This window comes from Manis pentadactyla, chromosome X, assembly GCF_030020395.1.
Source record: "Manis pentadactyla isolate mManPen7 chromosome X, mManPen7.hap1, whole genome shotgun sequence".
Lineage (NCBI taxonomy): Eukaryota > Metazoa > Chordata > Mammalia > Pholidota > Manidae > Manis > Manis pentadactyla.
This window is the reverse complement of record NC_080038.1, coordinates 99,637,334-99,781,512: the sequence shown is the minus strand read 5'-3', so window position 1 is coordinate 99,781,512 and position 144,179 is coordinate 99,637,334. Positions and strand designations below refer to the sequence as shown.

Sequence of the window (144,179 nt, the reverse complement as noted above, 5' to 3'; positions counted from 1 at the left end):
AGGTACTTTTCAAAGTAGTCCAGGTAAAGTAACTCATGCAATCCTCTCAGCAATTCTATTCTTATACTAATTTAATTGGTAGGGAAACAGGCTCTGCAGAGTTGTGAAGTAAAGTGCTGATCATAAAAGCTGCTAAACAACACAATGAGAATTTGAATCCAGGCAGTCTTCCTCTAGAGAGGCAGTCTTACCCATTAAACAAAACCACTTCTCTTTCTAGAGTATCCAGTCTCATTTGTCACTTTCTTGATTAATTTTGGAGATTAAATGCAGACTAATAGTGACAAGACTTACATTAAATTTTCTCAGAATCTGGATAATTATAATTAAGCTGGTATATGTCAAATTGTTTAGGCGTCCCAGAAGTTGGAAGATTGCCCAAGAGACACTTTGTGATTTAAATTTTCTTACATATAAATTGAAAGTGATAACTGCAGAAACCTAGGGGGAAGCAAATCTTCCAATGTCCCAGTGGGCTCTGCTCTGCCTCCCCACAGCCACATTTTAACTCATACTCTGTGAAGGAACTGGTTGTATCTGTACTATATTCGGAGGTAACTACTCCCTTAACTCTTGCATAATTTAATTTCTAAACACCTTTGAGATCTATTTTAAAAATTTCTTTATGGAAGGCTATTTAGTTTCTTGCTAACAATAATTTTCTAAAAAGAGTATAGGAATTCATTCATCAATTTATCAAATATTTATTGAATGCCTACTCAAAAAGGAAGGAATACACGGTGGGTCTTCCCCCATCCATGCTTTCATTAAATGAATTGTCCTGTGTAACTAAAATGAGAAAATAAAGCAAAATCCATAATTTTATTACTAATCAGCAATTTTAGTTTCACCACAATATAGTTTACATAGCAATATTTTAAAAAGAAAACACTTTATATTTAATATTATAAGTTTGTATTGTTATATTTTAATTAGGTATTATTCCCCAGCAATCTGATTGGTTATTATTTGCATCACTTTTTCTAATTTCCAATATAGCAAGAACAGAAGTGAGTATAAAATGACACTATATTAGCCAGTGCCACTCATTTTTCATTTGCAAATTATTACTCATATGCCCAAGACATGTAAGGGCTGAAGAATATGTCTGATCCACCCTCATGAAAAATGGAATATTCCTCTCCTGCAGTAAGTACCATCTAATGAGGAGCCCAAAGAGAGGAGATGAGGAAGGAAAATGAGTGATAGAATTTTACTGGCCCCCTAGAACAGAGACAGATCTAAAATGATTACAATGGGAGGTTAGTTCTCCTCTATTCCCACTGAAGAAAACTACTTGCAAGCCGGGAGAACCCTAAGGAATTTTTGGCAATTTTTTAGACATGAAGCCAACAACATCAGTGTTGGTGGGACAAGAGTTTTCATGTTGGTTATGAAATTCAAAATGAAATAAAAATCAAAATAATGGAAAAGCCTATGATTTTAGCCTTGTTATTTAGTGTAGTTAGAGATTCCAGATGCACCATTCCTTAGGAGCCATTTGTGGATGACACCAGCCCCAGTTGATTCTAGTGAGTCTCCAATGCAATAGCAATATGTTTTCTCTGGGAAGAGGAAGTGGGACTGGGGATCACACAGACCTGTTTATGAGAGCCCAAGCTGACAAAAAGGGAAGACCTTGTTCTTTTTTTCAGCTTTATTGAATATGGTTGACAAAAATTACACATTTAGGTTGTACAATGTCACTTTTAAAGTTTAAAATGTGATGATTTATTATATGTATGTATTATGAAATGATTACCACATCCATCACTTCACACAGTTTCTATGTTATGTTGTGAAAATACTTAGGATCTACTCGTTTATCAAATTGCAATTATATAATACAGTATTATTAACTGTATATCATGCTGTACATTAGCTTTCCATAACTTGCTCAACTTATAACTGAAGGTGTGTACCCTCGGACCAACATCTTCCCATTTACTACATCCTTCAGCCCCTCACATTCACTGTTCTGCCATTTGCTTCTATGAATTTGACATTTTTAGATTCCACATAAGTGAAGTCATCCATAATTTGTCTTTCTATGCCTGGCTTACTTCACTTAGCATAACAGTACCTTCCCCAGTTCCATCTATGTTGTAAAAATGAAAGGATTTATTTCTTCTTTATGACTGAATGACATTCCATTGTACACACACATACACATATTCCATTGTGCACAGACACAAACATGCACACACACACGGGAACTTCGGTTGCTTCCATGTGTTGAGTATTATGAATCATGCTGCAGTGAATATGGGAGCACAGAATTCTCTTTAAGGTAGAGCTTCATTTTCTGTGGGTATATATCCAGAAGCAGGATTGTTTAATCATGTAATAGTGCTTTCTTTAATATTTTGGGGAACATCTCCACTGCTTTTCATGGTGACTACCAATTTGCCTTCTCACAGTACACAGGTACCCTTTTGCGAATGGCCCTTACCAACACTTGTTATCTCCCATCATTTTGGTAATAGCCAGTCCTAACAGGTGTGAGGTGGTATCTCATTGTGCTTTTTCTTGAAATATAGTTGATATACAACAATGTGTAAGTTTATGGTGTAAAACATTAATTTGGTACATTCATATTGCAATATGACTGCCATTGTAGCATTAGATAGCATCTCTATCCTGTCGCATAATTGTCATTTCTTCCTGTGGTGGGAACAATTAAGGTCTAGTTTCTTAGCAAGTTTAATGCTTATAATACAGTTTGGTTGCCTATAATTATTGTACTACATATTAGATCTCCAGGATTTACTTATCTTCTACTTGCAAGTATGCAGTACCCTTGAACAACATCTCTTCTGTTCCCTAACCCACTAGATCCTGGTCACCACCATTCCACTCTCTGTTTTTGTGAGTTCAGTTTTTGTAGATACCATATATAAGAGACATCATATAGCATTTGTCTTTCTCTGTTTAACTTATCTCACTTAGCATAATATCCACAAGGTCCAGCCATGTTATTGCAAAAAGTGGGATTTCTTTTTTTTCCTAATGGCTGATCAGTATTTCATTGTTAAATATACTACATTTTCTTTATTCATTCATCCACGACAGATACCTAGACTGTTTCCATAGCTTGGCCATTGTGAATAATGCTTTAGTAAACAGGGGAGTGCATCTATCTCCTTGATAACCTGAATATCAATGAGAAAGCCAGACACAGCTTCCCTACCCTGGGGCGCAAGAAAAAAGCCTTTCAGTTTAAAGTGCATCCAGACCATAGTGAAAGCACCCAATTTCCAGAACAAAAGCATCTGCTACTTGGCAAGGGAAGTTTTGGAACACACTCTGGGTTCGGAGGTGCTGGCCAGCATGACTGTTTGCATTCGTTCTGCATTTCATAAAGCTATGAGGAGCAGGATCTGGGCACACACACCAATTTCAGATCCAGTCTAGGCAGCTTCTCAGCCCCCACCCATACACAAATACGTCTATTGTAGATCCAGTAGTCTACCTAGCTGCCCACTGCCATTCACCCACTCAACCACCACCAGTGTGACCAGGAACACCCCCAGCCCAACAGCTAGTGTGCAAGGGACTACAGCTGCTCCACCAAGAGGATCTGGCCAGTGTTGATGCTGGAATCCCTGGAGAAGGCCAGAGCAAGCACAGGCCAGTGGGTAATTTCACACAGGACCTGCTGCTGCCCTGCCAGTGGAGACCCAGCAATGAACCCAGAGTTCCACAGAAATCCCCATAGTACACATGGAGCCACTGGGGAGGTGGCACAGGGCTTGTCACCACCTGCTCCCCCAATGTGGCAATGAACACAGAGTTTCCGAGAGCAGCCCAGAATATGCACCAACCTATGGATGAGGGAGCACAGGACTTGTCACTACTCTGCCAGTGGGACATGGCCTGAAATGACCCTGGGATTCCCTGGAGCAGTCCAGAGGATGTACTGGCCCTTGGGTGGTACAGTGGACTCAGCGAGTGCCAATCTGGGAGTTTCCTGGAGTGAATCCCTGACACACCACTGACTCACCACATTTCCCTCTTCAGGACAGACTCTACCAGTGCCACACTACCCAGTAGTCCATCCAATTGGGCATCACAGATAATAACCCTGGGACCATGTCTTGGGAGCCCCAGCACCATGGCAAGCCTATCTTATGTTCAATTGGCCTCCAGCCAGCCAAAACCACCAGGCACATGCATTCTCCCAGGGGACCTTCCTACACAATACCAATCCTTCAAGACTGAGAGTGCAATCCCTTCCAACTAATTCAGAGAATCAAGCACAGAGAGTCAAACAAAATAAGGAGACAGAAGAATATGTTCCAAACGACAGAAAAGGAAAAAACTCCAGAAAAAAAAACTAAAGGAAACAGAGATAACCAACCTATCTGAAAAAGAGTTTAAAGCAATGGTTATAAACATGCTTACCAGAATTGAGAGAAAAATGGATGAACTCTAAGGAGTTCAAAAATAAGAGATATAAAATCTAAAAAAGAACGAGAGATGAGTAATACAATAAATGAAATGAAAAATGCACTAGAGGGAGTGAACAGCAGACTAGAAGATGCGGAAGAACAGATCAACACCTTGGAAGATAGATTAATGGAAAGAACTCATAAACTGAACAGAAGAAAGAAAAATGAATGAAACGAAAGGAAGACAGGTTAAGAGAGTTCTGGGATAACATCAAAAGTTCTAACATTCACATTGTAGGAGTCTGGAAGGAGAAGAGAGAGACAGAAAGGGGTAGAAAAATTATTTGAGGAAATAATAGCTGAAAACTTCTCTAACCTGGGAAAGGAAATAGTCTTTCAGGTCCAGGAAGCACAGAGAGCTCCAAACAAGATGAACAGAAAGAAGTCCATGCCAAGACACATAATAATTAAAGCATCCAAGATCAAGAAAAAAGAGAGAACCTTAAAAGTATCAAGAGAAAAACAACAAGTTATACCTACAAGGGAATGCCCATAAGGCTATCAGCTGATTTTTCATGAGGAGCTCTACAGCCTAGGAACTGGTGGCATGATATATTATTCAAAGTGCTAAAAGGAAAAAGAAAAACTGCACCCAAGAATACTCTAGCCAGCAAGATCATCACTCAAAATTGAAGGAGACATAAACAGCTTCACAGATGAATATAAGTTAAACAAGTTTCACCACTACTAATCTGGCCTTACAAGAAATGTTAAAAGGACTTCTATAAGAGGTAAAGAACTTAACTAGAAGCAAGAAGATTAGGAAACAGAAAATTTTCACTGGTTAAAGCAAACATATAGCCAAGGTACTTAGTAGAACAATTACTTAAAAGTTAGTATGAAGGTCAAAGAGAAAAATGTAGTAAAATCAATTACATCTAAAAATTAGTTAAGGGAATCACTAAATAAAAGGGTGTAAAAGAAGGTGTCACATGCATAAAATGTGGAGGAGGAGGACTAATAAATGTAGTGCTTTTAGAATGCATTCCAACTTAAGTAACCATCAACTTAATATAAATTGTTACATTCATAGGATATCAAACAAGAACCCAATGGTAACCACAAATCAAAAAGTTATAACACATACACAAGAAATAGAAAGAAGTCCAAGCATTACACTAAATAAAATCATGAAGCACAAGGAAAGAAAATGAGAGGAAGAAAATATAGGAGAAGAACAACAAAAACAACCAGGAAACATTTATCCAAATCACAGTAAGTACATACCTATCAATAATTACTTTAAATATAAATGGATTAAATGTCTCAACCAAAAGACACAGGGTGACTGAATGGATTAAGAAGCAAGATTGATGTATTTGCTGCCTATAAGAGAATCACTTCAGACCTAAAGACACACAGCCTGAAACGGAAGGGATGGAAGATAGTCCATGCAAATAGGAATGAAAAAAAAAAGTTGTAGTAGCAATACTTATATTAGAGAACACAGACTGTAAAACAAAAACTAAAAATAGACAAAGAAGGATATTATATAATAATTAAGGGTTTAATGCAGCAAGAAGATAAAACAACTGCAAATATTTATGCACCTAATAGAGGAGCACCTAAATATATAAAGCACATATTAACACATAAAAGGAGTGTAAATAGCAATACAAAAATAGTAGCAACCTTTAATGTCTCACTTACATCAATGGGTAGATCATCCAGACAGAAAATCAACAAGGAAACAGTGCTTTGAATGAAACATTAGTCCAAATGGTTTTAAGGGATACATAAAAAACATTGTATCAACAAAAGGTGGCATACACATTCTTTTCAAGTACGCATGGAACATTCTCCAGAATAAACCATGTTAGGCCACAAAGCTTTCTCAATAAATTTAAGACAATTGAAATAATAAAAGCCATCTTTTGTGACCACAGTGGTATGAAACTGGAAATCAATTATAAGAAAAAATTGGGGATAAAAACCCACAAACACATGGAGGCTTAACACATGCTGCTAAGCAACCAATGAGTCATCAAAGAAATCAGAGGAAATTAAATAGTTGGAAAAAATGAAAAGAGAAACATAATGGTCCAAAATTGTTGGGATGCAGAAAAAGCAGTCCTAAGAGGAAAGTTTACAGTGATAAATTCCTACTTTAAGAAGCAAAAAAACACCTCAAAAAGGCAATCTAACCCTATATGTAAATGAACTGGAAAAAGAAAAAAAAGCTAGTAGAAGGAAAGAAACAGTAAACATCAGAGCAGAAATGAATGAAATACCAAATACCAAATAGCTGATACCAAAATAAGACAAAGACACTACAAAAAAAAAAAATTACAGGCCAAACCCCTGATTAACACAGATGCAAAAACCCACAACAAAGTATTTGCAAAGCAAATGCAAATTAAAAATGACTCAAAAATATCAATGAAACTAAGAGCTGGTTCTTTGAAAAGCAATACAATATTTGTAAGACTTTGGCTAGACTCTTTAAGGAAAAGAAAGAGGACTCAGATAAATAAAATCAGAAATGAATGAGAAGTTACAACTGACACCACAGAAATACAATTATAAGAGATACTATGAAAAATTATATGGCAATAAATTGGACAACTTGGAATAAATGGATAAATTTCTAGAAATATACACTCTTCCAAGCCTGAACCAGGAAGAAATAGAAAGTCTGAACAGACTGATCACTATCATGGAAATTGAATCAATAATCAAAAAATTCCCAAGAAATAAAAGTCCAAAACCACATAGTTTCACAGGAGAAGTCTATCAAACATTTAAAGAAGAGTTAATACCTCTCCTACTCAAATTACTCCAAGAGATTGAAGAGGAAGGAAAGCTTTCACATTCATTCAACATGGCCAGCATCACCCTGATAGGAAAATAAGACAAAGACATGACAAAAAAAAAAAAGATAATTGCAGGCCAATCCCCATGATGAACACAGATGCAAAAATCCTCAACAAAGTATTTGCAAAGGAAATTCAAAAATATATTAAAAAGATCATTCACCATGAACAAGTAGTATTTATTCCAAGGATGCAAGCTTCTTCAAAAGTCATAAATCAATGTGACATTCCACATGAACAAGAGGATGGATAAAAATCATATGATCCTATGATTTTGTCAAACAGCATTTGACAAAATTCAATATCCACTCATGATAAAAATGCTCAACAAAGTGGGTATATAGGCAACATATATAAACATAATAAAAGCCATACATGTCAAATGTATAACTAACATACTCAGTGGTGAAAAACTGAAAGCTCAGGAACAAGGCAAAGATGTCCACTCTCACCACTTCTATTCAACATAGTACTAGAAGACCTAGCCACCAAAATCAGACAAGAAAAGAAATAAAAGTCATCAAATTTTTTAAAGAAGCACAACTGTCAGTATTTGCAGATGACATGATAGTATATATAGAGAACCCTAAAGACTCCACCAAAAAATTATTAGAATAAATGAATTTAGTAAAGTTGCAAGACACAAAAATCAATATGCAGATATTTGTTGTTTTCTAGATACAGATAATGAACAGAAAGATAAATTAAGTAATCAATCCCATTCACAATTGTATCAAAAAGAATAAAATACCTAGGAATAAATTTAACCATCGAATTGAAAGACTTGTTTGTACACCAAAAATAATAGGATATGGAATAAAGAAACTGAAGAACATGCAAATAAAGAGAGAGCTATTCCATGCTCCTGAATAGGAAGAATTAAAGAATTGTTCAAATGGTCATCCTTCTCAAAGCAATCTACAGTTTCAATACAATCCCTATCAAAACACCAGTGACATTTTTTACAGAGCTAGAGCAAATAATCCTAAAATTTGTATAAAACCACCAAAGCCCCTGAGTAGCCAAAGCTATCTTGAGAAAGAACAAAGCTGAAGGTTTCCTGGTTTAAAACTATAGTACAAATCTGCAGTAATCTAAACAATATGGTAGTGGCACAAAAATAGACATACAGATCAACAGAACAGAAAAGAGAGCCCAGAAATAAGCCCACATTTATATGGTCAACTAATCTATCACAGAGGAGGCAAGAGTATACAATGGGGAAAAGGCACTCTCTTCAATAAGTACTGTTGGGGAACAATGAAAGCTACATGGGAAAGAATGAACCTGGATCATCATCTTATTCCGTATATATAAGTAAACTTAAAATGGATTAAAGCCATAAATATTTGACCTGAAACCATAAAACTTCTAGAAGAAAACATAGGTAGTAAACTCTTAAAAATCAACATTAGTAAGGAATATGTCTCCCAAGCAAGGGAAACAAAGGCAAAAGTAAACCAGTGGGACTACTTTTTGTCCTTTTTGTCTGGCCTATTTCACTTAGCATGTCTTCAAGATTCACACATGTTGCAGCGTACGACATAATTTTAATTCTTTCTCAGGCTGAATAATATTCCATTGTACATATATAATAGCACATTTTGTTTACCCTTCAATAGTTGGTGGCTATTTGGTTGTTTCTACCTTTTCACTATAGTGAATAATGCTGTCATGAACACTGTTGGACAAATATCTGGACTATAAAAGTAGTCCCCAAACATAAATACTGTTCATTTGTCAAGCTAAAAAGCTGCACAGCAAAGGAAACCATCAACAAAATGAAAAAGCAACCTACTGTATGGGAGAAAATATTTGCAAATTATATATTTGGTAAAAGGCTAATATCCAAAATATAAGAAGAACTCATACAACTCAACACGGGAAAAACAAATCATTCCATTAAAAAGTGGGCAGAGGACCTAAACATTTTTGCTAAGAAGAAATACAGATGGCCGACAGGCACTTGAAAAGATGCTCTACATTGCTAGTCATCAACAAAATGCAAATCAAAATCACAATGAGACTACCTCACAGCAGTTAGAATGGCTACTATCCAAAAGATGGGAAATAACAAGTTTTGGTGAGGATGTTGAGGAAAGGGAACCCTCCTACAGTGTTGGTGGGAATGTAAATTGGTGCAGCCACTAAGGAAAGCAGTGTGGAGGTTCCTCAAGAAAGTAAAAATAGAAATACCATATGACCCAGCAATTTCACTTCTGGGAATTTACCCAAATAAAGCAAAATCACTAACTTGAAAAGACATATGCACACCTATGCTTACTGCAGCATTATTTCTAATAGCCAAGGTATGAAAGCAACCATAATGTCCACTAATAGATGAATGGATAAAGAAGATGTGATGTGATTTATATACATACATATATATATATACATATAAAACAAAGCTATAAAAAAGGAATGAAATCTTGCTATTCATGATAACATGGATAGACCTAGAGGGTATTATACTAAATGAAATAAGACAGAGAAAGACAAAAATGCCATATGATTTCATTTACATGTGGAATCTAAAAATCAAAACAAACAAACAAAAAGAAATAAAACCGGAAGTACTAACAACAGACTGGTCATTATCATAGGGGAGGGGGGTGGAGCAATTGATGAAATAGGTAAAGGGGATAAAGAGGTACAAACTTCAAATTACAAAATAAATTAGTCACAGGAATGGGAGTACGACACAGAGAATATAACCAATAATGTTGCAATATCTTGGTATAGTGACAGAGAGTAACTATACTTACCATGGTGAGCGTTTAGTAATGTATATAATTCTTAAATCACTGTTTTACTTATGAAGCCAATATAATGTTGTATGTCAAAGATATCCCAATAAAAAAAAAACAGGACAAGAAAACCTGAAATGAATTGAACAAACTCAATCAGAAAATAACAAGTACTGGTGAAGATGTGGAGAAATTGGAACTCTGTACATTGCTGGTGAGTATGCAAAATGATGCCACTGTGAAAGGCATTTCCTCAAAAAGTTTTTAAATACATGAGTATTGTATGTTGCAGTAATTCCAATTATGAGTATATACCCAAAAAAGTGAAAGCAAGGACTCAAGCAGGTATTTGTACAACAATGTTTATGGCAGCAGTATTCACCATAATCAAGAGGTGTAAACAACCCAAATATCTACCCGCTGATGTGGAAACAACCCAAATATTCAACAACTGATGAATAGATAAACAAAATGTGACATACAAATACAATGGAATATTGTTCGGCCTTGCAAAGGATTGAAAATTTGATACATGCTATAATGTGTATGGACCTTGAAGATATTATACTAAATGAAATAAGCCAGACAAAATGACAAATATTGTGATTCCACTTATGTACCTAGAATAGACATAGGAAATAAGACATAGGAATTCATAGACATTGGAAATAAATCAGTAGCTATCAGAGGCTGAGTGGTGGAGATACAGCATTGTTGTTTTGTTCAGTGGGTACAGAGGCTTCATTTTGAGATGATGAAAAGTTCTGGTGATGGATAGAAGTTTCAGTATAAGTGTACTAAATATTGCTGAATTATACAGATACAACTTGTTAAGTGGTAAATTTTATGTTATATGTATTTCATCACAATGATAAAAAGTAAGTTTTGTTGAAAGAAATTGAAACAGATATAAATAAATGGTAAGACATCTTGTTTTCATGGATTGAAAGATTTACTATGTTTAGGATGGCAACACTTCCCACAGCAATCTACAGATTCAGTACCATCCCTAACAAAATGACTACAGCTATATTTTTTGTAGAAATGGAAAACTTGATATTAAAATGTATATATAATAGTTACAGCACTGACTAGCCAAAACAATCTTGTAAAAGAAAAGTAAAGTTCACAGGCTCATAATCCTGTTTTCAAATCTTACTACAAAGCTACAGTAATCATGACAGTGTGGTAGGTGCATGAGGAGAGACACATAGACAAATGGAATAGAATTGAGAGTTCAAAAAATAAATCTATACATCTATAGTCAATTGACTTTTAACAAAGGTGCCAAAACCAGTGGGGAAAGAGTAGTTTCTTCAACAAATGGTGCTGGAAAAAATGAAGAATGAATTAGGACCCTTATCTTAAACTACGTACAAAAAGAAAAAGGAAACCTCAAAATGAATCAAAGATTTTAAATATAAGAGCTAAAACTATAAAACTCTTAGAAGAAAACATAGGATAAATCTTCAATACCTTGGATTTCATAATGGTTTCCTAGATATGATACCAAAAGTAGGAGTAACAAAAGAAAAAAATAATAAATTGGACATCCTCCAATTAATAAATTGGACTAAACATTTTGTCCTCCAGAGGACACTATGAGGAAAATAAAAGACAACATATAAAATAGAGTATTTCAAACTATGTACCTGATATGGGACTTGTATCTATAGCATACAAAGAACATTAACAATTAAACACCAAAGGACACAATACAGTTCATATAAAGCAAAGGATCTGAACAGATAGCTCTCCAGTGAGTACATACCAATGGAAAACAAGCACACAAAAAGATGGTCAACATCATTAGCCTTTAGGTAAATGCTAACCAAAAACACAGTGAGACACCATTTTGTACCTACTAAGATGGGTACAATTTTTTAAAAAGTAAAAGGAATGTAAGTGCTGTCAATGAGGTAGAGAAATTGGAACCCTCACACACTGCTAGTATGTATGTGAAAATGGTGCAGGCACTGAAAAACTGGGAGCTCCTTATGGCACGTATTTTATAACCTTTGACCTCATTTCTCTTGGAAATATATTCTACTTGCCATATATTATGTTTCTGTGAGCTTCAAGGGCTAAGCTGTAGTTATTGAATAAATCTGTAATCAGCTACTGTGAATTTTTATAGTTTCATAATATTTGGCTTGGAGGCAGGGGGCAGGTAGGTGCACTAGCTAAAGAACAAAAGTTGCTAGTACTCACAGCAAAAAAAGACTGTTAGCTAAGGAATAACTTAAATTTCTGTAATTCTGTTTCCAAGAATAATAGTTTTAAAGTGAAGATTTGTGGTTCTTGGTAAACAAAAATGTACTTGAGTTAACTGTTTTTGCATTGCATACCAGAGAGCCAGGTCCTGGAAAAGCTTTCACATAACACACAGTTGTAAATAAGGCATAAAATATGAATCAAAGAGCCATTGGAAAGTAAAGAACATACAGAAATAAAATCCACAAATTGTCTACCTGTGCTTCCCCTTCTCAGGTATAAATTGCAATTTGTTTGTTAGATACACGTAGTCACTCATTTAACAAAACAAATACATAACATATTCAAGTCTCTATGCAAAATGTTTGAAGGCTATCTCTTTTTCTTCCTACAATACAAGGTTGTTGCTTTTCAGTGAGTTAATAATCAGACACATGTGCACATACAAATAGACATAAGAAAATATACCTTCAATGTTTCTCTGTCAAAAGTTCTATAATTACCATTTTTATTCTAATTTTTTCCAGAAAGGATTGTGGTGGTGGGAAATATTAAAACATATACTAACCAGTGCAATCAGACTTAAAATTATAATAGATCTCAAAACAGGCAAAGAAACAACTGAACATAAGAGAGCAAATTAGCCAGTACCTGGTTTAAATGAGTTGGTATTGTTGAACACTAAAAGGTATTCTGAGCTTGCTGAAGCCAAATAAAAGGAAAACGTGTTCTGTCATATAATTTTCTAAGAAACGGAGGCATACAAGTTCATTGAGAGAAACAGGCTTTTTCTTGGCATAGAGGTAGAAGAACCTGTTAGCTGACTCATTAAATGATGAACATTTCGTTACTCAACGGACAATATTTGAGTAATTTTGTAAAAGACACAGGAAGATTTCACAAACCAATTTTTCTCTTAATGTCTTTTCATAAAAATTGAAGGCATAAACTGTTAATTCAATTAAGGCATTTGAGTTACCACATCATAAAATTCAGGACTGCTGCTTTTGGGTGAACTAACATATACAGAGACAAAGTTTACAGAACCCGGTGAATAAAAAATTAGCATGTACCCTGTACCAGTGTTCTTCAAACACCAATCAGATCTTTTAAAAAAATATCCATCCCTGGGACACATCCCCAGAGATTCTGATTCAGTATGCCTAGTGCAAAGCCCAGGAATTCTTTCTTTTAAAAAAATGGTTCTTAGGTGATTTTGACACACTACTCTATACTGCCTATCTCAAATATCACTGGGAAAACATCATATATATTTAACATTCCTTTTTTTCAGCTTTATTGAGGTAGAATTGGCCAAACAGTGGGATATATGAAGTGCACATCATGATGATAGATGTGCACATAAATTGTGAAAGGATTCCCCCATCTAGTTAATTAACACATCCATCACCTCACATATTAATCAATCAATTAATTAATTAATTTTGGTGAGAACATTTAAGTTCTACTCTTAACAAGTTCCAATTATACAATACATTGTCATCAACTATAGTCTCCATGTTAATTACATCCTTAGACCATATTTACCTTATAGCTGAAAGTTTATACCCTTTTACGAACCTCTCCCTATTTCCCCCACACCCTAGCCTTTGTCAACCACTTTTCTAACCTGTCTCTATTCCTTTATTTCAAACAGTATACTCAAACTCTAGCTATTTTCAGACAATAGCATCATGTCTTACTCCACTTTATAACTGCCTTCCTCATTTAGCTAAAATCTATACATTATCTCCTTTTTTACCCCTTCTTTCTCTAGCTATTTTGAGAAATAATTAACAAATGACATTGCGTAAGTTGAGGTGTGCATTGTGACTTCATACATACATATATTGCAAAATGAATCCACAATAGGGTTAGTTAACGCATCCATCACCTCACATAATTAGCATTTATTTTTGTGGTAAGATCACTTAAGATCTACTTTCATATCAATTTTTAAGTATATAATAGAATTATTAACCATACCACTATGCTGTACATTAGATTCCCAGAAGTTAGTCACCGTATATCTTGAAATCTGTATCCTCTGACCAACATCTACCCATTCCTCGCCCCCACACCCCTCAGCAGCCCCTGGTAACCACCAATTTACCAGTCTACTCTTTGTTTCTCTGAGTTTGGCTTTCTTAGATTCTACATTTGAGATCATACAGTATATGTCTTTCTCAGGCTGACTTATTCCACTTAGTTTAATGCCCTCAAGGTTCATTGATGATGTTACAAATGGCAGGTCTCCTTTTTTTTCTATGACTGAATAATATTCGATTGTGTGTGTGCACATGTGTATATATATATGTATACATATACACATTTAGACAGTGTAAAAACTATACATATAAACAACAAATTTGACTGGATCTATATTGTCAGAACTCAACCAAGAATTAGGAGAAGTGCAAGTTGCAGTGCTCCAAAATCGTGCGACTATAGACTGTCTACTGTTAAAAGAACATATGGGATATGAACAGTTCCCAGGAACGTGTTGTTTTAATTTGTCTGATTTTTCTCAAACTATTCAAATTCAGTTAGACAATATCCATCATATTATTGATAAGTTTTCACAAATGCCTAGGGTACCTAACTGGTTTTCTTGGTTTCACTGGAGATGGCTGGTAATTGTAGGTCTGCTTTTGTTATGTAGCTGTATTCCTATTCTGTTAATGTGTGTACGCAAATTAATTAGTAGTTTGTTAAAACCTATACATGCATATGTTACTCTACAAGAAGTTATGTCAAAGAAATAATCAATCTTCCCATGTTTTCTTCCATCTGCTACTTCTATAGCTTTTCTTCTTCCTTCCTAATTACAACCCTTTAGTAGAATTCGTGCCTCATATAGAAAATTACCGAGTATCATAATTCTTCCAAGTGGTAAAGATACCTTAAGACAGATGCTGGGCATAGAAGCCACAGGGCATAAATCTGCAAAGAAGTAAAAAGCTAACCTTTTCAAACAATATTGCTTCTCTCTCACTTACCAACTTTACATTTCCCTGTATGACCCCGGAAGATGACTTGGTTAGCCAGAGACGGGTAAGATTCCTCAAGTGAGGAACAACCTAAGACAGGCACAGTTGCAGGGGGGCCATCAGGTGAGAAATTGGGGATCAACAGAGGTGAGGCTTAGAACCTCACCCCCCTGTTTTGAGAGAAATCTTCTGCATCCATGGATGTTTTGTTGCCCTTGTCTAGCTTGGATTAATACTTAATCTATAGGCACAGACCTGATTTGCCCTCTTACAGCACTAAATTATGTTTTCTACCTTTATCTTGCATCTACCTACCACTTCAGCATTTTATTAAAAATAAAATAAGGGAGAAATGTGGGATTCACATATAAATCAAGTATAAAAATCAAATGAATAATCATATCTGACTTGATTGTTTATAGTTAATGATGCATGATCAAAACCGAAAGTTTCTGTGATGTGACTGCCCTTGCACTGTTCACCATGTAAGAATTTATTCACTACGTAAGAACTTGTTCGCCATGTAAGAACTTGTTCGTTATGCTTCAGAAGATTGGAGACTGTTGAGAATTAGGCTTGGGGTTGATTAATGATTGTGCATTGAGTCCCCTATACAGAATTTTATTGTTGTTAACAACAATTTGATCAATAAACATGAGAGATGCCCTCTCAAAAAAAAATTAAAAAAATAAAAAATAAATTAAAATTTTAAGTAAATAAATGAAAAAAACTATACATATATATAATTATACCATTATATATATATATATATATATATATATATATATACACATACATATATACACACATACATATCACATTATCTTCATTCATCAATGGACATTTTGGTTATGTCCATGCACTGACTAATGAGAATAATGCTGCAATGAGCACAGGAATGTGTATATCACTTTGAGATACTGATTTCATTTCCTCAGCATATATATGCTGAAGAGGGATTGCTAAATCATATAAGAGCTCTATTTTTACTTTCTTGAGGAAGCTCCAAACTGATTTCCATATGAGCTGCACCATTCTACATTCCCACATATAGTGGGAATGCACACGGATTCCCTTTTCTCAATATTCTCACTAACACCTGACAGCTCTTACATTTTTCATAATAGCCATTCTAGCAGGTGTGAGATGATAGCTCTCTGGGGTTTTGATTAGCTTTTCCCTGATGATTAGTGATACTGAACATCTTTTCTTGTACCTGTTGGCTATTAGTATGTCTTTGGAAAAATGTCTATACAAGTACCCTGCTCATTTAAAAAACTGATTATTATTATTATTTTGCCATTAAGAATTATGAGTTCTTTATACATTTTGGATATTAACCTCTTATCAGGTAAATGATCTGCAAATAGTTCCTCATATTCTGTAGGCTGTCTTTTCATTTTGTTGATTGTTTACATTTGCTGTTTACTGTAATTTTGTTAATGTAAATAAAGATATTTTTCAATTGATGTACAGTTGACACACAGTATTATATTAGTTTCAGGTGTATAACATAGTGGTTCAACTTGCATACACATTATGAAATGCTAACCACAATAAGTGAAGTTACCATATGCCACCACGCAGTTATTATAATAATGTTGACTATATTCCCTATGCTGTGTTTTTCTTATGCACTATGACATTTACTTTAAAACTAAGTTTCTATCTCTTAACCCCCTTCATCTATTTTGCCCATCCTTCCATCCCCCATCCCTCTTCCTTATGACAGCCACCATTTTGTTCTCTGCATTTATGAGTCTGTTTCCATGTTTTCCTTTTTTCTTTTGTTTTTTTGTTTTTTTAGAATCCACATACAAGTGCAATCATATGGCATTTGTCTTTCTCTGTCTGACTTCACTTTGCATAATATTTCACTGAGCATAATACATTTTAGGTCCCTCCAAGTTGTCACAAAAGGGAAGATTTCATTCTTTCTTATGGCTGAGTAATATTCCATTGTATCTATAAACCACGTCTTTATTCACGTATCAATGCACACTTAGGTTGCTTCTTGGCTATTACAAATAAGGCTGCAATAAACATCAGGAGTGCATACATCTTTTTGAATTAGTGCTTTTTTTTTCTTCAGATAAATACCCAGATGTGTTATTACTGGATCATACAGTCTATTTTTAATTTTTAGGGAATCTTCCATAGTGATTTCCGTGATGGCTGCATTAATTTACATTCCTGCCAATACAACATGAGATTCCCTTTTCTCCAAATCCTCATGGACACTTGCTTGTTGTCTTTTTGATACTAGCCATTGTGACTGAAGTGAAGTGGTATCTCATTATAGTTTTGATATGCATTTCCATGATGATTAGTTATATTGAGCATATTTTAATGTGTCTGTTGGCCATCTGGATATCTGAAAAATTTCTGTTCAGGTTTTCTGCCCATTTTTAATTCAATTATTTATTCTTTTGGTGTTGAGTTGTATGAGTTGTTTATATATTTTGGTTATTAACCCTTTATTTGATATAACATTCACACATATCTTCTCCCACTCAGTAGGTTGCCCTTTTGTTTTGTTGATGGTTCTTTCACTGTGCAAAAAAGCATTTTAGTTTGATGTAGTCCCGATTGTTTATTTGTGCTTCTGTTGCCTTTGCTTGAGGAGACAGATCCAAAAAAGTACTGCCAGGACTGATGTCCAAGAGTTTACTGCTCATTATTTCCTTTTAGGAATTTTATGATTTCATGCCTTACATATAGGTCTTTAATCCATTTTGAGTTTATTGTTTATGGTGTAAGAAAGTGGTCCCATTTCATTTTTTACATGAAGCTGTCCAGTTTTCCTAACACCACTTATTGTAGAGATTTTCCTTCCCCCATTGTATATTCTTGCTTACTTGTCATTAATTAGCCATATAAGTGTGGGTTTATTTCTGTGCTCCCTATTCTGTTCCATTGATCTATGTGTCTTTTTTTGTGCCGGTACCATACTATTTTGATTCCTATTGTTTTGCAATATAGTTTGAAATATGGGACTGTAACATCTCCAGCTTTGTTCTTTTTTCTCAAGATTGCTTTAGTTTTTCAGGGTCTTTTGTGGTTCTATACAAATTTAAAGATTATTTATTCTAGTTCTATGAAAAATACTATTGGTATTTGATAGGGATTGCATTGAATATGTAGATTGCTTTGGGCAGTATAGGCTTTCTAATATTAATTCTTCCAATCTATGAGCATGGAATAGCTTTCCATTTATTTCTGTCATCTTCAATTTCATCAATGTCTTACACGTTTCAAGTACAGGTCTTTGACTCCCCTTTGGTTAAATTTATTCCTAGGTATTTCATTTGTTTTGATGTCATTGTAAATGGGATTGTTTTCTTAATTTCTCTTTCTGGTAGTTTGTTATTAGTGCATAGAATTTTTCAGATTCCTTTGTATTTTTGTGGTGTCAGTTGTAATTTCACTTTCATTTCTAATTTCATTTATGAACTCTTTTTTTCTTATGAGTCTGGCTAATGATTTATCATTTCTTTATCTCAGAGAACTGGCTTTTAGTTTCATATGTCTTTTCAATTTTTTTAAATCTCTGTTGATTTACCTCTGCTTTGATCTTGAGTATTTCCTTCCCTTTATTATCTTTGAACTTGGTTTATTCTTTTTCTAGTTTCTTTACATGTAAGGTTAGATTGGATGATGTTTTTCTTATTTCTTGTTGTAGGACTGTATTGGTGTAAATATCCCTGTTAAAACTGCTTTTGTGGTTTTAATTTGCATTTCTTTGATGATTAGCAATGTCCAGTTAGGATGGACAACATCCAAAAGACAAACAACAACAAATGTTGGCAAGGATGTGGAGAAAGGGGAACCCTCCTACACTTCTGGTGGGAATGTAAACTAGTTCAACCATTGTGGAAAGCAGTATGGAGGTTCCTCAAAAAACTCAAAATAGAAATACCATTTGACCCAGGAATTCCACTTCTAGGAATTTACCCTAAGAATGCAGCAGCCTAGTTTGAGAAAGACATATGCACCCCTATGTTTACTGCAGCACTATTTACAATAGCCAATAAATGGAAACAACTTAAGTGTCCAACAGTAGATGAATGGATAAAGAAGAAGTGGTACATATACAAAATGGAATATTATTCAGCCATAAGAAGAAAACAAATCCTACCATTTACAACGACATGGATGGAGCTAAAGGGTATTATGTTCAGTGACATAAGCCAGGCAGAGAAAGACAAGTATCAAATGATTTCACTCATCTGTGGAGTGTAAGAACAAAGAAATAACTGAAGGTCAAAACAGAAGCAGAGTCACAGAACCCAAGAATGGACTAACAGTTACCAAAGGGAAACGGACTGGGGAGGGTGGGTGGGAAGGGAGGGATAAGGGGAATAAGGGACATTACGATTAGCACACATAATGTAGTGGGGGGGCATGGGAAAGACAGTATATATAGAGAAGTCAAGTAATGATTCTATAGCATCTTACTATGCAGATGGACAGTGACTGTAATGGGGTATGTGGGGGGGGACTTGGTCATAGGGGGAGTCTAGTAACCATAATGTTGTTCAAGTAATTGTACATTAATGATACCAAAAACAAAAAAAGTATCACCAAAAAAAACCTTCATTTGCTGCATCCTAAAAATTTTGAATCATGTGTTTTCATTTTCATTTGTCTCAAAGTGTTTTTTAATTTCCTCTCTGATTTATTCATTCACCCATTGTTTTTTCAGAACATGGTGTGTAGCTTCTCCATGCTGGTGGATTTTCCAGTTTTTTTCTTGTAATTAATTTCTTATTTCATACCTTCCTGATGAGGAAAGATGCTTGATAATATTTCAGTCTTTACTGATACTTATTTAGTGGCCTAGCATATAATCTGTCTTGGAGAATGCTCTGTGTACATTTCAAAAGAACGTGTAGTCTATTGTTTTAGGATGGAATGTTCTGTGCATACCTATTAAGTTCATTTGGTCTAATGTGTCATTCATTGCCCTGTTTCCTTATTGATTTTATGTTTCAAATATTTACTCATTGATGTAACTGGGGTATTAAAGTCCCCTACTATTATTATATTGATGTCAATTTCTCCCTTTTTGTCAGTTATACATTTAGGTGCTCCCATGTTGGAAGTAAAGATATTTACAATTGTTATATACTCATGTTGGATTGAATCTTTGTCTCTTGTTACAATCTTTGTTTTGAAGTCTATTTTGTCTGACAGAAATATTGCTATCCTAGCTTTTTCTCTTTTCATTGCCATCTGCATAGAGTATCTTTTTCCATCTGTTCACTTTCAGTCTGTATGAGTTTTTAGGTCTGAAGTAATTTCTTTCAGGCAGCATATAGATGGGGTCTTGTTTTTTTATCCATTCAGTCACCCTGTGTCTTTTGATTGAAGCATTTAGTAAATTTACATTTAAGGTAATTATTGAAAGGTATGTACTCATTGCCATTTTGTTCATTGTTTTCTGGTTGTTTTTGTACATCTTCTCTGTTCCTTTCTTCTTTGGCTCTCCCCCCTTGTGATTTGATTACTTTCCTTAGTATTATGCTTGGATTACTTTCTTTTTACATTCTGTATATCTATTATAAGTTTTGGCTTGTGGTTACCATAAGGTTGATATACAACATCTATGTATATAGCAGTCTATTTTAGTTTGATAATCTTAAGTTTGGACAAATCCTAAAAGCACTACATTTGTACACACCCATTCACATTTATGTATATGATGCCATATTATACATCTCTTTATTTTGTGTATCTCTTTACTAATTATTATAAGTATGTTTATAAAGTTATGTAACTATTACTAATGTATGATTAAACTATTTTTGTCTTTTGACCTTCATATTTGCTTTATAAGTGACTAATTTACTATCTTTACTACATGTTTGCTTCTATCAGTGGAATTTTTCCCTTTTATCATTGTCTCACTTATAGTTATGGCCTTTTCTTTTCTGCTCAAAAAGTCACTCTAACAGTTCTTGTAAGGCCAGTTGAGTGGTGATGGACTCCTTTACCTTTTGGTTGCTTGGGAAACTCAACTCTCCTTCAATTCGGAATGTTAACCTTGCTGGGTAGAGTATTTTGGTTGTAGGCTATCTTCTTTCAACACTGTGAATATAGATCATGCCATTCCCTTCTTGCCTGCAAAATTTATCCTGAAAAAAAAAACAGCTTATAGCCGAAGGGGCTTCCCTTACACATTAGTTTCTCTTGCTTCTGCTAGAATCTCTCTTTATCTTCAGTTTTTGATATTTTAATTATTATGTATCTTATAAACCTACTTGAATTCTTCTTGTTTGGAGCTCTCTGTGGTTCCTGGACCTGGATGTCTGTTTCCTCCCCCAGGTAAAGGAACTTCTCTGCTATTATTACTTCAAACAAATTTTCCACCACTTTCTTCTCTTCCCATTCTGGGACTCTTACAATGTGAATGTGTGAATGTTAGGACTTCTAATGTCCCAATCTATCCTTCTCTTTAAGAATTCATGTCTCTTCGTGCTTTTCAAGCTTGGATGATTTCCACTACCCTTTCTTCAGATTGCTAATACATTCTTCTCATCCTCTAATCTGCCATTGAATCCTTGTAGTATATTTTTTATTTCACTTATTGTACTTTTCATCCCTAATTCTTTCTTTTTAACATTTTCTATCTCCTTGTTAAAGTTCTTGCTGAGTTCATCCACTCTTCTCTCAAGTCTGGTGAGGATATTTATGACCATTACTTTGAACTCTTTATCAAGTGGATTTCTTGTCTCCATTTAGTTTAGTTCTTTTCCTGATGTTTTATCTTATTATTTTGTATGGAATATATTCTTCTGTCAATTCATTTTATCTGACCTTCTGTGTTTGTTTCTATGCGTTAGGTAAGACAGTGACATCTCATGGTCTTCAAAGTAGTGGCCTTGTATAGAAAGCATTCTGTGCAGCCCAGTAGTGTAATCCCCCCTCATCACTAGTACCAGGCCCTCCAGTGGTGTCCCCCGTGTGGGCTATATGTTCCCTCCCCCATTGTGACTAGGCTGTGGCTGCTGCAGGCAAGCTGATGGGCATGGGTGGCCCCTAACCTGGCTGCCTGAAATGAGCAGCCTGACTACCGTGGACACACAGATGGGTAGGGCTTGTACTCATTGTGGCTGGCCGAGGCCGAGTGGCAGTTGCTGTGGGTGTGCTAGTGGGTGGGGTTAGCCCCAGGCACAGCTGGCTGAGTGGCCTGGCCACAACTGCCATGGGTGTTTTGGTAGGCAAGGCTGGCTACCCCTTGTCCCCTGGGCAGGATTTGCTTGGAGGGATGCCAGTTCTGTCCAGAGCTGTGTGCCTGATGTGATGGGGCAGGAGTCGCTTTGAAGGTTTGCCTGACCCAACAGAGGCTGCCTGCAAGGCATGGTGGGTTGGGGGCTGCTTTGCAGGGGCACCTACCAGGGCCTGTAGGTTGGGTGGGGCAAGTCCACAGAGGAATTCCAAGGTGGAGTGCGTGTGACAATCAAGGTAGATAGAGTCCAGATCTGGCTTCTGCCACTGTTGGGCCAGCTAGGCTGAAGGAGGGCAAGAAACGTGGTGCTCAGCAGCACTTCCATTTCTACACAGATCTCTGTCACTCTGGCACATATCCTAAATTAGTTAATAAATCTCCTTAGTGTATAACCCCAGTGCTTTTCAAACTGCTGCGTCTGTACTGGGTCTTGGAGTGAGTGATACAGAGCACTGGCCCTTTAAGAGCAGAGTCGCAGTTTCCTGCAGCCCTCTGGCTCTTCCTGAGTGCTGATTTTCAAAGCTCCCTGAGGTAAGCCCTGAGGATTTTCAAACCCCAGACATTAAGGGGTACAGGTCCCCAGGTGGGAGGGGTGCCTGATGTAGCTTGATTCCTTTGCTTCTCAGCGAGGACCCCCGTGCCTGTGGTATCTCTCCCACTTGCAGGTTGTCATGCCAGGGATTTCATTCCCAACTGCATCTCTGTTCCTCCTCTTCCCTTCTTCAAATGTCTTTTTCGTTATATCTTTAGCATGGAAGAGCTGTTCTGGTAGTCTTCAGGTGGTTTTCCGAGTTGCACTAATGTAGTTGCAGCCTTGGTGTTTTTGTGGGAGGAGGTAAGCTCAGGATCCTACTCTGCCATCTTTCCAAGCTCCTCAGTAAAGGCTTTCTTTTAAACAAGTGAACGCTGCATTAACAGTCTTGCGTAAGAGTTACATGGGTCTTGATCAAGAATCCAGTTGATCTTACTTTCATAATGTGACTATAAAAAAATTATTTTAGAAAAATCCTACAAAAATATGTGTAGTCATGTCTCTGCAATTTGGTTGTCAGTTCATTACAACTAAGTAACTTTGGTGAAATATCTATTTGCATTACCTGTGTTTTAATACTAGCACAATGTTATGCGTCTCTTAATGCAGTTTTTTAATTTTCAAAATATGGTGGTAATTTCTAAAATTTTTTCTAGATAAAGTTTCTTTCCTGTCTTTTGGATTATATTTCCAAATATATCCCTATCTCAGGTTTAAATCAAATTAAAGTATTCTCTCATTTACTTAAGTAGATTTCTGGAACGGGACTGCTTACAAAGAAATATATGCTAGTAACTTAAACAGAAGATGGAATATGAGAAATTTTAAGAATCCATCTTGATACATCATTGATTTATTTGGATTGTGGCAGAATTAACCTAACATATGGAAAGAGAACGAGAGACCTGTAAATAAACATGATCCTTATTGAAACCAGCAAATAGGAGCAAGGGTTACTTATGGATTAACAGAGACAATGTGACTGCCTTGAAAAAGAGGAAGTAATCTCCAAAAATAAATGTGGAAATTAGCAAGATGGATAAGATCGCATAATTGGGCCATGAGGTGGTTTTCTATTACTCCTCAAATTACACTCTGCCTCCTTAAGGGGCCACTATGAGAAGTCCAGAAGCAAGACTAAAGTATTAATTGTTATTGGGCTGAAAAAGCAAATGCTGGTCAGCAGCACTCACTTTAGGTATCTCGACTTTACCTTAAATAAGCATTTCCCTGGTACAGAGAAACAGCTAGCTTTTTTCTAGAGAGGCACCTAGTTAACATCCAAAGGAGTAAACATATCACACATACACACAGATACCCTCCCCTCCACACACAAACAACACAATATATCAGTAGTTAACATACTAGGTGTACGGATACAGTTTTTTATAGTAAGTGTACAGTTCTATAAACTTTTTTTCTAATTTACAAAATACTATCTATGGCTTATTGGAGATACTGCTACTACAGCACTTATTACATTCCACCTTGCATTATACCTATTGCTTTACATATTTTATGTTCTCTACTAGATGGAAAGTGACTGTAAAGCAGTCATTCTAAACATCATTCTCTCAGCCAAGGTGCTTTGGATATGTAACGCATTGTAAATATTTATCAAATGAATGAATTAAATAGCAGTGTTAGGGACATTTTTACTTTTATGTGATTTTGGTTTTCTAGACATGAGAGGAATTTACAATAATAATATACTTTCTTGGGGCTCTCTTGTCCCCTCCTGGCCTGAGCCAGGAGCTCTGTCCTCCTGTTGTCTCTCTAAATGAAAGCTTCTGCCTTGCTGTCCTAAAAATAACAATAATAGTAATATACTTTCTTGACTTTCATTTACTGCTTTGTATCTGAGTATAAACTTTAACAGTAGTGAGAGCATCCTAACATATAAAATTGAATCTAAATAAAGTGTCAAATCAAAGCACTTCTGAAAAATGAGCAAGACTCAGATAGCAGGAATATCCAAGGCTAAAGTATCCCAGTTAAGTCTGTCAACACTGCAGACTTTTCATGGTTGTCTGTTGTAGAAAACATTCCCTTCATTTCTCACAAAGCATTTCTGGAAAACGGGGTGGCAAGCTATGGTTTGTGGGCCAAATACAGCCACCCATCAGTTTTGTATGGTTTGTGAGGTATAAAAGGATTTCACATTTTTAAATGGTTAACAAAATCAAAAGGACACAGGACAATTATATGAAATTCCAAATTCAATGTCAATAAATACGGTCTTTGTACTGGAACACTGTTGTTCTCATTCATTTACATGTTATCTGTGGCTGCTTTCACATTAAAGTCAGAGGTGAATAGTTGTACCAGAGACTGGATAGATTGTAAAGCTCAAAATATTTACTCTCTGTTCGTTACAGAACTAGTTTACCTGCCCCTGTTCTAAAACATTCATTGCACTCATGTTCCAAAATGTGCTTGTAGAACATCCAAAATGGACTTAAAATTTTTTACTATTTATATACTATATTTTGTTAAGTTTGATTTTCCCACAATCCAAATGACACAATGATATATTAAAATGGATCCTTAAATTTCTCACATTCCATCCAGGACTTAGACTACTAAAACATGTTATCTCTTAAACACTGCTACTCCAGACACCTACTTCTGCAAATGCTGGAAGGATGTTTATAATTGGCTAGATTATGGAGATAATGTGGAAATATCCTCAAAAGAGAATGAAGGAATTGGTAAAATAACAATGATTTATACCAATTATAAAATAATTAAATGAATGGCTAAACGATAGCTACATAATTGGGAGGCAGTTTTAATTCCTATAAGAAACTAAAGTATGCTTAATAATCTGCATTACCACATAAGATGAATGAGGTATGATGAAAATTGTTCAAAAAATGTAAAATGATAATGTTGACATTTATTGAACATTTGTATGTGAGGTAGTATTCCAATGACTTTATATTTATTGCCTCAATCTACCACATAAGAAATAAGTGGACATGCTTTTCCCATTTTAAATATGAGAGAAACTGAGACCCCAAACTCAACTGAGGTTATAACACAAATAAGTGGTGGAACTGGCCTTTGAATTCTGATACTCTGACTGCACAGTACACCCTAAAGTGCCTTTTTTTTTTGTGGGTGTGGTAGGAACATGCCCAGACAGGAACACACTTTACTTGGGTTGGGTGTGGGGCCATAAACAGCTTTTTACCAAAAGCAATGGGCATTATAGGCTGCTTAGCATGCCTTGAAGATAAATTCCTTTTCACATTTCAATTAATTATACTCTTCAGCATATTAGCCATTTCATCCATGTGTTTTTTCATTCCTATTAGTTTCTTTAAAAAACAAATGATGTCTGATATTTTTTGTTTGTTTGTTTGTAGATAATTATTTTTTATTGAAGGGTAGTTGACACACAGTATTACATTACATTAGTTTCAGGTGTACAACATAGTAATTCAACATTTATATACATGACAATTCTAGGTACCAGCTATCACCATACCAAGCTGTTACAATATCTTGACTATATTCATTACATCCCGGTTACTTATTATTTTACCATTGGAAGTGTGTACTTTTTTTGTGTGTGTGTGTGAGGGCATCTCTCATATTTATTGATCAAATGGTTGTTAACAACAATAAAATTCTGTATAGGGGAGTCAATGCTCAATGCACAATCATTAATCCACCCCAAGCCTAATTCTCGTCAGTCTCCAATCTTCTGAGGCATAACAAACAAGTTCTTACATGGAGAACAAATTCTTACATAGTGAATAAGTTCTTACATGGTGAACAGTACAAGGGCAGCCATCACAAAAACCTTCGGTTTTGCTCATGCATTATGAACTATAAACAGTCAGTTCAAATATGAATACTCATTTGATTTTTATACTTGATTTATATGTGGATACCACATTTCTCTATTGTTATTATTTTTAATAAAATGCTGAAGTGGTAGGTAGATACAAGATAAAGGTAGAAAACATAGTTTAGTGTTGTAAGAGAGCAAATGTAGATGATCAGGTGTGTGCCTGTAGACTATGTGTTAATCCAAGCTAGACAAGGGCAATAAAACATCCACGTATGCAGAAGATTTCTCTCAGAACAGGGGGGGTGAGGTTCTAAGCCTCACCTCTGTTGATCCCCAATTTCTCACCTGATGACCCCCCTGCGACTGTGCCTGTCTTAGGTTGTTCCTCCCTTGAGGAATCTTACCCATCTCTGGCTAACCAGTCATCTTCTGGGGCCATACAGGGAAATGTAAAGTTGGTAAGTGAGAGAGAAGCCTTATTGTTTGAAATGGTTAGCTTTTTATTTCTTTGCATATTTATGCCCTGTGGCTTCTATGCCCAGCATTTGTCTTGAGGTATCTTTACCACTTGGAAGAATTATGATACTCAGTAAATTTGATATGAGGCACGAATTCTATTTAAGGGTTGTAATTAGGAAGGAAGAAGAAAAGCTATAGAAGTAGCAGGCGGCAGAAAACATGGGAAGATTGATTATTTCTTTGACATATCTTCTTGTAGAGTAACTTCAGCATGTATAGGTTTTAAGCTACTACTTAAATTGCGCACACACATTAACATAATAGGAGTATAGTTACATAACCAAAGCATACCTGTAATTACCAGCCATCTCCAGTGAAACCAAGAAAACCAGTTAGTGATGCCTGATATTTTGAGCACATGAAATACAGATTGAGGTAACCACAAAATTATAGTCTACAATAAATACACAAATAAATTTTTAAAAAGAGAGAGAAATCTAATTAAAACTGTAAAGAAAACTATTAATGACAAGAGAAGAATATAACACAGGAAAAAAGGAACAGTGGAGAGATACAAAAAACAGCAGAAAACAATAAAAATAAAATGGCAATAAGTACATATTTATCAATAATCATCTTAAATGAAAATGGACTGAATGAATCAATTACAAAACACTGAGTGGACGAATGGACAAAGCAACAAGACCCATCTATATGCTGCCTACAAGAGATTCATTTCAGATCCGAGGACATACTCAGCCTAAAAGAGAACAAATGGAAAAAGATATTCCATGTAAATAAAAGGGAGAAAAAAGCAGGAATGGCAGTACTTATATCAGACTTTCCAAGAGAAAAAAGAATGTACACACATATACAGAATCAGAAACGAAGAAGGAAAAATCACAATGGATACACTGAAATACAAAAATTTATTAGAAAATACTATGAAAAATTATATGGTAATAAATTGGACAACCTAGAAGAAATGGACAAATTTCTATAAAAATACAACATTCTAAGATTGACCCAGGAAGAAACAAAATCTGAACAGGAAAATTACCAGCAATGAAATAAAAATGGTAATAAAAAAGTTCCCAAAAACCAAAATGGCAGGTCCAGATGGCTTCACAGCCAAATTCTACCAAACATTTAACAAAGAGTTGATACCCATCCTTCTTAAAGTGTTCCAAAAAATGGAAGAGGGAATACTTGCAAACTCACTCTATGCAGCCACCATCACTCTAATACCAAAACCAGACAAAGCCACCACAAAGAAAGAAAATTATAGACCAATATCCCTGATGAACATACATGCAAGAATCTACAACACACTATTAGCAAACTGAATCCAAAAATACATCAAAAAGGTCGTCCATGATGACTGAGGGGGATTTATTCCAGGGATGCAAGGGTGGTACAATATTCATAAATTAATCAACATCATACACCACATACACAAAAAAGGGATAAAAGCCACACGATCCTCTAAATAGAAGCTGAAAAAGCATTTGACAAAATTCAACATCCATTCATGATAAAAACTCTCAATAAAATGTGTAGTACCTCAACATAATAAAGGCCACATATGACAAACACATAGCCAACATCATACTTAGTAGCAAAAAAAGCTAAAGGCTTTTCCTCTAAGATCAGGAACAAGACAAGTTTTCCTAATTTCACCACTTTTATATAGGAATGGTAGTGGAGATCCTTGCCATGGCAATCCGACAACTCAAAGAAATAAAAGGCATCCAAATTGGTAGGGAAGAAGTTAAACTTTCACTATTTGCAGATGACAAGATATTGTACATAGGAAACCATAAACAATCCACCAAAAAACTACTAAAACTGATAACTGAATTCAGAGAAGTTGCAGGATATAAAATTAATATGCAGAAAATATGTTGCATTCCTATATACTAACAACAAACCTGCAGAAAGAGAGACAGTTCTCCAAAGAAGAAATTCAGATGACCAACAGACACATGAAAAGATGCTCCACATCACTATTTATCAGGGAAATGCAAATTAAAACCACTATGAGACATCACCTCACACCAGTAAGGATAGCCAGCATCGAAAAGACTAAGAACAACAAATGCTGGTGAGGATGCAGAGAAAGGGGAACCCTCCTACACTGCTGGTGGGCATGTAAGCTACTTCAACCATTGTGGAAAGCAATATGGAGGTTCCTCAGAAAACTAAAAATAGAAATACTATTTGACCCAGGAATCCCACTCCTTGGAATTTACCCAAAGAATATAAGTTCTCAGATCAAAAAGACACATGCACCCCTATGTTTATCGCAGCACTTTTTACAATAGCCAAGATACGGAAGCAACCTAAGTGTCCGTTAGTAGATGAATGGATTAAGAAGAAGTGGTACATATACACAATGGAATACTATTCAGGCATAAGAAAGAAACAAATCCTACCATTTTCAACAACATTGATGGGGCTGGAGGACATTATGCTCAGTGAAATAAGCCAGGTGGAGAAAGACAAGTGCCAAATTATTTCCTTCATTTGTGGAGTATAACAATGACGCAAAACTGAAAGAAAAAAACAGCAGCAGACACAGAGACTCCAAGAAGGAACTACTGGTTACCAAAGGGTAGGGGTGTGGGAGGGAGGGTGTGGAGGTAAGGAGAAGGTGATTGAGGGGTATTATGTTTATTACACATGGTGCGGGGTGTCATGGGGAATACAGTGTAGCACAGAGAAGGCAAATAGTGAATCTGTGGCATCTTACTACACTGATGGACAGTGACTGCATTGTGGTATGGGTGGGGACTTGATAATATGGGTAAATGTAGTAACCACATTGTTTTGTGAAACCTTCATAAGAGTGTATATCAATAATACCTTAACAAAAAAAAAAGAGAATACAATGCCTGGGAATAAACCTTTTCAAGGAGCTGAAACACATATTCTCTAAAAACTACAAGACAACACTCATGACAGAAATTAAAGAAGACACTGATAAATGGAAATCTATTCCACACTCAAAGATAGAAGGAATTAATATTGTCAAAATGGCCATCATGCCAAAGCAATTTGCATATTTAATGCAATCCCTGACAAAATATTAACAGCATTCTTCAATGAGCCAGAACAGATAGATCTAAAATTCATATTAAATGACTAAAAACCCTGAGTAGCTAAACCTGGGGGGGGATTACATGCTCCTTGACTTCAAGCTCTACTACACAGCTACAGTAATCAAAGAAATTTGGTGCTGGCACAAGAACAGACCCATATTCAATGGAACAGTATAGAGATCCCAGATAAAAACCCACACATATATGGTCAATAATTATATGATAAAGGAGCCACTGTTATACAATGGGGAAAAGACAGTCTCTTCAGCAACTGATGTTGAGAAAACTGGACAACTACATGTAAAAGAATGAAACTGGATTATTCTCCAACTCCATACATTATTGATCCAACATAAAATGGATCAAAGACGTAAATGTAAGTTGTGAAACCATGCAACTCTTAGAAGAAAACATAGGTAAAAATCTCTTTAATATTTATTGCCTAGACACATCTCCTCAGGCAAGGAAACAAAACAAAATGATAAATGAACAAGTGGGACTACATCAAACCAAAGAGCTTCTGAACAGCAAAGGAAAACATCAGCAGAACAAAAAGGCATCCTATAGTATGGGAGAATACATTCATAAGTGATTTATCTTATAAGGGGATAACATCCAAAATATAAAAAGAACTCATATGCCTCAACACCCAAAAAAGCAAATAACCCAATTAAAAAATAGGCTGAGGGATTAAAGATGGGGGCATGAGAGGAGAGACAGAGGCTTCCTCCTAAAACCGTATACAATTAGAAAATATAGTTGGTGCAACAAATCCTGAAAGAACAACAGGAAAGAGGAGGGCACCAGACTGCATACACCTGGAGAAAAGAGCAGACCTCACGGAACAGGGTAACATACCGAAGCTGTGGCCCAGCAGGACCCAAGCCCTTCCTCCACCCCAGCTCACTGGCAGGAGGAAGACAAATGGAGAAGGGAGGGAGTGGAAGGCCTCAGCCTGCTGGATACCAAGCTCCAGAGATCTGCTCTGGGAGCACAAACCTACATTTCATTGTGCTTTCATGATACTTGCATGATTACAGGGTTGGAAAGCTAAAACAGGCAGAATTCCTGGAGAGACTGAGATTCCAGCTGCTTGTAGAAAGCAGGGATCCATATCCGGCTTCTCTGGGACAAAAGCTTATACCTCCATGCTCAGCACACTGGTTCAGGCAGTGGAGGCAGGCATAGCAGCCGGGAGGCAAGAAACAGCTCTTTCCTCCCCACAGGCACCAATATTGCTCCCCTGTGACCCCCAACATTGCTTCAGGAGCTGAGCAGCTCCAGAGTAGAGCTTCTGGACACTAGAGGGCGCCAGATACAAATATAAAATACCAAAGGAACCTGGTCCAGAGTAAAATTATTAATACAACTCCTGAGAAAGATTTAAATGAAATGGACCTCATAACTCTCCTGAAAGGGAGTTCAAAATAAAAATCATTAACATGCTAATGGAGGTATGGAAAGACATCCAAGAACTCAGGAATGAATTCAGGTCAGAGGTCCAATCATTGAAGAGCACGATGGAGGGTATTAAAAGTAGGTTGGATACTGTGGAGGAGATGATAAATGAAATAGAAACTAGAGAAGAGGAATAAAAAGAAGCTGAGGCACAGAGAGTAAAAGGGATCTCTAAGAATGAAAGAATATTGAAAGAACTGTGTGACCAATCTAAATCGGACAATATTCGCATTATAAGGATACCAGAAGAAGAAGAGAGAGAGAAAGGGATAGAAAGTGTCTTTGAGGAGGTAGTTGTTGAAAACTTCCCCAATCTGGGGAAGGAGAGCATCTCTCAGGCCATGGAGATCCACAGATCTCCCAACACAAGGGACCCAAGGAAGACAACACCAAGACATATAGTAATAAAATTGGCAAAGATCAAGGATAAGGACAGACTGTTAAAAGCAGCCAGAGGGAGAAAGAAGATCACATACAAAGGAAAGCCCATCAGGCTAACATCAGACTTCTCAGCAGAAACCTTACAGGCCATAAGGGAGTGGCATGATATATTTAATGCCATGAAGCAGAAGGGTATGGGACCAAGATTTCTTTATCTGGCAAGATTATCATTTAAATTTGAAGGAGGAATTAAACAATTTCCAGATAAGAAAAAGCTGAGCGAATTTACCTCCCACAAACCATCTCTACAGTCTATTTTGGAGGGACTGCTATAGATGGAAGTGTTCATAAGGTTGAATAGCTGTCACCAGAGGAAATAAAACCACAGTAAAGAAAGTAGAACAGCTAATTACTAAGCAAATGCAAAATTAAATTAACTATCCCAAAGTCAATCAAGGGATAGACAAAAAGTACAGAATATGACACCTAATATATAAAGAATGGAGGAAGAAGAAAAAGGAGGAGAAACAGAAAAGAACCTTTAGATTGTGTTTGTAACAGCATACTAAGTTAGTTAAGTTAGACTCTTAGATAGTAAGGAAGCTGACCTTGAACCTTTGATAACCACGAATATAAAGCCCGCTATGGCAAAAAGTACATACCTATCGATAATCACCCTAAATGTAAATGGACTGAATGCACCAATCAAAAGACATAGTCACTGAATGGATAATAAAAAACAAGATCCATCTATATGCTACCTACAAGAGACTCACTTTAAACCCAAAGACATACACAGACTAAAAGTGAAAGGATGGAAAAAGATATTTCATGCAACTAACAGAGAGAAAAAAGCAGGAGTTGCAGTACTTGTATCAGACAAAATAGACTTCAAAACACAGAAAGTAACAAGAAACAGGGAAGGACATTACATAATGATAAAGGGGTCAATCCAACAAGAAGATATAAACATTATAAATATCTATGCTCCCAACACAGGAGCACTCACATATGTGAAACAAATCCTTACAGAATTAAAAGGGGGAATAGAATGCAATGCATTCATTCTAGGAGACTTCAACACTTCACTCACTCTGAAGGACAGATCCACCAGACAGAAGATAAGTAAAGACACAGAGGCACTGAACAACAAAGTAGAATAGGTGGACCTAACAGACATCTCCAGAACTCTAAACCCCAAAACAACAGAGTACACATTCTTCTCAAGTGCACATGGAACATTTTCAAGAATAGATCATATACTAGGCCACAAAAAGAGCCTCAGTAAATTTAAAAAGATTGAAATTGTACCAGCCAGTTTCTCAGACCTCAAAGGTATGAAACAAGTAAGTAAAGAAAAAGCATGAATTATGAAAGAAAACAAAAGTGAATTTTGTCACTAAAATCAAATGCTAATTATTTGATAAAAAATCAAATGACCTATTGTCAAGTCTGATCAAGAACAAGAAAGATAAAACCACAAATAAGCAACATTTGGAAGAAAAAAGTGACCATAATTAGAAAGGTTAAATTATTAAAGACTATTATATACATTTCATACAATACATTTTCAAGTTAAATAGATATAAGAATATAGTAATGGAGATATAGGTCATAGATAAAGGTGTAAAAATGTCTGGAAGTATATATAGCAAAATGTTAACAGGGATTACATAACAGAGGGGAAAGGGAGTTAGAAGGAATGAAAAGGAACTTCTGTGCTTCTGTAGCACTGGAAGAAAACCACACGAACATGTACTCATGTATTGGTTATACATACTGATTCTATTGAAATAGTGAAGAAAAATGATATGTTTCTTTGGAGACAGTAATTGTCAGATGTTGTTAGTACATAGGTTACTTAAGCAAAACCAAAGAAACTGCTCACACCAGACAACAAAACAAACAAAATTACTTTTGGCTTCCAGTCCAGCCTAGAAAATGCTTAGGCTAAACTGTCACTTCCATTCCCACAAAAAACAAGCAGAAAAACCTGAAAATCAACACCTCTTCTTAGATCCATCATGGAATTAATGTCACAGGGCAAATCACAGCCTCCAAAACTGGAATGGCAGAGAGGTCAATACAGAGAATCACAACTCACAGGAGCAGAACCTGAGGAGCACAAACAGCCACAAGAACTAGTACCAAGGCAGGAAAATATAAGCTGTAACTGAGACAGTGTTGGGGGCTTAGTGTGGACAAGTCTGAGTTACAACCTGTAGAGGATCCCACACATATGTTGGTTTACCTCTAGGGGTCCTACTAGGTTCTCAAAGTGAAGATCAGAGAAAAATCCTCTCCTGCTTCCTTAAGAGAGAGGGAAAGTGCACCACTTTTGAAACACACCCAGAGCATTCTGTTCTTGACAAAGCCTGTCCTCAAGGGAAACTATTTTATAAACACCTAATCTGCTGGGGTTTTACAGACCCAAACCAATCCAAAGGAGGGAAATACTTGACTCCACTGCATTCCAGCCTTTAGTATGGGAGAAGGGAAATACTCAATTCCAGCCCCCTCTAGCCTTCCCATCTCACCTAAGGGGGGCTTTAGTGACTAAGAAGCACCTATGAAGGTCACAGCTCAGGGGCGCAAGTTCACTAAAATACTGATACCTACTCGTAGGATAATAAAATGCTTCCTCCATTTTCCTCCTCCTTTCCCCATATCTTACCACATCAGTAAGGCTCCTGTATAATAACATAAGAACACAGTTGAAAGAACTGCATGTTTCAGACATTATTTGAAAAGAAATCTTTTGAGAAACTCAACAATAAGAGAAACAAAATCAAGAACATCCGAGGAAGTTTTAGTCTCTGACACCAACTGCTACAGCAAGCAGTGCAAAGACTAACTTCTAGCCAGATAAACAAAAACCTCACACTAAATAGGTATTTACCCAAGTTATTTTTACCCAGTATACCATACCCAGCTTTCAACAAAAAATTACAAGATACGGTAAAAAAAAAAACCAGTTTGAAGAGACATAGCAAACATGAGAAACATATTCTAATATTGCAGAGATTTATCACGCCAGGGTTTTAAAACAACCATGATTAATATGCTAAGCGCTCTAATGGAAAAGGTGGACTAAAGTCAAGAAACAGACAGGTAACATAAGAATGTTAGAAGCTCTAAGAAATAATCAAGAGGAAATGCCAGAAATCAAAAACACTGTAACAGATATGAAGAATGCCTCTGATGACTGATCAATAGACTAGACCACAGCCAAAGAAAGAATCTGTGAGCGTGAATAAACTTAAATAAAAACTTCCAAAACTGAAATGCAAAGAGAAGAGGAGAATGAAGAAGACAGAACAGAATCTCAAAAGACAACTGAAAAAGTTGTAAAGTGGGCATAGTGGGAATGCCCGAAATAGGTGAATGAATGAAAGGAAGGAAGGAAGGGAGGAAAGAAGGAAGGAAAAGGGAAACAGAGAAGGGAAGAGGAAAGAAGGGCCAGCAGGCAGAAACACTTGAAGCAATAATACTAGAAGTTTCCAAAATTAAAAATATATATGAAGCCACAGATCCAGTAAGTTCACAAAACACTAAGCAGGATAAATACCAAAAATGTTAACATCCAGGCATATTATATTCAAACTGGAGGAAATAAAAGACAAAGGGACAATCCTTAAGGAAGCCAGGGTTGGCGGAAAGCCTTACTTACAGAGAAGCAAGGATAAGACTTACGATGGAGTTATCTTCAGAAACTGTTCAATCAAGAAAAAAGTGGACAGTATCATTTAAAATGTTGGCAAAAAAAGAAAAAACTCCACCAACCTAGAATTTTGTATCCACAAAAATTTTCCTTCAAAATAAAAGGGAAATAGACTTTTTCAGATAAAAACAAAAGAGAGAATTTGTCACCAGTGGACCTGCCTTCCACATAATGTTAAAATAAATTATTCATGAAGAAGGAAAATAGTGGAGGTTAGAAACTCAAATATAAGGAAATGAAGAGCGTTAGAAAATAATAAAGTGAAATAAAATATTTATATTCCTTCTTCTTATTTGGTCTAACAGATAGCAGTTTGCTCAAAATAAGCACAGCAACAAATGATTTAGTAATTATGGTTTATGGATATGCAAAATTAATGACAGAAATGGCAGAAAGGACTGGTGGGAGGAATTAAGAATACTTTCTATAAAGTACTTGCACTAACCAAGAAGTGTACTGTATATGAAAAAGGACTTTGATTAGCTGTCAATGGATATTGCAAACTCAAGGGTAGCCTTGAGGTATAACTAAAAAATGTAAAAAAAAAGTAGGAAAGATAACTAGCATGCTGAGTGCAGATACAATGGAATGATGTAAAATACTCAATAAAAGCAAAGAAGACAGGAAAGGAGTTGAAAACCAAAGAAAAGAACAAGAAGAAGAACAATGAATAGAAAACAATTTTAAAATGGTGGATATTAATCCAACCCTCAGTAATCACTTTAAATGTCAGTGGTCTAAAAACATCAAAAGATAGAAACTGAGAATGAAGCAAAAAACAAGACCCAACTCTATTTTGTTTATAAGAAACCCACTTTAAATATAAAAACATATGGCTTATAAGTAAAGGGAAGAGATATGCTAACACTAATCAGAATAAAGTTGCTTACATTAATTTCAGACAGCAGACTTCAGAACAAGGAAAATTATCAGGGCTAAAGAGGGGCATTGCATAATTATCAGGGAGTCAATTCACTGATAGGCTATAACAAACATTAATGCCTATGTGTCGAACAACAGATCACCAAAATTCATGAGACAAAACCTGACAGAACTGCAATGAAAACAGATGAATCCACTATTATAGCTTAAGCCTTGAAACCTCCCATATTAATGATTGACAGCTCCAGTAGGCAGAAAATCAGTAAAGACATATGAACAATTCCATCAATCAACTTGATCTAATTAACATGTATAGACTTTCAACTAGCAACAGCAGATACATATTGTTCACAAGTTCACATAGAATTTCACCAAAGTAGATCACAATCTGAGCCATAAAATACACCCTAACAAATTGAAGAGAATAGAAATCATACAATGTATCCCCTCAAACCATAGTGGAATTAAACTAGAAATCAATACAAGAAAGGTAGCTGGAAAGCCCGAAAATATATTGAGATTAAACAACACCATTCTACATAACACGTGGGTCAAAGAACAAGTCTCAGGAGGAGTTTTAAAATATTTTTTACTAAATCAAATGAAAACATAACTTACCGAAATTTTGTGGCATGCAGTGAAAGCTGTGCTTAGACAGAATCTCCAGCATTAAATGCATATATTAGAAAAGGTGAAAGGTCTAAAATCAATAACCTAAGTTTCCACTTCAGGAAACTAGAAAAAGAAGGATATGTTAAATTTTAAAAAAGCAGCACAAAAGGAAAAATTAATAAAAATTAAGGAACACATCAATGAATTTGAAATGGGAATTCAATAAAGAAAATCAATAAAAACAAAAGCCTGTTTTTGAGAAGACCAATAAAATTGATAAATCTCTAGCCAGGTTAAATAAGAAAAAAGATAGAAGACATAAATTACTAGTGTAAGAAATGAAAGAAGGGCCATCAATAAAGATTCTATGGACATTAAAAAGATAATAAGCACATATTACTCAAAATACTTGATGTTCATAAAATACCAATTTGATGACTTAGATTAAATGACCATTTCTTTGAAAAATGTAATGTGCAAATTACTTTTTGGAATTTCAGTTTTCCCTTTTATAAAGTGGAGTAAATGACAGAATTTGTATGAGGTGTAAATGAGAAAATAGGTATGAAAACATTTGGTAACTCCAATGACCCAAATGCAATGGCCTAAGCCCTTCCATTGGTAGGAAGTATTACCACAGAATGCATAAGCTATAGGTGATCGTTAAAATGGAAAAAGAAAACAAGGGTCATTGACCCAATTGCCCTGTTTCAATTGTTTAAATTCATTTTGTTATCATTAATCTACAATTACATGAAGAACATTATGTTTACTAGACTCCCCCCTTCACCAAGTCTCCCCCCACAAACCACAGTCACAGCCCATCAGCGTAATAAGATGCTGGAGAATCCCTACTTGTCTTCTCTGTGTTGCACATCTCTCCGTATGATCCCCCCACATTATACATGCTGATCGTAAGGCCCCCTTGCTTTTTCCCCACCCGTATCCCTCCCTTCCCACCCATCCTCCCCAGTCCCTTTCCCTTTGGTGACTGTTAGTCCATTCTTGGGGTCTGTGATTCTGCTGCTGTTTTGTTCCTTCAGTTTTTCTTTGTTCTTATACTCCACATAGGAGTGAAATCATTTGGTACTTGTCTTTCTCTGTCTGGCTTATTTCACTGAGCATAATACCCTCTAGCTCCATCCATGTTGTTGCAAATGGTAGGATTTGTTTTCTTCTTATGGCTGAGTAATATTCCATTGTGTATATGTACCACATCTTCTTTAGCCATTCATCTACTGATGGACATTTAGGTTGTTTCCATTTCTTGGCTATTGTAAATAGTGCTGCGATAAACATAGGGGTGCATCTTTCTTTTTCAAACTGGGCTGCTGCATTCTTAGGGTAAATTCCTAGAAGTGGAATTCCTGGGTCAAAATGGTATTTCTATTTTGAGCTTTTTGAGGAAACTGCATACTGCTTTCCACAATGGTTGAACTAATTTACATTCCTACCAGCAGTGTAGGAGGGTTCCCCTTTCTCCGTAACCTCGCCAATATTTGTTGCTGTTTGTCTTTTGGATGGCAGCCATCCTTACTGGTGTGAAGTGATATCTCATTGTGGTTTTAATTTGCATTTCTCTGATGACTAGCGATGTGGAGCATCTTTTCATGTGTCTGTTGGCCATCTGAATTTCTTCTTTGGAGAACTGTCTGTTCAGCAACTCTGCCCATTTTTTAATTGGATTACTTCCTTTTTGTTTGTTGAGGTGCGTGAGCTCTTTATATATTTTGGATGTCAAGCCTTTATCAGATCTGTCATTTATGAATATATTCTCCCATATTGTAGGGTACCTTTTTGTTCTATTGATGGTGTCCTTCGCTGTACAGAAGCTTTTCAGCTTGATATAGTCCTACTTGTTCATTTTTACTTTTGTTTCCATTGCATGGAGAGATATCTTCATGAAGAAGTTGCTCATGTTTATGTCCAAGAGATTTTTCCTTATGTTTTTTTCTAAGAGTTTTATGGTTTCATGACTTACATTCATGTCTTTGTTCCATTTCGAATTTACTTTTGTGTATGGGGTTAGACAGTGATCCAGTTTTATTCTCTTACATGTAGCTGTCTAGTTTTGCCAGCACCATCTTTTGAAGAGACTGTCATTTCCCCATTGTATGTCCATGGCTCCTTTATCATATATGAATAGACCATATATGTTTGTGTTACTGTCTGGAGTCTCTATTCTGTTCCACTGGTCTGTGGCTCTTTTCTTGTGCCAGTACTCCAAACTGTCTTGATTACTGTGGCTTTGTAGTAGAGCTTGAAGTTGGGGAGCGAGATCCCCCCACTTTATTCTTCCTTCTCAGGATTGCTTTGGCTTTTCGGGGTCTTTCCTGTTTCCATATGAATTTTTGAACTATTTGTTCCAGTTCATTGAAGAATGCTGTTGGTAATTTGATACGGATTGCATCAAATGTATATATTGCATTGGGCAGGGTGGCCATTTTGACAATATTAATTCTTCCTAGCCAAGAGCTTGGGATGAGTTTCCATTTGCTAATGTCCTCTTTAATTTCTCTTAAGAATGTCTTATAGTTTTCAGGGTATAGGTCTTTCACTTCCTTGGTTAAGTTTATTCCTAGGTATTTTACTCTTTTTGATGCAATTGTGAATGGAATTCTTTTCCTGATTTCTCTTTCTATTAGTTCATTGTTAGTGGATAGGAAATCCACAGATTTCTGTGTGTTAATTTTGTATCCTGCATCTTTGCTGTATTCCGATATCAGTTCTAGTAGTTTTGGAGTGGAGTCCTTAGGGTTTTTTATGTACAATATCACGTCATCTGCAAATAGTGACAGTTTAACTTATATACCAATTAATTCCTTGCATTTCTTTGTTTTGTCTAATTGCCATGGCTAGGACCTCCAGTACTATGTTAAATAACAGTGGGGAGAGTGGGCATCCCTGTCTTGTTCCCGATCTCAGAGGAAAAGCTTTCAGTTTCTCACTGTTCAGTATGATGTTGGCTGTGGGTTTATCATATATGGCCTTTATTATGTTGAGGTACTTGCCCTCTATACCCATTTGGTTGAGAGTTTTTATCATGAATGGGTGTTGAATTTTGTCGAATGCTTTTTCAGCATCGATGGAGATGATCATGTGGTTTTTGTCCTCCTTTTTGTTTATGTGGTGGATGATGTTGATGGATTTTTGAATGTTGTACCATCCTTGCATCCCTGGGATGAATGCCACTTGGTCACGGTGTATGATCCTTTTGATGTACTTTTGAATTCGATTTGCTAATATTTTATTGAGTATTTTTTGCATCTACATTCATCAGGGATATTGGTCTGTAATTTTTTTTTTGGTGGGGTCTTTGGCTGGTTTTGTTATTAGGGTGATGTTGGCTTCATAGAATGAGTTTGCAAATATTTCCTCCTCTTCTATTTTCTGGAAAACTTTAAGGAGAATGGGTATTATATCTTCTCTGTATGTCTCATAAAATTCCGAGGTAAATCAATCTGGCCCGGGGGTTTTGTACTTGGGTAGTTTTTTGATTACCGCTTCAATTTCTTTGCTGGTAATTGGTTTGTTTAGACTTTGTGTTTCTTCCTTGGTCAGTCTTGGAAGGTTGTATTTTTCTAGGAAGTTGTCCATTTCTTCTAGGTTTTACAGCTTGTCAGCATATAGGTTTTCATAACATTCTCTAATAATTATTTGTATTTCTGTGGGGTCCGTCAGGATGTTTCCTTTATTGTTTCTGGTTCTGTTGATGTGTGTTGATACTCTTTTTCTCTTAATAAGTTTGACTAGAGGCTTATCTATTTTGTTTATTTTCTCAAACAACCAGCTCGTGGTTTCACTGATTTTTTTTCTGCTGTTTTATTCTTCTCAATTTTATTTATTTCTTCTCTGATCTTTATTATGTCCCTCCTTCTGCTGAGTTTAGGCCTCATTTATTCTACTTTTTCCAATTTCGGTAATTGTGACGTTAGACTATTCATTTGGGTTTGTTCTTCCTTCTTTAAATATGCCTGGATTGCTGTCTGCTCTTCTCTTAAGACTGCTTTTGCTGCATCCCACAGAAGTTGGGGCTTTGTGTTGTTGTCATTTGTTTCCATATATTGCTTGATCTCTATTTTAATTTGGTCATTGATCCACTGATTATTTAGGAGCATGTTGTTAAGCCTCCATGTGTTTGTGGGCCCTTTTGCTTTCTTTGTACAATTTATTTCTAGTTTTATACCTTTGTTGTCTGAAAAGTTAGTTGGTAGATTTTCAATCTTTTTAAATTAATGAGGCTCTTTTTGTGGCCTAGTATGTGGTCTATTCTGGAGAATGTTCCATGTGCACTTGAGAAGAGTGTGTATCCTGTTGCTTTTGGATGTAGAATTCTATAGATATTTACTGAGTCCATCTGTTCTAGTGTGTTGTTCAGTGCCTCTGTGTCCTTACTTATTTTTTGTTTGGTGGATCTGTCCTTTTGAGTGGGTGGTGTGTTGAAGTCTCCTAAACTGAATGCATTGAATTCTATTTCCTCCTTTAGTTCTGTTAATATTTGTTTCACATATGCTTTTGCTCCTGTGTTGGGTGCATATATATGTATATATATATATTTATAATAGTTATATCCTCTTGTTGGACTGAACCCTTTATCATTATGTAATGTCCTTCTTTTTCTCCTGTTACTTCCTTTGTTTTGAAGTCTATTTTGTCTGATACTAGTATTGCAACACCTGCTTTTTTCTCCCTATTGTTTGCATGAAATATCTTTTTCCACCCCTTGACTTTTAGTCTGTGCATATCTTTGGGTTTGAGGTGAGTCTCTTGTAAGCTGCATATAGATGGGTCTTGTTTTTTATCCATTCAGTGACTCTATGTCTTTTGATTGGTGCATTCAGTCCATTTACATTTAGGGTGATTATCGATAGGTATGTACTTATTGCCATTTCAGGCTTTAGAGTCGTGGTTACCAAAGGTTCCAGGTTACTTTCCTTACTATCTAAGAGTCTAACTTAACTCACTTAGTATGCTGTTACAAACACAATCTAAAGGTTCTTTTCGATTTCTCCCCCTTTTTCTTCCTCCTTCATTTTTTATATATTAGGTATTAAATTCTTTACTTTTTGTCTATTCCTTGATTAACTTTGGGGATAGTCAATTTAATTTTGCATTTGCCTCACAATCAGCTGCTCCACCCTCCCTACCATCATTTTACTACCTCTGGTGACAGCTATCCAAACCTAAGAACACTTCCATCTATAGCAGTTCCTCCAAAATAGACTACAGAGATGGTTTGTGGGACGTAAACTCTCTCAGCTTTTGCATATCTGGAAATTGTTTAATCCCTCCTTCAAATTTAAATGATAATCTTACCGGGTAAAGTAATCTTGGTTCCAGGCCCTTCTGCTTCATGGCATTAAATACATCATGCCACTCCCTTCTGACCTGTAAGGTTTCTTCTGAGAAGTCTGATGTTAGCCTGATGGGCTTTCCTTTGTATGCAATCTTCTTTCTCCCTCTGGCTGCTTTTAACAGTCTGTCCTTATTCTTGATCTTTCCCATTTTAATTACTATGTGTGTTGGTGTTGTCTTCCTTGTGTCCCTTGTGTTGGGAGATCTGTGGATCTCCATGGCCTGATAGACTATCTCCTACCGCAGATTGGGGACGTTTTCAGCAACTACCTCCTCAAAGACACTTTCTATCCCTTTCTCTCTCTCTTCTTCTGGTATCCCTATAATGCAAATATTGTTCCGCTTGGTTTGGTCACACAGTTTTGTCAATGTTCTTTCATTTTTAGAGATCCTTTTTTCTCTCTGTGCCTCAACTTCTTTGTATTCCTCTTCTCTAGTTTCTATTTCATTTATTGTCTCCTCCATCGTATCCAACCTGCGTTTAATACCCTCCATCGTGCTCTTCAACGATTGGATCTCCGAACTGAATTCATTCCTGAGTTCTTGGATGTCTTTCTGTACCTCCACTAGAATGTTAATGATTTTTATTTTGAACTCCCTTTCAGGCGAGTTATGAGGTCCATTTCATTTAAATCTTTCTCAGGAGTTGTATTAATAATTTTACTCCGAACCAGGTTCCTTTGGCATTTTATATTTGTATATGGCGCCCTCTAGTGTCCAGAAGCTATACTTTCTGGAGCTGCTCAGACCCTTAAGCAATGTCAGAGGTTGCAGGGGAGTGTTCTTGGTTCCTGGGGGTAAGAAAGAGCCCTGCTTCCCAGCTGCTATGCCTGCCTCCACTGCCTGAACCAGTGGGCCAATCACACAGGTATAAGCTTTTGTCCCAGAGCAGCCACATATGGATCCCTGCTTTCCACAAGCAGCTGGAGTCCCAGTCTCCCCAGGAACTCCACCTGTCACAGCTTTCCAACCCCGTAATCACGGGAGTACAATGAAAGCACCATGAAATGTAGGTTTGTGCTCCCAGAGGAGATATCCGGAGCTAGTTATTCAGCAGTCCCAGGCTTCCACTCCCTCCCTGCTCAGTTTCTCTTCCTCCCACTGGTTAGCTGTGGTGGGGAAAGGGTTCGGGTCCCGCTGAGCCACAGCTTTGGTACATTACCCCGTTCAGTGAGGTCTGCTCTTTTCTCCAGGTGTTTGCTGTCTGGTGCCGTCCTCTTACCTGTTTCTCTCTCTGGATTAGTTGTGCCAACTATATTTTCTAATTGTATCCAGTTTTAGGAGGAAGCCTCTGTCTCTCCTCTCACACCGCCATCTTTAATCTGACAAAATTACTCTGTTCCCATTTTAATTAAGAATGAACTTAAAATTAGATTTTGCTTGCTGTAATTGTTGCTCATTTATCAGATGATTGGTATACAGGACTATGCTTATCAGATAGTATTTTTCACCTCTGAAGAAGGTAAGACACACGTTTGGGAGATGTGGTATCAGGCTCAGAAGTCATTAACAGGTCAAAGTTATTGCCAGAGCTATGACTACAATAGTAATGTATGTTTTATGGTGCTAAATGTCTTATAAAACACTAAGATACAATTTGTATTACAGAGGTTCTGTATACCCTTATGACAATTTAAAGTTTGTTTCCTTCTTCACCTACAAATATTTATTTCTGGGCACTGGATATACAGCAGTGAATAAGATGTATAAGGTCCTGCTGTCACAGAGCTGACTCTCAAGTCCTAAAAAGCCTGAAATGCCTAAAGTCAAGTCAACAGGTTCCCTTTCATCCTATTATCCATCCCCCAAGATAACTATTGTCAATAACTTGACACCTTTGCTTTCATACCTTTTCTTTTCCTTATACAAGCATATACATGTAGATACTTGATTTTGTTTTATGCAAATGTATGATCATACTGTGTATGTTATTAACACTGAGTTCACTTAACAAAACATTGAGGACATTCTTTCAAGTATGTACATATAAATGTACCTTATCCTTTTCAGTAGCTTGGTCATATTCCACTGCCACTATACCATATTATTGCCTCATTTCCCTATTGATAGATCACAAAGGCACTTCAAGTTTTACTATTGGAACTACATGGAAATAAATAGCTTAGTCAAGTCTCTTTCATAAAGATAACTTATTTCTTCAGGTAAGCTCTCCAGAATGAGACTCAAAGGGGATGTGAGTTCATAGTCTCAGAAACACTGCTGGATTATTTCCCCAAAATGTTGACTAATATATGTACTAGTAACATTGTTACCAATAATTATAACAATACAAGAATTACAAAAGTTAAAATTTATTTAAGACTTATAATGCCAGAAACTATGGCACAGTTTGGCATAATCAATTACAAAGTAGTTCTGCAATGTGGGAACATTATCTTCTCCATACATATAAATGAAGAAATAGAATCAGCAGTAAGTTTAACTGGCCTAAGATCACACATCTAGCAAGTGATGGAGCTATTATTTAAATTCATGTAATTTTGCTCGAGTCCAACTTCTTTTACCAGTTATTTGACATTTTTTATCAATATGATGGAGAAAAAAGTTGTTTTACTGTTGTTTTAATTTTCCTGTTTATTATTAGAGCAGTTGAGAATTTTTGGTGTTTATTAGCTTCATTCCTTCTCCTACAAATTGTTTGTTTATATTTCCACCCATTTGACATAAGATTGGTTTTTTTATCGATAATAACTTGTAGGTGCCTTTTGAGTATTTATTATGATAACTATTTAGAATGAAAACACGTTGTTTTGTGTTGCACTCAGTTTCCCAAACTTGCTTCTCTTTTGACGTTCATGATTCTGCTTTTTGCCATACAGATAAATTTTTTATATCAAACATTTTCCTTTGTAGCTTTTAGAATTCTTGTCTAAGAAGGTCTCCTCTATCTAGAGTATATAAATATTATTCTACATGTCCCTATATTTGATTTGATGTTTAGAAGTTGTCTTTAATTCACTGGCAGTTAGTGCATAAATGGTGTGAGGTTAGGCTCTACTTTTATTTTCTGAAATAATTAGTCAGTTATTCCCAAACAATTGTTTCAATTAGCAACCATTTTCCAAATGCTCTTTTAATAAACTTGTAACTCTCTCCCCTCTTTTTCACCTGTGCTTTGAGATTCTGATATGGCATTGCCCATCCACTCCCACCCTCCCTGGGTTGAATATTACTCTTTTAATATAAATAGAGATAACACTGTAATACTTGTAATTTCAAGTGTCATAGACAATGGGAGAGAAAAATGATATTTTAGGTCCAGAGACCATAGTACTTCTTCATCCGTAAGGGAAGAGCTTTCTCTTCGTCGTCTTCTCAAACCTTTAACCTTGCAATTGGTTGAGTTCATTTGGAAACTCATTCTAATGACACTCCAATGCCAACAGAAGAAAATTAAAAATCTGCCTCAAGAAACATAAGAACTGTAAGATATCTTTATTTCACAAATCTCCTAAAATTTCTAAATATATCTGTTATAGAAACTAAAAAATACATGTGTTCTAAGTAGAAAGACTTGCTTAACAGGGCATACTAAAATAGAAGAGGAACTATTTCACCTTTGTTGGTAAGCTTCCCACATTGTAGTGAGAACAGTGATGAAAATTTTCTTCACACTATAGTGTCCTGAAGTCAGCTACATTTGTTTTAATTTCTACTCACTAGCACTTCTCTTTATCAACCACAATATTTAGCAATTATTAGCACTTCTGTTTCTTACAGTATGAGTATAATGCCTCAGGAAAAATGTGAAAGTTATTAAAAACAGCTAGTGGTCTAAAAAGAAACAGCCTATCTATATAGATATTAAAGAGAGAACCAAACACCTCACAAGCAATCTGTAGAGGCTTACTTATATCTGCATTTGAGAATTTTAGCTATAAGTATTTTAACTGATTTTAAGGATACCTTTAGACAAACTAAACAATTACGAACTTTATAATTTGACTCGTCCATAGATTTCATCTTATACAAATAGTTTTAAAATAGATTTAATTTTCTACATTTAGGGGAACAATAAAGGCAATCATTCACCCACCCACGCCACTTACAACCACATGTTTAAAAACATTTTAAAGAATATTATCTTGTCCAAGCAGTTTTTGGTATAGCAATATCATCATATATATAAAGAGATTCGGGGTAGAGCAAAGTAATTTTCTTCCCGTTCTCATTTTTTCCTTGCTGAAATTATTACAGGCATTTTAAAAGCTAACTTTAGAGGAGATTTTGTGAAATTCCTAAGATCAGTAGTTTTCTGAGGGAATTTTTCTAAGAAACCATAGAAAAACAAAAGGTAAATAAAAAGAAACAAAGAACCAAAAATCCAGTCACACATTCATGACATTTATTTTTCTCTCTGAGGAATATAGCTAAACTTTAATTACGTATTTCTAGCTTGACACAATTACCAAGAACAGGCAGATTTTTGGCATCAAGTAGTTTTAATTTTATCTGTAACTAATTCTCCATCTTCTAGGTTTAGTTTCGGGAAAATTCTCCTCAGACATTGGTGTCTGTCTTGACCTAGTGTACCTTACGTGAAGTTTTTTTTTTATTTGGTCCCAGGATTCCTCCGTAGACCGCAAATGTCACAAAAAGGTTTTGCGTGTATTGCTTTAACCCTCTATAAAAAGATTTACGCCCATCAGTCTCCTCAGAAACTGAAGTGTGGATCGGCACCTTCCTTTCGTCGACCTACTAGGACTTACACTAAGCAAGCGGTAAAAATCAGCTCACGTCTTTATTAAGCATCAATTCATTCACCCGGTATCATCAACTATTGCCAAGAGAGGTAGGATTTTTATCTTAGTTAAACCAGTAAATTATATTTTTACTTACCCTCTTACGAGTGACAGAGATGCCTTTTGGCTGTTAGGAGCCCGCTAGAAATGCGCTTTCAGCTTCTTTCCGGTCCTAGGCTATGCTCATTGGTCAATAAAATTTGATTGACATAAGCTAGACCCAATTATGGCCTAGTCAGGTTTAGCATCTTCCCAATATGGAAAATTCGTTACCTCACTAATTGCAGATAGGGTGACCGCCCGAATTACAGGATGGTAGATTAATTTGTACTTTAAACAGTGGATAACTCTTTAGTCATGAGTACATCTCATCAAATATTTTAGATAAGTTAAGCTAAAAATATTATGCATTGTTTATCTGAGATTCAAATTTACTTAGCACCTTGTATTGTTATTCACTCAATGTGGCAATACTGCTTGCAGAGAATCTGTCTTTATGAAAATCTATACTTCATTTTACAATTTCCTAATGCTTCACTAATGAGTATATATAATTGCAGCCTATATAATTCAGGAGAGGGACGTGACTCTCTCAGTGTGGGTTTACCTGCTATCATAATGACCCTTCCTGCTACCTCCTTGTCAAGCTGGCAATTACTTTTATCACAAGCAAGAATAAAAAATAACAGAGATAAAGGGTGATGTGGCTCTAAACCTTGTATTGAAATCATCTTCACTAAACATAGAGAACAGCAAAATAATGTCTCTGAAGATGTTTTAAATGCATTGAGGGATTTTTTTTTCATTTCTAGTAACAAAGACCTTAAGCAGTGTAAAAGAAACACAGACAAAGTCCCCTATTTTGGGGGTAATGGATCCTAGGGCCAAATTACAGGACAAAATCCACCCAGGGTCTGGCAAATAGTAACCACAAATAAAACTTAAATTTTATTTTGATTCTAGTAATTATAAGAGAAATCTTCCATTTGTATGTCTATTTTAAAATAATTTAACAACCTGATCTATCTATTTAATTGCTTTGTTTTTAAATTTTTTATTAAGGTATTATTGATATACACGCTTATGAAGGTTTTCTTCTGTATGACTACAACAACAGGAAAGCATGTATTGGTACATAAAATATAATTATAGAATTAAGTGTGGACATTGGACATTTGGTATTTCCGTGTGTTAATATTACAGAGCATCTTGCCAATTTTACTGTACTCTATAAACTGTTTTTGAAAACTTGTTTAACTTTATTGTAGGTGTTCACAGAGTTCCCAGAATGTTTGAGGAGAGTATTACTTTGTATACAAGTGAGGCCCTGACACTCTTAAAGGTGAGGTCACAGTTTATATCAATGTCAAAAATATTTGCTATTTTTGGTATAGATTGTATAAATGAAATTACAATAATATTTTACTAGTAACATGTGACTAGACAAAATGTTAAGGAATAACAAATCTCTGTGTGCTTTAGAAGATGGTCTTGTACAAGAGTTAGTTTGAACATTTTAGCATATTGTGATCGGTGTAACAAATTACATCAGTGAGCTATTTTTTGTTTTTGTTTTTTAGCCTCAACACAGTGAAGGCCTTCCTTTTGGTAAATGTGAGGAATTATATAGCTATTTGGGGTGATATTTGAGTAAGAGAATGATATTTTACTGAAAATGAGACTTTCTATTTTCAGCTTTAGATGTTCTCTTTTATATTTGTTATTTTCCAGATATTAGAGGACCTTTTTTCTTAAAATAGAGAATGTTTTTTAACTTCTGACTCTTAACTTAAAAATTACCAATGATTTTATGACATTTCATCCATTGGGTACTATCAGTTTCCCTTAAACCTTTTAACATGTTAAAGTAATGAGGCGAAGCCTGGACTATTGGATTTCCATTTATAGTATGAGGTGTGACAACACATACACTTAACACACTTAACAGCTATATGTAATTTATTCTTGAAAACTTGTTCTGCCTTCACAAATGAAAGCAATTATAACTACATATTAAAATGACACAATAATTTTCATCTTTGATTACTATATGAAGGAAAGAACATTCTTCTCTTCTTTCTACTCCATTTCTTGAAAGTATCCACTTTCTTTCCCTTTGATAAAGATTTATGGTAGCTTCACCACCACACATGCACCCACTCTTCCAATGTTGACAGGAGCTTCCTAACACAGAAAATAAAAACAAGGAAAGAAATGCTGTTTGAATGAACTCCTGTCTTTAACATAATATAGCATGCTGGAGTTGAAAAAGTCCTTAGCTATTCTGGTCCAACCTTCATCTTGCATAAAAGTAAGTGGAAATACAGGCCAGATCACAGTCCAGGGTGGTGGAAAGAATGTACATATCTTTGGAGTGATGCAGACCTGAATTTGAGGAGCAGGTGATATTGAAGAAGTTTCACCTCTCTGATAATTTTCTCCTTTGAGAAATTGCAGCTAATAATACTCATCCTTCATTTTGTTGTTTACTTTTGGGCACAAGCCAAAAAGAGGAGCAGACATTTGTGGATGAGGTCATTGCTCTTTGACTCACAAATCATAATATATACATAGAAAGTCAGCCAGAGAGTAAAGCTCTTAAATTATTGAATATATTCACTTTTCTGTGAAGGGAATGAGTCCATGAAGTCAAAGGAATGTTCTACCCTCTTCCATGTAAGTACTATTGGATCTTACTAATGATCAACTAGATCAACTAGTAATTTTCTGTGGCACAGATAAAGCACACACTACAAAATTTTCAAAGAGAATCTGGATAGCCCCTAGAGAAGAAGGTAATCCAATTAATTCCAAACATATATTTTGAAATATTTTATTAAAGTCTGAAATATATCAATCTTATTATATTCAATGTGAGTACCTCTCTCCATTCATCTTTTTGTGCATCATATGAATCAACAGTATTCAAACAAGTATGTCCATCATATCCTCCAACCACATAGAGCCTATCTCCAAGGGGACATAGAGCACTACCTTCTCGAGGAACCCTCAGAGGCGCCACAGTTGACCATGAATCAGTTTTTGGATCATACCTTAAGAGGTTTAGGAAGACAATAGAGAGAAGTCCAATAGTGTTAAAATTAAATATATAGACATTAATAAAATGCATATTTATCTAAGGAGTTAAAAATACCTTATAAATATCAAATGTAGTCTACTAAATGTTACTGATAAGCACATGACAAAATTCTCTTCTGCCATCAGAGGTCACTGAACGCATATCAAAATTGTACTTCCTTTCCAAAACACTAGGCATTTCTTTAATAGATACTCAGATTCTCTATGAGCAAATCTCACATATTAGCATCTTAACATTCTATTAAAAATGCCCCCTCTCTCACTTAGTGTACTGATTGGAGAGCTTTTATTTTTCTATTGTCTTATTCATTATTTACCAAAGTTATACACGATCCTGTTCATACAAGAGCTCACATTTTAAGTAAATCTGAATATAATGGCCTTTTTGCCATATATAATGTAGTTTCCTTTTTTTCATACTATTTGTAGTTAGAATGATTATTGTCTTATCCTATGTTTTTCCCCTCTGGAGTTCCTATTTATCTTCACAGGAGCCTAGGATTATTTTCCGTTTATTTTTATATGAAGTTAAGTCCTTGTCACCAAGCTTCTTCTGTAAGCAAATTAAAGGCAGTTTGGTAACTAATATTAATTAAAATCTTCTCCAGGAATTATTTCTCAAAATTTGAAGCTTATTAAAAATTATGCAATACTAAAATCTAAAAGGAGAGACTAAAAGAAAACTCATGCATGGAAATACTCTCGGATTTTATATTGGCCTATTTGAAAACCCCAATGAAAAAGATTTATTTTATGAAAAAGATTTTCATGTGTTACCTTCTACTAATTTCCTTATAATTCTAATACCTCTTATTTGTGTTTTTATCTCTTTAATCACATTATAAAGTATCTGATCCTAGCTTTCCATTTGAACTTGGCTGCACACATCCAGTAATATTTTTAATAATATCTGAAAATCAGCAATAATTAACATAACCTCAATATCCAGTACATATTTCTGAGTGTCACAAAGCATATCACCTGGAGTTCTGATATTACAATAAAACCCAGAAACGGAAAATCTCATAGCTGCATACTTTAGTAAGCTGAATTTTCAGCACAATTGCTATTAATTGATGCTCCACTCAGCTAACACAGTACACACATATATGAATGGTGAACCAGGGCCCACAGGATATCCTTAAAGACTGGCACCCAAACCCAAGACTTTTATACATGAGCATAATAATGCTAAAAAATTCTGGCTGTTCATATTATCTGGATACTGTTTGGTTTAACAACAGGGTTTTGGGGAATGCTGAATGTTTTGGGGAAAAAAACTGGCAATATGGTTACCATCTGTAAAGACACACAGAAGCAGTTATTTAAAAATAATTAGCCACTATATCACTTTCAAATTAAAATAGCATAACACCTCTCCCTTTTTGTTTCTTTTTTGCCTTTCTGTCTCTCCTTACTTTGGATAAAAATATCTGTATTCTAGTGGAAATAAAATGGAGGCTGCAACAAAGGGAATCAGTCCTGGACATTTTCTTCCACTTGGAAGAATAACTAGGGATAATTTGCTAGACTTCTTTGCCTCAATGTTCTCATCAACATTATGGAAATAGTAATCCCTGAGCCAAGCAACGTAAGTTTATGTGATAGATTAGGAACCTTTAATTTATATGATTATCTTAAATAATTTGATGAGACTCCCAAGGTACTCGGTAGGCCAACAATTTTTTAGTGAAAATAGTCTTAGAAAACTTGTCTAACTGATTGCAGTGTGGTGTGCGGGGGACTTGAAAAAATGGGTGAACGTTGAAACCACAATGTTGCTCATGTGAAACCTTCAGAAGTTTGTGTATCAATAATACCTTAATTTAAAAAAGGAAAGGAAAGATTGTCTAAGTCATTGAAATAAGGATTATCTGATTCCACAGAATATGCACCTTTGAATTTCTATTGACAAAGCTATGTTACAACTCTGTCGATATAGAGGTTAACTTTAGAAAACTGGGTTTTCTTGTGATTCTTGTACATAACAATCAAATGAATTTTGCCTGACACAGAATTAAACTCCACCATGTAGAAATGATGACGCTCAAAGATTACATTTCATTCCCTATAGGATATTACCTACTTTTGCATCTATTAACAATTTTTTTCAGAATTCCTAAATTATCTATATACCTTTTCTTCAAAGACTCTTTGAACTGGTTTTAGCATCTTACGGGCTTGCTTCCTTAATTAATCACATAAAATCCTTGACATGTGTAAATATATTTGTGTGAAAGTCATAACTTTCTGAAAATTATACTTTAGCAGTAGCCATTTTCTCAGGGTTTTTTGAAGGAAAATGCTAATAAGGGGATAATGATAGTAATAAGAATAATACTGTTTACAAAAATAATACATGTGAAAACAGTATCATGAGCTAACTTCTATTGAGTACTTAATGGGTGCCAGGAAATGTACTAAGTACAGTAACATTGATTATCTTGTACCCAAGGAGGTTGAAACTATAATTATTCCCATTTTTCACATGAAGAAACTGATATTTAGAGATATAAAGTAACAGGATCAAGTTCACATATCTTGTAAACAGTAGTCCTGGGATTTGAACTTAGACTTCCCTTGATTGGTGCAGTTCATTATTGGAAAATAAAAATTTCTTAGTGTTCTTAAGAACTGGTTTTTCTCCAGGCTCTATCAGTTGGTTTTCTTCATACTTGCACCAACCCCTTCTTCTAAGTCACAAATTGTTTTTCTCATGCTGTTTTCAAGACTGTCTCTTTGTTTTTGATGTTCAACAGTTTGATTACACTGCTCACTGCGGATCTCCCTAGGTTTGCCTGCTTGAAGTTCCAAACGACATTTCAACCTAAAATCTCTGCTCTTATCTACAAACCTTTCTCCTTTACTTCCACAGTTTTGATTGTGCTTTCTCCTCTACCTGAAATTCCCTCAATTTGTTTGTATACATACAAATTACAAATTTCACCTCTTGCATGAATTTCCCTTGAGGACACCATCCCACACTGATCTGTCTATTGAATTTTGATAACCTTACTGACTGTAAATCTCTCATTTGTTCTTTGTTAATATTATTTAACTATTATATTTGAATATTTTTCTATTTTGAAAAGGAGCATGAATGGTATAACTCCAAAGTCATAGGACTGACTTATTTTAAACAAGTCACACAAATAAGTGTTTCCCATTCAAAAAAGTTACCCTTGGAAAATGAAATACTTAACACAATAGAGTCATAGTTCAGAAAATAATACCTCTGTTTGGGAATACTTTCTGTATATTTTGTAGTGGTAAGTCTTCATCTTTTGAAGATTGATTTGATTTTTGAAACAATAAAGTTATTTTTAATTGAGTTGGTGAATGGTTTGAGTGATACAGCTGGGTGTAAAATTTCTTTATTATTACATCCCTTCTGTCTTATTATTTTAAAAGTTGACTGTCAAACAAAGCAGTATATTCTTTTAATATATTTCTTAATGATGGATCTGAAAGGTTTAAGGAGGATTTCTTCAAAATATTTTGAGCCTAGGAGTAAGTGTGCAATTTTACAAAGGTTTAGTTCCCTGAAAGGATTAACATTTTTTGGAAGCATAAAAATCTTTCTGGTAGCCTGAAAATCTTTCCTACTTCTGACAAAAAGAAAAACAACAAATAAATACATGTATGGGTAAATAGAAACATTTTACCGTTCCACATGGTTAGAAATGCTTGTGCATTGGTTAGAAGTAGAGAAATCATGGCCCCCAACAACATATAAGAATCCTCTGTATGTTGCAGCTCCCACACGTCCACGTCTTTTAGACATTGAAGCACACAGACTCCATTTGTTAGTGTGTGGGTTAAAGTATTCCACTGATTTGAGGCAGGAACATTCATCACATCCACCAACAGCATATAACCTAGAAAAATGACACAAGTGTGTGTATGTATATACACATACAGAGAGGGAGAGAGATTATATTTCCAATTTGTGCATAGAATGAAAGTGAAAGAACCTTGCACAAAGCATTTAAAGTTTCTGAATATATATTCTTCTCTGGGATGGACTGACTCTGTGAATGGATACTTATTTGAAGGCACATGCTAAGGTCGAACTTAATCCAAGCCTCTCTCCTTTATAATTTTTGTGAAAGTTACTTTGATGTGATAGATTAAAGGATTCCATAGGAAATGAAATACAGACAAAGAAGGGAGATATCAAAAGTGTTGGCAGTGTTTGTCAATACAAGCCTCTCTCCTTTATAATTTTTGTGAAAGTTACTTTGATGTGGTAGATTAAAGGATTCCATGGGAAATGAAATACAAAGAAAGAAGGGAGATATCAAAAGCATTGGCAGCGTTTGTCAATTATGGTTTAATAAAGCTGGAAAATAACAAAAAGGTAGGTGTTGCCAAAGACCAACTCTAGGAACCTTATAATTTTAGCTAGATTCAAAGGCCTAGCACTGGAATCCATATTGTCTTTATGAACTGCTTTGTTTAATATTAAAAAACTGTCACTAACAAAACAATAACTAAAACATCTAAGGGAATAGGATAGAACCAAGAAACTGGAATTTTTCCTAGGGAGATATATTGTCAAGGAGATTTCTCTGATAAACTTTACAATGCCAATTATTTTGATGAGCAGCATTGTAAATCTGACTTAAATTGAATCCTACATCAATAAAGAACATAAACATCTACTAAAACATGTCTATAACTACACTTTATGCTCATTATGAGCCCATTTGTTTTGTGAGTGAGCAAAACATTAAATTAGTCAAATTTAATGCTTTAAGCCTATTCTGCAATAGGTAGGAGATGGTTACTGAGTCCCCTGATATCATTCATTCAGGTCAGACCAGAGATAATGACGGGTAGGAGTCTTTTAGGCTCTAAGACATGGTAAGCCTGGGTTTTCTCTTAACTATAGACATTTCCTACTTCATACACAGGTGCTAAAAAACATCTGTGTTGAAATTTCTACTGAGACCATTTATATGACAAAGACCTGGCTTTATACATAGAAAATATGGACACAGAAGACTATCTCCTGCCACTGATATATCACGGTGTCTGAAATTCTTATCATTCAAGTGCTTCCTATACGCTAGTCATTGTCTCCAAAGGTCCCTTGTCAGAAAGTACATAATTACTTGAAAGAAGTAACCATTCAGGCTCTTTGCAACCTCTTACACCAAAGGATTTTAATATATTAGCTTTCTCTTATAGGCAAGTGATCACAAGTGGGAAAGATTCAGAAAGATGGTACTAGGTGTAATTCTAGAGTTGGGAATCCTGGACTCTCAGGAGAGAGTGAGTAGTAAAGAACAAAAAGACTTCCCTATTACAGAGACCAAAGTTTTGATTCTAAAAAAATGTCATAATGTAAAAAGTGGTAGGCTCTTGAGGGCAAAATTGAAACTGTTTTGCCAACAAAAGTGCTTTTCAAGTTTACTGCGCACACAAGTCACTTGAGGATATTGATAAAATACTGATTCTGTTTCAGGAGTTGTATATAGGGTGGGACTAGGATTCAGCATTTCTTTTTTTTCATGAATTTTTATAGAGGAACATACAATGAAATGCACAAATCTTCGTGTATAGCCTGATGAAATTTGACATGTGTATATGCTCACGTAACCATCACCCAGAGCAAGATATCAAGCCAGCATATCTAAATCGATCTCAGGTAATGGTAATGCTGCTGGTCCCAGGACGACACTTGAGTGGCAAGGGACTACAGAATATTTAATTTAAATGCTCATTTGGAGAAGTGTTTTCTGTCATAGTGAAGGGAGGGTTCCAACACAGGTCTTTTACTACTGGTAACTAGGATGTCCTGGTCACTGGGAATGCTTACTCACTGATGGAGCACATCAAGGAAGTGCTGTATCACATGACCTGGGAGCAAAGCGCATTCAGGTTTGGTTTTACTCACTTGCCATTTAATGCAACAACGGCAGCTAAGCTTCTACGAGATGACATACTGGCCACGTAAGTCCACTGACATCCCTCAGGGTCCCATCTTTCAACAGTATTTAGATGATTCGACCCATCATGACCACCAACAGCATACATTGGTCCTTCAAGTGTGGCTACACCTTAAAGGATAAAAACAGCATGAGGGCTCACCACTGTACACCACAGATAAGGGATACTGTTTCATTCTGCAAACAACTGATGGGATAACAATTAGTTTTTTGTTTCTTAAATGGTTTTTCGTACACATGAATAATTTACTGATCTTAATATGAAACTAAATATGGTCTATTAATCCTAGGAAACTTTCAGGCTGTAGTTAGTGTATCGTAAAAGGGTATCACTATTGTAACACTGAAATCAAAGGAGGTAGTGAGACCCACTGTAATAGGGATATCATAGAAAAGGCAAGCTGATTTTTTCTGGCATAATTTCAAGGCTAGGTTTTGAATGTATAGGGTAGATGAGAAATGATACTAAATCTTCGATCTAAGTTTTAGAATTATAGGCTATCTGTGGTAGGTCCTTTTAAACCTTGCTCTTTATTATAGGGATTTAAAAAAAAAGAGATTCCCGTGGGATAACTAAATAAACAGGGCTTTTGGAGGTTTAGTCAGAAGTGTGTTCCTTTAGATACTATGAATAACCCCTTTCTAACTGCTGCTTATCTGCTCTGGGAATTCACATAATTGGTTTTCTTCCCCACCTTCTTCACCATCTCAGTCAGTCTCTCAGTGGTATATCCTCATCACCTCTCTTACCTCTCAAGTGATATCAATGAGATTTTTTAAACTTGCTCTGACTTCTCCACAAGATATGTTTTCTAAGCTATGTCAATGAATCACACTGACACAACTGAGCTGCATAATTATATAGTCTACCATTTGGCATAGACTATGTATTAGATAATTTGGGGTAAACAATACCAGACCTTGATCTGCCACTTTTTAGCTGTGTATAAGTCAGTTCTTAATTGCCTTACTAAGGTAAGTATTCTTCTTTTTAAACAAAGGAGTCTAGCATGCAAAAAGATGTACTCTGCCAATATTCAGGAGAATCAAAGTTCCTCACTATTCCAGAGGTTTTTCCTTCATCTTTCTTCAACTTCTTGGCAACTTCTGGCTTAAGTATAACCTAGAGCTGCTCTGCAATTTCCTAACTATCTCTGCCTTGGATCTGTGTCCTAAGGCTTTTGCTGACATACAAATTTGATGTTCTGGGAAGGGTCATGATTCATGCATCTAGAAACGCAATGTCTCTCCATCATCATGTGCCCTTTCCTCTAAACTGAGCTTAGAAAAAAAATTCCTGGTGGGGTTTTATATTCCTCAACAATGTATTTCTTCCAAAAGTTTTTATCTTTCTTAAAGCAGGCCTTGTTAAAATACCAGCAGAAGGGAGAAAGGTTTGACAAACACGACATCTGAAACAAGAGAAGAGTTTGACAAGTTTTTACCATTTGCTTAACTTTTCAGCATGTTGGAGACATTTTGTCTAAGGGTTTGGCTAAATCCCAATTATGTGCAGCTGAATTTAATTTTTAAAAATCCCTACTAACTATACATTATTTAGAAACTACTTTTTAAAAAGCTCTACTAACAACTGTACATTCTTTAGAAACTACGTAACACTAAGCTCTTACCTAAGCCATGCCTCGGTGTTGACATGGGAGGCATCACAGTCCAGATTTTGCTAGCTGGATCAAAACATTCCACAGTATTTAAGGTTTTTGAACCATACCTTCCTCCGAGGACATAGAGCTTATTATCAATAACTGCAACTCCAAACTGAAACCTAAGCCTACTCATGGTGCTACTATGTTGCCAGCTTTTGGTCCTGAGGTCATATTTTTCAATTGTAGGGGTACCTGTTAAAGGGGATATTGGACAAAGTTAAAAAACACATGGATAAAAATGTGAATTGGCACCATTCACATTTTATTTACGTACCTATTATTTATAGCATAAAATCAGTGATTGCAACTCAAAGTAAAGTAAGTAGACCAGATGATTCTCCAACTTGGCAGGCAAGGCAAGGGGAATATTTTACCATTCCTGGATCCAAATGCAAGAGTCAGAGTGAAATAGTTTATTTACTATATATATGGCTTACATGCTCCTAATGGCTTCTTTGGCTACACTATGATACTGGTAGTTCTAACACAGGTGGCAAACACAAAAAATTATCTTGGAATCTATCACTGACTTATTTGCACATCCACTACGGTTTTAATTACTTATTCATTCAATATGGAAAAATTTTATTATACCATTCAATATATTAATTTGTGCTCTTTTAAAATTCAGCTTGGGGTGTGTGTATGCTAATCTAAAATGCAAATGACCTAAAGAGCAGGAATGATAATTCCTTTTAAACGAGTCTTTGGTGTTGATTCATAGAAAGTTTCATGATGGTGACACAAAGGATTATAATTAAGAATAAAATTATTATTGTTGATATTAAAATATGACGTTGAGTTATTACCTCCTTTATGCGTTAATAGTTCGTTTTTAATTCAATTACTGAAATACCAAGCTTACTACCATAGTATATTGTCACCACTGCCATAGTAAATTGTCATTACTTCATAATAAGTTGTCACTTTTATAGGCAGTACTTTTTACCAGTCATTCACAATGGCTGTAAATTTTAATAAAAGTTGATTTTGTACAACAGGGAAGTTTCTGACTAATAACCAAGGTGGAAAATGGAAGAATTTTTATTCAAATGTAAAGTGTACCTAAGAGAGCTTGTGATAGGTTTAGGGAATTTCATCCCAATCGCACAAAGCCAACCATAGGAATAAACAAAAGCAGTTTTCAGTTGTTTTTCTACTGGGAGATTTGTGGAGAAAATATAATCTATTAGTAATTATGAAAACATAGTTAACATTTGAAGCATCTCCACTGGCCAATTATAATGCTATGATAGGAGGTCAGATCAAGTCAGTATTTAAGCAGGGTATATTTTACATTTATGGATGTTTCTGAAAGTTTTTGTGTGTATAATGTATTAGTGGCAACATTTCTTTTCTTTTCTTTTAAATCTTTCCTGGTGAATAGTACACTGTAAGTATTTATGTCTGAACACGTTGTATTTTCACAATAAAATCTTGTGACTATACAGGCACTCATTTACCCTTTCTCTTTAATCCCTGCATCTTTCACTGATAATGTGGATTTGGCTAAAGGCTGATTGACAGATCAGCAATTGCTATATTGACTAGAGTTACTGCTGAGAGATCAAATACCATCACCTAGCACAGTATTTTTTCTAAACTAAATATCTCTGGGTGATAACCATGAAAACTGGAGTATCTACAAACAAACTAACCTCTGCTTTCACTCTGTCAACCAATTTTCTCTGTTTTTTATATCTTTTCACTTCCACATTCTTATCTTCCCAAATCTGTCTTCCTACTCGATCCTTCTTATTTTAAGTTTTTATTTTGAAGTCTTTTAATTAGTGGAATTTACCAAACAGCCAATTTAGATTAAGAAATGAAGGCTAAGCTGCACTATTAAGATTATACAGATATTAATGGTGAAGTAATTAGGAAATTGTACAAAGCTGTATTAATCAAATGCATATGGGAGATTTATACTTTGAAAGGATGTAGAGGTGTGTTTCATGCCAAGTTAATTTTTCCCAGGCATTAGATTAAATATGGAAGATAAATTTTCTCCACATCTTTTATTTGTATCTATGAACATATATGACTGGTAATTCTGTATGTTGAATTCTGAAGATGCTTTTCAGCCCATTTTTCCACCTCTGCTATTGTTCCAACTAATCAAAATGTAATTCATCTAGCTGGCTTGCTATGGCAGCTCTATATTTGATGGGGAAAGTTAAACTGGATTGTTTTACTTATTTCTCTCCTTAACACCCACTTGAAAATTTTTCTGTGTAAAGTGACCTTCTGCCCTAAAACACTGCAAAAACTGTTTTTCAATTCATTTCTAAGCCCCTACTAATCCCTCACTTATGACCTATTCAGGAAGCAACAAAACCAGCCAAGCTTTGTACTATTGTTGGTAACATGATAGTTCCTGTAGTTCTGACTATATCTGATTTAGTGATTTCCTGTATTTTTAAAATGATGTAAAAATGAGTAATTGGTCCCTTGCCATACCCTCTCTGAGAGTTCATTGTTTTTAATAAATGAAAAGCAACTGATTACGTGGTAGGTACAAAAGCCCAAAGTTTACCATTTGACCATTTAGAAATTTTGACTCCATGATCATGCTTACAGTTTTCTCATGATTACTTTAAATGGTAGGGGTCATAGTTAGCCCCAGCCACTTATGTGATGTCTATATTTAGCCACTAATTCCAAGTTACTTGCATGAGTCAGAGAGGAAATTAAAGACTGAGGAAGTGCTACTTTCCCAAGATATCAAAAGGTGAAAGTTCAAAAAGTATCTTAAAAAGAAAGGTACTGAAACAACACACTAAGCACAGGCACATCTGCAGAAATTCTTTTTAAAGTTTTACGAAGGAGTGAAAATTGGTACATTCTAAAATGTAATACTGATTTATGTAAATAAATGCTACCTTGCTAATATTTTTGCTATACTTAGGTCTTTTTCCTTTTTTGTTCCTAAGAGCTTGTGTTGGTTCTTCAGCAGATTCTAAAACCCTCAAAGAGGAGAATCAGTTTTTTTTGGTGTTTCTCTCTCTTCTAAAACAGTGGCAATATAGCAAAAAGGAACATAGGATTTGAGTGACAATTCCATTTCTAGTCTTTCTAGGTGTTTGTCCTTGGGTTGGCTATCTAAACTGAAGAACCTTTTGTTTCTTCATCTGCAAAATTAGATAATAAATCTATCTTGTAGCCTTATTGTAAGGATTAGAAATGATGTTTCCAAAACACCAAGGATCAGATACTCAAAAAGGGTAGCTTTACTATTTTAGTTGTCTGCAACTTCCCACAGGGCCTTTTATGTCTCCATGCTGTCAGTATGCAAAAAGTCTCAAAATCATGGCCTTACTTCCTCCCATATAAAACTGTGGTAATAGATTTAAGGAGTTGTAGGGTCACATTTGACTCATTTTCAGAGACTGATGGGTTGTAAATTCTTAATACCATGTTCTGTAACAATAAAAAAAGAAAACAAACACAAAACCAAACAAACAAATACAACATTTTCCACTTCTCACGTTGCAAGTTAGGTCCTTTTTTTAACAAGAAACTAAGAATGACTGTACTTGCATTTTGTATTTAGTACCTCTTTAATTTAAATATCAAACAAGACACCTTTCAACATGCTGTTAATATTCACTCTATTCAATAACATGCAATAAAATAACAAGTTGTCAGACCTGAAATAAATTATAAGATTTCGTTGTATTTGTTGTTTTCTGAAGAATACTAGTTTTGTGAGGTTACTCTACTACTTTGGAAATAATTACATTTGCAAGCTCTTGTTTTATAGATTTGTGATTAATTGGCATTATTTCCTATAATTTCCATATTAAAATTACAACTAGACATATCAAAAGAAAGAATCAGGTTCTAGTAGTACAGAACTTTGATGTTTGCATTATTTTCTGAAAGGTGTCCAATGAAATTTGTAAATATGATTTGGCGGGTTTCAAGTAGTTGGATTTTATTTCCTGAACAATCAACTCTTAATTATAAAATCCTCAACCCACTGTTTTGACAAACACGGGTCTACTGTAAAAAGGGCAGAACTACAAAAAATAGGTTCTAAGAACAGTTCAAAGTAAAGATGATGGCTTCAGAAACATTTCCTTATTACCTTTAATAAAATTCTTATGTAAAATCATTACTTTATTCCAGGTTTTAACTGCTGATCTTATTATCCTTACTTCGAGATTTGCCTTTGAGTACCTAACAGGAAACTGACATCAAGGAGTTAGAGGCCATTCTTCTATTTCTGACAAAAAGCAAATTTGGAGGACCTTGTCCCTTCTATTTATGATCAACCTTAAATAAGTTTTCTTTGAACAAATAATATACTGCAGGGAAAATGTTCGTATTTAAAAATTGCTGCCACAAAAGTACCTGTTCCGAGTTTAGCCAACACTAATAAAAGGGTTATATCCCATAAAATAAGAAAAAAAGTCACAAAATTACATAAAGAAGCCTAAAAATAGCTTTAGATGCCAATATTTAAATATGGCTTTAATACCACCCTCATAATTCTGAGTGTGTTGAGAATATATCCTCTCTTTATAATGATACTTTCAATTAATTAGCTTGTTCCTGCTACCTCTTATAGTGTCCTTGCATCCCACAGCATAAAGCGCCCCCATAGACGATTTTCTAGGCTTGGTCCGAGGGCTTTGCAGCATGTGTCCTCTCTCAGGTAAGAGATGATACTTCATAGCTTCTATCAGGAGTTTCTGGCACTGTAGATCAGCAGTAAACACGGGGCTCTCTTCAAGATCCACCAGTAACTGAAAAGTAATAATTCATGGTGTACGAAATGAGGAGCCCACCATTAGAAAGAACAGATTCATTTAGAGAACTGTGGAGAAAACTCGAGCTAATTCAAATGTAGGAATGCTATCATTTAATATTTTGAGTTGCTTACTAACATACTTTGTGTTCACTGATGATTTGAAGTGACTAAAGGCCTCAATGTAGTAGCTAAAGATCTCTGCAGATTTGACATATTATTCATCTTTGGAATACATACAAATTCACTCCCAAGGGGTGAAGGTGAAAAAGCACTCATGAAATGTGTTTCTTAAAGCAGTCAAAGGAGGGGACAGTGTGTATGTACACAAAGCAAGCATCTCCCAGTCTACTGCATGTAGCTGGACAAGCAGCCACCTTTATTCTGGATTTAGAGGAGGGAATACAAACATGCCCAGTGAAAATAAAACAGCATTGCCTGCATGGTGTCACATCTTTATCATCAAATCACTTCTGTAAGGTATTCTGAAAGCAAGTGCTTTTTAACTGTACGCATGTACATGGGTACATCAGTGAAGTACATGTGTTAGCAAGAAGGCAACACATCAGCAAGAGTAGATGGCCAGTCCTTTCTGGCCAAACCATCACTGCCTGACAGACAATAAGACCCTAACTGAATGGGGTAAACATTAGGTATAGTATTTTTCCTGAGATGAACTGAGAAATTAAGTTTGTTTCAGAATTTATCAAGCATCATTTAGATTCTTGGAGTGTCCTTGGAGTTTGGGGTCCACAGTATCACAAGGACCTTGAGAAGAGTATCAGACTGTTGTAATGAAGGTGCTTATTTCAGTTCCTAAAACTTCCCTGAAGGTTCCTGTTCTGCACTGGTTAATCTCACCTCTGATCTCACCTTATCTATAATTTTTGATGAATAACTATTTTTACTTGGCTGGTGAGACCCTAGGCATTTCCTAATGCATACACTGTTGAAATAGCTTTGAAAATTGGGCTGCAAAATTGCTTATCCTCCACAAATATTCTTCAAAGGTTTTGTATATTTTTTCTTCATATATTTCTTCATATATTTCATTTCTAGAATATTTGCTTAAGCTCACTTTCAAAATTGTTTTGGGAAGTCTGTATTCTGAATGCCATTACCCACCACTGCCATCATCAACAAAAGTTCACAGGAGTCCACATTGCAGGCTCTAAGGCCTGCTCAGGGGTGGGAGGCCAAGGTACCACTGGTTGTATGGGCTGGAAATGTACCCACCTTCTAATAAAGTAAGAGAAGTCCAAACTAAGCACTTTGCTGAAAGAATGTCATATTGACTTAAAGCAGTGTAGAGTCAAATGGGTCTGATCCTTTACACCAGTGCATCTCAAGTGCTTACATACCTAAGAATCATCTGGAGAACTTGTTAAAACACAAATTCCTTCTCGCTGTCCCCAGAAATTGTTCCAGTATGCATGTGGTGGGGATCAGAAACTGAGTTTCTGACAAGCTTCCAGAAAATGGCATGCAGCTGGTCCAGGGACATTTTGAGTAGCACTGCCTTAGAAAATCTATTACATTTTATAAACCCTCTCATGAGAGTAACACACATAATATCAACATAAAATTTCCATAGATGCTGAACCTTGGGTCTAAGATTACATGTATATTTTAATGTTTCTCTTCTTGGTGTGATTATTGCCTTGCCCTTTATAATTTGCCTAACCCAGGAGAACAGTCAATGTTTTTCATTGCATATGAATAGATTCTCAAGCTTACTAGAGTTAAATGGAATTTATCTTACAGCTAAAATGTTTTAAAAAATGTAGAGAAATCATCAGCGAATTAGCATTCTGTTTTTCAAAATTAACATTTAATTAGTAAATTTGTTGAAAATCAATGAATTTTTTAGTGTCTCTGACACCACTGATCCACTAGGTCCCTCCTCCCAATGTGGATGATGTTTCAGGACTTTAGCTAGAGGCTCTATATGAACTGTAAAATATAGTCATATATATGGTACATAAAGGATATTTACTATTGATCAATTTGCTACAGAGAAATAGTGTGGTTTTCACTAATGGTAGAATTACGTAGTGGGACTGTATTCTGCCCTCCCTAAAAATCACATACTAAAATTCAATATGAGATGGGTCAGTCCTGAATCTTATGCAAGGGTGTTTGTTTTTAGAATCATTTTTAGGATAATCCTTCAGCAGGCATGATGAAGATGCTATTATAATGATGGCCAAGTGCATCCGACTATTATAGTATGCTTTCAATCACAGCAGCTAATTACCCATATGAGTAGTGATTATCCAGAATCTGACTCCTTCCTAGAGTCTCCTCTGACATGCTACTGTACCAGTTATCATCGCCTTGCCTAAAAGGTAGGCAGAAAAAGACAGAGTTAACGTAGTCATTTTCCCTGGTTGTTACAAGCGCCCTTTGGTGAGAGAAGAAATGGAAACTAATGTGTAAGCTGACCTTCAGGGATTACCAGCAGGGTTTCAAAAAAATTCCTTTTCTCTGCCTTCATCATAAATATTGCTAATTGAAGGCTGCATGTGTCCTTCAAAAATCCTGTACACTCCAATTATCAGAAATCCTCTGAATAAAATAAAACTAGGCAACTAGGGAATGGATTAACGCCTAGTGGTTGTTGAGAAGGAGAGTTTGCTCTGCCTGGGTAGATGTCCCTACCTGTGGTGGAAGTAAGGGCAGTCTGATGTAAGAGAGCAGCACTGGCAGGTCTTGCTTCCTCGCCTGCACATCATAACCCACCCACTGCATGACAGCATTGAAGATGGTTTCTTCATCAGGCACATTAACGTCATCACTGCCTAGAAGTTTGGAAATCCCATTAGCTGGAAGCAGGAGGAATTCTTCATTCTTTATTACCTCGATGAAGTGTTCCTAGAAAAGAAAGGTCTTCTACTGAAACCTCGTACTTTGGAAACTTCTTAAACAGAATGAAAACGTCAAAACATTTCACTTTGTTAAATTTCAGAAAAGGCCAGAGAGACAGACATATGCATTTATACTGCCTAGCATAGGAGGCATGGGCGATGGGGTGCTTGTGAGGCTGAAGAGCCAAATGCTTCCACTAGGAATATTTACACAATACGCAGAAAGACCTTAACTGTTTTATGGGCCACTCAGAGAGTCACCAAGTTGTTTTTCTTTCCCAGGTGTTGTGGGTGACAACAGCTTATGGCTCCAGAACTGATGTTGAGTTCGTCTATGGTCAAAAACCTTAGGAGAAAGGCTGAAAAATTTCAAGGTGGGTACTATGTTGAAGGGCTGGGAGGGGTAGCTCTGGCTGTGCATTTGAGGGGAGAAAATGCTGAATTCCTCTGAGATGAGAGGAAGAAATTGATGAAAAACCCTTTTCTCTTATCGCAAAACACAATCTTCTGTTAACCAAGGAAAGATTTCTTTTATAATGGACAACAATCTCCAGATTCAGGATAATTTAAAAGGGACTCCTGTGGAATTATTTTTGGGGGACAGTGGGACTCTCTCCATTTTTATATATTATATCTCCATTCTTCCTTCTGTCATGGTATTATCTTGCATTTTGTAAGGTCCAAATTTCAGGCAACTGTGTTTCATTTTTTACCTCTCAAAACAAAACTCCATTTTTTTCTGATTTAAAAGGCCATACATTTTCTGTGACAACACGATTATCATCTCCAACATTTTTCTCAGTAAGGATCTCATTTTCAATGCAATGAACTATACTTCTGAAGTGGAGATAAAACATGTCTACTTGGCAATTTATGTTGCCCACTAAATAGATATTCTGGAAGAAGCCAAAGACAGCGTCTGAATAACTGGAGTATCTGGATAAATCAAAACACTCCCTCAGCTCCAATCTGAGTTTAGTCACTGTGCAACTGAGTAAGCCTAATAGAAAAATACATCAAGTTTGATATACCCATCAGGAAGCTCTCATACCATAAAATCTGAGTTAACTTGCTTGTTTAACCCAAGAGCCCTTTTGTGACTGAAGCGAAAGACTGAGAGAGACCTGATGATCTTACTGTAGCAGATGTCCCCAGAGGAAAACCCTCTCACCTATAGCAAAAGAATAGAACTAGAAATGTTCCTACAACTAGTAGTACATCACACTTGTACAGTATTTCACACTTTACTAGTTTCTGTCACGAACACTGTCATCAGCAATGGGATCTTGAGGAAGGTGGAATTTTTATGAGGAGAAAAAAGGCTACGTGAACTGTTTGATCTCTTGTGCAACAAATGGCAAGTATGGATTCAGACCTAAGCCTTCAGGTCTGCTTCATTTTGTCTGATACTGAAACTGCTTTTCATAAGTAACATAATTTTTGTGAAAGGGTTAAGAAAAAGCTAAAGCACTCCAAAATTTGTGCTTGCCCATTACTGGTACTATATGTACACTCTGAACAGTATAGTGCTAATAATACTACAGAAGACTCCATACTTCATTTTCCTTTCTGTCCACTCTCTAATGAAAGAAAAGGAAAAGAGAAAATACATGAGATGGCAGGAGGTAGGGAGGGAAGGAGAAAGGAAGAGAGGTGGCCAATATGGACCATAGTACAGTCTGTCAGATTTGGTCATGCATTAGAGAAAGCTAGGAAATGATTAAAATGCTTTACATGTGGGTCATATTAAACAAATTAATATGACAAACAGACAAATAAACAATTAAACAAATACAAACAGACAAATAAAACAAATTAAACAAACAGACAAATAAACAAATAATTAAGGAAATACAACCATAAATTACATTTTTTGATAGAATTGATTATGGCTTTAGAGGGCTTGCCTAATGAGACTGTTGAAAATTGTTTGGTAATACAGTGAATTAATCTAAATAAAAAATAACCATGTTGGTCTATAGTATGTACGTATGGCACTACCATACCCAGTACTGTAGAGAAATATTTAGTGAGTCAAGATTAATTCTAAATCACCTTAGATTAGAATTATTTTGCTCCTAATTTCAAGGTAAACACTCTCCTCTGTGCACCATCCTAAGAGTCTTCTTTTGTGCCTTTGGTTTCATATTCATTTTTTTGTCCACACTTAGACACTGTTGTAAAACTTATTAAATGAATATAGCACACTTGCTCAAGGTTTCACTGATGCCAGGTACTGATTATATGATTATGATGCTTAATTTTATGTCTCACCTTGAGCAGTGCAGCGTCCAGACTTTGGCGAAATATTATTTTGAGTGTATCTGTGAGGGTGTTTCTGGATGAAGCTCTCTCACATTAGGGAGGGCAATATGTTTACTCACTTTACAAATCAAGAGACTGTAATTAATTCTTGGAATTTAACATTATTCTAAGACATTAAACTTATTTGCATATTATACTGTCAATAGTGTATTACAAAGGCATTATTACAGGAAGAACTTTAACTATTTTACTAAAATAACTGAAGAAGGGGGATTTAAGGAGACCACAGTATTGTGTTTTGATGCACATCCTGCACTAACACTCAGTTTCAGTCACATAATACGAAAAGGAAGACAAGTTCATTTTGAGCAACAAAAATAATTCAGGCTGTTTATCAGAATATGTTTTGTCTGAAAGAGTAAGATACCAGATAGGAAACTGTTAATACTTAGTTCAAGAATTTAGGGAATTTAACAGGGAAGTTTTCATGTTCAGTTTTTGTGTAGGATTAACCTTTGAATTATATAACTGGTGTTCCTATAGATTATATGGCATCTGTATTTAGGATATAGGAATATAAATAGCATACGTAAGAGACATGTCAAAAATGCCAATTCACTATAATATGGCTCTCCACATTTCAGGGATATGTTTGAAATTTTAAATTCTTAACAATAACCAGGGCTGGGAATAAGAAAGAAGAAGGTTTAGAAGAAATTTTTTGAGACCTCAAGTACTAGAAATTTAAACATTTTAAGGTCTCATAAAAACTCTAGAAAATACTATTTATTTAAATGCACCTCAAACCTAAACCTGTAATGTTAATTTTATTTATTTCTGTTTATGTGTAATTTTCTATTGTTTTCTTTTATATACTTGCATTTTATTTTTGAATTTTAAATAACTAGCAATTTTCTTAGCTTAAAATATTTATCTTTTGACTGGATTTCACAGAAAGATCCATCTCTTGTGTTGTTCCCTCCTTCAGAAGTTAAAACATTCATTTTCTTCTTTGAATCAGGGAATTAGCATTACTGGTAATTTAATATCTTCTTTCTACTTTTTCTTGCCTCCCTACAAAAATCTGTATTTCATGTCACTGCCATCTGACTGAATAAACGTAGCCTTGTTCCATGCAACTTTCAAAGAATTAACACATACAAACATGTTCATTTATTACAATTCTACTAATAGAATTGAAGATCTTAAGTTAGTTAAACGTTTGAACTGAAAATTGTTTTTAACCAAAATACATGTTTTCACTAGGACATAAGAAGTCCATTCAATAGAATTGGTTGATTTACTAATGTTAATAAGTTCTCAAGTTCTTCCAGTTAATATTGGCCCATTAATATTTGTTTTCCCTTATTGTACATTTAACTTTCATTAGAAATCATAATTTGTGTGATTTTATACATTAAAGTCCTAATAGTATAAAAACATCAGGGAAACTTTATTTTCCTAATACTGTGGATTCTACTTGAAATATGTACTTGTTTGGTAGAATTTTTGGTAGAATTTCCATTTCTCCAGGCTTTGACATTTAATTAAAACTTTTTAGTTTCAAAAATGAGAAACTTGTTTGAGTACAGCTCAGTCATACAAATACTTTTATATACTATCCATTAGGTGCAAGTCATTTTCAAATTATATGTTCATGCTGCTTTTTATTTTATCCCAACATTATAATCTTTACTTTGGAAAGCTTATATATATGTATATATATATATATATATATATATATATATACATATATATATATATACACACACACACATATATATTCATAGATGTGCAAGTACACACACACACAAATATATAAACATATATACACACATATATGTATACCAGTAAACAAATCAATAAGTTAGGTATTGTGTTAATATAAGTTAACTTGAAGCAGTTAGTTTTACCATTGTGTACTTATGTGCCAATCTCAGGAGCTCTGTGCAGCCCAGGGCATCTCCAAATGACAGAATCCCTAAGCAGTTTGAAGGATGGAGCTGCTTTATAAGAAAATTGGAGCAGACTTCAATGACTTCAGTCAGCTGCAGAAAACAAGCTGCACCCAGCAAATTTTCAATAGTATCTTCTTTCAATTGCAGAACACCTAGATGTTTTGAAAAAATAATGATTATGTGTCCCATGAAATAAGGCACAAGTATGCTAACTAGAAATTTTTCAATTCTCTCATTAGCAGTGCTGTCTTTTGTAATGTACAACAACCACTCAGGAAATATCTTTTTAAGCCACCATGTGCAAGGGAATCTGTATAAACATTAGTAAGATGGGCGAAGGGAGCCAGTCTAGATTATCAAAAACAACTGTAACAAATGAACAGTGAATACTATCATTACAAAGAGCGAATTGTTATTTCTTTACCATCTTAAACCTGCACTACACCTTATTTAAACACATGTCTATATCATGACTCAAGGAGCATTATATAATATTATATAAGGATCATACAATTGGCCAAAGAGGTAGCTGTCATTTGTGTGGAAAAACATCTTGGTAAATAAGAGCATTGAGGTTATATGTCTGTTTTTTAAAGTCTCCATTTATTAGCTGATAAGGATGATGTTTCCTAAATATTTTGCCCATAATTGACACCTGGACTATGTCAAAAGAAAGAAAACATTGCCCAGAGTCTGCAAATAAACAATTGCTTATATGGTTACATTTGAAGGTATGAAAAGCAGGTTCTGTTTAATAATATAGGTAAAGACTATCTCTAAAGAACTTTTAAAAAGGAGACGAGAGCTATTTAAGCTATTTCCTGTATACTGATATGCTGCAATAAACACATATTTATTTATATATTAAATAACTATTTAAGGTATTTCCTGTGCATTGATATGCTGTATTATTTTTGGAACAAGCACTATTGATGAATTATTGCAAATGTTATTTTATTTTGGTAAGTTATATTCCTGTTTGTTTTGGCCAAGCAATATAGGTAAATTACAATGTATGATATTTCATTTGGATTATATAAATTATAAACTCTTCCTTTGTAAATTTGCCTGTTAAAATTCCTCCATATAGATTCTGTATGGTTGCATAACCATAAAAAAAAGATTAATACATACTGCGAGTTGATCTATATTTGGTTTAACCTCTAAAATAAGTTGTAAACAAATCCTGTCCATCAGCACACTTTTCTGTATTGTTCTTGTCCTGGATTTTGAAGGGAGAGCCCTGCCCATATCTCATGAGACCCAGAGAAGTATGAACTATTCTTAGATTCAGATCTAAAGATTCACCTGTTACTGACATTGAAACTTGGCCTGGTTATTAAGAATATTTATTGCTTAATGAATGAAACCATAAAACTCCTATAAGTGAACAGCAAAAAAAAAAAAATCCTTAATCTTGGAATGATTTCTTGAATAAGCCACCAAAATACAGACATCCAAAACTAAAATAAACATGTGAGATGACATTAAACTAAAGAGCTTTTTCACAACACAGGAAATAAAAATAAAATGAAAAGATGACCTACTGAATGAGAGAAAAATTTCCAAATTATACATCTGATAACAGGTTAATATTCAAAATGTATTAAGGACTCATACAACTCAATAGCAGAAAAGAAAATAATTGAATAAAATAAGGACAAAGAACCTGAATGGACATTCTCCAAAGAAGACATACAAATGATCCAGTAGGTACATGAAAAGGTGCAGGGCATCACTAATCATCAGGGAAATGCAAATCAAATCCATGAGATATCCTCTCACACCTGTTATGATGGCTATTATCAAAAAGACAAGAGATAACCAATGTTGGTGAAGCTTTGGATAAAAGGGAACCCTTGTACAGTTGGTGGGAATGTAAAGTGGCACAACCATTATGGAACACAGTACGGAGGTTCCTGAATAAATTTAAAAAAATAGAACTAACACATGATCTAGCAATCCCACTCCTGGGTATATATACAAAGGAAATGAAATCAGGATCTTCAAGAGATATTTGTACTCTGTGTTTATTCCCACGTTACTCACCATAGCCAAGATATGGAAGCTAAATGTCCTTTGACAGATGAATGGATAAAGAAACTGTGGTGTGTATATGTATATGTGTGTATGTGTACACACACCATAGAATATTATTCCGTCATGAGTAAGATAGAAATCCTAGCATTTGTGGCTACATGGATGAACCTGGAGAGCATTATGCTAAGTAAAATAAGCCAGAAAGATTTAGACAAATCATGTATGATATCACTTATATGTGGAATTTTTTAAAAAGGGCTGATTTTATAGAAACAAGTAGATTGGTATTTGCCAGAGGCTGGGAGGGGAAACAAAAAAAATATAGGTCAAAGGGTACAAACTCAGTTACAAGGATAATAAGTTCTGAGGATCTAATGTACATTGTGACATGGAAAGATGCTCCATATCACTAATTATGAGGAATATGTAAATAAAAATCACAATGAGATATCACCTCACACCAGTTAGGATGGCCAGTATTGAAAAGACTAAGAACAATAAATGCTGGCGAGGATGTGGAGAAAGGGACACCATCCTGCACTGCTGGTGGGAATGTAAGCTGGTTCATCCATTGTGGAAAGCAATATGGAGGGTCCTCAAAAACCTAAAAATAGAAATATCATTTGACCCAGAAATTCCACTCTCAGGAATTTATTCAAAGAATATAACTTCTCAGATTCAAAAAGACATATGTGCCCCTATATTTATTGCAGCCTATTTACAATAACCAAGATATGGAAGTAACCTAAGTGTCCATCAGTAGATGAATGGATAAAGAAGAGGTGGTACATATACACAATGGAATACTATGCAGCCACCAGAAAGAAACAAATCCTACCATATGCAACATTATGGATGGAGCTGGAGGATGTTATGCTCAGTGAAATAAGCCAGGCGGAGAAAGACAAATACCAAATGATTTCCCTCATTTGTGGAGTATAAAAACGAAGCAAAACCGAAGGAACAAAACAGCAACAGACTCACAGACTCCAAGAAGTGACTGGCGGTTACCAAAGGAGAAGGGTGGGGAAGGATGGGTGGGGCAGGAGGGAGAAGGAGATTGAGGGGCATAATGTGTGGCACATATGGTGTGGGAGGGATCAGGGGGAAGACAGTGTAGCACCAAAGCCACATAGTGACTCTGTGGCATCTTACTATACTGTTGGGCAGTGACTCTAAAGGGATATGGGGGGGGGACATGATAACACGGTTAAATAAAGTAACCACAATGTTTTCTTATGTGAAACCTTCCTTAGAGTGTGTATCAATAATACCTCAATAAAATATATATATATATGTATATATATAAAATAATGTACAGTGTGATGTCTACATATAACAACATGGTACTGGTTATTGTATACTTGAAAGTTGTTTGAGAGTATAGCTTAATCATTATCACCATGGAAAAGAGTTAACTATTTGCCATGCATTAATTTTCAAAATTTTGGTAAAGTTTCCACAAAGTACATGCATATCAAATCATTACATTTTATACTTTTAAGTATGTACAATTTTATTTGTCAAATATTCCTCAATAAAATTGGCATGAGTGAATGAATAAAGAAATACTTGTTGGCCCCCAACTCATCTTGGGTACCTTTGTTTTATAGTTTGGGTAAATATGATATCATTATTTCCAAGAAAGAGACTGACTAAAAATCTAATGTAGAATTGGTATATTCCACTTCCCTTCTAAGTTTTACCAATGAGAATGTACGCACACCATAAGAGAGACATATTCTTGTATCAGTGTGTTAAAATAGCTCTATTCTCCCACAGTCAAAAGTTTTTATTGAGTATTATTTACCTCTTTCTCTCATACTACTGAGTTTAAATCCTGATCCTTCCCCTTACTACCTTAGGATAGTTACTTAACTGGTCTATGCTTCAGTTTTCTCACTGGTAGAGTAGGAATAATAGGATTGTGGGTTATATAATGCAGGGTTATTGTGAGGATTGAATCAGCTAATACATACCAAGCACTTACCTGTGTAAGCATACTGAACTAAGGAATTAAGTGCATTAGGATCGATTCCTTCCACCTTGACCTCTTCTTGAATGGCTTCACGCATATTGGTAGTAAACATCACAGCAAAATAATCGGACATTGCCATGAGAACCAACCTGGAAATAGGAATGTTTCATAGGAACTTAAATTAGTCCATAATTTCACAAAAATTATATTTCACATAATTTCATAAAAAGCATGAAATGCAAACAATAAGTTTGTAACACTGGTAAGTCTGTTTTCAGCAAAAATCTTTCACAGTTCATTAAAGTGTTATGAAATGAGAAAGGTAAACTGAGTTGATTTTCTTTTAGAGGGTTTGTGCTGTTTTCCTTCATCAATTTCTCCCTAGCTTAACTCTTCTAAGTATCACACAGGGCAGGGCGGTGGAGCAAATATGTTACTGCTTTTTCAATACAGGAAGATAAACATTTGTTTTCCTTAGTGTTCCAATTTGTAATCAATGGACTGGTTTTTGTTTATTCATACTTGGCTATACTCAACAAATGTTCTGTTTGCATACAGATACTTACCGATGGGCTGGGATTCGCATGTTTCCAGCAATGAGTGTCACGTCACACAGTTTTTTCTCTTTCCAGTAGTTCTCTATTTTATGGAGAGTTTTCTCTGCATGGTTTACAGCACGGAACTCCTCCTCATCTCTGCTGACATCCATTTCTTCAGGGTGTTGTGTGTCTAATCTAAAAGGGGGTGAGAGTGAAAATATGTGAGGGCAAATGTCCCATGGAAATTAGACACATAAACTACAAGAAATATATTGTATTAAAGTAAAATTGAAATTTGTCCTACAATTTAAAATATTTCACTGTGATTACAACCTAACCTTCCATCAAAGTGATGTGTCATGCTTAGTATTCGTACCTGGAGTGGAACCATATAGAGGTATGGATTAGCTGCAGGGCTCCTGGTCACTGTCATATGAACAATCATAAACTTCAATATACCAGTCTTTCTTTGATTTATATTGGTATCACAGTTATGCCAGTAGACATCAAATTGTGGGTGTTACTTAAAGTATTTTTCAAATTTGAAAGGTATTCAAGTACTCATAACATATGAGAAATATTTCTTGAGGCATCTCAAGCCTGAGAGTTTGGTTACACTCTACATGTCAACCCCATTAAGGTAATGTACAGCTTCCATCTTTTTTTGGGGGGAGGGGGAAGATTTGTTAGGCTGCTTTAGAGTCAGGGTCATTTCCTTTTTTTTTTTATTTTGTTATCATTAATCTACAATAACAGAAAGAACATTATGTTTACTAGGTTCCCCCCTTCACCAAGTCCCCCCCACATACTCCTTCACAGTTACTGTCCATCTGCGTAGTAAGACGCTGTAAAATCACTACTTGTCTTCTCTGTGTTGCACAGCCCTCCCCGAGCCCCCCACGCACTATACATGCTAATCATAATGCCCTCTTTCTTTTTCCCAGCCCTTAACCCTCCCTTCCCACCCATCATCCCCAGTCCCTTTCCCTTTGGTAACTATTAGTACATTCTTGGGTTTTGTGATTCTGCTGCTGTTTTGTTCCTTCAGTTTTCCTTTGTTCTTATACTCCACATATGAGTGAAATCATTTGGTACTTGTCCTTCTCCGCCTGGCTTATTTCACTGAGCATAACACCCTCTAGCTCTATCCATGTTGTTGCGAATGGTAGGATCTGTTTTTTTCTTATGGGTGTGTAATATTCCATTGTGTATATGTACCACATCTTCTTTATCCATTCATCTACTGATGGACATTTAGGTTGCTTCCATATCTTGGCTATTGTAAACAGTGCAGTGATAAATATAGGGGTGCATTTGTCTTTTTCAAACTGGAGTGCTGCATTCTTAGGGTTAATTCCTAGAAGTGGAATTCCTGGGTCAAATGGTATTTCTATTTTGAGCATTCTGAGGAACCTCCCTACTGCTTTCCACAATGGTTGAACTAGTTTACATTCCCACCAGGAGTGTAGGAGGGTTCCCTTTTCTCCACAATTCTCCACAACCTCACCAACATTTGTTGTTGTTTGTCTTTTCGATGATGGCGATCCTTACTGGTGTGAGGTGATATCTCATTGTGGTTTTAATTTGCATTTCTCTGATGATTAGTGATGTGGAGCATCTTTTCATGTGCCTCTTGGTCATCTGGATTTCTTCTTTAGAGAACTGTCTATTCAGCTCCTCTGCCCATTTTTTAATTGGATTATATGCTTTTTGTTTGTTGAGGCATGGGAGCTCTTTAGATATTTTGGATGTCAACCCTTTACCAGATCTTTCATTTATGAATATGTACTCCCATACTGTAGGATACCTCTTTGTTCTATAGATGGTGACCTTTGCTGTACAGAAGCTTTTTAGCTTGATACAGTCCCCCTTGTTCATTTTTGTCTTTGTTTCCCTTTCCCAGGGAGATATGTTCATGAAGAAGTCACTCATGTTTATGTCCATGAGATTTTTGCCTATGTTTTTTTCTAAAAGATTTATGGTTTCATGACTTACTTTCAGGTCTTTGATGCATTTAGAGTTTACTTTTGTGTATGGGGTTAGACAGTGATCCAGTTTCATTCTCTTACATGTAGCTGTCCAGTTTTGCCAGCACCATCTGTTGAAGAGACTGTCATTTCCCCATTGTATGTGCATGGCTCCTTTCACGTATATTAATTGGCCATATATGTTTGGGTTGATGACTGGAGTCTCTGTTCTGTTCCACTGGTCTGTGGCTCTGTTCTTGTGCCAGTACCAAATTGTCTTGATTACTATGGCTTTGTAGTAGAGCTTGAAGTTGGGGAGCAAGATCCCCCCACTTTATTCTTCCTTCTCAGGACTGCTTTGGCTATTTGGGGTCTTTGACGGTTCCACATGAATTTTTGAACTATTTGTTCCAGTTCATTGAAGAATGCTGTTGGTAATTTGATAGGATTACATCGAATCTGTATATTGCTTTGGGCAGGATGACCATTTTGATGATATTAATTCTTCCTAGCCAGGAGCATGGGATGAGTTTCCATTTGTTAGTGACCTCTTTAATTTCTCTTAAGAGTGTCGTGTACTTTTCAGGGTATAGGTCTTTCACTTCCTTGGTTAGGTTTATTCCTAGGTATTTTATTCTTTTGAATGCAATTGTGAATGGAATTGTTTTCCTGATTTCTCTTTCTATTAGTTCATTGTTAGTGTATAGGAAAGCCACAGATTTCTGTGTGTTGATTTTGTATCCTGCAACTTTGCTGAATTCCGATATTAGTTCTAGTAGTTTTGAAGTGAGTCTTTAGGGTTTTTACGTACAATATCATGTCATCTGCAAATAGTGACAGTTTAACTTCTTCTTTACCAATCTGGATTCCTTGTATTTCTTTGTTTTATCTGATTGCCATGGCTAGGACCTCCAGTACCACGTTGAATAACAGTGGGGAGAGTGAGCATCCCTGTCTTGTTCCCAATCTCAGAGGAAAAGGTTTCAGCCTCTCGCTGTTCAGTATGATTTATCTGTGGGTTTATCATATATGGCCTTTATTATGTTGAGGTACTTGCCCTCTATGCCCATTTTGTTGAGAGTTTTTATCATGAATGGATGTTGAATTTTGTCGAATGCTTTTTCAGCATCTATGGAGATGATCATGTGGTTTTTGTCTTTCTTTTTGTTGATGTGGTGGATGATGCTGATGGACTTTTGAATGTTGTACCATCCTTGCATCCCTGGGATGAATCCCACTTGGTCATGGTGTATGATCCTCTTGATGTATTTTTGAATTCGGTTTGCTAATATTTTGTTGAGTATTTTTCCATCACGTTCATCAGAGGTATTGGTCTGTAATTTTCTTTTTTGGTGGGGTCTTTGCCTGGTTTGGGTATTAGGGTGATGTTGGCTTCATAGAATGAGTTTGGGAGTATTCCCTCCTCTTCTAATTTTTGGAAAACTTTAAGGAGAATGGGTGTTATGTCTTCTCTGTATGTCTGATAAAATTCCGAGGTAAATCCATCTGGCCGGGGGTTTTATTCTTGGGTAGTTTCTTGATGACCAATTCAATTTCGTTGCTGGTAATTGGTCTGTTTAGATTTTCTGTTTCTTTCTGGGTCAGTCTTGGACAGTTGTATTTTTCTAGGAAGTCGTCCATTTCTCCTAGGTTTTCCAGCTTATTAGCATGTAGGTTTTCATAGTATTCTCTAATAATTCTTTGTATTTCTGTGTGGTCCGTTGTGATTTTTCGTTTCTCGTTTCTGATTCTGTTGATGTGTGTTGACTCTCTTTTTCTCCTAACAAGTCTGGCTAGAGGCTTACCTATTTTGATTATTTTCTCGAAGAACCAGCTCTTGGTTTCATTGATTTTTTCTATTGTTTTATTCTTCTCAATTTTATTTATTTCTTCTCTGATCTTTATTATGTCCCTCCTTCTGCTGACCTTAGGCCTCATTTGTTCTTCTTTTTCCAATTTCGATAAGTGTGACATTAGACTTTTCATTTGGGATTGCTCTTCCTTCTTTAAATATGCCTGGATTGCTATATACTTTCCTCTTAAGACTGCTTTTGCTGTGTCCCACAGAAGTTGGGGCTTTGTGTTATTGTTGTCATTTGTTTCCATATATTGCTGGATCCCCATTTTAATTTGTTCATTGATTCATTGATTATTGAGGAGCATGTTGTTAAGCCTCCATGTGTTTGTGAGCCTTTTTGCATTCTTTGTACAATTTATTTCTAGTTTTATACCTTTGTGGTCTGAAAAGTTGGCTGGTAGGATTTCAATCTTTTGGAATTTACTGAGGTTCTTTTTGTGGCATAGTATGTGGTCTATTCTGGAGATTGTTCCATGTGCACTTGAGAAGAAGGTGTATCCTGTTGTTTTTGGATGTAGAGTTGTATAGATTTCTATTACGTCCTTCTGTTCTAGTGTGTTGTTCAGTGCCTCTGTTTCCTTACATACTTTCTGTCTGGTGGATCTGTCCTTTGGAGTTAGTGGTGTGTTAAAGTCTCCCAAAATGAATGCATTGCATTCTATTTCCTCCTTTAATTCTGTTAGTATTTGTTTCACATATATTGGTGCTCCTGTATTGGGTGTATATATGTTTATAATGGTTATATCCTCTTGTTGGACTGAGCCATTTACCATTATGTAATGTCCTTCTTTATCTCTTGTTACTTTCTTTATTTTGTAGTCTATTTTGTCTGATTCTAGTATTGCAACACTTGCTTTTCTCTCTCTGTTGTTTGCATGAAATATCTTTCTCCATCCCTTGACTTTTAGTCTGTGCATGTCTTTGGGTTTGAGGTGAGTCTCTTGTAAGCAGCATATGGATGGGTCTTGCTCTTTTATCCATTCTATTACTCTGTGTCTTTTGATTGGTGCATTCAGTCCATTTACATTTAGGGTGATTATTGAAAGATATGTACTTATTGCCATTGCAGGCTTTAGATTTGTGGTTATCAAAGGTTCAAGGTTAGCTTGTTTGCTACCTTACTGTCTGACCTCACTCGCTTATTGAGCTGTTATAAACACAGTCTGATTATTATTTCTTTCCCTTCTTTTTCCTCCTCCTCCATTCTTCATATGTTGGGTATTTTGTTCTGTGGTCTTTTTAGGAGTGCTTCCATCTAGAGCAGTCCCTCTTAGATACCCTGTAGAGGTGGTTTGTGGAAGGCAAATTCCCTCAACTTTTGCTTGTCTGGGAATTGTTTAATCCGTCCTTCATATTTAAATGATAATCATGCTGGATACAGTAACCTTGGTTCAAGGTCCTTCTGTTTCATTGCATTAAATATATCATGCCATTCTCTTCTGGCCTATAAGGTTTCTGTTGAGAAGTCTGATGATAGCCTGATGGCTTTTCCTTTGTAGGTGACCTTTTTCCTCTCTCTAGCTGCCTTTAATACTCTGTCTTTGTCCTTGATCTTTGCCATTTTAATTATTATGTGTCTTAGTGTTGACCTCTTTGGATCCCGTCTCTCGGGAGTTCTGTGTGCCTCCGTAGTCTGAGCAACTATTTCCTCCCCCAGTTTGGGGAAGTTCTCAGCAATTATTTCTTCAAAGATACTTTCTATCCATTTTTCTCTCTCTTCTTCCTCTGGTACCCCTATAATGTGGATATTGTTCCTTTTGGATTGGTCACACAGTTCTCTTAATATTGTTTCATTCCTGGAGATCCTTTTATCTCTCTCTGCATCAGCTTCTATGTGTTCCTATTCTCTGGTTTCTATTCCATCAATGGCCTCTTGCATCTTATCCATTCTGCTTATAAATCCTTCCAGAGTTTGTTTCACTTCTGTAATCTCCCTCTGGATGTCTGTAATCTCCCTCCGGACTTCATCCCTTAGCTCTTGCATATTTCTCTGCAGCTCTGTCAGCATGTTTATGATTTTTATTTTGAATTCTTTTTCAGGGAGACTGGTTAGGTCTGCCTCTGCAGATGCTTTCTCAGGTGTAACTATCTTGGACTGGATCAGATTTTTTTGCCTTTTCATGGTGATAGCAGTGGCTGTAGGCAGGTTGCGGGTGTGTCAGCTGGGAGAAGAACGTCCTTTCCTGCTTGCTGGATGCCTTGCCCTTCTCCGCTGCCTGTGATGGTTACCCGCACTCCTGGAGCAGCCACCAGGTTAGTCCCCTAAGCTGCTGTGGGCGGGGTGTCCGTCAGAGCAGTGCAGAGCCCTGCGGGGAGTGGCAGGCATGCCATGTGCACTCCTCCGTGCTAGTGGTGACCCTGCCAGGCAGCTGTGTGGCAGCAGCGGCCTTTGGGTCTGGCCCGGGTGGCTGTTCATTGGGCTAGGATTCCGGTCAGCTGCTGGGAGTGTGCCTGCTCCCTCTGGCTCTGCTGCAGGAGCGCGCAGGGCTCTTCTGCACAGGCTTCTACCGGGCTCTTTCTTCACTGCCGCCAGTGCTCGCGAGCCGTGCCTGGGGTGTTCGGTTGTGCCGCTGCAGGCTAGCACAAGCCTCTCCTGCAGCACACAGATCTGCTCTTGGTTCTTTCCGGCACTGCCGTCCCTGGTGCACGCTGCCACTCTCCTGCTATTGGGCCCATGTGTCGGGGTCCACGCCAGTTGGAGGAATGACTGGCAGGCTGCTTAGTGCCATGAAGGGCTTCAGAGCTGCACTGCCTCCATTTAGGGCGCCTAAGTTTCCCCAGTATTCCCAGCTTTCAGGACAACTTCGTCCAGCTATGGGGTCCCTGTCTCTTTAAGACTTGCAGAAAGCACTCACTTTTCTTTTGTCTCAGGGGCGCCAGTTGCGGGGACCTGCCCACAGGTTTTGCTTTTCCATTTCTCTAATATCCAGCACCCTGTGCACCTTGTGTCTGCGTTCTGGGTGCAGATTTCTAGAGCTGGTTGTTTAGCCCTCCTGTACTTTCACTCCCTCCCCGTTCTGACTCCTTTCTTCCTGATGGGTTTTGGGATGGGGAAGCATTCAGGTCCCGCCTGGCCGTGGCTGGTATCTTACCCCCTTCATTTCATGCTGAGTTCTCGCAGATGTAGATGTATCCTGGCTATTGTACTGCATCCACTGGGGTCTCTTTTAGGAATAGTTGTATTTATTGTATTTTCATAAATATATGTTTTGGGGAGGAGATTTCCTCTGAACTACTCATGCTGCCATCTTCCTGTGATCCCATCAGCTTCCATCTTTTATATCTTTTCTCAGCTTTAATGGGATGTAATTCACATATAACATTGAATAATTTAAGGTGTACAATATGGTGATTTGAAAATGTATATATTGTAAATGATTATAATAAGTTAGTTAAAACACCCATTACTTCACATAGTTACCATCTTTTGTGTGTGTGTGGTAGGAACATTTAAGATATACTCTCTCAGCAATTTTCAAGTGTCCAGTACAGTACTGTTAAGTATATTTACCATGCTGTACTTTAGATCCCCAAAATATACTCATCTTCTATCTGGATGTTGTACCCTTTGACTATTTAGGCAAATATAGTAACTGTTGAATTTACAATAATGAAAGCTGTTTATATGTCCTTTCAACACCACACAACAGCAGAATTTAAATCCTAACACAAGCACATTGAAGCTTATAATTAGTAGAAACTTAAAAATTTGATGGTTGGATGAACACACTGAAACTTTGTTACCTTTCTTGCTTCCAGGCATCATTTTCCAACCACCCAGTTAAGATTAATTTTAAGTTCCCCCACCCACAATTCAGCCTATGGTTTTTTTTAAATACAATTGATCCAGGGTGGCATTACTCTTTGTTTTGTTCAAATAAATGATTAATCTCTGAATCTTCTTTGGGACTTTAAGTTACTCTACTATATGGTTCATCAGGGTAGCATGATATGAATGTCCTTAAAATTGCCTGCTGCAAAATGAGCCTGTTTTCATCTGTTTTGGAAAGGAACAATCCCTTGGCACCACAGACTAGAAAGCACACAGGTTTCAGTTAACGCACTTGTCCTAATCTTTACTCTGCTCAGGTAATGGTATGATTACACTGAATCAATCAAACATCAAATGTCTAATTATCTTAGATATCCTCACATATACTCCACCATGTATTGGAATGGGCATACTCTAAAGGAGAAATATGTTTTGGGAAGTTCTTGCCAGGAAGTAATTTTATTCTCTGAATGTTCTTCAGCCTAATTTGGTTAAGGATACAAAAGTATCTTCAATTTAATCTTGTTACATAAGAATGAAGTGAGTTTTTTATTTTCTTTTTTAATGTAAGCACTTATAACTACAAATTATCTTCTTAGCACTGCTTTTGCTATATCAAGTATGTTTTGGTTTGCTGAGACTTCATTTTCATTGATTCAAGATATTTTCTAATTACACCTGTGATTTCATCTTTGTCCTATTGATGGTTTAAGCATGTATTGCAATTTCCACATATTTAGGGATTTTCTAATTTTCCTTCTATTAATTTTTGTTTTCATGCCATTGCTATCAGGAAAGATACCTTGCATCATTTAAATCTTTAATGTATTAAGTTCTGCAGTCTAAATATGATCTAATCTTGAGAACAATCCACATGCACTTGAGAAAAATATATATTTTTCCATTATTTGGTGGATTGTTCTCTGTATGTCTGGTTAGGCCAATTAATCTATAGTATTGCTGAAGTCCTCTGTTTCCTTATTGAAGTTAGGTCTGATTGTTCTTTAGATTTTTTATATTGGGGTATCAATATTATTGTAGTCTCTTCTAATATTATTGTAGCTCCATCTAATTCTCCCATCAATTCCATCACTGTTTGTTTCATATATTTAGGAGATCTGGTGTTTGTTGCTTCTATCTTTATAATTATTATATCTTATTGATAAATAACCCTTTTATGAGTATAGTCTGCTTTGTCTTTTGTAATAGTTTTTTTACTTATTTTTATTAAGGTATGATTGATATACACTCTTATGAAAGTGTCACATGAAGAACAATGTGGTTACATTTACCCATATTATCAAGTCCCCAGCCATACCCCAAAGGAGTCACTGTCCATCAGTGTAGTAAGAAGCCACAGATCCACTATGTGCCTCCTCTGTGATACACCGTTTTCCCTGTGATCCCCCACACCATGTGAACGAAACATTATACCCCTCAATCCCCTTCTCCCTCCCTCCCCACCCACCGTCCCACAACCCTCCTCTTTGGTAACCAATAGTTCATTCTTGGAGTCTCCGAGTCTGCTGCTATTTTGTTCCTTCAGTTTTGCTTCATTGTTATAGTCCACAAATGAGGGAAATCATTTGGCATTTGTCTTTCTCCTCCTGGCTTATTTCACTGAGCATAATGTCCTCCAGCTCCATCCATGTGGTTGCAAATGGTAGAATCTATTTATTTCTTACTGCCGAATAGTATTCCATTGTGTGTATGTACCATCTCTTCTTTATCCATTAATCTACTGACAGAAAGTTAGGTTGCTTCCATATCTTGGCTATTGTAAATAGTGCTGCAATAAACATAGGGGTGCATATGTCTTTTTGAATCTGAGAAGTTGTATTTTTTGGGTAATTTCCAAGGAGTGGGATTCCCAGGTCAAATGGTATTTCTATTTTTAGTTTTGAGGAACCTACATATTGCTTTCCACAATGGTTGAACTAGCTTACATTCTCACCAGCAGTGCAGGAGGGTTCCGCTTTCTCTGCATCCTTGCCAGCATTTGTTGTTCTTAGTCTTTGTGATGCTGGCCATCCTTACTGGTGTGAGGCGATATCTCATTGTGGTTTTAATTTGCATTTCCCTGATGATGTGTGATGATGAGCATCTTTTCATGTCTGTTGGCCATCTGAATTTCTTCTTTGGAGAACTGTCTCTTCATATCCTCTGCCCATTTGTTAATTGGGTTATTAGCTTTTTGGGTGTTGAGGCGTGTAAGTTCTTTATATATTTTGGATGTTAACCCCTTGTCAGATATGTCATTTACAAGTATATTCGCCCATACTGTAGGATTCCTTTTTGTTCTGTTGATGGTGTCCTTTGCTGTACAGAAACTTTTTAATTTGATATACTCCCATGAGTTCATTTTTGCTTTTGTTTCCCTTGCTTGAGGAGTTGCATTCAGGAAGAAGTTGCTCCTACTTATATTTAGGAGATGTTTGCCTATGTTGTCTTCTAAGAGTTTTATGGTTTCATGACTTACATTCAAGTCTTTGATCCATTTCGATTTTACTTTTGTGTGTGGGGCTAAACAATAATCCAGTTTCATTCTCTTGCATGTAGCTATCCAGTTTTGCCAAAACCAGCTGTTGAAGAGGCTGTCATTTCCCCATTGTATATCCATTGCTCCTTTATCATATATTAATTGACCATATATGGTTGGGTTTATTTCAGGGTTCTCTAGTCTGCTCCATTGGTCTATAGGTCTGTTCTTGTGCCAGTACCAAATTGTCTTGATTACTATGGCTTTGTAGTAGAGCTTGAAGTTGGGGAGTGTAATGCCCGTAGCTTTATTCTTCTTTCACAGAATTGCTTTGGCTATTCAAGGTCTTTTGTGGTTCCATATGAATTTTAGAATGATTTTCTCTAGTTCATTGAAGAATGCTGTTGGTAATTTGATAGGGATTGCATTGAATCTATAGATTGCTTTAGGCAGGATGGCCATTTTGACAATATTAATTCTTCCTATCCATGAGCACGGGATGTGTTTCCATTTATTCGTATCTTCTTTAATTTCTCTCATGAGTGTCTTGTAGTTTTCAGGGTATAGGTCTTTCACTTCCTTAGTTAAGTTTATTCCTAGGTATTTTATTCTTCTTGATGCAATTGTGAATGGAATTGTTTTCCTGATTTCTCTCTCTGCTAGTTCATTGTTAGTGTATACCCATTTTGTTGAGAGGTTTTATCATGAATGGATGTTGAAATTTGTCCAATGCTTTTTCAGCATCTATGGAGATGATCATGTGGATTTTGTCTTTCCTTTTGTTGATGTAGCGAATGATGTTGATGGATTTTTTAATGTTGTACCATCCTTGCATCCCTGAGTTGAATCCCACTTGTTTATAATGGATGATCTTTTTTATGTATTTTTGAATTTGGTTTGCTAATATTTTGTTGAGTTTTTTGCATCTCTGTTCATCAGGGTCTGTAAATTTCTTTTTTTGTGGTGTCTTTGCTTGGCTTTGGTATTAGAGTGATGGTGGCCTCACAGAATGAGTTTGGAACTATTCCCTCTTTTCTACTCTTTGGAAAAGTTTAAGGATGATGGGTGTTAGGTCTTCACTAAATGTTTGATGAAATTCAGCAATGAAGCCATCTGCTCCAGGGTTTTGTTCTTAGGTAGGATTTGATTACCACTTCAATTTAATTGTTGGTAATTGGTCTGTTCAGATTTTCTGTTTCTTCCTGTGTCAGCCTTGGAAGGTTGTATTTTTCTAGAAAGTTGTCCATTTCTTCTAGGTTATCCAGTTTGTAAGTATATAATTTTTCATAGTATTCTCTAATAATTCTTTGTATTTCTGTGGTGTCCATAGTGATTTTTCCTTTCTAATTTCTGATTCTGTTTATGTGTGTAGACTCTCTTTTTTTCTTGATAAGTCTCACATGTGGTTTATCTATTTTGTTTATTTTCTTGAAGAATCAGCTCTTGCTTTCATTGACTCTTTCTATTGCTTTATTCTTCTCGATTTTATTTATTTCTGCTCTAATCTTTATTATGTCCCTCCTTCTACTGACTTTGGGCCTCATTTGTTCTTCTTTTTCTAGTTTCATTAATTTTGAGTTTACATTGCTTATATGGGATTGTTCTTCTTTCCTGAGGTAGGCCTGTGGTGTAATATACTTTCCTCTTAGTATGGTCTTGGCTGCATCCCACAGATTTTGCAGTGTTGAATTACTGTTGTCATTTCTCTCCATATATTGCTTGATGTGTTTTTATTTGGTCATGGTTCCATTGGTTATAAAGGAGCATGTTGTGAAGCCTCCATGTGTTTGTGGGATTTTTCATTTTCCTTGCATAATTTATTTCTAGTTTCATATCTTTGTGGTCTGAGAAACTGGCTGGTACAATTTCAATCTTTTTGAATTTATTGAAGCTCTTTTTGTGGCCTAGTATATGATCTATTCTTGAAAATGTTCCATGTGCACTTGAGAAGAATGCGTATTCTGCTGCTTTGGGGTATAGAGTTCTGCAGATGTCTGTTAGGTCCATCTGTTCTAATGTGTTGTTCAGTGCCTCTGTGTCCTTACTTATTTTCTGTCTGGTTGATCTGTCCTTCAGAGTGAGTGGAGTGTTGAAGTCTCCTAGAATGATGCATTGCATTCTATTTCCCCTTTTAATTTAGTTAGTATTTGTTTCACAAATGTAGGTGCTCCTGTGTTGGTTGCATAAATATTTATAATGGTTATGTCTTCTTGTTGGATAGACCCTTTTATCATTATGTAATGTCTTTCTTTGATTCTTGTGACTTTCTTTGTTTTTAAGTCTGTTTTGTCTGATACAAGTACTTCAACTCCTGCTTTTCTCTGTTAGTTGCATGAAATATCTATTTCTGTCCCTTCACTTTTAGTCTGTTTATGTCTTTGGGTTTAAAGTGGGTCTCTTGTAGGCAGCTTATAGATGGGTCTTGCTTTTTATCCATTCAGTGACTCTATGTCTTTTGATTGGTTCATTCACTCCATTTACATTAAGGGTGATTATTGATAGGTATGTACTTATTGCCATCGCAGACTTCAGATTCGTGGTTATCAAAGGTTCAAGGTCAGCTTCCTTACTATCTAAGAGTCTAACTTAACTCACTTAGTATGCTATTACAAACACAATCTAAAGATTCTTTTCTTTTTCTCCTCCTTTTTCTTACTCCTCCATTCTTTATATATTAGGTATCTTATTCTCTGTACTCTTTGTCTATCCCTTGATTGACTTTGGGGATAGTTAATTTAATTTTGCATTTGCTTAGTAATTAGCTGTTCTACTTTCTTTACTGTGGTTTTATTACCTCCGGTGACAGCTATTCAACCTCAGGAACACTTCCATCTATAGCTGTCCCTCCAAAAATAGACTGTAGAGATGGTTTGTGGGTGGTAAATTCTCTCAGCTTTTGTTTATCTGGAAATTGTTCAATCCCTCCTTCAAATTTAAATGATAATCATGCCGGATAAAGTAATCTTGGTTTGAGGCCCATCTGCTTCATTACATTAAATCCATCATGCCATTCCCTTCTGGCCTATAAGGTTTCTGCTGAGAAGTCTGATGATAGCCTAATGGGCTTTCCTTTCTATGTGATCTTATTTCTCTGTCTGGCTGCTTTTAGTAGTCTGTTCTTATCCTTGATCTCTGCCATTTTAATTACTATATGTCTTGGTGTTGTCTTCCTTGGGTCCCTTGTGTTGGGAGATCTGTGCATCTCCATGGCCTGAGAGACTATCTCCTTCCCCAGACTGGGGAGGTTTTCAGCAATTATCTCCTCAAAGACACTTTCTATCCCATTTTATCTCTCCTGCATGTGAGCTGGGGTGGGGGAAGGGCTTGGGCCCTGCCAGGCCACAGTGTTGGTACGTTACCCTGTTCTGTGAGGTCTGCTCTTTTCTCCAGGTGTATGCAGTCTGGCGCAGTCCTCTTTTCTGTTGCTCTTTCAGGATTTGTTGTATTAATTATATTTTCATATTATGTGCAGTTTTAGGAGGAAGCCTCTGTCTCACCTCTCACACCGCCATCTTTAATTCCCCATTAGGGTTTTCTCTCAATGGAATAATAGTTTCATACTCTATTAATGAACATGCTAAAATATTAACCTGACTAGTCCTTTTTCCCATCTCCCCATTTTGCACCTGATACCGAATTCTAGAGAGTGGCAGTTAATTGCTAGTTTGGGGTATCTCTGATACACAAATATTTAACCTGGTGATTCTGAAGAGAAACATGTCCTTAGGTAAGTATAATCCAATAAGAAGAGAAAGAAATTTTAGGCTTAGTAGCTACTCCCATAAATTTCCAAAGGATGTGTAGGAATTAATGAAAGGCCGTGAAAAGAACTTTTCCTTTGGCCTATGGTGAATGGCATATCTGAGGCAATTTTATGCATTTGTAAGACACAGCTAGACATTTCTGCCTCCAAAGTACTTTGTTATCCTGAGAGAATTTATCTTCTCCTACAAAGATCCGGAATGGACTGGATAAATTAAAAGATCTGGTATTAGATAGAATAATACATTGACTCAACAAATAATTGGTAGTTGTCTATCTATAGCAAACTTTGTGCTAAGCTCCAGGCAATCATCAGTAAATAATACAGACATAGTCCCTGCTCTCATGAGCTTGTTTTTAGTGGAGAACATGGAGAATAAATAACTTTGTAATTTAAAATATGATTGGAGTTTGTAGTAAGGACTATGAAGAAAGAAACAGGATGCTGTCACAGAAAATAATAGGTAGGGGTTACTTTAAATGGGATGGTAAGCAAAGGCCTCAATGAGGTGAAATTTAAGCTGAGAGGCAAAAGAGAAGATGCCAGGTATGCCATATGAAGTACCTGCAGAAGGAGCAAAAGGGAACTGTGCTGTCAAAGGCACTAAGCAGGAGTAAGCCTGCTGTGTTCCAGGAAATGAAAGATGGCTGCAGCAAAGACACCAAAGGGCATGGTGGTAAAGGAAGCGGGAGACACACCAAGCATGGCTTTGCAGGCCACAGACAGGATTTGGGATTTTATTCCAATTGCAATGGAAAACCACTTATAGGCAAGGTGGTAACTTGATCTGATTAAAAGATCTCTCTACTGTTTGGACAATGGATCAGAAGAGGTCAGGAGAGGAAGCACAGAAGCAGGGAGACCACATAAAAGACCACTGGGACAGTCCAGGCTAGAGATGATAGTGGCTTGGACTATGTTGGTGGCAGCAGAGATGAGAAGCAGTGGGCAGAGTAAAGATAGATGTTTCAGAGGTAAAATCCACAGAACTGGTGATGAATTCATTATGGGCAATAAAGAACCAAGGGAATCAAGGAAGCCTTCTAGATTTCTGTCTTGATCAACACAGTAGGTAGTATGCCCATGTACTGTAATGAGAAAGAAGTTCAGGGATTGGGGAAGCAGCAATTATGGCAGCATGAGTGGTGGAACACTACAGATGTCCATCATGCTATCATAACAGATGAACTTGGGTGATTACTTTGGCCAGAAGTTATGGTCAAAATGTTCATAAACAGTCAGGACTCAGTTTTAAAAATTAGGAAGATTCACTTAACCAGTTTCATCAATGCAATACCAGTAATAAACAGTAACAAATTACCTTTTGATTTGTTTTATATTTTAAAAATCAACATTTTATTTTCTTCTTTGACTGGGTCAGTGGTTTAGATGTTCTGCAGTTACATAAACATATATTTTTGTTGTTTATTTGTGCTTACACTTACCTTAGAAACTAGTTTCAGTCGGTAGGTAAATCAAATATTTTTCAAAAGTTCACACTCTCTTTAATTTACTAGCTCTGCAACTCTGACTATAATCTATGAAGTCTCACATGATTTAAACCTGGATACTTATGGAGCGTCATGATAACTCAAATATGCTCATGTCCTTCCTAGAAAAGTCCCAGATTTATACAGCCAACAATGGAAGTCACATGTTTCCATTTATGTGACATTATGGGAAGGTCAGCATCTTTGGCATTTCCTGCCTGCTATGGTTTGACAGATATTCACTTTTGTTTTTTGTTTTAAACAAAGTTTAAAACAAGATCTCTTTTGAAATAGCTGGTTTACCTCAGGGAAGTGGCAAGACGAGTTTTTTAAAGCATGCTTTATTTAATATTCATTCTTTTTGACCACTACACTTTTTCTCATTCTGTAGATGTTTTTAAACTCCTATTACTTTGTCCATGTCAATGAACTTTAACACAAGTTATGCTCAGCATGGTGTAATGGGAAGCAAGGGCCTTGGACATAGCACAACTAGTTCCCTATCAGGTACAAATGTCATCTCCATTAGAAAGATGGGAAAACTGAAGGACAAAGAAGTTAAATAAGTTTTCCAAAGTTACACTATGTGTAGTGTAGAGCCAGGATTTCAAGCAGGATTTTCAGCATTTCAAAGTCTGTCTTTGGAGTCCATGGTATTTACAGCTATGCCCTGCTGCCTCGAATTGACTGTTACAGTTATTTCTGGTAGGTCCTGAAGTAGAGAGCTCTTGCCTAGTCACATAACATCCCAGAACACAAAATCAAGACTTGATCCTACACTCAAAGAATGCATGATCTCTGGTCTCACTTTACCATATTAATCTGCTGCCCATGGAAGTGGAAACACATATATGCAACGTACAATTCTTTAAACCTTTCAGAGTAATGAAGAGGTTACATTAAATAGTCTAACCATTAGAATGTAATGGAGAGACTTAGATCCTTACAGGTGAACAACTTGGCTGACTTAATTGCTCTTCTGAAATGGCCTGTGATCAACAACACCAAAGTTAACTGTTAAAGAAAAAACAATATTCAAGGTCAGGCTGCCATAAAGCAGCCAGAAACAAAGATATCAAGGTGATAATGGATGGTGTCAAAAGGATCCGAGATGGCAAACAGGAAATAAAGTCTGGATATTAACTTCTATTAGATGGGAATAGAGATCATCAGGGCTTCACATACCCAAATGTAGCTGAGTTTTCCAATCCTTCCAGAAACTCAGGTGCCTTTCCTCCTGAATTCTAACAGAGAGAAAAATGACAACTGAATAACCATCTTTACTTTTACCCTAGCACCCTTTACACACACACACACACACACACACACACACACACACACACACACACACACACACACACCACCCTTTATAAATGTTAAAGACGTATATGTTGAAATCTGTTCCAAAAAAATTCACAACCACTTAAAAAAACTTTCTAAGAGTCTCAATGGTTATTTTCATACTTGTGTTTTGAACACTTTTAAAGCCTTTGAGACTTTTCTCAATTAATCTGAATATTTTTTTACCTTCCCTCATTCATCAAGCTAAGATGTAAGCTTCTGAGAAACTCAACTAAATAGAAATGCCATAACATGCCAAAATGAAAGACAGGAAAACAAGGAAAGAAAAACAGTTTCCATAAGCCTCACATGATTTGGTGAACATAGGTCAATAAGAAATAACTGAATCTTGAAATTTTCCATGTAAATACTGACAAATATGTGCACTGGGAAAATATTTTAATGTCTAAAATGTTAATTACTATGACTTACATACCTCAACTACCACTCTTCACTGCGGTAATATTACTATTAACTGTTTTTGTAATTCATCGTACAGTTCTTCCTTTTTCTTGATTCTAAACTATATCATAATGATAAATTAAAAAATTTTTTAAACACTAAATTCTAACCTTATAGTAAAATATAATTCTCCCAAATTCTCTTTTTCTCTACATTTATGTGTGTGTGTGCACATGCAAGTGTTTTCATGAGTTCCTAATATTGATTTATTGATTCCCATTTTGAATGCCAATTTTTAAGTATTTACAAGCATTGTGAAAATACATTGTTTCCCCATGATGTAGAGGATCATTGTCTTGAAAAAGAATGTAGCTTTGGTTGTGAATGGAATTTTTGAAGGCTTGGAGTTGGTGTCCAATTGCTACCTACACTATTCAGGTATTGTTATACTGTCAGGAAGTAAAGAAAAGATTAGCTTCTTTCAGACTTCCATTTGTCAGAAACAGGAAAGGCAAACCATAGGAACAAGTACAAAAAATAACCTACACAAAATAAAGCATTGACAATACATAGGAATCACAGTGTAGAGACTGTTTTTTATCTGTTTTCTTCAGGAATGTGTGTAAATGGAGCTGTCAGCGATGCCTTTCTGACAAGGTGACCGCTCACTGCCCAAATCTACCTATAACACAGTTAATAAGTTCCACAGAAATTTATATCTTGATATGGAAAATATTTCCCTCATGAAACTATATTGTTAATTCCCTTAAATGTAATTCCACTGTGCAAAACTGCAAGAGTCACAATCTGATATTTTTACATACTCTTGGATTAAAGTTTTATTTCATATATATATGTATTTTTATATATAAGGTTTTATTTTCTATAAATGAGAATTAAGAAATCTGCACCACCCCGTTATGTCCACTCCCTTCAAAGTGGCTTATGAGCACGTTAGCTTAAGAAAAGAGAAAGTAAAAAAAGAATTATTAAGGCATATGATACTACAAACCATAAACCATTTCTAGACTTCCTAAGCAGGGATTGTTAGCAAGGAGTTTCACTGATAATCTAGTAAGATGCTTCTCAGAGTACTCTCAGGAACAGCTATTACGTGTGAGGCTTTGAGCAAATTCCTTTTCAGAATTTCCTTTTTTCCTTTTATAAAGTGGAGTAAATGACAGAATTTGTATGAGGTGCAAATGAGAAAATAAATATGAAAACCTTTGGTAACTCCAATGCCCCAAATGCAATGGCCTAAGCCCTTCCATTGGTAGGAAGAATTACTACAGAATGCATAAGCTATAGGTGGTTGTTAAAATGGGAGAAGAAAACAAGGGTCATTGACCCACTTGCCCTGTTTCAATTTTAATTAAGAATATAATTAAAATTAGAATCTGCTTGCTGTAATTGTTGCTCATTTATCAGATGATTGGTATACAGGACTATGCCTATCAGGTAGTATCTTACACCTCTGAAGAAGGTAAGACAGGACGTTTGAGATATGTAGAAACAGGCTCAGAAGTCATAAACAGGTCAAAGTTATTGCCAGAGCTATGACTACAATAGTAACATATTTTTTTTGGTACGAAATGTCTTATAAAACACTAAGATACAATTTGTATTACAGAGGTTCTGTATACCCTTATGACAATTTAAACTTTGTTTCCTTATTCACCTACAAATATTTATTTCTGGGCACTGGATATACAGCAGTGAATAAGATGTATCAGGTCCTGCTCTCGTAGAGCTGACGCTCAAGTCCTAAAAAGCCCGAAATGCCTAAAGTCAAGTCAACAGGTTCCTTGTCATCCTATCATCCATCCCCCAAGATAACTATTGTCAATAACTTGACACCTTTGCTTTCATTCCTTTTCTTTTCCTTATACAAGCATATACATGTAGATACTTGATTTTGTTTTATGCAAATGTTTTATGCAAATACTATATGTTATTAACGCTGGGTTTATTCACTTCTTAACAAAACATTGAGGACATTCTTTCAAGTATGTACATATAAATCTACCTTATCCTTTTCAGTAGTTTGGTCATATTCCATTGCGACTGTATCATATTATTGCCTCATTTCCCTATTGATAAATCTCAAAGGCACTTCAAGTTTTACTATTGGAACTACATGGAAATAAATGCCTTAGTCAAGTCTCTTTCATAGAGATAACTTATTTCTCCAGGTAAAGTCTCCAGAGTGAGACTCAAAGGGGATGTGAGTTTACAGTTTCAGAAACACTGCTGGATTATTTCCCCAAAATGTTGGCTAATATATGACCAAGTAACATTGTTATCAATAATTATAACAATATAAGAATCACAATAGTTAACATTTATTTAGGACTTTTAATGCCAGAAACTATGGCACACAGTTCAGCATAATCAATTAAAAAATAGTTCTGCAATGTGGGAACATTATTTTCTCCGTATATATAAATGAAGAAATAGAATCAGAAATAAGTTTAACTGGCCTAAGATCACACAACTAGCAAGTGATGGAGCTATTATTTAAACTCATGTAATTTTGCTTGAGGTCCATTTTCTTTTACCAGTTATTTGACATTTTTTATCAACATGATGGAGAAAAAAGTTGTTTTACTGTTGTTTTAATTTTCCTGTTTATTATTATAGGAGTTTAGCGTTTTTGGTGTTTTTTATCTTCATTCTCTCTACTACGAACTGCTTTTTTATATTTCCACCCATTTGGCATAGGATTGGTTTTTTATCGATAATAATTTGTAGGTGCCTTTTGAATATTTATTATGATAACTATTTACAATGAAAACACTGTTTCTTGTTGCACTCAATTTCTCAAATTCGCTTTTCTTTTGACTTCAATGATGCTGCCTTTTGCCATACACATATATTTTTTAAATCATATTTTTTTCATTTTTGGCTTTTGCAAGTCTTATCTTGCCTAAGAAGGTCTCCTCTATCTAAAGAGTATATAAATATTATTTTACATGTCCTTATAGTATTTGATTTGATTTTTAAAGTTGTCTTTAATTCACTGACAATTAGTGCATAAATGCTGTGAGGTTAGTTTCCACTTTTATTTTCTGAAATAATTAGCCAGTTATCCCCAAACAATTCTTTCAATACACAAGCATTTTCTATATGCCCTTTTAATAAATATGTAACTCTCTTCTCTCTTTTTCACCTGTGCTTTCAGATTCTGATATGGCATTGCCCAGCCACTCCCACCCTCCCTGGGTCTGGTTGAATATTACTCTTTTCTTTTTCCTTTCATTTTTTTTTGGTATCATTAATCTACAATTGTATGAGGAACATTATGTTTACTAGACTCCCCCCATCACCAAGTCCACCCCACAATACCCCATTACAGTCACTGTCCATTAGCGTAGGAATATTACTCTTTTAATATAAATAAAGATTACACTATAATACTTGTAATTTGAAGTGTCATGGACAAGGGGAGAGGAAAATCATATTTTAGGTCCAGAGACCACAGTACCTCTTCTTCGTCTGTAAGGGAAGAGCTTTCTCTTCGTCGTCTCAAACCTTTAACCTTGTGATTGGTTGAGTTCTTTGGAAGCTCATTCTAATGGTACTTGAAGGCCAACAGAAGAAAATTAAAAATCTGCCTCAAGAAACATAAGAACTGTAAGATATCTTTATTTCACAAATCTCCTAAAATTTCTAAATGTATCTGTTATAGAAACTAAAAAATACTTGTGTTCTAAGTAGAAAGACTTGCTTAACAGGACATACTAAAATAGAAGAGGAACTATTTCACCTTTGTTGGTAAGCTTCCCACATTGTAGTGAGAACAGTGATGAAAATTTCCTTCACACTATGGTGTCTGAAGTCTGCTACATTTGTTTTGATTTCTACTCTCTAGCACTTCTCTGTATCAACAAAATTTAGCAATTCTTAGTACTTCTGTTTCTTATGGTATGAGTATAATGCCTCAGGAAAAATGTGAAAGTTATTAAAAACAGCTAGTGGTCTAAAAAGAAACAGCCTATCTATATAGACGTTAAAGAAAGAACCAAACAAACACCTCACAAGCAATCTGTAGAGGCTTACTTATATCTGCATTTAAGAATTTTAGCTATAAGTATTTTAACTGATTTTAAGGAAACCTTTAGACAAACTAAACAATTACGAACTTTATAATTTGACTCGTCCATATATTTCATCTTACACAAATAGAGTTTTAAAGTAGATTTAATTTTCTACATTTAGGGGAACAATAAAGGCAATCATTCATCCACCGATGCCACTTACAACCACATGTTTAAAAATATTTTTAAGAATATTATCTTGGCCAAGCAGTTTTTGGTATAGCAATATCATCATATATATATAAAGAGATTCAGGGTAGAGCAAAGTAATTTTCTTCCCGTTCTCATTTTTTCCTGCTGGAATTATTACAGGCATTTTAAAAGCTAACTTTAGAGGAGATTTTGTGAAATTCTAAGATCAGCAGTTTTCTGAGGGAATTTTTCTAAGAAACCACAGAAAAACAAAAGGTAAAAAAAAGAAACAAGCAAAAATCCAGTCACATTCATGACATTAATTTTTCTCTCTGAGGAATATAGCTAAACTTTAATTATGTATTTCTAGCTTGATACAATTACCAAGAACAGGCAGATTTTCGGCATCAAGTAGTTTTAATTTTATCTGTAACGAATTCTCCATCTTCTAGGTTTAGTTTCGGGAAAATTCTCCTCATACATTGGTGTCTGTCCTGACCTGGTGTACCTTACGTGAAGTTTTTCTTAATTTGGTCCCAGGAATCCTCCGTAGACCGCAAATGTCACAAAAAGGTTTTGCGTGTATTGCTTTAACCCTCTATAAAAAGATTTACGCCCATCAATCTCCTCAGAAACTGAAGTGTGGATCGGCACCTTCCTTTCGTCGACCTACTAGGACTTACACTAAGGAAGCGGTAAAAATCAGCTCAAGTCTTTATTATATATCAGTTCATTCACCCGGTATCACCAACTATTCCCAAGAGAGGAAGGATTTTTATCTTAGTTAAACCAATAAATTATATTCTTACTTTCCTTCTTACCAGTGACAGAGCCGCCTTTTGGCCGTTAGGAGCCGGCTAGAAATGCCCCTTCAGCTCGTTTCCGGTCCTAGGCTATTCTCATTGGACAATAAAATGTGATTGGCATAAGCTAGACACAATTATGGCCGAGTCTGTGTTAACATCTTCCCAGTCTGGAAAATTTATTACTTCACTAATTGCAGATAGGGTGGACTCACGAAATACGGGGCAGGAGATTAAATTTGTACTTTAAACAGTGGATAACTCTTTAGTCATAAGCACATCTCATGAAATATTTTAGATATGTTAAGCTAAAAATATTATGCATTGTTTTTCTGAGATTCAAACTTACTTATCACGTATTGTTATTCACTCTATGTGGCAATACTGTTTGCACAGTATCTGTCTTTATGAAAATCTATACTTCATTATACAATTTCCTAATGCTTCACTAATGAGTATATATAATTGCAGCCTATATAATTCAGGAAGATAGACGTGACTCTCTCAGTGTGGGTTTACCTGCTCTCATAATGACCCTTCCCGCTACCTCCTTGTCAACCCGGCAATTACTTTTATCACAAGCAAGAATAAAAAAGAACAGAGAGATAAAGGGGGAAGAGGCTCTAAACGTTGTATTCAAATCACCTTCACTAAACATAGAGAAAAGCAAATTAATATCTCTGAAGGTGTTTTAAATGCATTGAGGGATTTTTCTTTTCATTTCTAATAAAAAAGACCTTAAGGAAGATAAAAGAGATGCAGACAAAGCCCCATATTTTGGGGGGGAAAGGATCCAAAGGCCAAATTGCAGGACAAAATCCACCCAGGGTCTAGCAAATAGTAAACACAAATAAAATTTAAGTTTTATTTCGATTCTAGTAAATATAAAAGAGAACTCTTCCATTTGTATATCTACTTTAAAATAATTTATCAACCTGACCTATTTACTGTAATTGCTTTTTTCTTTTTATTAATTTGACATATCTTCTTGTAGAGTAACATAAGCATGTATAGGTTTTAAACTACTAATTAAATTGCATACACACATTAACATAATAGGAATACAGCTACATAACAAAAGCAGACCTACAATTACCAGCCATCTCCAGTGAAACCAAAAAAAACCAGTTAGGCACCCTAGGCATTTGTGAAAACTTATCAATGATATGATGGATATTGTGTAACTGAATTTGAATAGTTTGAGAAAAATCAGACAAATTAAAACAACACATTCCTGGGAACTGTTCACATCCCATATGTTCTTTTAAAAGTAGATAGTCTGTAGTCGCAAGATTTTGGAGCACTGCAACTTGCACTTCTCCTAATTCTTGGTTGAGTTCCGACAGTATAGATCCAGTCAAATTTGTTGTTTTACTGTATGCACAGGCCAGCTTAGATATCTCCTTCTTCATTCCAATGGCAAGTCCAGGAACCTGTGGGATGAATGCAGCTACAACTGGAACAGCGCCAGGATCTTTGTTGAAGTTTTTCGATGTTCATCTTCTGGAATGACTCTTCCAGAGAATATTGATGTTGGAAGTTCTTCTTCATATCATATCTTAATTCGTTTTCTGGGTAGCCAAATTAGGCTTTAATCCTCTGTATAAACACAAACAAACCCTTTGCCCACACTTTGATATACGCTTTATATCATTGTGAAGAACTTATTGTATTGGAGATCACCACACAGGAACAGCTTTTTTTTTTTTAAGAGAAAGGAATATTATCAGAAAAATGTACTTCCATAGCTGATCGTCTGACACCCTGTTAGTCCATTCTTGGGTTCTGTGATTCTGCTGCTGTGTTGTTCCTTCAGTTTTTCCTTTGTTCTCATATTCCACAGATGAGTGAAATCATTTGGTATTTCTCTTTCTCCGCTTGCCTTATTTCACTGAGCATAATACCCTCTAGCTCCACCCATGTTGTTGCAAATGGTAGGATTTGTTTTCTTCTTATGGCTGAGTAATATTCCATTGTGTATATGTACCACATCTTCTTTATCCATTCATCTACTGATGGACACTTAGGTTGCATCCAATTCTTGGCTATTGTAAATAGTGCTGCGATAAACATAGCTGTGCATCTGTCTTTTTCAACCTTGAGTGCTGCATTCCTAGGGTAAATTCCTAGGAGTGGAATTCCTGGGTCAAATGGTAAGTCTATTTTGAGCATTTTGAGGAACCTCCATACTGATTTCCACAATGGTTGAAGTAATTTACATTCCCACCAGCAGTGTAGGAGGGTTCCCCTTTCTCCACAACCTCGCAAACATTTGTTGTTCTTTGTCTTTTGGATGGCAGCCATCCTTACTGGTGTGAGGTGATACCTCATTGTGGTTTTAATTTGCATTTCTCTGATAATTAGTGATGTGGAGCATCTTTTCATGTGTCTGTTGGCCACCTGTATTTCTTTTTTGGAGAACTGTCTGTTCAGTTCCAATGCCCATTTTTTAATTGGATTATTTGTTTTTTGTTTGTTGAGGTGTGTGAGCTCTTTATATATTTTGGATGTCAAGCCTTTATCAGATCTGTCATTTACAAATATATTCTCCCATACTGTAGGGTTCCTTTTTGTTCTATTGGTGGTGTCTTTTGCTGCACAGAAGCTCTTCACCTTAATATAGTCCCATTTGTTCATTTTTGCTGCTGTTTTCCTTGCCCGGGGAGATATGTTCAAGAAGAGGTCACTCATGTTTATGTCTAAGAGGTTTTTGCCTATGTCTTTTTCTAAGAGTTTTATGGTTTCATGACTTACATTCAGGTCTTTGATCCATTTTGAATTTACTTTTGTGTATGGGGTTAGACAATGGTCCAGTTTCATTCTCCTACATGTAGCTGTCCAGTTTTGCCAGCACCATCTGTTGAAGAGGCTGTCATTTCGCCATTGTATGTCCATGGTTCCTTTATCAAATATTAATTGACCATATATGTTTGGGTTAATGTCTGAAGTCTCTAATCTCTTCCACTGATCTGTGGCTCTTTCTTGTGCCAGTACCAAATTGTCTTGATTACTATGGCTTTATAGTAGAGCATGAAGTTGGGGAGTGAGATCCCCGCCACTTTATTCTTCTTTCTCAGGATTGCTCTTGCTATTCGGGGTCTTTGGTGTTTCCATATGAATTTTTAAACTATTTGTTCCAGTTCATTGAAGAATGTTGTTGGTAATTTGATAGGGATTGCATCAAATCTGTATATTGCTTTGGGTAGGATGGCTTTTTACGATATTAATTCTTCCTAGCCACGAGCATGGGATGAGTTTCCATTTGTTAGTGTCCCTTTTAATTTCTCTTAAGATTGACTTGTAGTTTTCAGGGTATAGGTCTTTCACTTCTTTGATAACGTTTATTCCTAGGTGTTTTATTCTTTTTGATGCAATTGTGAATGGAATTGTTTTCCTAATTTCTCTTTCTATTGGTTAATTGTTAGTATATAGGAAAGCCACAGATTTCTGTGTGTTAATTTTGTATCCTGCAACTTTGCTGTATTCCGATATCAGTTCTAGTAGTTTTGGAGTGGAGTCTTTAGGGTTTTTTATGTACAATATCATGTCATCTGAAAATAGTGACAGTTTAACTTCTTCTTTACCAATGTGGATTCCTTTTATTTCTTTGTTTTGTCTGATTGCCATGGCTAGGACCTCCAGTACTATGTTAAATAACAGTGGGGAGAGTGGACAAACCTGTCTTGTTCCTGATCTCAGAGGAAAAGCTTTCAGCTTCTCTCTATTCAGTATAATGTTGGCTGTGGGTTTATCATATATGGCCTTTATTATGTTGAGGTACTTGCCCTCTATACCCATTTTGTTGAGAGTTTTTATCATGAATGGATGTTGAGTTTTGTCAAATGCTTTTTCAGCATCTGTGGAGATGATCATGTGGTTTTTGTCTTTCTTTTTGTTGATGTGGTGGATGATGTTGATGGATTTTCGAATGTTGTACCATCCTTGCATCCCTGGGATGAATCCCACTTGGTCATGGTGTATGATCCTTTTGATATATTTTTGAATTCGGTTTGCTAACATTTTATTGAGAATTTTTGCATCTACATTCATCAGGGATACTGATCTATAGTTTTCTTTTTTGGTGGGGTCTTTGCCTGGTTTTGGAATTAGGGTGATGTTGGCTTCATAGAATGAGTTTGGGAGTATTCTCTCCTCTTCTATTTTTTGGAAAACTTTAAGGAGAATGGGTATTATGTCTTCTCTGTGTGTCTGATAAAATTCTGAGGTAAATCCGTCCGGCCCGGGGGTTTTGTTCTTGAGTAGTTTTTTGATTACCGCTTCAATTTCTTTGCTCGTAATTGGTTTAACTTTTGTGTTTCTTCCTTGGTCAGTCTTGGAAGGTTGTATTTTTCTAGGAAGTTGTCCATTTCTTCTAGGTTTTCCAGCTTGTTGGCATATAGGTTTTCATAGTAGTCTTTAATAATTCTTTGTATTTCTGTGGAGTCTGTCATGATTTTTCTGTTCTCATTTCCAATTCTGTTGATTTTTGTTGATTCTCTTTTTCTCTTAATAAGTTTGGCTAGAGGCTTATCTATTTTGTTTATTTTCTCAAAGAACCAGCTCTTGGTTTCATTGATTTTTGCTATTGTTTTATTCTTCTCAATTTTGTTTATTTCTTCTCTGATCTTTATTATGTCCCTCCTTCGCTGACTTTAGGCCTCATTTGTTCTTCATTTTCCATTTTCGATAATTGTGATGTTAGACTATTCATTTGGGATTGTTGTTCCTTCTTCAAGTGTGCCTGGATCGCTATATACTTTCCTCTTAAGGCTACTTTTGCTGCGTCCCACAGAAGTTGGGGCTTTGTGTTGTTGTTGTCATTTGTTTCCATATATTCCTTGATCTCTATTTTGTTCTTTGATCCATTGATTATTTAGGAGCATGTTGTTAAGCCTCCATGTGTTTGTGAGCCTTTTTGTTTTCTTTGTAGAATTTATTTATTTCTAGTTTTATACCTTTGTGTTCCAAAAAGTTGGTTGGTAGAATTTCAATCTTTTGGAATTTACTGAGGCTCTTTTTGTGGCCTAGTATGTGGTCTATTCTGGAGAATGTTCCATGTGCACTTGAGAAGAATGTATATCCTGTTGCTTTTGGATGTAGAGTTATATAGATGTCTATTAGGTCCATCTGTTCTACTGTGTTGTTCAGTGCCTCCGTGTCCTTACTTATTTTCTGCCCGGTGAATCTATCCTTTGTGGTGAGTGGTGTGTTGAAGTCTCCTAAAATGAATGCATTGCAGTCTATTTCCCCCTTTAGTTCTGTTAGTATTTGTTTCACATATGCTGGTGCCCCTGTGTTGGGTGCATATACATTTAGAATGGCTGTATCCTTTTGTTGGACTGAGCCCTTTATCATTATGTAGTGTCCTTCTTTATCTCCTGTTACTTTCTTTGTTTTGAAGTCTATTTTGTCTCATATTAGTACTGCAGCCCCTGCTTTCTTTTCCCTGTTGTTTGCCTGAAATATGTTTTCCCATCCCTTGACTTTTAGTCTGTGCATGTCTTTGGGTTTGAGGTGAGTTTCTTGTAAGCAGCGTATAGATGGGTCTTGCTTTTTTATCCATTCTATTACTCTGTGTCTTTTGATTGGTGCATTCAGTCCATTAGCATTTAGGGTGACTATTGAAAGATATGTACTTATTGCCATTGCAGGCTTTAAATTCGTGGTTACCAAAGGTTCAAGGTTAGCTTCTTTAGTATCTTACTGCCTAACTTAGCTCACTTACTGAGCTGTTATATACACTGTCTGTAGATTCTTTTCTTCTCTCCCTTCTTGTTCCTCCTCCTCGATTCTTCATATGTTGGGTGTTTTGTGCTGTGCTATTTCTAGGAGTGCTCCCATCTAGAGCAGTCCCTGTAAGGTGCCCTGTAGAGGTGGATTGTGGGAGGCAAATTCCCTCAGCTTTTGCTTGTCTGGGAATTATTTAATCCCTCCATCATATTTAAATGATAATCGTGCTGGATACAGTATCCTTGGTTCAAGGCCCTTCTGTTTCATTGCATTAAATATATCATGCCATTCTCTTCTGGCCTGTAAGGTTTCTGTCGAGAAGTCTGATGATAGCCTGATGGGTTTTCCTTTATAGGTGACTTTTTTCTCTCTAGCTGCCTTTAAAACTCTTTCCTTGTCCTTGATCTTTGCCATTTTAATTATTATGTGTCTTGGTGTTGTCCTCCTTGCGTCCTTTCTGTTGGGAGTTCTGTGTATTTCCACGGTCTGTTCGATTGTTTCCTCCCCCAGTTTGGGGAAGTTTTCAGCAATTATTTCTTCAAAGACACTTTCTATTGTTTTTCTCTCTCTTCTTCTTCTGGTACCCCTATAGTACGGTTATTGTTCCTTTTGGATTGGTCACACAGTTCTCTTAATATTGTTTCAGTCCTGGAGATCCTTTTATCTCTCTCTATGTCAGCTTCTATACGTTCCTGTTCTCTGGTTTCTATTCCATCAATGGCCTCTTGCATCTTATCCATTCTGCTTATAAATCCTTCTAGAGTTTGTTTCACTTCTGTAATCTCCTTCCTGGCATTTGTGTTCTCCCCCGGACTTCATCCCATTGCTCTTGCATATTTCTCTGCATCTCTGTCAGCATGTTTATGATTTTTATTTTGAATTCTTTTTCAGGAAGACTGGTTAGGTCTGTCTCCTTCTCTGGTGTTGTCTCTGTGATGTTGGTTTGCCTGTAATTTTGCCTTTTCATGGTGATAGAGATAGTTTGCAGAGCTGGAATGAGTGACAGCTGGAAGAACTTCCCTTCTTGTTGGTTTGTGGCCTTACTCTCCTGGGAGAACAGCGACCTCTAGTGGCTTGTGCTCGGCAGCTTCGCACAGACAGGGCTTCTGATTCCTGCCTGGCTGCCATGGAGTTTCTCTCTTGCTGTGGGCGTGGCCTGGCTCGGGCTGCCCCTTTGCAAGGTGCTGGGTTCTCGCAGGTGTGGATGTGGTCTGGATGTTTTCCTGTGTCCTTTGGTCTCTATTCTAGGAAGAGTTGTCTTTGTTATATTTTCATAAATACATGTGATTTTGGGATATTTCTGCTGCTCTATTCACGCCGCCATCTTGGCTCTGCTTTGTAAACTACTGTAATTGCTTTTATATAGAAAAATTTTAGTGACAGATTTGTGGCTACATATATGTGATCTTAAAACAAAGCTGTGGGGGATGCAAAGGCAATTGAGTCAGTTTTACATGTTCAGGAAGCTAAGGATTAGGTTAATTGATCTAGCCTAGGTCATAACACTAATAGACTGAAGGCTGCCCCAGAAGGACAAACCAGGTGCTCTTTTTGATATAGTATTTTTATCTTGAAACTAACAGGTGTGCCTAATTTGGCTCACTGTAGACGTTACTAAGTAGCATTTCCAAAGACTGGCTTGGGTAGTTCTCCTCATCCCACCAGCTTTCCAGAGTTGTTCTAAGTAAATAATCTCAATAGAAATAGTTTGCCCTCCTAAGTAAATAATCTCAATAGAAATAGTTTGCCCTCCAAATGCAGTTTGAAGAAAACTTCCTTAGTCCCCTTCCTGTCAGTGTGTCAAACCTACCTAAGCACATCCTACATAGAAATTCCTTCACAGCCCATTATCTTACTTAGATATTTTGTTCTTTCTCCATCCAAAATATAACCCAGATATGTCAAAATTACAGTTAGTCACAATTCTGTAAAAAATTCTGAACTTGAAGGAACTGCATACAGAGATATTGAAAACACACTGTGATTAATATAAAATCCAGATGCCAAGTTAATGTTCATTTTAACATTTTGGAACTTGGAATGTATTGGGATGGAGAAGATGACAAGTGAACACCACAATGTCAGAATTTCAAAATGAAAGCAGGATCCACAGAGGACCAGTGCAAAACCACTTCTTTTAACCATATGTAAAAGACTAAAAATTATATATGGTTTAAAATTTGATTTGTATATAGTTAGATGAATAAGTTAACTGTTAAGTTTATTTTATAAATTTTTTTATTCCTCTGCCACGGGCACATATATTATTTTATACTTATATTGGGATTTTATATAAAGAAGCAAAAGAATCACATCAGTCATTTTAAAATAGATTTCACTTCTATAAGGACACAACTGACAATCAGACTGATGATTCTGATGGAAATAATGGTCAGACCAGGTAAGCAACACCCTATATAGAACAGTGCCTGAGTGAGGTATATGTTTTACTTTTAAATTCACTATATTTTATGTATCTGCTAAAGTATATTTTCAGAAATTGGAAAAACATAACTCACAAATATAAAGTGAACATTAGTCAAAAATTGTATTTAATACATTTGTTAATGAAAGGACAAGTAATGTATTCAGACTGGTTCAAAGGAGAACTTAAAGAGAGTTGGTAGAAATACTGACATAAATTTGTCAATATATATAAAATGGGTTTATATCTTGTAAAAGAATGAAATGTATTATGTGGGCTTATTTTTTCATTCCAAGTGGCAATCAAATATACTTTTACTGGACAGAATATACTTGCATAGCTTAAATAAAAAATTATCTGTATTTCTACCAGTTGAAAACAAAGTAAATTCTACCTCTACGAAATAGGAAATAACCTAGTGAATATAAAATCATCAAATTTTAAACTCGTCTTGTTTTCAATTTTTTTATTGAAATATAGGTAATACACTGTATGTATTGGTTTCAGTCATAAAACCTAGTGATTCAACAATTACATACATTACTAAATGCTCACCATAAGTGTAGTTACCATCTGTCAACATACAAAGAAATCACAATATTATGATTATATTCCCTGTGCTATAAACTTCCATTCATGTGAATAATTTATTTTATGATTTGAAGTTTGCACCTCTTTATCCCCTTCACCTATTTCACCCACCACCCCCATCCCCCTCCCTATGACACCCAACAGTCTGTTCTCCATGTGTATGAATCTATTTCTGTAAGACTTTTAAATGAAATAATGCCCAGAGGATTTGCTAGGTAGTGCCTAGGACACATTTCGGAATTTATTCTGTCCAGTTTTAAGTATAGTAAAACTTTTTAAACACTTCATTTGCTTACATTTTATTAGTCTTTTCTATATATCTGACTATAATATTTCACTATAAATGTATCTTATATCTCTGTTAATGCATTGGTAATACTCTTAATTGCTATGGAGTGAATGTGTGTGCCCCTCAAAATTCATGTTGAAGCCCTAATCCTCAAGGTAATGGCATTTAGAGGTGGGACCTTCAGGAGACAATCAGGTTTAGATGAGGTCATAAGGATGGAACCCCCACAATGGGATTAGTGGCCTTACAAAAAGAGGAAAACACCAGAACCCACTGTCTCTCCATTATGTGAGGATATAGCAAGAATACTATCTGGAAAGCAGAAAGAGGGTTCTTAACAGATACTGAATCTATTGACACCTTGATTGTTGATTTTCCAGCTTTCAGAATTGTGAGAAATAAATATATGTTGTTTAAGCCACCTAGTCTATGGTAATTTGTTGTTGCAGCTAGAGCAGATGAAAAGAAATTTCAGCTCAAACAATGCCTAAAATATAAACATTATTTTTGAAATATTTGTACCTATATTAAATAAATCTTTTCTTTTTTCCTAGGGGTAAAAAGATGCTTTGGGTATGGACTCATCTGTTTTGATGGTAATATTCCACAAAAATTGAAATAAACTGAAAAGAAATGAACACATATTCACTTAGGTTGTTGAACAAAAGCAAACATCAGCCTTGTCTTCATTCAATATTGCTGGTACTCTCACCAGTGTGGTTTTTCCCTTTTTTATACTTTAAGAACAGGTCTCAGTAGATTTTTGTGCTTAGCTCTGGACTGTGACAAGACTTCACCCAGGCCATACTATTACTCTTTGGCTTACATGTAGCATACAGTTAGCCATCCTATACACTGTGGATGAAAATTGCTAGCTGTTATATTTTTCAAATGATCTTGTCGGTATCGGTGTTGTCCATCAGTTGGCATGACTTCCCATAACATGGCCACTATACAAGTTCCCTAATTTTAAAAAACACATCAAAAAGGGAGCTACACTTATGGAAATAAACTATCAGGATAGTGTCTCCTTTTCAACTTTACTCCATAAAGCACACTATGACCTTCACCATAGAGAACTTACAAAATAAGTAAATTAGCAGCAAATAGTTGAGACTTTCAAATGCAAGGCATTACACATGATAAGCCTGTTTAGGACAAACAGCTAAAAGCATGGAGTTAGGAGAGGGAATTTTTACTTTCAGAAAGAGAAAGACAAAAAGCAAATTTAAAGGGCCAGGCAATACAATAAGGCATATTTTTTCTCATAGATCTGAAGAGTATCTCAAAGGTACAGTTTAAGATTCAGTATTTAGTATTTTAGTGCAACAGAGATACTTGCAACAGAGATACTTTCAAATTATCAGTGTTAATACACAAGATAAAGGAAACCTAAAAATTGTTATTTAATTTTTGCATTTCATTAATCATTTTCAACCACACTCTTTGGTTAAATTCTACAAGAAGAGCTAATACCATGAAGTTAACAAAGAATATTTAACTTTGCACAAGAGAAGATCCTTATGGCTGAGGGGGAAGATGGACAATCATTTTATTATTATTATTCTTAACATCATGTCCTCCTCCTCTTCAACTCTCTTAAAATTTTTGGTCTTAAACGTTCTTTAAAAATTATAGAGTACCCCTTCTATTCAACATAGTACTGGAAATTCTAGCCAGATCAATTATTCAAGAAAAAGAAGTAAAAGGCATTCAAAATGGGAAGGAAGAAATAAAATTAATTTGTTCAGAGTTATAATAATCTTTTACGCAGAAAACTCTAAAGATACCACAAAAACTGGTAGAATTAAGACAGATTCGGCAAAGATGAAGGATTCAAAATCAATATGCAAAGACTATACACTAACAATGAATGATTACAAAAGGAAATTGAGAAAAAATTCCATTAACAATAGGATCAAAAACAATAAAGTACTTAAGTGTAAATTTAACCAAAGAGATGAAGGATTTATACACTGAAAACTACAGAATGTTGACAGAAATCAAACAAAACATAAATAAATGGAAAGATATGCCTGTCTATGTATTGGAAGACTTCCTTACAATGTCAGTGCGACCCAAAGTAATCTATAGATCCACTGCAATCCCCATCAAAATCCCAAAGACGTTTTCTTGTAGAAACAGAAAAAATTCATCCTAAAATTCATATGGAATCTCAAGAGACCCCAGGTAGACCGAACAAAGTTGGAGGTCTCACTTTCTGATTTGCTGGTTGTCATTGTGGGCACACAAGAATGGAGGCCAGTGTTGGAAGCTAGGCCAGGAGTGTACAGGTGAACTGCTGGAGGGGCCAGCTCCAGGTGAGCCCAGTGGTGCAGACCAGTAACCCAAGACAGGGTTGGAATCAGGCTCACAAGGGGTTGCATGGGCCCTGGCTGTTTTCATGCACTTCTGTGGCTACAAGGTCGCTCCACAGGTGTGTATACATACAGCAATGCAGACTGGTGATGGGGGTGAAGTTGGAGGCATGCAGGTGGACAGATGGGGAATTAGTTGAACATAAGTCCAGTGGTGCAGGCCAGTGATGGGAGACAGGCCCTAACCCAAGCCCACAGCAGCTGTGGGAGACTGGGCAAGCAGTGTACACATCCTTGGATGAATGATCTTGCCCCGGGTACGGACATGGATGGGCATTAGGAGGTGGCATGCAAGTGTACAGCTGGAAGGGCTGGCCCTGAGAGCATGCATGGTGCGGGAGTTAGCTGTGCCGACCTAGGCTATTCTCTTGCACTTGCTCAGCTGCAGAGAACTGGGCAGGCTGCCAGTAAGGGTCCTTGGGCTTCAGTGGGGGGTGGGAAGGGAGGGAGTGGGCAGGAACTCAGGCAGCTGGCATCAGCAAACACAAATACCTGTGGGGCAAAAACAGATGAAATCTGCAGGGCATCCACAGCAGCTGTGCTGGCCATTGGTCTCAGTGGTGAAAGTTTCTGGGGTTGTCTGCATAATACGTGACTGGGAACTGGTCACCTCCAGTGGGGGCTGGTAATGAAAGTTCCTGGTTTTTCTCATTGTTTCTAGCCATCTGTCTGTGTCACTGCTTTGCCAGTGTCTGGGAGAGGTGAAATCAAAGTACATCCTTTGTGGAGTGCCCCCCAAAACTGGAGAAGTGGTCACTCTCCCTGCTCTCCCTATTCCAATGAGGTAACACTTCTTGGTTTGAGAATTCCCTTTCAGTGCAGGGTAAGGCTGGCTTGGAAGAGGCAAAATAACACTGTTCTTCCTTCCCTTTTAGTACAGTTGTTTCAAGGCTTTTCGTTCCACTGTATCACTGAAGTTTCATAAGTGGACTTCATAGTTCTTTCAGACTTGCTTTTATTCATGGATACATGTCTAAATGCTGATCTTTGGGGGAGCGGGATGGAGGCTGGGGGTCTCCTACTCTGCTATCTTTGTGACATCATTTTGATTTTTTTTTTTGTAGCTAATTATTTTTTATTGAAGGGTAGTTGACACACAGTATTACATTACATTAGTTTCAGGTGTACAACACAGTGATTCAACATTTATATACATGATAATTCTAGGTAACAGCTATCACCATAGCAAGTTGTTACAATATTCTGACTATATATCTTATGCTATACATTACATCCCGGTTACTTATATATTTTACAATTGGAAGTGTGTACTTTTTTTTTGTCGTTGTGAGGGCATCTCTCATATTTATTGATCAAATAGTTGTTAACAACAATAAAATTCTGTATAGCGGAGTCAATGCTCAATGCACAATCATTAATCCACCCCAAGCCTAATTTTCGTCAGTCTCCAATCTTCTGAAGCATAACGAACAGGTTCCTACATGGAGAACAAATTCTTACATAGTGAATAAGTTACATGGTGAACAGTACAAGGGCAGTCATCACAGAAACTTTCGATTTTGCTCATGCATTATGAACTATAAACAGTCAGTTCAAATATGAATACTCATTTGATTTTTATACTTGATTTATATGTGGATACCACATTTCTCTCTTTATTGTTATTTTTAATAAAATGCTGAAGTGGTAGGTAGATACAAGATAAAGGTAGAAAACATAGTTTGGTGTTGTAAGAGAGCAAATGTAGATGATCAGGTGTGTGCCTGTAGACTATGTGTTAATCCAAGCTAGACCAGGGCAATAAAACATCCACATATGCAGAAGATTTCTCTCAGAACAGGGGGGGTGAGGTTCTAAGCCTCACCTCTGTTGATCCCCAATTTCTCACCTGATGGCCCCCCTGCGACTGTGCCTGTCTTAGGTTGTTCCTCCCTTGAGGAATCTTACCCGTCTCTGGCTAACCAGTCATCTTCCGGAGCCACATAAGGAAATGTAAAGTTGGTAAGTGAGAGAGAAGCCTTATTGTTTGAAAAGGTTAGCTTTTTAATTCTTTGCATATTTATGCCCTGTGGCTTCTGTGCCCAGCATTTGTCTTGAGGTATCTTTACCACTTGGAAGAATTACGATACTCAGTGAATTTGATATGAGGCACGAATTCTATTTAAGGGTTATGATTAGGAAGGAAGAAGAAAAGCTATAGAAGTAGTAGGCGGCAGAAAACATGGGAAGATTGATTGTTTCTTTGACATATCTTCTTGTAGAGTAACTTCAGCATGTATCGGTTTTAAGCTACTACTTAAATTGCGCACACACATTAAGATAATAGGAGTATAGTTACATAACCAAAGCATACCTGTAATTACCAACCATCTCCAGTGAAACCAAGAAAACCAGTTAGGCACCTTAGGCATTTGTGAAAACTTATCTATGATATGGTGGATATTGTCCAACTGAGCTTGAACAGTCTGAGAGAAATCAGACAAATTAAAACAACCCATTCCTGGGGACTGTTCACATTCCATATGTTCTTTTAACAGTAAATAGTCTGTAGTTGTAAGATTTTGGAGCACTACAATTTGCACTTCTCCTAATTCTTGGTTGAGTTCCAACAGTATAGATCCAGTCAAATTTGTTGTTTTACTGTATGCACAGGCCAGCTTAGATATCTTCTTCTTCATTCCCGTGGCAAGACCAGGAACTGGTGGGATGAGTGCATCTACAGCTGTAGCAGTGTGTGGATCTCTGTTGGGGTTTTTTGATGCTCATCTTCTGGCATGAGTCTTCCAGAGAGTGCTGATGTTGGAAGTTCTTTTTCATATCGTATCTTAGTTCATTTTCGGGATAGCCCAATTAGGCTTTGATCCTCTGTATAAACACAAACAGACCCTTTGCCTACACTTTTACATGCCCTTTATACCTTTGTGTAGAACTCATTGGAGGTCACCGCACAGGAACTGCCTTTGTTTTTTTGTCTTTTTGGTATCATAAATCTACACTTACATGATGAATATTATGTTTACTAGGCTCTCCCCTATACCAGGTCCCCCCTATAAACCCCTTTACAGTCACTGTCCATCAGCATAGCAAAATGTTGTAGAATCACTACTTGCCTTCTCTGTGTTGTACAGCCCTTCCCTTTCTCCCACCCCCCCCATGCATGCTAATCTTAATACCCCCTTCTTCTCCCCCCCTTATCTCTCCCAACCCACCCATCCTCCCTAGTCCCTTTCCCTTTGGTACCTGTTAGTCCATTCTTGAGTTCTGTGATTCTGCTGCTGTTTTGTTCCTTCACTTTCTCCTTTGTACTTATACTCCACAGATGAGTGAAATCATTTGGTATTTCTCTTTCTCTGCTTGGCTTGTTTCACTGAGCACAATACCCTCCAGCTCCATCCATGTTGCTGCAAATGGTAGGATTTTCCCTTTTCTTATGGCTGAGTAGTATTCCATTGTGTATATGTACCACTTCTTCTTTATCCATTCATCTGTCGATGGACATTTAGGTTTCTTCCAATTCTTGGCTATTGTGAATAGTGCTGCGATAAACATAGGGGTGCATTGGTCTTTCTCATACTTGATTGCTGCATTCTTTGGGTAAATTCCTTGGAGTGCAATTCCTGGGTCAAATGGTAAGTCTGTTTTGAGCATTTTGATGTACCTCCATACTGCTTTCCACAGTGGTTGAACTAACTTACATTCCCACCAGCAGTGTAGGAGGGTTCCCCTTTCTCCACAGCCTCGCCAACATTTGTTGTTGTTTGTCTTTTGGATGGCAGCCATCCTTACTGGTGTGAGGTGATACCTCATTGTAGTTTTAATTTGCATTTCTCTGATAATTAGTGATGTGGAGCATCTTTTCATGTGTCTGTTGGCCATCTGTATTTATTTTTTCGAGAACTGTCTATTCAGTTCCTCTGCCCATTTTTTACTTGGGTTATCTATTTTTTGTTTGTTGAGGCGTGTGAGCTCTTTATATATTCTGGACGTCAAGCCTTTATTGGATGTGTCATTTTCAAATATATTCTCCCATACTGTAGGGTTCCTTTTTGTTCTACTGATGGTGTCTTTGCTGTACAGAAGCTTTTCAGCTTAATATAGTCCCACTTGTTCATTTTTGCTGTTGTTTTCCTTGCCCGGGAAGATATGTTCAAGAAGAGGTCACTCATGTTTATGTCTAAGAGGTTTTTGCCTATGTTTTCTTCCAAGAGTTTAATGGTTTCATGGCTTACATTCAGGTCTTTGATACATTTTGAGTTTACTTTTGTATATGGGGTTAGACAATGGTCCAGTTTCATTCTCCTACATGTAGCTGTCCAGTTTTGCCAGCACCATCTGTTGAAGAGACTGTCATTTTCCCATTCTATGTCCATGTCTCCTTTATCAAATATTAATTGACCATATATGTCTGGGTTAATGTCTGGATTCTCTAGTCTGTTCCATTGGTCTGTGGCTCTGTTCTTGTACAAGTACCAAATTGTCTTGATTACTATGGCTTTATAGTAGAGCTTGAAGTTGGGGAGTGAGATCCCCCCTACTTTATTCTTCTTTCTCAGGATTGCTTTGGCTATTCCGGGTGTTTGGTGTTTCCATATGAATTTTTGAATTATTTGTTCCAGTTCATTGAAGAATGTTGCTGGTAGTTTCATAGGGATTGCATCAAATCTGTATAATGCTTTGGGCAGGATGGCCATTTTGACGATATTAATTCTTCCTAGCCACGAGCATGGGATGAATTTCCATCTGTTAGTGTCCCCTTTAATTTCTCTTAAGAGTGACTTGTAGTTTTCAGAGTATAAGTCTTTCACTTCTTTGATTAGGTTTATTCCTAGGTATTTTATTCTTTTTGATGCAATTGTGAATGGAGTTGTTTTCCTGATTTCTCTTTCTGTTGGTTCATTGTTAGTGTATAGGAAAGCCACAGATATCTTGGCTGTGTGTTGATTTTGTATCCTGAAACTTTCTGTATTCCAATATCAGTTCTAGTAGTTTTGGTGTGGAGTCTTTAGGGTTTTTTATGTACAGTATCATGTCATCTGCAAATAGTGACAGTTTAACTTCTTCTTTAGCAATCTGGATTCCATGTATTTTTTTGTTTTGTCTGATTGCCTTGGCTAGGACCTCCAGTACTATGTTAAATAACAGCGGGGAGAGTGGGCATCCCTGTCTAGTTCCCGATCTCAGAGGAAATGCTTTCAGCTTCTCGCTGTTCAATATAATGTTGACTGTGGGTTTATCACAGGTGGCCTTTATTATTTGAGTTACTTGCCCTCTATTCCCATTTTGCTGAGAGTTGTTATCGTGAATGGATGTTGAACATTGTCAAATGCTTTTTCAGCATCTATGGAGATGATCATGTGGTTTTTGTCTTTCTTTTTGTTGATGTGGTGGATGATGTTGATGGACGTTCGAATGTTGTACCATCCTTGCATCCCTGGGATGAATCCCACTTGGTCATGGTGTATGATCCTTTTGATGTATTTTTGAATTCGGTTTGCTAATATTTTGTTGAGTATTTTTGCACTTACGTTCATCAGGAATATTGGTCTGTAGTTTTATTTTTGGTGGGGTCTTTGCCTGGTTTTGGTATTAGGGTGATGTTAGCTTCATAGAATGAGTTTGGGAGTATCCTCTCCTCCTCTATTTTTTGGAAAACTTTAAGGAGAAAGGGTATTATGTCTTCTCTGTATGTCTGATAAAATTCCGATGTAAATCCATCTGGCCCGGGGATTTTTTTCTTTGGTAGTTTTTTGATTACTGCTTCAATTTCGTTGCTGGTAATTGGTCTGTTTAGATTTTCTGTTTCTTTCTGGGTCAGTCTTGGAAGGTTGTATTTTTCTAGGAAGTTGTCCATTTCTCCTAGGTTTCCCAGCTTGTCAGCATATAGGTATTCATACTATTCTCTAATAATTCTTTGTATTTCTGTGGGGTCTGTCATGATTTTTCGTTTCTTGTTTCTGATACTGTTGATTTGTGTTGACTCTCTTTTCCTCTTAATAAGTCTAGCTAGAGGCTTATCTATTTTGTTTATTTTCTTGAAGAACCAGCTCTTGGTTTCATTGATTTTTGCTATTGTTTTATTCTTCTCAATTTTTTTTATTTCTTCTCTGATCTTTATTATGTCCCTCCTTCTGCTGACCTTAGGCCTCATCTGTTCTTCTTTTTCCAATTGTGATAACTGTGATATTAAACCATTCATTTGGGATTATTCTTCCTTCTTTAAATATGCTTGGATTGCTATATAGTTTCCTCTTAAGACTGCTTTTGCTGTGTCCCACAGAAGTTGAGGCTTAGTGTTGTTGTTGTCATTTGTTTCCATATATTGCTGGATAACCATTTTGATTTGGTCATTGATCCATTGATTATGTAGGAGCTTGTTGTTAAGCCTCCATGTGCTTGTGAGCCTTTTTGCTTTCTTTGTACAGTTTATTTCTAGTTTTATGCCTTTGTGGTCTGAAAATTTGGTTGGTAGGATTTCAATCTTTTGGAATTTTCTGAGGCTCTTTTTGTGGCCTAGTATGTGGTCTATTCTGGAGAATGTTCCATGTGCACTTGAGAAGAACGTGTATCCTGTTGCTTTTGGATGTAGAGTTCTATAGATGTCTATTAGGTCCATCAGCTCTACTGTGTTTTTCAGTGCTTCTGTGTCCTTACTTATTTTTTGCCCGGTGGATCTATCCTTTGGGGTGAGTTGTGTGTTGAAGTCTCCTAGATGAATGCATTGCAGTCTATTTCCCCCTTTAGTTCTGTTAGTATTTGTTTCACATATGCTGGCGCTCCTGTGTTGGGTGCATATATATTAAGAACGGTTATATCCTCTTGTTTGACTGAGCCCTTTATCATTATGTAGTGTCCTTCTTTATCTCTTGTTACTTTCTTTGTTTTGAAGTCTATTTTGTCTGATATTAGTACTGCAACCCCTGCTTTCTTCTCGCTGTTGTTTGCCTGAAATATGTTTTTCGATTCCTTGACTTTTAGTCTGCGCATGTCTTTGGGTTTGAGGTGAGTTTCTTGTAAGCAGCATATAGATGGGTCTTGCTTTTTTATCCATTCTATTACTCTGTGTCTTTTGATTGGTGCATTCAGTCCATTAGCATTTAGGGTGACTATTGAAAGATATGTACTTATTGCCATTGCAAGCTTTAAATTCGTGGTTACCAAAGGTTCAGGGTTAGCCTCTTTAGTATCTTACTGCCTAACTTAGCTCGCTTATTGAGCTGTTATATACACTTTCTGGATATTCTTGTCTTCTCTCTCTTCTTATTCGTCCTCCTCCATTCTTCATATGTTGGGTGTTTTGTTCTGTGCTCTGTCTAGGAGTGCTCCCATCTAGAGCAGTCCCTGTAAGATGAACTGTAGAGGTGGTTTATGGGAAGCAAATTCCCTCAGCTTTTGTTTGTATGGGAATTGTTTAATCCCACCGTCATATTTGAATGATAGTCGTGCTGGATACAGTATCCTTGGTTCAAGGCCCTTCTGTTTCATTGCATTAAATATATCATGCCATTCTCTTCTGGCCTGTAGGGTTTCTGTCGAGAAGTCTGATGTTAGCCTGATGGGTATTACTTTATAGGTGACCTTTTTCTCTCTAGCCACCTTTAAAACTCTTTCCTTGTCCTTGATCTTTGCCATTTTAATTATTATGTGCCTTGCTGTTGTCTTCCTTGGATCCTTTCTGTTGGGGGTTCTGTGTATTTCTGTGGTCTGTTCGATTATTTCCTCCCCCATTTTGGGGAAGTTTTCAGCAATTATTTCTTCCAAGATACTTTCCATCACTTTTCCTCTCTCTTCTTCTTCTGGGACCCCTATAATACGGATATTGTTCCTTTTGGTCACACAGTTCTCTTAATTTTGTTTCATTCCTGTAGATCCTTTTATCTCTCTCTAGGTCAGCTTCTATGTGTTCCTGTTCTCTGGTCTCAATTCCATCAATGGCCTCTTGCATCCTATCCGTTCTGCTTATAAACCCTTCCAGAGTTTGTTTCATTTCTGTAATCTCCTTTCTGGCATATGTGATCTCCCTCCAGACTTCATCCCATATCTCTTGCATACTTCTCTGCATCTCTGTCAGCATGTTTATGATTTTTATTTTGAATTCTTTGTCAGGAAGACTGGTTAGGTCTGTCTCCTTCTTTGGTGTTGTCTCTGTGATCTTTGCCAGCCTGTAGTTTTGCCTTTTCATGGTGATAGGAATAGTTTGCAGAGCCGGGACGAGTGAAGGCTGGAAGAACTTCCCTTCTTGTTGGTTTGTGGCCTTTCTCTCTTGGTAGAACAGCGACATCTAGTGGCTTGTGCTGGGCAGCTGCGTGCAGACAGGGCTTCTGCTTCTTGCCGGGCTGCTATGGAGTTTATCTCCGCTGTTGCTGTGGGCGTGGCCTGGCTCGGGCTGCTCCTCCAAAGTGGTGGAGTTGTGTTGGACGGGGAGCGGCTGGGAGGCTATTTATCTCCGTAAGGGGCCTCCCTGCTCCCTGCAGCCCAGGGGATTAGGGTGCCCAGAGATCCTTGGATTCCCTACCTCTGGATTAAGTGTCCCGCCCTGCCCCTTTAAGACTTCCAAAAAGCACCTGCCAAAACAAAACAACGACCACAAAAAAAAAAAAAAAATTGTATTAATTAAAAAAAAATTTTTTTAAATAAATAAATAAAAAACGGCCACTCGTTTTTCTTAATTCTCTGGCGCCAGCCTCAGGCATCTGCTCACCGGTCTTGCTGCCCTGTTTCCCTAGTATTGGGTTCCCTATCCCTTTAAGACTTCCAGAAGGCGCTCGCCAAAACAAAACAGCAAAAAAAATAAAATGGCCGCTCACTTTTCTTATGGCCTCTGGCGCCAGGCCTCCGGTACCTGCTCACTGTTCTTGCTGCCCTGTTTTCCTAGTATCCAGGGCCCCCTGGGCATGTACTGTGTCTGCGCTCTGGCCCGGATGGCTGGGGCTGGGTGTTCAGCAGTCCTGGGCTCCGTCTCCCTCCCGCTCTGCCTATTCTTCTCCCACCGGGAGCTGGTGGGAGGGGCACTCGGGTCCCATGGGGCCGGGGCTTGTATGTTACCCCCTTTACGAGGCACTGGGTTCTCGCAGGTGTGGATGTTGTCTGGATGTTGTCCTGTGTCCTCTGGTCTTTATTCTAGGAAGAGTTGTCTTTGGTATATTTTCATAGATATATATGGTTTTGGGAGGAGATTTCCGCTGCTCTACTCACGCCCCCATCTTGGCTCCCTCCGTCAGTTCCATTTTGATTCTTAATGAAATTTTATTCAACTTTTTCTAAACTTTTGGGATTGTGGTGATCTCTTCAGATGTTATGGTGAATATTTCGCAAACTTATATTTTTGCCTTGTTCTTAGAATTATTTTGAGTAAAAGAAGACAGCTGTTAAACAGATAATAAAATGAGTTCTTTAATTTGAAATACAGGAAAAACCTCCATAATGGTGGAGAAAACACAGCTCTTAACACTATGTAAACATGCTTCAACTTTGCAACTTATTTCCAGAGAGAAATAATACTTTAAGAGTGGAAAAGTACCACTTTGATACTTTCTAAATAGGCTTTGTGTAATGCAATTTTTAAAACATATAGCTGTCATCTACATTGATGCCATCAAGGCCAATCGTTTACTGATAGAATAACTTTAAACCACAAGGGGTTCAAAACCAGCTTTTCCACTGTATGTTTTCATGAGACCTACTGGAAGGAGCCCAATGATAGCTATAATTATAAACAACAAATGTGTTGCAAACTTAATAGTTTATTTCATGAGTGTTCCCTCAAGGTCAGTGTCTATTCAAATTTAGGGATAATTAGATTCTACAGAAGATTTTAGAAATACAAAGTTACTAATCCTGAACTAAAGTGATGAAACACTATTCCTTCCGTTAATGAAATTGCACAGTACTCCTTTTAGTCACCCCATGTTCTCTCTCTGGCCTTGCAACACACAGGAAGTGAATTCCACTTGGTTTCAATATACTGCATTCCCTTCAGTCTAAAATTCTGATAGTGCTTCAACACAGATGCTGTTTCAAACATTGATGCCAATAGCTAGTTGTTATGGTCCAATGTTATCTATTGACAAATATCAAAGTCCGCTGCAGCTTTCATCTAACTTCTCATGAGTCTATGGTGGTTTTGACAGCAATATTTGTCACAACTGTGATATAAAATAACACAAATTACATGTATACAATAGGATTCATTAGACTGAGATAAGGGAGAAAATATGAAGCTACTTCTTACAAGGAAAACAGTACTCTGGGAAAAATATTTTTCTTTAGGCCTGGATTAATCTTTTAGTTGTTATACTTAAAAATTGCAATCAATGTTTGTATGCTGTTATTTTTATTTCTACTGACAATTTCATAAGGTATATAATGAACAACATGATTCAAAGGTACACTCCACAGTACTCAAGATATCAAACAATATATAGTCCACATTTTCATGGGCTTGATACTAGCTATTTTGTATGGAATAGCAAATCTCTCAAACAAAAGCAAAGGTACTTTTCTGGGATAATTTATGAATATCATTGTATATTGTTAATAGTAATTGAATTGTTTCCTCACTGTCCATTATTCGTACAGTTTTCCTGACCCTATGAGAGGGAAAATCAGAACTTAATTATTACAGCAGAGTGAGCTATTCACCTTGGAATAACTCTGTGAGATCCACTATGAGATGCAATTAGTCACAAATTGATGTTTGTGTGTTTGATTAACTGAATTTATTGAGCCTTGACACATTTTTCCCTTCATAAATGGAAAACTAGAAGTGTATACTCCTGGAGAATCAAGGCTGGACCCTAGAAATTTAATAGGATTTTGTATCATGGTTGCCATGGAGGTTGATTAAGCACTCAGAGTCTGTGCTTCTGTGACATGAATGGCCTCTGGAAAGAAGTTTGCCTTCTCTTTTAAACCATCTGAATAAAACTTTACTTGGGAGAGTCAAAGGTTTGATTTAGTCATTCTGACTTTAAAAGATAAACTATGCTTCTCTCAAGCTTTGCTACTTTCTTATAGCTGTCCTTCCCTTGCTTTTTTCCTTTCAACATCATATAAAAGGGATCATGCTGGGGGCCTCCTCTTGAAGAAGCCAGCCACCTGCTGTTATTGATCTAAGGTGACTGTGGATAAAATGAAAGTTCCTGAGGCCAGGATTCTCACCTGGCCCTGGTTGACTAGCTCACTGCACATGTGTGGGCAATCCATTGCTACTGACTCTATATAGAGCTCCGCCCAGTGCTCTGGGCGACACGAATACATGGGGTGTAAGTTGTTTGACATCAGTCATGGAAATAACTTTCTGGATTTGACATAAAAAACAAAGGCAAGAAAAGCAAAAATAAACAAGTTGGACTACATCAAACAAAAGGCTTCTGCACAGCAAAGAAAACCATCAACAAAATGAGAAAGGTGCCTACAAAATGGGAGAAAATGTTTGCAAATTATATATTTGGATGATGGGTTAAATCCAAAACATGAAGAACTCATATAATTCAATAGGAAAAAAACAATCTGATTAAAAAACAGGTGGAACTGAATAGACGCTTTCCAATGAGAACATACTAGTGGCAAACAGGTATGTGAAAATATGCTCAACATCACTAATCATGGAAAAGCAAATCAAAATCAGAATGAGATATTAATTCAAACTGTTACAGTGATACATCCAGAACACAAGAGATAACAAACGTTGGTGTGCATGTGGAGAAAATAGAACCTTATACACTGTCAGTGGGAATATAAATTGGTGCAGTCACTATGGAAACATTTTGAGGTTTCTCAAAAATTTTAATATATAACTATGATATGACCCAGCAATCCCACTTTCAGTACATATTTAAAGTAAATTAAATCAGGATATTGAAGATAGAGCTGCACTCCCATGTTCACTGCAACATTATTCACTATACCCTGGGCATATCTTGGGAAACAACCTAAGTGCCTATCATGGATAAATGGATAAAAATGGATGTGGTTTATATACAAAATGGAATATAATTCAACCATGAATAAAGAGTATATTCTGTTATTTGTGACAGCATACATGGACCTTGAGCACATTATGCTAAATAAAATAAGTCACAGAAAGAAAGTACTTATCGCTTGAAAATATGACCTCACTTGTGTGTGGAATATAAAAAAGTCAAGCCTATGCAAAATGCAAAAATAAACGGTAGTAACCATGGATGGGGGCACAGAGGATAAGACTAATGTTGTTTATTGGTACAAACTGGAAACAAGTAGTAAATAAGCCATAGAGTTCTAATGTACAGTATACTAAATATGGACAATAATAATGTACTAATGTAATGTGATTATTATTGCTACAAGGGCAAACAATATATAAATATATCAAAGTAGCTCACTGTAGACCATAAATTTACACGGTGTTAAATGTCAAATATGTTCAGTAAAGAAAAGAATTAAAAAAGGAAAAAGAAAGTGGTGGTGAATAAAGATCCTATAAAATTCACCTTATTACCCAAGATTTAATAATAATAATAACAACATCAATGACAATAAAAAATAAAAACAAATAATGCTATCTTTCTTGACATAAGTCAAGTATTATTTTAATCACTCTGTATACATTAACTTAATAAAGGTGCAAGAAAAAGAACTGGCTCTAATTAGGGGAAACAAGAACAAGTTTTGGGGTTTTTGTTTTTTGGTGACCTCAATCAAGTTTGTAGTTGTGGATGTCATTTCTTCTTAAAGAATTCCAAGCGGATTTTTTGCTTTTGCGATGGCTCCATATATCTGCACATGTAATTCTCTCCAGACACGGTTATTTCTGGATAGGTGACCAGGACCCAGAAGTATTCTCTATGCATCATGTCACTTTGTCAGCTATGTAAGTGACCCCTTTCTTTCCTCTTTATATCATTCCCTCAAAAACAATTCCCTTTCTTGAAAGAAAAGTCCTCATTGGGGCGGGAATGCTATGGATGCATTAGAAATTGAGTTTCCCTCTTCAAATGTCCAAATTACCAAGGTTGATTTGAAGGAGTAATAGACCAGCTATGGCACCAGGTTGCATTCTTGTTCAGAAACATACAAAAGGCAAAAATCTGCTCATTCATTTGTTAAACATATCTCCAGGGTTTGGGGGAAAGATAATGAAGGGATCTCTGTGATGGATATATTTCATGTGCTCTAATAAATATACTGAATAGAAGTAAGGATTTCTGAAAGCATTCAAAATCTATGTTACTATTTCCATAGCTCGTGATATTTTCTCTCTCTCCTCTCTCTCCTCTATCTATCTTGGGTTTAGGCAGACACACAGATAGCCAGAAATCTAGTTAGAATACATACTTAAAATATTTATGATGGGATGATACTATAATTATGGTTTCTCAGAATTTTGCTTGTACTATGAATCTACTTTTGAAAAATCATGCAAACCAACAGATTAAGGCTTCATAGTCATCTTTTTCTTTCAGTGGAGAAGGGGAAATGTGACAGATCATTGGAAAAATCAAAATGTCTGCCCTATGCCTTGACATTTTCTTAGAACATTTAACCCTCTTCACATACAGGAATCTCTGCTTCTGATAGCTGATCACCCGACTCACATTCATCTCATAGTTGCCAAAGTAAAATTGACAGTAGTTAGGTCATGGCAACCATTCATGCCCTCAAACTGGTGAAACTGCAGTGGCTTCTATATGCAGTCACATCAGAGCCCGAACACTTCCGGTTGATACTTCAATATTAACACTCCTAAGTCTTGAGAACTGCTTATGTACAAGCCTAGAGGTGAGAAAGATCAGGGCATTTTTTGAGGAAATTATGAGAACTTGGGGTGGTTGGAGACTAGCTCATTTGACTGTAATGGCAGATTAGATTTAAAGTGAAATTGGGGCATTGTCTTTCAAATGTAATTGATTTGCAAACCATTAACATTTGAAGATGCATCCTTGATTATATGACTGTTTGAGGCTACCTCTAAACAGGGGGAGTCAGCTGGTGCAAATAACCAAGGATTTGGCATCAGACCAAGGGATCTGAGTTCCCTTAAGAACACCTCTTATTAGCAAAAATAGGGCATTAATATTTATTTCACAAGGATGTTTAAAGACCATATTTTATTGATTGTGTTATCTCCAGTGCCTGGTACATACATACATATTCTGTAAATGTAAGGTGAATAAATATTTGTTTCCTTTCCTTGCTGCTCTAATTGACTTCTAGAGAAAAAGTGAGAGAGAAAATATTTTTAAAGCTGCTGATAACATATTTTCAGTTACACTGAAAAATCCAAGGTCCTTTGACTGCGTGAGTGTGATAAATTCCATACATATGCCTTTGGATATTAAATGTTTTGGAAACCTGATGACCTTGTAATGACACCTTATGTCTAAGATAACTGCTACTAAGAATAAAGCCCCATCTAGATTTTAATAGCAGTGTTTGTCCAGTTTTGATATCTGCAGTCTGGGAGGTCTCAGATATTTCATTCCTTATTTATTTGGGCCATTTCTTCACTTTGTTTTAGTCTAACAGTTGTGTTGATGGGATATGCCTATGTCCTTGAATGACAGTATCAGTCTGCTATGTTGTCCTGTTTTTCCTACATATTTTGACAACAGGAATGTTGTTCAATAAAACACCAATGAAAAAACTGGATTCATGTGTAATGTTTTTAGCTATATATACTTAGAATATTTGAGTTGTACTTTAAATTATTACATTTAAATAATGCTCACTTTATAATTATATATAATTATAATTTATCATTTAAAGAATGCACTTTCATCCTCAAAATATCTGAATAAAATTAGGAAGGTATATCATAAATTCTCTAAGAATGAATTTGATAGCTGAAAAAGATAAAATCACCATGGAGAAGTCCATAAAAATCGCTGCCTTCTAATAATAGGAAAACCTTTCCCAGTGCTTAGAATTGTACCCAAACTACAAAGCAATGAGCTGTTGCTTTAGTCGGGCTATTTCCCACAAATAGTACTGATGAGTGAGCTACCCATGAAGATTCTATTTTCATGGACTTTATATTGCAAGGGCATTACTACTGCAGCTTAGAATTCACTTTTTCAAACAAAATATTTTTAGTCAGCTTGCACGTTTATGTGCCTAGGTTCAAAACAAGGTCACTCACACACACACACACACACACATAATATTTTTTTAATTTTATTCACTAAAGTATATAAAGAAGGCCTAAGGAAGAATACTGTAGTGACAACCTCCAAAATACTCCGAATGGAGTTCCTAGGAAGGTAAATATTTGTGTTTAAGTTTATGTCATAATCTAAGTAGCTCAGGCAACCCAGACAATGTGTCTACAGAGTTTGCCCTGGTAAATCACATTGTTAATTAATATTTCTCAATTAATAGGATACCAAATAGGATATATGGATATAAAGCAACGTGAGATTACTATTTCCTTTGACGAGAAGAAATTTAGCTATTTGAGGAAGAAATCATAATTGAAGGAGTAGAGATGACAGTTTTGATTATTTTCTCATTAATTTTGCCTTGAAAGGGAAGACAGAGTGGGAGAATAAGTCCGCATCTCACACACATTTGTATCTCAATTCACTGCCCAATTCGTAAGGAGTAATCAATAAATCCGTATTAATTTACTCTTAATGGAAATTAAATGGACTTTTAAAATCTGTTAACAGCAATTACGTTTACTCAGCAGACTATGTTCCCAAAAGGTAAATAAAGTAGCCCTGTCCTAAGTAGTCAGCTGGGAGAGTGTAGGGATCAGTGACTGACAGCTCTTAGATAAAGTACATTTTACACACATATAGTCCATCAAGATAATTGAAACTAAAGACAGATCTTTATCAGAAACATTACAATTAAGGATTTAATGGTCTTTCTTAATTTACTGCAAAACTGCTTGAGTAGGTGAAATTCTTCCAAAATAGTTTTGGTCTCCTCAAATATCCCCAGATATTTGTTTTTAAAAAGACGTGGGGTGAGAATTTGATTCACTGACAATTTTTTTTAACTATAAAAATCTCCACGGAGTACTATCGAAACACAAATTTGCAAATAAAATGAGAAGGAAATGTTTAGGAAGCGTGTCCCATTAATTTCTTCCCACCCATAAGTCATGTTTTATTACTGCCACCACAACTTGCACTTCTTCAGAGTTGCCTGTAAACCTCCAGAAGGTGGTAAGTGCTCAAGAATATTCCTTTCTTTGTTACCAAAATTTTAGAGAAATTTTAGTTTTCATGTTATTAAGCTACTTAAGAGGTATCTGTTTAAAAATATTAATTTAATACTTAATTTAATTCGATTTAAAATGGAGATAATTTTAAGTATCTGTCTCTTAAAGGCTCTAGATGGTTTGTTTTGAATGACAGATATATTTCTACTAGAGAAACAATTATCATTGATATAAATTCATTCTTAGTTTGTTTTCCAAGTTGTTGGTGACAGTAGAGAGAGTTAAGTTGAGTGTTTCAAATTTTTCAAATGTTGAAGAACCTTTGATTCATTTTATCTCTCATTTTCACTTGACCCATTTACACTCCATCTTGGTAATCTTCTGTTCAGCTACAGTAAGTATAATGTTAATTCTATTTTTAATTTTATGTATTACAATCATGAAAAATATGATACAACTTAAAGTGCTACAGCATCTATCAGGTCAAATTCATGCTCATAAAATTTGTTTTATAGTGTCAAGTCTTAATGATTTCTTAACTTCACACCTTCATTAAAAACATGTGCACACAATCCATTGAGCAAACTAACATTTTTCTTATTTAGAGAAAATGCTCACTATAACCATGTTTGTATATGTCATATAGAAATAATTATTTGCTATTAAAGATGTGGGAAACATGTAAAGTCTGAGCTTATATATGTACATCAAGGCTCTGAAAAAAATGAACGGCTGTATAATGCACAGGAGCAGAACTGTCAATTTCTTGGACTATGTTAAAAAGAGCTCCTTTTATTTTTTGTCTTTACAGGGACGTGCTGGCTTCTCAACTTTACCAGCTTTCCACCTTTGTCTCTGATATAGTAAGGCACAGAGCTGAGTAGTAAGTCATAGAGGGTCTGGAGAGTTAGCCTGTGGTAGCATCAGGGCACACCTAAGGCACTTGTTCCCAGTTATCTCAATCTTCGGTTGGCTCTGAAACACCAAAGTTAGCATTCACAAGCTTAACAGGCTCTCCTCCTATGTAAAGACGTTTCAGTGTACTACTGGCATTTTGGCTCGGACAATCTATGCATTTTTAGGATTGCAACAATCTATGTTACGTTACTTTTTCCATTTGAAAGCTACTACTAATCTACATTCAGTAGGGAAGTCAATAGCAATTCTTTCTCCAGTAATGTTGGCTCTGTGCTATTTTAGTCACAAATCTTCACACAGTATCCCTTGCAACTAACAGTATATGTTTGTGAACATTTGTTTGAAATGACTAGCTGGGCCTGTGGCCATGGTAACAAGCCAAATTAACTGAACCACACAAAGGTGAAACCCACAATTCTGGCTGCACTGACAGTGTAAGCAACTGAACACACATAGGCATACTGAATGAAGTTAGTTTTCTCTCAGAAAACATATTCCACATAAGGAACAACATGTGAGAAAGGTTTACCTTTTTATAAAAAATCACTTTTAAAGCTTCAATGCCTAAATTCACATGAATATGATATTAAATAGAACTCCTTGCCTGAAACCTTTAGAAGTACAGAATCCAATTGTAATGCTTTTCCTAACCCATTGTAGAAAGTCTCAGGTAATCACCCACAACAAAATAAATTCAAAGTAGATTGAAAGAATTAAGTGTGGAAAGAAAGAAGGCAGACAGGGAGTGAAGGAAGAAAGGAGATAGGAAGGGAGGAAGGAGGAAAGAAGCACTAAAACTAACATAAACAATAACAACTATAATAAAATATCTGATTATCTCAGTTTGGAAAAGACATGAAACCACCAAGAGCAGATGAAAAAATCACAAGGGAAAAACAATCTTTGAGAATATAAAATACTAATCCTTATTGTAAAAATAAAGTACTCAAAAAATGTGAAGATATACCAAAGATATGTTAATTCATTTATGAAGAAATCAGTAAGATGATTCCAGGAACATTTGGGGAACAGAATATTTTGGGTATTAAAAAAAGATTCTAAGAATAAGAATCTATGTAAGACACAAAGTTAGGTAATATCCAAAAAGATAATAAAGATATAAAGTAACTATTAAAGTTATATTATCTACAGTACAGAAATCTACAATTTTATACATAAATTCACTGTATTTTAAATCTAATAAAATAGGAAGTGGAAAAGTCAGACACAAAGGTATTCTACTCCAGAATTCAAAATTCCTTGTATAATCTTGTTAAGCAATGCTGTAGTTAGATATTGAAAGAAGTGTCCTCTCTCTTGTCTTTTTTCCAAGTTTTTTTTAAATTTTCTTAATACTGAATAGGAAAATCACCAAAACAACCTGGAAATAATATTTATCTGAAATATGACATGTAAGGAACTATAATTTTAAATGATAAAATGATATACAAAAAATACAAAAATACTGGTAAAACTAAACTAGCAGAAGAAATGCAAATATACAGAAAAAAGTAACATTTAAAAATGGCGTTGATAATTACAGAAATACAAGTTGCACTAACAGCATAGCAATTCCACTCAGAAAATTATTTTAAAATATGATTCTTACCTTTAGAAGTGTGCAATCAAAAAGGTATTTTGTTGTTAGTAGGAATATAAATTGCTACAACTTTTCTGGAAAATAATTTGGCAAAATACATCAGAGATTTTATAAAACCTTTCTGGCTGTCCCAATAACATCTTTTTCTGGATATTTTCCCTAAAAAAAAGTAGTAGAACTATGTTCAAACATTTATGACTAAGAGTATGCATCACAAAGTTATGTATTATATGAAAGCATTTTAAACAATCTAAATCTTCCATGATTAGCAAATTATCGTTTAGTGACAGTTAACCTACCAGATGAACTATCATGCTAAAATTGGGTTTTGAAGACTATTGACATGGCAATGTGCCTACATTATAATCAGCAGTTTTCAAGCAGAATCACTCATAACCTCATTGAATAAGAGGAAATGCTGACTTAAATGAATTTGGAGAAGTATGGAAACAGTAAGACAAAAGGAAGTGTACATAAGTACTGCATTATAGCTGGTAAAGTTGTTTTCCACAGGGGTACAGGCTAACAATTCTGAAACTATTACACCTGTATGTTGGGATTGAACAAATAAATAAATGAATGGCTGATGGTGAGGGCCAAATTTCTCACTCCTGTAGTGAGCAGGACAGATAAGCAAGGGGAGAAGGCTAAAATGAACCACACAGTGGTGGATGGATGAAAACTGGAGGCACAATTACAAACTCAAGATTAATATAGATATAAATGAATTAGTATATATATATATGAATTAGTATACATTCATGTATTTCCTCCCTCTGTCCACTGGTAGAGCCTGGAAGCAATGATAGTCTAGTAGCAAAAAGCACACCCAAAACAGATCTTAGTTTTAACACAAGGCTTCTTAGAGAAACAGCTGGCAATAGGATTGAGGCAGGAAATATGCAAAATGAGCCTAGAGCATCTAGAAGAGCCAAAAAGTAAAGATGTGCTAAAAACAAAATGAAATAAGAACAAAACCAACAGTCATGTCAAAAGGACAGAGGAGTCAACTGAATGTGCTCCCAGTATCCAACACTGGAAAAAGTTGAGAAGCAAAATCAATTTTTAAAGTACTGTATTATAAGACTACATATAAAATAAATACACTAATTTATACTGGCATAAGCAAATGATAGGGTAGATAAATGGGACTAACAGACAAATATCCTATGTGGAAGAATTGTAAATAACTTATGTAGACACAGCGCCCTTAAGGAGTAAAGCACAGCACCGGCCTCCTTAAGTTTCAGCTGTGCATGGTGAATTCCTTCCTAAGAGCAAAGTATGGACAAGGCATGGAGAGAGTAACATTATAATGCAATACTTGATAAATACTACCTCCATCAGGAAATTCAGGTTAAAACTGACAGTGGTAAGTCATGTGAAGAGCGTATACTCCTGATACAATGTTGTGAGTACATTAAAGATGGCAGCATGAGAGGTGAGACAGAGGTGTCCTCCTAAAACTGCATGCAATGCAAAAATATAATTAATACAACTAATCCTGAAGGAACAACAGGAAAGAAGCATGTACCAGACTACATACACCTGGAGAAAAGAATAGACCTCACGGAGCAAGGTAATGTACCAAAGCTGTGGCCTGGCGTGACCCTAGCCCTTTCCCAACCCCATCTGACTGGCAGGAGAAAGAAAATCGGAGCGGAGAGGGAGTGGAGGTCTAGGACTGCTGAACACCAACCTATGGAGATCTTCTCTGGGAGCACAAACCTACACTGCATGGTGCTCTGGTGATTAGAGATTTTGGAAAGCTAAGACAGGCAGAATACCTGGAGAGACTGAGATTCCAGCCGCCTGTGGAAAAGATCCATATCTGGCCTCTCTGGGACAAAAGAAAGGCAGGCAGTCTGAAAGACTTCCTAGCAGCAAGAGGGCTGCTAAAGGGGCAAGGAATGCACAGAGCTTACTGCTCAGGAGAAAGGACAGGTAGACAAAATTGTCTGCGTGCACTCTACCCAGCAGGTTGGGAACTTTCATGAACTTCAGGCACTCCAGCCCCATGGCTGGCTACGCAGCTCAAAGGCCCCCCTCCATTATACAGAGCCTGCTGTATCTTCCTCTTGGCCACCCTGCACCTGGCTTGCAAAATGGCAAACCTTTCCCTAGCAGCAGGCCAGCCAGAGGGAAGCCCCACCTACAGCAGCTTAAATGCAAAGCACAGAGGCTTATACCTCTGTGCTTGGCCCACTGGTTCTGACAGTGGATAAAGGCAAAGCAGCCTGGAAGCAGGAAACAAGTTCTTTCCTCCCCCCAGGCACCAACACCGCTCCTCTCCGACCCCTGGCATTGCTCCAGGCACTAAACAGCTCCAGAGAGTAAAAATTCTGGGAACTAGAGGGCCCCACATACAAATATGAAACATCAAAGGAACCTGATTCAAAGCAAAATCCTACATACACCAGAGAAACATTCAAATGAAACTGATCTTATCAATCCTTCTGAAAGAGATTTCAAAATAAAAATCATAAACATGCTCTAGAGGTACAGAAAAATATTCAACAATTCAGGAATGATTTCAGGTCAGAGATCCATTCATTATAGAACACACTATCAGAAATGAAAAATACAACGAAGGTTTTAAAAGCAGATTATTTACGGTGGAGGAGATGATAAATGAAATAGAAATTAGAGGAGAGGAATACAAACAAGCTGAGGCAAAGAGAGAAAAAAGGATCTCTAAGAATGAAAGAATACTGCGAGAATTGTGTGATGAATCCAAACAGAACAATATGCATATCACAGGGGAACCAAAAGAAGAAGAGAGAGAAAAAGAGATAGAAAGTGTCTTTGAAGAGGTAATTGGTGAAAACTTCTCCAATCTGGGGAAGGAGATAGTCTTTCAGGCCATGCAGGGGCACAAATCTCCCAACACAAGGGACCCAAGGAAGACAGCACAAAGACAAATTAAATGGCAAATATCAAGGATAAGGACAGACTACTAAAAGCAGCCAGAGAGAGAAATAAGATCACATAAAAAGGAAAGCCCATCAGGTTATCATCACACTTCTAATCGGAATCCATACAGGCTAGGAGGGAGGGCCATGATGTATTTAATGCAATGAAGCAGAATAGCCTCCAACCAAGAATACTTTATCCAGCAAGATTATCATTTAAATTTGAAGGAGGGATTAAACAATTTCCAGATAGGCAAGAGCTGAGAGAATTTAAATCCCACAAACCATCTTTTCAGTGTGTGTCTTATCTACTTATCTAAATAACCAGATATAAATGATAAGATGTTAAACTTTGTAGGCTTCAAAATACACAGCACAATCAAACCACACACACAAATTAACATGTATTCACAAAATGACTGACTTTTTAATTTACACACATAATTTCCAAACCTATCATGAACCATCTCTGGGAATATATGTTAAACCATGTTGCACATATAAATCTAATTCATTAATTAAAACTGCAGTATAAAAAACAAGTGGGACTACATCAAACTAAAACGTTTCAGTGTAGCAAAGGAAAGCATTGACAAAATGAAAAGGCAACCTACTGAATGGAAGAAAATAATTGTAAATCATATATCTGATAAGGGGTTAATATATAAACTATGTAAAAACTCATTCAACTCACTAGTAAAAAATTAATCCAATTAAAACATGGGTAGAGGATCTTCATATTTTCCCAAAGATGACATACAGATGGCCAACAGATATGTGAAAACGTGCTCAACATCACTACCTATCAAGGAAATGAAAATCAAAACCACAATGAGGTATCTACTCACAACTCTCTGTTAGAATGGGAATTATCGAAACACAAATAACAAGTGCTGGTAAGGATATGTAGAAAACGGAACACTTGGACACTCTAGTTGGGGATGTGAAAACTGGTGCAGCCACTTTGGAAAATAGCATGAAGACACATAAAAAAGCAAAAATATAACTACCACATGATCCAGCAGCATCACTTCTGAGTATTTATCTGAAGAAAACAAAAACACTAATTCAAAAAGAAATATGCAGCCCCATATTTACAAAAGCCAAGACATGGAAACAACCTAAGTGGTCATTGATGGATTAATGGATAATGAATATGTGGTATATGTAAATGGAATATTCTTCAGCTCATAAAAATAAATGAAATCTTGCTGTTTGCAATAACATGGATGAACCTTGAGGGTATTATGCTAAGTGAAAAAAATCAGACAAACAAAGACAAATACCTTATGATCTCAGTTCCATGTGGAGTCTAACAAAAAAAACTCCAAAACACAAGCTCATAGATACACAGAACAGATTGGTGATTGCCAGAAGCAGGGCATGGAAGGTGGATGAAATGAGTGAAGGGGGTCAAGAGATACAAACTGCCAGTTATAAAACGGGGATGTAATGTACAGTATGGTGACTATAGTCACTACTGTATTGCATATATGGAAGTTACTAATAAAGTAAACCTTGAAATTCTCACCACAAGGAGCTATGTATGGTGAATGATATTAAGTAGACTTACTGTGGTGATCATTTAGCAATAGACAGACATCAAATCATTATGCTGTACAATTGAAACAAATGTAAAGTCTTACGCCAATTATATGTCAGTAATAAAAAAGAAAAAAAATACATGTAAAAGAGCTTTGTAAATTATGGAGAACCACTACCAACTTCATTTCTAAGCCACTTCTTGAAAAACTACCCTGAAACAGAAATGGCATACTCGGGGCTTGGGACACAAACTGAATAGTTTGGCGTCTGCTCATCAATGGAGATAATATGGACTCTAGTTACATTTCTGTAGAAGTCTTGCCTTTTATAAAATAATTAGGACCACTTACTTCTCAGTTTATTTAAAGATTTCTCCCAAATAACTCAAAGTTATCAATATGTTTTCAGTATTGTTAATAGTCAGGGAAGAAACAAGGAGAGATGAAATTTAAAGGCAATTCTTCATACTGATTGGGTGAAATCATTTATTGAGAAAAACTGAATGTTCTCAAAGAGTAAAAATTAAACCAGTTATTTATGTGGGGTTAACATATCCAAGGGCCTATACTCATATAGTCTGTAAGAATTAACTGAATATTTTTATATAGCTCTTAGATGTATTTTTTCTACAGGGGGACTCAATACATATGATGACTCAGTTTAACATTTACAGTTTAGAAATTGCTTTCAAATAAGCATTTGTTAAAAAGCCTTAACCTAACTTTGTGAGGCAAAAAAGGGATGCTATCCATTTTAGAGATGAATAAATTAAGGCATAGAGTGATTGGGCGACTTACTTGTGTTCAGACAAGTAAAAAAACTGCAGAGAGCGGTCCAAGATGATGGCATAAAATCATCCTGAACTCACCTTCTCCCATAGACACAACAAATTTACAACTACATTATGGACTAATTTCTTCTGAAAACTGCGTGAACAGAGCTTCCACACAAAAGGATAAAAAGGCAGCATCAAAATGGGGAGGAGAGGCAGAGAAAGAGTTTGCCAATAAAAAACCAACACACCCCAGGTGTGGTGGTACACAATCAGGAGGGATCTCAAAAATATGGAATTTTCCCTGAGAAGGGAAAGGTCTGTTCTCTAACTCAGGCACCCCACCCATAGATCCTGCACAGGAGAGATAAACTCCTAAAATGCCTGGCTTTCAAATGGGGATTACATCCAGGAAAATCACAGAACTGTAGGGAACCAAGAACCTGCTCCTAAAAGGCTCATGCGCACCTAACACACTGGGACTCAGTGCAAAACACCAGTTTGAAAAACACCTAGACCATACATGAATGAGACCCACTTACTAATCTTCTGGTGTCTGCTAGAGAGGCACAAACTTCATGGGACTCTCTCTGAGGATGAAGACACTGGCAGGGGCCATTTCTGCAATCGAATTCTGACTTTGGTTGTGCGGACACTGGCAGGTACTATTTTTGAACCCTTTTTTGAGATTGTTGGCACCGGAGGGTGCACCCCCCTACAGCCCTACCCAGCCCTGTGCTGAGGCAGCTCCTGGGCTGGGTGAGAGTCCTGCTCACCCTCACACTGCAGCCATGGCCCCACTATAGCAGGCAGGCAGGCTCATAAAGCTTACACAGGTGACACACACTAAGGGCCTGACACTGGTGGTTGGTGGGCATATGCTTCTGAGTTTTATGGGACATCTCCTACCCAAGGCCAATCCTTCGAGGCTGGAAGAGGTACTGACATGCTTAATATATAGAAACAAACACAGAGAGTCAGGGAAAATGAGGAAAGAGAATACGTTCTAAATGAAACAATAAGACAAAACCTTTTGCTAGACTCACGAATAAAAAAAGAGGGCTCAAATGACTGGTGTGATGTGATATCTCACTGTGGTTTTAATTTGCATTTCTCTGATGATTAGCAATGTGGAGCATATTTTCATGTGCCTATGCTCAGTGAAATAAGCCAGGCGGTAAAAGATAAGTATCACATGATTTCACTCATATGTGGAGTATAAGAACAAAGAAAAAACTGAAGGAACAAAACATCAGCAGACACACAGAACCCAAGAATGGACTAACAGTTACCAAAGGGTAAGGGACCAGGGTGGACGGGTGGGAAGGGAGGGATAAGGAGTAAAAAAAAGGGGCATTACTATTAGCAGACACAATTTAGGGGGGACATGGGGAGGGTTGCACAACATAGAGAAGACAAGAAGTGATACTATAGCATCTGACTATGCTGATGGACAGTGACTTTAATGGGGTACGTGGGAGGGATTTGGTGATGGGAGGAGTCTATTAAACATAATGTTTCCCATGTAATTGTAGATTAATGATACTAAAATAAAAAACAGGGCTCAAATAAATAAAATCATAAATGAAGCAGAAGTTATAACTGATACCACAGAAATACAAACTATTATAAGATACTATAATTGCATGCCAACAAATTGGACAACCTAGAAGAAGTGGATAAATTCCTAGAAATACACAATCTACCAAGAATGAATCATGAAGAAATGGAAAGAATGAATAGATTAATTTCTAGTAAGCAGATTCAAACAGTAATCAAAAATCTTCCAACAACAAAAACCAGGACCAGATGGTATCACCAGGAAATTCTATCACACATTTGAAGAATATTTAATACATACCCTTCTCAAGCTCTTCCAAAAAACTGTGGAAGGGAACACTTACACACTGATTTTACAAGGTCGGCATTACCCTGACACCAAAATCATACAAGGACACCATAAAAAAGAAAATTACAGGTCATTATCCTTGATGATCATAGATGCAAAAATCCTCAACAAAATATTAGCAAAACCAAATTCAACAAAAGCACTAAAGCATCATACACCATGGGCAAGTGGGATTTATTCCAGGGAGGCAAGGATAACTCAACATCCACAAATAAATCAACATGATAAACCACATTAGCAAAATGAAGGTTAAAGATCATATGATCATCTCAATTGATGCAGCATAAGCATTTGACAAAATTTAACATCTACTTATGATATAAACTCTCAATAAAGTGGGTATACAAGGAACACAACTCAACATAATAAAGGCCATATCTGATAAACCCACAGCTGACAATCTCAAAAGTAAAAAACTGAAAGCTTTTCCTCTAAGATCAGAAAAAGGACAAGAATGCCCACTCACAAATTTTATTCACCAAACTATTCCAAGTCCTACCTACTGAAGTAAGGTGAAATAAATAAACAAATAAAATAAAAGGTATCCACATCAGAAAGGAAGGTGTAAAACTGTCACTCTTTGCAGGTGACATGATCCCGTATATAGAAATCCCAAAAGTCTCCACTGAAAAATCTGTTAGTATAAACAAATACAGTAATGCTGTAAGATACAAACCCAGTATACAGAAATCTGTTGCATTTCTATACCCTAAGAACAAACTATCAGAGAGAAAAAGTAAGAAAACAATCCCATTTACAACTGCATCAAAAAGAATAAAAATGCCTAAAGAATAACTTTTACCAAGGAGGTGAATGACCTGTATACTAAAAACTGTAAGATATGGAAGAAAGAAACAGAAGACATGAATAAACAGAAAGATATTCTGTGCTCATGGATTGAAAGTATTACTTTGTTATCATGTCCACACTACTCAAAGCAATCTACAGATTCAATGCAATCCCTCAAATTCCAGTTGCATATTCCACAAAACAAGAACAAGTAATTCTAAAATGTGTATGGAACCACAAAAGATCCTAAATAGCCAAAGCATTCTTGAGAAAGAAAAACAAAGCTGGAGGTACCATGCTCCTAGATTTTAAACTATACTACAAAGCTATAGTAATCAAGATAGTAGGGTATTGGTAACAAGACACATAGATCAATGGAACAGAATTGAAAGGTCGAGAAATAAACCTACACAAATATAAAAAATTAGTTTATAACAAAGTCATGAACATGCAATGGAGGAAGGACAGTCTCTTTTACAAATGGTACTGGGAAAATTGGATAGCCACATGCAAAAGAATGAAACAAGACCACTATCTTATGCCATACACAAAAATTAACTCCTACGTATATGCCCCAAAGAACCGAAAACAGGGACCCAAATACCAACTCACTAATGTTCACAGTAAAACTATATGCAATAGTGAAAGGAGGGAACAACTCAAGGGTCCGTCAACAGATGAATGAAACAAAATGGGGTGTGTGTGTATGTGTGTGTATTTCCACGATAAAAAGTAATAAAGAGGAACTTTAGATATACAGAAAGGCCAGGGATGTGTGTGTACAGAGAGAGAACCATGTGAGGACACAGCAAGGAAAGACAGCCATCTGCAAGCCATGGAGTGAGGTACTGGGTGAAAACAAACCTGCAGACACCTTGATCTTGGCCTTCTAGCATCCAGAACTATGAGAAAATAAATTTCTTTTGTTTAAACCACCCAGACTGTGGCATTTTTTGGCAGCCATAGCAAACTAATATAATTGCCTAACCCAGCTAGAATACTGAATCCACTAAATTAAGACAGGATGTAGGTAAATGAGGCATCTATGCTGTATTCCTGGCTTTTATCATCATTTACTTGCTTCTCTGACTCTAGAGTTGTTTTTCTTAAACTGTCCTCCACATAGTGGTCAGAATAAGTTATTAAAATTCAAATCAAATTATGCCAACCTCTGCTTAATATCTTTCAAAATTTTTTCCTTAATTTCTAGAGGTTAAAGCCCAAATTTTTTCATATGGCATACTAGGCCCTCCAATTATGCTGACCTTTAATATTTCTTCAGCCATTAAACTATTCCGTGCCTCACACTTTATGCTCCAGCAACATCAGAACAGTTGGTAGCTCCTTGAGGTTTCCACGAAATTCCTTATCTTTGTACCTCTGAAAACTGTTCTGTGCCTGTATATACTTGGCTAATTTGGCAAATCTCTTCTCATCTTTTAAGAACTAGTTCAGGGATCTCCTCTGCATACTATATGTGGAACCTACCTTTTTTCTTTCTTTTTTAAGATAGAAAAACTGAAAAAATGCAAAGAATAGCATAGTAAATGCCAGTATACCCAACACTTGGAATTACACATCTTCAGACTTTTATTCTGCCATCTTTGCTTCAAATATTTTCATGCTTTAAACTTTTTATTGTGGAAGTTTTAAAACTACAATAGTACATAGGAGAGTACAATGAACCCCACTATATCCTTGAAATATCATTTCATTCATAAACACTTCGATATGTGTCTTTAAATGATAAGGACTTTTTAAAAGAAAATGAACAGATATACCTCCTAAATTATTCATAATAAATAAAAATTTTACAATATTATCAAGTATTTTGTTTAAATTTCTCCCATTCTCTCATAAATTATTTGCATTTAGCTTGCTCATGTCAGGTGCTTCATATTAAACATGAATAAAATAATAAAATAAATAGAACATTGAAGTTGTGGTTTAAATTTCCTTTTTCACTCTTCCTGATCACATTCCCCTCTTCTTTCCTTCCTTAGAGGCAGCTGATATCATTAATTAGCTACATGTCTTTCTAATCCAAAGTAGACTCCTGTATACATCTATGAAAACTAATAGTTTGGTTTTGGATGTTTTCAGAAATATGCACAAGTGCTATTACAATATTTGTTCTCTTGTGATTTTTAAAATGATTATTGCATTGAAATGCCTATACTCCTTCTGTTTTACAACTTTATTTGTAGTTTTCTTTTTTATTCTTGGTCAGTAATGCTATACATTTCACTATTGTGTAAGTTTTAAAAGAACTGCCTTTAGGTTTTGCTGTTCTCTTTTTGTTTTATATTTCAGTAATTTGTTTCAAATTTTATTATCATATTTTATTGTACCTAAAATGCTGTGAACTGTAAAAACATCATTATTTTATGTGCCCCTAAGAAAAAAAGTGCCAATTAAATCACGATGTACCATTTATTTTGGAATATGTGTTCTAATTTCAGAAATCTTAAAATATGCAAAAATGGATACCTTGGAGTTGATGACATACAGAATATCGTTCCACCTTTTTTATTTGGGTTTACTTTTTTCCCTTAGGTTCTTTTAATTTACTGAGACTTGTCTTATGACCAATATGGTCTATCTTGGTAAATGCTCCGTGTATACTTGAACAGAATATGTATTCTGCCATTGTTGGATGGAGTATACTATATATATATCAATTAAGTCAAGGTGGTTGATATACCAGGTTAGTTACATGTTTGAGGTTATGTTTTTAGATGTACATACATTTAAGAGTGGTTACTTTATTGATGGAATGTCACTTTTACAATTCGTATTGTTCTCTTTATCCTTACAATTTCGCCTTATATTTTATCTCATATTAATATTGCTCTATCACCTTTCATTTTTTTAGTATATATTAGGTATATATTTTGCCGTTTATTTTCAACCATTTTATGTAATTTTCCTTAAGTGTGTCTCTTATATGCCCCGTATAAGTAGATTAATTTTTAAAACTAGTATCTGAAAGTTTAACATGTTTACATTTATTTAAACTGTTGATGTATTTGAAATTATTTCACTCATGTTACTTTGTGGTTTCCCTCAATCATGCTTTTTCTTTCACTTTTTCTTTTTTATACCTTCCTCTGATTGCAACAAATTTTTATAATTCCCTTTTCTTTTTCTGGGCTACTGAAGAAGTTAGATCTTCTGTATCTATTCTTTCAACATGCCCTTCAAATTTTAACTTTCATGTTTGAATATACAAAGTCTATACTTCATCAATATCTTTCTCTATAACAATACAGTGATCTTAGAATGCTTTGCTTCTCATTTTTCTACTAATCTCATTTTAAATAGTATTTTATTTTGTTTCTAATCCCATGAAGTTATTTATCACCACTGTTATGAAATTTTACTGACTGTGTTTATATTTACCAATATTTTACCAACTTCTATGCTCTCTATTTCTTCTTGTATTCTTCTACTTCCTTTTGGTTTCATTTTCCTTCTTTCAGAATTCTTTGGTAATTCATTCACTGAGACTGAGAACGTAACTCTCAGAGAATCTGAATATCTATAAATATATTTCATACTTACACTTCTGGTTTGTTTAGACAGGCACAGAATTCTAGGTTGGAAAATACTTTCTTTTAACACTTTAAAGACATCATTTCATTATCTAAGTCATCTAGTATAAGCTGATAAGAACTATTCCAGTCTAATTATATTTCTTTGTATATAAATATGCACTTTTCTCTGGTAGTTTTTAAACATTTACTTTCTTTGGTGCTCTGCAGGTTCAATATTATATGTCTGAGTACATATTTATTTAATGTTTCTGCTCAGGATTCACTGAAATCCATCAATCTAATGATTCACATATATCTTTATTTTTGAAAAAGTGCCTCTTCAAATATTGCTTCTTCCTGATTGTCACTATTGTGTCCTCAAACTTATATTAGACATGAATTGGACCTTCTGACCCTATCCATCATGTCTCTTAACTTCTCTTTTACCTTTCCAATCTTCTTTCTAATCTCTGGTGTGATTTCATGTGTACCTATATTGCAAATGCACTAATATCTCTACATTTCTATTTGCTTACTCTTTATCCCATCATATATCTGTATTTACCTTTCTTTTTCAAATACCCAGGTTCTTTTTCATGTTGATCTCTTCTTTAGTTATACCTTCTATTCCTTTCTTTAATGTTTTTAACATTAAATTAATGCTACACTGTTGGTGGGAATGTAAACTAGTTCAACTATTGTGGAAAACAATATGGAGGTTTCTAAAAAAACTAAAAATAGAAATACCATTTGACCCAGTAATTCCACTTCTAGGAATTTACCTGAAGAAAACAAGATCCCTGATTCAAAAAGACAGATGCACCCCTATGTATACTGCCGCACTATTTACAATAGCCAAGATATGGAAGCAACCAAAGTGTCCATCAATAAATGAATGGATAAAGAAGAAGTGATACAACTACACAATGGAATATTATTCAGTCAGAAAAAGAAAACAAATCTTGCCATTTGCAACAACATGGGTGGATCTAGAGGGTATTAGGCTTATTATATGAAATAAGTCAGGTGGAGGATGACAAATACGAAATAATTTCACTCATTTGTGGAGTATAAAAACAAAGCAAAACTGAAGGAACAAAATAGCAGTAGACTCACAGACACTGCAAAGGAACTAGTGATTACCAAAGGGGAATGGTTACAGTGAGTGGGTGTAGAGGTGGAAGGGGATTAAGGGGCATTATAATTCACAATCACAATATAGGCAAGTCACACAGGGAAGGCAGTACAGCATGGAGAAGACAATTAATGATTATAATATCTTACTATGCTGATAGGCAGTGACCTCAATAGAGGGGGTGAAGACTTGATGATGTGGGTGAATGCTGAAACCACTGTTTTGTTTGTGTGAAACCATCATAAGATTGTATGTCAATGGTACTTGAATTTTAAAAAGAACATAGCAAAAAAAAATAGTACATACAAAGTAAATACAAAAATACAAAAATAGTACATACAAAATAAGCCTGCATGTACCCACCACCTAGCTTTAACTATTACTGATATTCGGCCCATCTTGTTACATCTCGCCCACTTCCCCCCTCCTGCATTATTTTGAGGCAAATTCCAAAAAGAATATAATTTCATGTGTAAATATTTCATAGCATAAATTTTTAAAATAAAATTTTACAACTGGGGGAAAAAATTCTGAGGGTTTCACCGATTTCAGAGAAGATATTAGTATTAATTCCTTAGCTCAGCGCCTTCACCATTTCAGTCATCTGAAATGTATCTGAAACTGTGACCGCACCTCCACGCCGCACAGTCCTGGAATTCCAATTTCTCTCAAGTAATTTTTTTCCTATCTGCCACCCAAAGGATAAAGAAAACTCCCTGATACTTCCCCATGGTGATGGGCATAATTTCCTTGGCCCTTCATAACCTTTCAACTTTTGTATTAGTTCTTCTCACATGCAGTAGGCCTGTGGTCTAATCTTCCCTTTCCATGTGGTTGTTACATTTCACTCTATAATCATTTAGGTCTGTATCTAGTCTAGTTCTGAAATGCTCATGAGGAGTTTTAGTAGTTCCTACTCACTAATAAATTTAAGTTCTTTTGTTTCTGGCAACAAGGGAGTTCTCATTCTTGTTTTGAGCTTGGTTATATGTTTATAGATTTCCCCTTTATTTTCTCTCTCTATATTTTTTTGTGGGGTACAGTCTCCAGATTCTTTTGCATGTTCTTAATCTGCCAGAATGAGTACACATTAACCTTAAAGAAAAACTCAAAAAGCCAGAAGGACATACAGTGTAGGGAGAAATCCAGTCCATTGACATGACCCCAGGTAAGATCTGATTTAAACCAAATTACTCTAAAGATACCTTGCCAGAAATAATTGTGTTAAGAAATTACTTCTGAAATGAAACCCGTCAATTAAAAACAGTAAACGCAACAGTAAACAGAGGAATTATAAGTAGCTTTTAAGTTTTAACTATTTATTGTCAAAAATTAAACTCCATACTCAATTATTTATGACAATTAAAAACATTACATTTGGAAGGATGTACTATCAAACAAACTAGTTGGTAAGTGTTAGTTTACCTATATTTACTTTCACTTTTGTGATGATAACAAATGTTTCTAAACTTGGGACCAGTACTTTTGACAAGGACCTAAGATAACATAAATGAAAACCAAAAGCAAAAGTAACAAACTATTTATCTGTTTAAAGTATTTACATTATGCTAGCAGCAGGCATGACATAAAAATTCACAATTAACTCAAACAGTAATCTGGATATAATAGTTTCCCATGAAGATCTCATAAACAATCATCATCATCAAAACAACATACATTGGTAGGGCCTTGGCATGCTTGGTTTGTTTCCTTTTGTTCCCGCACAAGTTTCTGGCTGAGGTATAGGAACTCTACAAAAGATGAAAAAAGGATAACCAATAGTTATAAAAAGAGACTTGAATGGAAAAATATTAATTAGTTCAATTGCAAATTTATTCTAATTCAATAAATTTAGGGAATATGAAGCTTTGGTTTCTTACAGTAATACACTAGAAGTTTAAGAAAAATACATTCAAATTATGAACAATTATCTTATATGACATTAATTTAAAGACTGCAATAGATTTAAATGTTCTTTGAAGGAGTATTCCACAAAAAGAAATGTTCAACTTTATTAAATATCAACTAAAGATGGATACATATACTCCATTCTCTCTTTTTATACTGACTATAATAACTAAACTGTACATTACAGTCTCTATGACAAGAATTTAAAGAATAGTTCAATGGCTTATTTGCCTTGTTCAAATATTCTGGAAAACTACCTGCCCTAACTCTCCAACCACATTTCAGAGTTTTCTATAAGGCTCATGCTGCTTCAAACCCTCACATTTTTCTTTCTGCCTGGAATAACAAAATGTCCCTTTAGCTTTGCCTGATTAACTCTTTTTCCTAATTCAAAATATAGCTGAGGTGTTATTTCCTAGAAGGTGCGATCACTGAACTCTAGTCAACATGCCTGATTAACTCTTTTTCCTAATTCAAAATATAGCTGAGGTGTTATTTCCTAGAAGGTGCGATCACTGAACTCTAGTCAAGGCTCACTGTTCCATGTACATTCTGTCAAAGCACCACGAGTAAACCTTTACTGTAGCATTCATCACACTGCACTGAAATTACAGGTTTATCAGTTTGTCTCTCCTACCAGATTCTGTTATAAGCCCTGCTATCAGCTCTACAAAAGCACAGACTTTATTTTAAAGTCTCCACATAATATGTGATCAATAACTGTTCACTGAACTGAAATGAATGCATGTAAAAAGGAAGCGTCTTATTTTGAGGCTGAGGAGAAGCCTGCATTTTTAAGGAAAGGTATCTATCCTATGGGTTCTTAGTATATTTCTGTGATGAGTTTTTTTCTATTGTATTTCCAAAACTAAAAGCATAGCATGAAGTAAAACAGAAATGTCATGTTGTAGAATGCCACATAATATCGTTCAACTTATTTTATCAAAGGATTTGTCTCATAATAGTATTCTTCATTTTACTATTGAGTTAATAATGAACTAGAAAGAAGTAGCCTTCATGAAGGAAGAACGCATCTATTTAATTATTCAACTCTAGCAAGTAAAATTTTATAGTTGAAAGTCTAACTTGTTTCAGTTATTGAAAACATGGGATTTCTAGAAATTAGTACACTGAAAATATCAACGGGGAGAAATCTACATTTAAAGATCCTTAAATAGCGTGTATATACTTTTTTCTTTTTATTGACAAATAAAATATACACGTTTAATGTGTACAACTTATACAGAGATATACATGTGAATTATATATATACTTACACAAAGATTGTGAAATAATAACCACAGATAAGATAATTAATACATCCTTTAGCACAGCTGGTATTATTTTCCTTTATCCTTATGATTTTTTTTCCCCTTTCTTTTTCCCCATCCTTGTCCCTCCCTTCCCACCCATCCTCCCCAGTCCCTTTCCCTTTGGTAACTATTAGTCCATTCTTCGGTTCTGTGTTTCTGCTGCTGTTTTGTCCCTTCAGTTTTCCTTTGTTCTTATACTCCACATATGAGTGAGATCATTTGGTACTTGTCTTTCTCGCCTGGCTTATTTCACTGAGCATAATACCCTCTAGCTCCATCCATTTGATGCAAATGGTAGGATCTGTTTTTCTCTTATGGCTGAGTAATATTCCAGATTGGTAAAAAAGAAGTCAAACTGTCACTATTTGCAGATGACATGATATTGTACATAAAAAACCCTAAAGACTCCACTCCGAAACTACAAGAACTAATAGCAGAATTCAGCAAAGTTGCAGGATACAAAATTAACACACAGAAATCTGTGACTTTCCTATCCACTAACAATGAACTAATAGAAAGAGAAATCAGGAAAACAATTCCATTCACAATTGCATCAAAAAGAATAAAATACCTAGGAATAAACTTAACCAAGGAAGTGAAAGACCTATACCCTGAAAACTACAATACACTCTTAAGAGAAATTAAAGAGGTCACTAACAAATGGAAACTCATCCCATGCTCTTGGCTAGGAAGAATTAGTATCGTCAAAATGGCCATCCTACCCAAAGCAATATACAGATTCGATGCAATCCCTATCAAATTACCAGCAACATACTTCAAAGAACTAGAAGAAATAGTTCAAAAATTCATATGGAAACACCAAAGACCCCGAATAGACAAAGCAACCCTGAGAAGGAAGAATAAAGTGGAGGGGATCTCACTCCCCAACTTCAAGCTCTACTACATAGCCACAGTAATCAACACAGTTTGGTACTGGCAAAACAACAGAGCCACAGACCAGTGGAACAGAATAGAGACCCTAGATATTAATCCAAGCATTTATGGTCAATTAATATATGATTAAGGAGCCATGGCCATACAATGGGGCAATGACAGTCTCTTCAACAGATGGTGCTGGCAAAACTGGACAGCTACATGTAAGAGAATGAAACTGGATCAATGTCTAACCCCATACAAAAAAGTAAATTCAAAATAGATCAAAGACCTGAATGTAAGTTGTGAAACCATCAAACTCTTAGAAAAAAACATAGGCAAAAATCTCTTGGACATAAACATGAGCGACTTCTTCATGAAGTTCCTGGGCAAGGGAAACAAAAGCAAAAATGAACAAGTGGGACTATATCAAGCTGAAAAGCTTCTGTACAGCAAAGGACACCATCAATAGAACAAAAAGGTACCCTACAGTATGGGAGAATATATTCATAAATGACAGATCGGATAAAGGGTTGACATCAAAAATATATAAAGAGCTCATGCACCTCAACAAACAAAAAGTGAACAATCCAATTAAAAAAAGGGCAGAGGGGCTGAACAGACAGTTCTCCAAAGAAGAAATTCAGATGGCCAACAGACACATGAAAAGATGCTCCACATCGCTTGTCATCAGAGAAATGCAAATTAAAACCAC

The 144,179-nt window shown here is 36.1% G+C and overlaps 1 protein-coding gene across 1 annotated transcript; it reads right to left on the bottom strand.

Annotated features, from left to right (window-relative positions):
- Positions 1 to 49,639: 49,639 nt before the first annotated feature.
- Positions 49,640 to 93,760, bottom strand: LOC130681801 (kelch-like protein 4). Its single transcript, XM_057495378.1, has 12 exons — positions 93,728 to 93,760; positions 80,963 to 81,117; positions 74,657 to 74,824; positions 74,103 to 74,239; positions 70,028 to 70,224; positions 65,644 to 65,856; positions 62,794 to 62,980; positions 58,197 to 58,421; positions 56,514 to 56,676; positions 54,277 to 54,489; positions 50,394 to 50,565; positions 49,640 to 49,696 (listed from the first exon to the last, which is right to left on the bottom strand). Exons 1-12 carry the CDS (start codon positions 93,758 to 93,760, stop codon positions 49,640 to 49,642), a joined length of 1,920 nt encoding a protein of 639 aa, XP_057351361.1.
- Positions 93,761 to 144,179: the final 50,419 nt, after the last annotated feature.

Bases quoted from the DNA above. Each gene is read 5' to 3' on its own strand.
- LOC130681801 (XM_057495378.1), bottom strand. From the start codon at position 93,760: ATGGAATATGACCAAACTACTGAAAAGGATAAG. The intron at 62,981-65,643 runs GTAGGGACATCT...ATTACTTTTCAG, and splicing joins TGCCCTTACTTCCACCACAG to TTACTGGTGGATCTTGAAGA. The intron at 56,677-58,196 runs GTAAGAGCTTAG...TTATCCTTTAAG, and splicing joins AACACCGAGGCATGGCTTAG to GTGTAGCCACACTTGAAGGA.